Genomic DNA, 140113 nt, shown 5'->3' with positions numbered 1-140113 from the left:
CTCATTAGGAATCTTAACAGTCGGGCTTGCTCTGTAGCTGCTTACACTGTGAATGTGCAGTGGACCCCCAAAGCCTGTTGAGGTTCCCTAAAACAGTGTACTATTAGGTTTGAGCTATTCAATATTCAATTTCCCAATCGCAATGGTGGTGCTGTTTCCTCAACATCTGCCGTGTTACCCCTCAAGTATGGGACTTGCACCTAAGGTCAATATACTATACACCCCTGGGGATAACACACATGATCATCCATAAAAGAGGAAATGCAAGTCACTGGATTGCTTCCCCAATTTTATATCTGAGCTTTTTAGCATTATAGTAAGATAAAAAGTAGCTAACCTTGAATCTTGTTAGAAGTTTTTGCTGACAAAATGTTTATCCCATGGTATATGGAAAAAAAGAATTGTGACACCTACAATTGTTTTATGACATCCTATTCCAAATTCATAAGTATTAATATGGAGTTGGTCACCTATTTGCAGCTGTGGGAAGGCTTTATACAACATTTTCATGTGTGTCTATGCAAATTTTTGCCTATTCATCCAGGAGAGTATTTGTGAGGCAGATACAATTTTCAGTGTTCTCCCACACTCCAAAGACATACTGTCATAAGTGGGGTTACTAGTTATACAGATCAAAAACAAGGATGCATTGGATCGCTGCCTGCAAACTTCCCTGCTGTTAACAGATAATTGAAGGTAATCTGATGAAGAGCAGACATAGAGTGTGTACACAGAGTAATTAACAGGTAGCTGTAAATTTCGGATAACCATTTGAGCCACTGGATAACCATTAACCTTTAGCCATTGGCTAACCATTCAGAAAAAGATTTATAGAGTACACACTCAGTAAGTATACATGGAGAGGATAAATAGAGCAGCGCATTCTGCGACTACACGGAGAGGATATATAGAGCAGCGTCCTCAGTACACAGAGAGGATATACAGAGCAGCGTCCTCAGTACACAGAGAGGATATACAGAGCAGTGTCCTCAGTGAGTACACGGAGAAGATATATAGAGCAGCGCATTCTGTGACTACACGGAGAGGATATATAGAGCAGCGTCCTCAGTACACAGAGAGGATATACAGTGTCCTCAGTGAGTACAAGGAGAGGATATATAGAGCAGCACACTGTGAGTACACAGAGAGCATATACAGAGTAGCGCACTGAGTACACGGAGAGAATAAATAGAGCAGCGCATTGTGAGTACACGGAGAGGATATATAGAGCAGCGCATTGTGAGTACACGGAGAGGATATATAGAGCAGCGCACTCAGTGAGTACAGAGAGGATATACAGAGCAGTGTCCTCAGTGAGTACACGGAAAGAATAGAGCAGCGCACTGCGAGTACACGGAGAGGATATACAGAGTAGCACACTCAGTGGGTACACGGAGAGAATAAATAGAGCAACGCATTGCGAGTACACGGAGAGGATATATAGAGCAGTGCATTCAGTGAATACATTTAGAGGTTATATATAATAACTAGATGGTGGCCCAATTCTAACACATCGGGTATTCTAGAATATGCATGTCCACGTAGTATATTGCACAGTCCACGTAGTATATTGCCCAGCGACGTGGTATATTGCCCAGCCATGTAGTATATTGCCCAGCCACGTAGTATATTGCCCAGTCACGTAGTATATTGCCCAGCGACGTAGTATATTGCCCAGTCACGTAGTATATTGCCCAGCCACGTAGTATATTGCCCAGCCACGTAGTATATTGCCCAGCCACGTAGTATATTGCCCAGCCACGTAGTATATTGCCCAGCCACGTAGTATATTGCCCAGCCACATAGTATATAGCACAGCCCACGTAGTATATTGCCCAGTCACGTAGTATATTGGCCAGCACAGAGCCACGTAGTATAGAGATTTAAAAAAAAAATATATAAACATATACTCACCTATAGCCCGTTGAAGTCCTGCTATACTTACCCTCCGCCGCCTTTCTCGCTCCTCGCCACGCTCCCGGGACCGCTCCATTGCAAGCGGCAGCTTCCGGTTCCGTCCCAGGGCTGGTGTGAGCAGGACCTGTGATGACGTCGCGGTCACATCACCGTGACGTCACGGCAGGTCCTTGTCGCACACCAGCCCTGGGACGGGACCGGAAGCTGCCGCTTGCAATGGAGCGGTCCCGGGAGCGTGGCGAGGAGTGAGAAAGGCGGCGGAGGGTGAGTATAGCATTTTTTTAATTATTATTTTTAACATGATATTTTTACTATTGATGCCGCATAGGCAGCATCAATAGTAAATAGTTGGGGACACACAGGGTTAATAGCAGCGGTAACGGAGTGCGTTACACCGCGGGCCATTACCGCTGCCATTAACCTTGTGTGAGCGGTAAGTGGAGGGGATTACGGAGCGGGCGCCGTGCAGTGAGTGCAGGGGAGGGACTAATCGGACTGTGGCCGTTGCTGATTGGTCGCGGCAGCCATGACAGGCAGCTGCCGAGACCAATCAGCGAACGAATAACCGTGACAGAAGGACAGACAGGCGGAAATACCCCTTAGACAATTATGTATATAGATGATGGGTCATTCATGACCAATCCAAGACAGAGACGGCTCCATGGTGGCTCTGAATGGCTCTCACTGAGCAAAAATGACGGTGTTGCAAGTCAATGAGGGCCAGAACGAGGCTCTGATAGACTTGCATTGAAAAGTGACCTCCTGCTCGCTCATGAGACGCTGGAGCGATCCGTCAGGTCACAAACTTCTGGAGATCGAGGAGAGCAACGGCAATAGAAGGTGAAGACAGCGGCTGGGATAAGACTAGGCTTCTTTTACACTAACCGTGGTTTTGCATCCCCAATAGATTTCTATGGGGCTACAAAAACGGGCCGTAATAATTACACGGCGCTCCGTATGGCTTTTTCATGGCTTGGACACGGCCCCCATTGAAAATTAATGGGGCCGCAAAAACGGAAGCTTGTTTTTGTGGTGCACCGTGACTTACGGTTTTACGGAACGCCAGGTTTTTTTTCCAATACTATTCCCATAGTATTGGAAACCCGAAAAACGCCGCTCCGCAAGTTTTTTGCGGTTCGTTATTGCAGCAGTGAAAATTGCGGCAATACGACCCGCAAAAAAACACGGTAAGTGTAAAAGAAGTGTTAGGGGCAGGGAGCTTAGATTAGTGGCACCACTCCAGCTCTTCAATAAAAAACCCTGCTAGGAGTGGTGCTTTATATGTATGTTCACCTATGGCGAGCACACACACACTGGGGATCCATGTAGGACCTAAACAAGCAGCTTCTTTTCGGTGAGCCGGACTGCCGGCCATTACAGTGACTATCTCCGCGCTACAGCAGGGACACGGCTCCCAGTGATAGAGGCCGCGCTGATTTCCCGCACATACAATATTCGTTTTCATGGAGTCTCCAGGGAAATGGCGGCCACCAGTGTCCGTCCTGTACAGTGCGCTCGGTGACTCGTGCTGGTGACGTGGACATTGCCGCTCAGAATTGTGCGTGTCAAGCCTCATTTCTAGTCGCAGTGAACGTCAGTCCCCTCAGGTGACCCTGCCGGGCCTGTGATTGGAGGATATGAGCGCCCTCCTCCTGTCCGTGAGGCTTAGACACTTCTCTATTCACAGACACAAGTTACGCCGGGGCCGCTGTCAGGAAGGCTGGAGCGGCGGTCAGGAGTGCAACTACCGGCGGAGCAGCCCCGGCAGCTTTCCCATTCATTCCCTGCTCCGCACTCGCCGCCGCCGGTGCCCGGCTCTGGGCTCGCACATATGGTGATTGGCTTGGAGCCATTGCAGTTCCTGGCAGCTGGGTGAAGACTTGATGGACAGTGCTCGGTGCTCGCTTGTTGTGTGCTCTCTGGACGGTCACAGACCCCCGATTCATTCTATAGGTCACAATGTGGGCCAGAGCCCTGTGTGTGGGCCTGCTGGCATTCACTGTGGGGCTGATCCATCACCTCCAGCCGGACATCCCCGAGGCTGCCCTGGAATACTTCTCGTCCCTGCACAGCCTTTCCTCCAGGGAGACCACCTCCAGCCCCTCATTTGAGGAAGCCCTGTCAGCTGCATGGGACCACGTGATCACAGCCCCTAGCAGGCAGTGGGGGAAGGTAGCAGTGGGGTGAGCATTAATGTTCTGTCTCTGTATACCAGGCTGAGGTCACCTGAGCACTGACACTGCTGGTCCCACCACTCCTCGTCTACACCTAGCAGCCATGACGTCACGTACCTCCATGGGATCGCGCAGCCAATCACTGAGGCTGGTGATCAGAGGTCACATGAGTAAGTGATGCCATCGATGCAGGCAAGTAAAGATCAATGGGGGCCACCAAAGTGTTGGGGACCTGTGAGGGCTTAGGCAGGTGAGACATGGTTGGAAAGAGTCATACTGCCCAAACTGCGGGCAGCGCGGATCAGAGATTGGCGGCACGATGGCAGCCTGGTGTATTGCGCTCTGACATTTCAGAGAAAACGGAGATCAATCTGGGGGGAGACCCGACTAATCCAGCGCCGCCCCCATGACTTTCCCCAGCACCATTAATAAGTACACACCTAGCAGAGACCTGTCAATCATGTAGGGGGGACCATATTGGTTCCATCCGATTATGTCCCCAACTGGATCTTCTAAACACCATTACATTTTTAAGAAAAATATACCTGGATGTACTCGTGCCTCCGAGCTCTGATTCATGCTGCCTGTGGTTTGGGCGAGTCTGGGATCCATCAAGCTATGTATTATGTAGGTACACACAAGATGAGGTTGGATGAAGGGCAGAAATCGGGGAGCCAGTGTATGGCGTAATGTTTTAGTGGCACGTAGCTTTTTGGATTGTATATACGGTAAATTATTACCTAGGGGAAGCTGAGCGGATTGATATATATCATGAGTGACTGACAGCCATTTCTGTATGTACACTTATACGACGAAAGCTGTCAGCCACTGATGGGACCGACCACTGGACCGAAATTCCCAGAAATAGCAGAGGATTGGATGATGAAGTCACAGATTACAATGGATCTTTGCCCACAAAACTATACATCAATCCACTCAGCTTCCCCCGCTCTATAACATGATACTGGCAGATTGGACTGCATTTTCTCTGTGTGCACACCTTTAAATTACGCTTTGTCTTGTAAAATGCCGGCGCTCCAACCAACGTTTTCCCAGGCAATGCTGATTCTGTATAAACGCTAACCAGTGAGCATCTTCCCTGGTACCTGAAGATACTACTTCTGTTTTGAACCCTGGAGAAGTTTAAAACTGCGGATTCTGCCAGGAGATGCGGATTTTGTGCACATAGCCTTACCGGTTGACATTGACTTTAAGGGGTTATTGAACAAGAATATCCAAGGGTTTGGTAAATTACTTCCGTTATGAATGCAACAGGAAGTATGAAATGGATGACTTTTGAGAAAGAAAGGGGAACTAAGATTAACATCACCAACTGTATATTCTTCTCAACAGGATTCTGTCTGGCAGACCATAAGCCACCACCCCGTCCCCATCCTCCGGCCTGCTTCATGTCTGCATGGTTCCAGCCACAATGTAAAAACCGAGTCTTAGGCCCCTTTCACACATCAGTTTTTTGCCGTCGGTCACAATCCGTTGGCTCGACAGATCCATCGCATATTGTGAAAAACTGACATGTGAAAGGGGCCTTAAAGAGTAGCTGTCACGTCCCCAAACTCTATTGACCTGCAGATATGGGGTTAACCTGCAGGTTAATGGAGGTCCAAAGTTGCCCGGCTCCCACTGACTGCCTGGCTATGGGGAGGAAATTAACATTATTCCTCCCTGCAGCCTCCTGCTTTCAGTCACAGCTCAGTACATGGTGAATGGCTGTAACCACACCCCGGCACTAACTGACAGCTGGCTGTGTACTGATCCACTGCCTAGCCATTGTGGCTAATGTACGTGTGTTTAGCATTTGAGGTCATGTTCATATGTTGAGTATTTTGGTGAGGTTTTTTTTTTTTTTACATCAGTATTTGTAAGCCAAAACCAGGAGTGGAACAATCAGAGGAAAACTCCTGGTTTTAGCTAACAAATACTGGAGTGAAAAAATTCAACATGTGCACGTGGCCTGAAAAGTGCACCAGTGGTTAATGTGAAAATTGTATTCATATTCTTTAAAACCCATTAATCTGTAAATAATTAAACTTGCATACCAATAACAAAAATATATTTAAATATATGAATAAGGTGCATGGATGTGGACTTCATTTTCCAAAGGAAAGGGTTAATAGTTGAGATGTCCATGCAGGAAAAGGACCTAAGTAAGGAACTTACCTGAGTCTTCATAAACCCTGAAGAAGGAACCAGAGTTCCGAAACGTATAGGAAAGTGGAGTACTGAGGCCGCTGTTACAAAGAGATGTGACTTCACTTGCTGGTGGTCTCTTGTCGGTAGCCCATGCTTGTCAGTCACCCTACTGGCCACCGCGCGGCTACTTGTAGGAGACCTCTCTGGATTTCCTTACTACAGAGTACAAAGACTAGGTTTGGCCTTCAAGATATTGCCCGATCTGTGGCAACCATTAGATTCAACCTTAGTAAGTGGAACAGCAATGCAAGTGAATATTTGTATCCATTTTTTATGTCGGGCAACCACTATTAGTTTTTAGTATTCTTGTGTGGGATCTTTTTGTTCTTGTTGTTTTTGCCCGTTATACCAAAGGGCATCTTAATATCTTTTGTGCCCTCTTCAGTTGATCATCATATTTGGACCCTGGCTCACTGATCATTTTTATTAATTAGGTCCAATTTACAGGCTTTCATGTGTCGGCTTTCTCTCCGAGCAGCAGGTATTATGGGATAGCACCAGTGTATTTTTTTTTTTTAAGGATTTTTAGAAAGTATCAACACAGTTATTTTTAAGCAAGTGACAGGGCCTCTTTAAAATAATCGCTGGAGGCAGATTCTCAGTGAGATCTGTGTCCAGCCCATAGATCTTAACAGCTCATTTACATAGAAGAAAAACGTGGATTTCTCTAGAATAAAACCTCAGTTGGCAGATATGAAGGTATTATTTTATTCAGCCTTCTATGACCTGTATGCCCTTATAGACGACTTGGAAGGGTTCATCCTACTGGCAGATTATTTTTTAAAAATGATCCATATTTGATCCTATAGTTTCATACACAAGTGTAATGTTCCATTTTTCAGGTTTTAGGAAAGTTTGAGTTTCTAGGATCTTTGGTCCAGTTTACTGACTAGTTTTTAACAATTTGTATTTCCATAAAATTTGGTTATACTTTCCCTTAATCAGCTAGTTATGAGAGCTATGGTGCTTGTGTCTGGTTTTATGGTAGTACATATGTAAATATGCTGCTACTGTTTTGTTTTTCTTTATAGAGTCAATGCGTGTGTTGACGTGGTAGTCTCCGGGGTCAGCCTGCTGCAAGCGCTAGGGCTGACCCCCCAGTCTGGAGGCGATCACTTGGTCCTTTCCTCACAGGAGGAGCTGGCGGCTACATTTCTGCACTACATGCAGCGAGGAGCAGCGGCTGAACGTTTCTACAGTGATGCAGACAGCTTTCAGCACATTTCCCGCACCGCCACACAAAGTCCAGGCGCCAAGGTGAGCCCGTACATCACCGTGTGTGTCTTCTTTTCTTCTGATATTGGGATGGTAATTAATGAAGACTCAGGCTATGCTCACATGTAAATTATGGTGTCGATAAATAGAGTACCACCCTGCTATGTTAGATCAGTTGTCTGAAAGCACCTAATAAAACCCTAGTGATGGGTTTTGACTGAAAATGGGAGTTGAAGGGATTCCTTGCTCCTTTAGGGTATGTGCACACGCTGCGGATTCCATTGCGGAATTTTCCGCAGCGGATTTGATTAAATCCGGAGTGCAAAAAGTACTGCGGATTTATCGCGGTTTTTTTGTGCGGTTTCCACTGCGGTTTTAGGCACCGTTGGTTTTTTAATATGGAGCAGGTGCCAAACCGCTGCGGATTCCGCACAAAGAATTGACATGCTGCGGAAAATAAACCGCAGCGTTTCCGCGAGTTTTTTTCCGCAGCATGTGCACAGCGGTTTTTGTTTTCCATAGGTTAACATTGTACTGTACACCGCATGGAAAACTGCTGCAGATCCGCAGCGTCAAAACCGCTGCGAATCCGCAGCAAAAACCGCAACGTGTGCACATAGCCTTAGGCCGGCCTCACACTCAGCGTATAAAAATACGGTCCGTAATTTACGGCCGTAATACGCAGAAAAGTCCCCAAAATAGTGATCTGTATCTCATCCGTAGGCAGTGTGTGTCAGCGTATTTTGCGCATGGCATCCTCCGTATGTAATCCGTATGGCATCCGTACTGCGATATTTTCTCGCAGGCTTGCAAAACCGACATACGGACATACAATGTATCCAGGTTCTCAAAAAAAAAAAAATCTATCTATCTATCTTAAAAGCTATCTCCTTCACAAACCCAACACCATATGAGACATGGTTTACATACAGTAAACCATTTCATATCCTTTTTTTTTTTTTTGCATATTCCGCACTACTAATGTTAGTAGTGTGTATGTGCAAAATTTGGGCGCTGTAGCTATAACATTAAAGGGTAAATCGCGGAAAAAATTGGCGTGGGCTCCTGCGCAATTTTCTCCGCCAGAGTAGTAAAGCCAGTGACTGAGGGCAGATATTAATTAGCTAGAGAGAGTCCATGGTTATTGGGCCCCCCCCTGGCTAAAAACATCTGCCCCCAGCCACCCCAGAAAAGGCACATCTGGAAGATGCGCCTATTCTGGCACTTGGCCACTCTCTTACCATTCCCGTGTAGCGGTGGGATATGGGGTAATGAAGGGTTAATGTCACCTTGCTATTGTAAAGTGACATTAAGCCAGATTAATAATGGAGAGGCGTCAATTTTGACACCTATCCATTATTAATCCAATAGTATGAAATGGTTAATAAAATCATACCTCCCGGACTCAATAGAGATATGGCGCCAAATTTATAAAAGTCATTATTTCAGCATTCCTAGGAATGCTAAACATAAGAGCCACCTTCACATTGCAGCCTTAGTGCTGCTGAAGGTGGCTCTTTTACTTAAAACGCCCTGGGGGGTGACAGGTTCTCTTTAAGGTGTACAAGGTCTTTGTGTCCGTTCAGAAAATGTATAATAATCCATGTTATAATAGTTTATATTTCATTATATAATATGACATTCTGTCTTACTGTTGAATAATCATTACATCATTGCTCTGTTTTTCTTTTTAGCACTTTGTTGGTGGAAATGCGGCACTTATTGCTCAGAGATTGGCCAGTCATCCAGATACAGAGGTAACATAACGTATCCCTGTGCACACACATTATACTGCCACAATCGGTGTTCATACCAGAAATGGAGCGCTATTCATGTGAAAATCAGAAGGCCCCACTATTGGACAATTGTGTCTGTCGTGTGATAATATAGCACCATGTCATTTTTGCTTTCTACTCCTATTTTCCCCCCTATACATGGCTGTGGAGCTTCTAATTGAGGAGAGCACACACTGTAGGACAGGAGGGAAGGTCTGCATAATGACTGACAATTCTTGTTTCTCTGTTTATTATTATTATTATTATTATTATTATTATTATTAATCATCTTTTTTACTTATATATTAAATTCCCTATCAGTAAGTCTTTGGAATGTGGGAGGAAACCCACGCAAACATGGGGAGAACATACAGACTTCTTGCAGATGTTTTTGGTGGGATTTTAACTCCTGACCCCAGCGCTGCAAAGCAGCAGTGCTAACTCCTTAGGACTATTGTAATGTAAGTTAAATTACTTACCGTATATACTCGAGTATAAGCCGAGATTTTCAGCCCAAATTTTTGGGCTGAAAGTGCCCCCCTCGGCTTATACTCGAGTCACGGTAGCGGTGGGGTCGGCGGGTGAGGGGGTGAGGGCGCTGAGGTATACTTACCTAGTCCCAGCGATCCTGGCGCTCCCCCTGCCGTCCCACGGGCTTCGGCGCTGCAGTTTCTTCCTCTCTTCAGCGGTCACGTGGGACCGCTCATTACAGAAATGAATAAGCGGCTCCACCTCCCATAGGGGCGGAGCCGCTTATTCATTTCTCTAATCAGCGGTGCCGGTGACCGCTGATAGAGAAAGAAGCTGCGGCACCGAAGACAGGAGGGGACAGCGCGAGGATCGCCAGGACTAGGTGAGTATGTTATATTCACCTGTCCTCGTTCCAGCCGCCGGGCGCCGATCCATCTTCCCGGCCGGCGCCTCCATCTTCCCGGCGTCTCTGCTCTCTGACAGAGGGCGCGATGACGCATACAGTGTGCGCGGCGCCCTCTGCCTGATCAGTCAGAGCAGAGACGCCGGGAAGATGGAGGCGCCGGAACGAGACGCCGGGAGCTGCAATCAAGGGAGGTGAGTGTGTTTTTTTTTCTTTATTGCGGCGGCACAAATTTATGTGGAACATCTATGGGGCACAGTGAACGGTGCAGAGCACCGTATATGGCACAGCACAGCTATGGGGCACAGTGAACGGTGCAGAGCACCGTATATGGCACAGCACAGCTATGGGGCACAGTGAACGGTGCAGAGCACCGTATATGGCACAGCACAGCTATGGGGCACAGTGAACGGTGCAGAGCACCGTATATGGCACAGCACAGCTATGGGGCACAGTGAACGGTGCAGAGCACCGTATATGGCACAGCACAGCTATGGGGCACAGTGAACGGTGCAGAGCACCGTATATGGCACAGCACAGCTATAGGGCACAGTGAACGGTGCAGAGCACCGTATATGGCACAGCACAGCTATGTATGGGGCACAGTGAACGGTGCAGAGCACCGTATATGGCACAGCACAGCTATGGGGCACAGTGAACGGTGCAGAGCACCGTATATGGCACAGCTATGGGGCACAGTGAACGGTGCAGAGCACCGTATATGGCACAGCACAGCTATGGGGCACAGTGAACGGTGCAGAGCACCGTATATGGCACAGCTATGGGGCACAGTGAACGGTGCAGAGCACCGTATATGGCACAGCACAGCTATGGGGCACAGTGAACGGTGCAGAGCACCGTATATGGCACAGCTATCTGGCACAGTGAACGGTGCAGAGCACCGTATATGGCACAGCACAGCTATGGGGCACAGTGAACGGTGCAGAGCACCGTATATGGCACAGCTATGGGGCACAGTGAACGGTGCAGAGCACCGTATATGGCACATCTATGGGGCACAATGAACGGTGCAGAGCACCGTATATGGCACAGCTAGGGGGCACAATGAACGGTGCAGAGCACTATATGGTTCACACCTATGGGGAAATATGAACGGTGCAGAGCACTATATGGCACAGCTATGGGGAAATAATGATCTATTTTTATTTTTGAAATTCACCGGTAAATGCTGCATTTCCACCCTAGGCTTATACTCGAGTCAATAAGTTTTCCCAGTTTTTTGTGGCAAAATTAGGGGGGTCGGCTTATACTCGGGTCGGCTTATACTCGAGTATATACGGTAAGTATATTTTCAATTATTTCATCAACAGATTCTACTTTGTGGCCCAATAGGCCCTAAACTTCATGAGCTGCTAGATGAACGGATCTTAGTACCTCCAACCTCATTACAAGAACATGATGAGTATCATCTGATCCTGGAATATAAAGCTGGTAAATAATTTGTGTATGTTTTGATTGTTCACGTAGGATAAGGGCACCTTTCATTAAAAAGTTGTTTTGCCTTTCAGGAGAACAGTGGGGCTCAGGTCGTGCTCCTGCCGCCAGTCGATTCATTTTTTCACATGATTTGTCCAATGGTGCCATGACCTCATTGGAGGTTTTACTTTCAAACCTAGAGGATTTCCAGCCAAAATTGTTGGTTCTTTCTGGATTGCACATGATGGAGGGTTTAAGTCAGGAAGAAAGGACCAGTCGTTTACAGGAGGTAAGAAAATTTCTTCAGTATGCTAATGTTTACCCCCACCTTCCAAATTTCTTCTGATTCCATCCTATCCCTAAAGCGCCACTTCAGCGTTATTTTTTCAGATCTGGAGTGGCACTTTAAATATAAGCCCCCTGTTATAAACTCACCCTCTGGCGTCTTCGCTGTTTTTCGTCACCCTACCGGTCCAACAGCACCATCTTTTTAGTGTAGCTTCTGATTGGCTGGAACTCAGAAGGTATTTTACAAGCTCTCAATGCATGTGTGAGAGCCAGAACGAGGCTCTCATAGACTTGTATTGAACAGTGACCTCCGCTCAGCTCTATGAAGCATTGGAGCAGCCGGGAGGTCACTTTTCACCAGAGACCGACAGAGCGACGATGGAAAACAATGACGGTGGCAGCCGGTTAGTATTTGACCGGGGGCATGGGAATTACTGTACATTTAAAGCACCACTGCAGCGGTTCAATAAAAAAAAAAAAAAATGCTGTCAGTGGTGATTAAATGAAGAGGGGATAATGAGCTGGAAGCTATTGGGTTAAATTGAAATTTCTGGACAATTCAAACTTCAGATCCCAAAAGGGAGTAGACATTTGGCTAGAAGCCTCAGGCTATTGCCAAAATCACTGCAAATGTACAGTGCTTCTGCTCACATTTTACAAATATGTTTTTGTATTTTTTTTAAACACAAACATTTATTAATAACTGTATCAGTGGTATTTACTGCCATATACTTATAGGCGTGTACTCGACTTTAAACGTTGTCCCCTATCCACAAGATAACGAGATAGGGTATAACTTTCCATTTCCTGGGGTGCTGACTGCAGTGACCCTCACTCATTCCAAGAACTGGGGCTAAAGGGAGCAGAGGTCGATCATGAGTACTGCCTCTTCATTCATTCTGATAGGAGTGCCTAGGATCAACCCAGCGCTGCGCTTGTCAATGTCCAGCGCTGCCATTAAGAATGCATGGAGCGGTAGTGCGCAGTTTCAACATCAACATTCAGCCGGGGCTCTTCAGAGACCTGGTTCTCGGGATCTTTGGTGGCCACGGCGGTTGAACACCCAGTGATCGTAAAGTGCCACACTATTCTGTCGATGGGGAATAACTTTTAAACGGGAACACTCCTACAATTTTGAATTCTGGGTTGACAAACTCCCTTTACACTTTCTATAGTGATAGAGGGGACTTGGCCCGTATAATGATCATATCAATACTGTACATTTTAAATGCAAATGGGGGGCTTTGGTGTACCCATGCTATGGCTAAGTACACAGTTGGGCCCCCTTCAGTTAGCATTTTGGGGGCTTTCCACCATTTTTTCATTAACAGAGAGTCCCAGAGAGAAAGCACAGCCTGAATTGAGCCCGCATGTCGGCAGGGGGTGGTTGTTCCATGGAGGCATTTTTTTTTTATGATGCTTTAGATAAGTGAACCCAGATCGTGCATCCACAGGTCAGACATCGCTGGGCTTTTTTATTACCATTTTTCCCATTCTTATCAGTTAATCAGCACTTCGTATACACTATTAGAAGATGTAGTATCTTTATGGGTAAAAAATAGAGCCCATTTGTAATGAAATAAATTAGTTCTAACATCATCTTAATCAAACGTTTTGAACCATTTAAGAAACAGACATTGGGTCCTTTTTGCCCAGTTAGAAGATTGATTAATATTACTTTACCCCCAACTGTATTTCTCTTTGTTACAACCTTTAGGCTGCCAGCGCTTTGTCCGATGTTCCTTCAGATATTCTTATTCATTTGGAGTTAGCCAGTATGACTGATGGCGACATGATGAGAGGAATCATTTACCAGGTAACCACTGAGCTTGGAAAAGCTGAAATATATCTATGTATATATCTTTTTAGTTATACAAAAAATGTCAGAAAATACTTTCATCTGGTGGGTATGGTTTAAGTCGGTCATGGAGAATCTTTTAGTGACTGAGTGCCAAAACTGCAATCCAAAACCCATTTATTTATCACAAAGTGCCAACACGGCAATTTAACCTGTATATTGAGATTTTAGATAAGAAAAAATCCTTTAAGCCAGGGATGTCAAACTCAAATATACAAATGGCCAAAGTTAAAATCTTTGACAACGCTGCAGGTCATTCTTGATATTCGTAAAAAAAATGTCTACAATTGAGGAAGGTTTTTCCTTTTCAAATAAACTATTAACCTTTGAAAGGGGGAAAAATATATACCCGCTATAAGATATAATATTTAAAAGTGTATATACAGGTGTTTCTTACTAAATTAGAATATCATCAAATAGTTAATTTAAGTTCTTCAATACAAAAAGTGAAACTCCTATATTATATAGTCCTTATAAACAGTGATCTATTTCAAGTGTTTATTTGTTCTGTTAATGTTGATGATTACGGCTTACAGCCAGTGAAAACCCCAAAATCATTATCTCAGTAAATTAGAATAATTAACAAAAACACATGCAAAGGCTTCCTAAGCATTTGAAAAGGTTCCTTAGTCTTTCAGTAGGCTCCACAATCATGGGGAAGACTGCTGACTTGACAAATGGCTAGAAAGCAGGCCTTGACACACTCAACAAGGCGGGTAAGCCACAAAAGGACATTGCTAATGAAGCTGGCTGTTCACAGAGTGCTGTATCCCAGCATATTAATGGAAAGTTGAGTGGAAGGAAAAAGTGTTGTAGAAAAAGGTGCACAAGCAACCGGGATAACCGTAGCCTTGAAAAGTTTGTTAGGAAAAGGCCAATCAAAAATTTGGGGGAGATTCACAAGGAGTGGACTGCTGCTGGAGTCATTGCTTCACACAGACGTATCCAGGACATGGGCTAAAAGTGTTGCATTCCTTGTGTCAAGCCACTCATGACCAATAGACAATGCCAGTAGGGTCTCACCTGGGCCAAGGAGGAAAAGAACTGGACTGTTACTCAGTGGTCCAAGGTGTTGGTTTCAGATGAAAGTAAATTTATTCGGACTCCCATGACAGCACTACGAGAGAGGGGATCCGCCCTTCAGGAACAGGAAACCTACAGATACAAAAGGGCGGTACCTCTCCCCATGCATCAGTTGGTTTCCTGTTCCTGGAGGGGCAGGATCCTACAGATGAATCTCGTAGAATGGATCCCAGGCCGGCCGGTCGAATCAGGTAGCGGGGGGGTCTCCTACCTCGACCGGTGCGGAAGCTCCTGGAAGACATCACGGTGGTCCTGGCTGGACTGCACGTCAGTGATGTAGACAGCAGGGAGCAGAGTCCAGAGGATTCCTGATCTCCGTTAGCGCCGGCGCTGGTAAGTATATCGCTCCTTCGGTCCATGTGGTGGTGCAGCACGGTGGTGATGTAGCGGTGCCAGGAGGGGAACGCTATCCGGAACGCTGCTGCGTGCTCTTCGGCGTCCTGCATCGCTCTCAGCGTTAGCTGGAGCGTTTCCGGTGCAGTGACGTCGAGGGGGCGGAGTCAGCAGGCGTTTCCGGTCTCTGGGTGACTGCGCATGCGCAGTTCATCCAAGATGGCGGCGCCCATCGATCCTGAACGCCGGTCTCCTCACACACTGCGCTGACCCCCCAGATGTAGTCTCATCAGCCGGAACCAATAGGAGTGGCGCCAGGCAGCCTGCTGACCGGATCTGAGGGGGATTTAAGCAGGAGCTGGGAATAGAGCTCTGCCTTTGGTCACATCCACATCATGGAGAGTGATGGTGAGCGGCAGCTTCAGTTGCCGGAGGACGTGCGACAAAAGCCCACGGAGAAGGAGCATGCCAGAAGTGACCAGTCCAGCCGTAAAAGCTCGTCCAAGCAGGGATCCAGAGCATCGACTGGCAAAGAACCCCCTCGTGTTCCGGTACCTTTTTTGGCGTACACTGGTAAGAGATCTACGTGAATGCTCACTCAGTGACGCGGGCCCCTTATACTTTGTCATTTTAGGGAAAGAAAAGTGCAAAGTCGAAACATAAGGAGTGTGCCCTGTGTGAAGTCCCGTTACCAGATTCTTATATTAAAAAATTATGCGCCTCCTGTATACAACAGACGGTGAGGTCTACAGGAGTGGAGGGGTTGAGTGACATCAGGCTAGATAGATGGTATCACCCTTATTGTCCTCCCCTAGGTAGCGGAAGAATCTGCTTCTACGGCTAATCTGCGTGAGATGATCCGTACAGAAGTAAGGGAATCCCTGCGGTCTATGTCCCAGGCGGGGAGTTCAAAACAGAGAACCTCGGTGATCTCTGATTCATCAGAGGAAGATAAGGATGAAGGTTCCTATGGCTCAAATCTCTCTTCCTCATCATCAGAAGAGGAATCTGGCCGATTCTGTCTGCCTCTGGACCGGGTAGATAAATTAGTTAAGTCGGTCAGAGGTACGATGGGCCTAGAAGAACCTAAGACTCCGCTTTCCCATCAGCAACTAATGTTCAGTGGTTTGGAACACAAGAAGCGTAGGTCCTTCCCGGTGAATGATAAAATTCAAGACCTGATTCTCCGGGAATGGAAGAAACCGGAGAAGAAAGGCTCATTACCACCAGCCTTAAAACGCAGATATCCCTTTGAGGATACGACTGTGGATACCTGGGACAAGGCCCCTAAATTAGATGCTGCGGTAGCAAAGGCATCAAAAAAGGCCGCATTACCTTTCGAAGATATGGGATCCCTTAAAGACCCCCTTGACAGGAAGGCGGATACCTTCCTTAAAGGTACCTGGGAGATGGCAGCCGGATCGTTGAGGCCAGTGGTGGCTGCGACTTGTACAGCCAGATCCCTAATGGTCTGGCTGGAACAGTTGGAATCCCAGCTTAAGGAAGGCGCTTCCAGAAGTTCCATTCTAAGTGCGCTTCCGGTGATTCAAGATGCTGCGGCTTTCCTGTCGGACGCGTCGGTCGATTCGGTCAGGATGGCGGCCAGAGCAGCAGGACTCTCCAACGCGGCTCGTAGAGCCCTGTGGTTGAAATGTTGGTCGGGTGACATTCAATCAAGGTCCAAATTATGCGCTATCCCATGCAAAGGGGAATACCTCTTCGGACCAACCTTGGATGACCTGCTTGAAAAGGCTGGAGATGACAAGAAAAAATTCCCGAGTTTGTCATCATCTTCTTATCGGCGTCCATTCAACAGGAGGAGATTTGGTCGCGGAAGGAAGCGCGCATCCTCACCCGCTAGAGAGAATTTTAGATGGGAGGATAGACGCAGGAGAGGTACGGGTTACATGTTCCGCCGTTCCTCAAAAGAACGTAAGAAACCGGACCAATGACTAGCGATCCCTGTGGGAGGGAGATTGTCAGCCTTCTCTTCCGCATGGTCTAACATCTCAAATAGTGACTGGGTCCGAGGTATTATTTCAGAAGGTCTGAAATTAGAATTTATTCACTGGCCTCGGGATAAATTTGTTAACCCCCTTACGTTCCTCCACTATTGAACAGACGGCTTTGGAGGCAGAAGTTGTGAGTTTATGCCTCAAAAACGTGCTGATTGAAGTTCCAGAGTCAGAAAGAGGGAGTGGATTCTACTCTCCCCTTTTTCTGATCCAGAAACCAGACAGATCATTTAGGACTATTATTAACCTTAAATCCCTGAATGAATACCTGGTTAAAGCCACATTTAAAATGGAGTCAATCAGCTCTGCAATTAAAATGTTGTTCAAACACTGCTTCATGGTAGTTGTGGACTTAAAAGATGCGTATTATCATGTTCCTATCCATGAAAACTTTCAGAGGTTTCTACGTGTGGCGGTGTCTATGGGGGGTATTGTTCGACATTTTCAATTTAGAGCCCTTCCCTTCGGCCTCTCAACGTCTCCCCGAGTATGCACTAAAGTAGTTGCGGAGGTCATGGCGCATTTACGTGAATCTGATATCCTCATAATCCCTTATCTGGATGATTTCCTGATAGTTGGGAACTCAGCAGACCATTGCCTTGCTCAGGTAAAAACAGCTATATCTAAGCTAGAGAATCTGGGCTGGATCGTGAATTATGAAAAATCCCGATTACAACCCCTAAAAAACCAGAGATTCCTAGGTCTGCTGTTAGATTCCGAGTCCCAACAATGCTGTCTTCCAACTGATAAACTGCGCCATATCCAACAACAGGTATTAAAAGCAATTAAAGAACCAACCATGACTCTTAGACAGGCTATGTCCTTGTTAGGTTCCCTAACTTCCTGTATTCCCGCCGTCCGTTGGGCCCAGTTCCACTCCAGACCTTTACAGTTTGACGTACTGAATTATGACAGAGTCTTACAGGGTTCCTTGCAGGGTCAGATGACATTGAGTCCAGAGGTTCTGACATCTCTTAGATGGTGGCTAAGGGAAGACAATCTGTCAGCAGGAGTTCCCTGGGTGACTCAAGTGACTCGGGTAGTTACGACGGACGCCAGCCCCACAGGGTGGGGGGCACACATGGGTGACGTGGTAGTCCAGGGTCTATGGGACCCCCAAACATCAGCCTCTTCTAATCAAAAGGAGTTGATGGCGATTGAATTATCAATTAAGGAACTCCTCGTGTATCTACAGGGTCACCATGTCAAAATCCTCTCCGACAATCAGGTGGCAGTGGCCTACGTGAATCACCAAGGTGGAACACGCTCCGAGTCCCTGATGGAAATAGCGGACCGCCTGCTCCAGATAGCGGAAAATCATTTTCTATCTTTAGCAGCAGTACATATAAAAGGGAAGGAAAATATAAAGGCGGACTTTCTAAGTCGAAACACCTTAAGACAAGGAGAGTGGTCTCTGAACACAAAAATCTTCAACCAGATTGTCCGCAGGTGGGGTCATCCAGAGGTGGACCTATTTGCCAACAAGGACAACAGAAAAACGAAAAAATTCTGTTCCTTGAATCCCAGGGAATATCCGCTGGTAGTGGATGCCTTCCTGATCAGATGGGATTTCCGGTTGGCTTATGCGTTTCCCCCGCTAAACCTGTTGCCTCTGGTGGTCAGAAAGATAAGGGAGGATCAAGCGAGAATCATACTGATCGCTCCGTTCTGGCCCCGAAGGGCTTGGTTCTCCTGGCTCAGGACCATGTCGGTGGAAGACCCCTGGGTACTGCCAGACATCCCGGACCTACTTCATCAAGGTCCGATCAACCATCCACAAGTGAAGGGTCTACATTTGACGGCATGGTCTTTGAAAGGTCACTGTTAAAAAACAGAGGATTTTCTCCAAATCTCATTGATACCCTTATGAAGAGTAGAAAACTCATAACAACTAAGATCTACTCTAGAACTTGGAGGAAGTTTCTGGCCTCTTCAAATTTTAATATCGAAGAGGGTTTACCAATTAACCAGATTCTAGAATTCCTGCAGAGAGGGCTAGAGCTAAATCTATCCACGAGTACGCTAAAAGTACAAGTCTCAGCCCTAGGGGCCTTATTTTCTTGCAACATTGCTGGTAATTATTGGGTATCAAGGTTCATCAAAGCAGCTAGTAGATCCAGACCTATACACAGGAATAGGTCAATGCCTTGGGATCTTAACCTAGTCCTCTCAGCCTTGACTAAAGAACCGTTTGAGCCTTTACATTCAGCCTCACTTAAATTACTATCCCTCAAAACAGCATTTTTGGTGGCAATTACATCTGCTCGTAGGGTAGGAGACATACAGGCTCTTTCTAGGCTGTCCCCCTATACAGAGTTTCTACAGGACAGAGTAGTCCTCAGACCAGATCCAGCTTACTTACCAAAGGTGGCCTCAGAATTTCATAGCTCTCAGGAGATAGTTCTACCATCATTTCTCCCTAATCCTTCTAATTCCAAAGAGGAGTTACTCCATACGTTAGATGTTAGGAGATGTCTCTTAGAATATATATCAGTCACTGATGCTTGGAAGAGAGAGGAGGCGTTGTTTCTATCTTTCCAAGGTCCCAGGAAAGGTCTTAGGGTGTCGAAGTACACGCTAGCGAAGTGGATTAGGGAGGCTATCTCTCTGGCTTATACTGCAGGTGGAGGTCCAGCTCCGCAGAATCTGAGGGCACATTCCACTCGGGCCATGGCTGCATCCTGGGCGGAAAGATCTGGAGTTTCCATCGACCAGATATGTAAGGCAGCTACGTGGTCATCCCCTTCCACCTTTTTCAAGCACTATAGGTTGGACTTGGGGTTCTCTTCTGATCTCGCCTTCGGGTTAAGGGTGCTACAGGCTATAGTCCCTCCCTAAGGTAGTTTACATCTCTGTAATTCTCTCGTAGTGCTGTCATGGGAGTCCGAATAAAGCATTAAGCTACTTACTGGTAGCGGCATTTTTCGGAGGCCCATGACAGCACCCTTAGTTCCCTCCCTATTCACGTGGGGGTTGCACTTCCCATAATGTATATAATGAGATAGATAGATCTCACGTGTGGTATATAGTTCATTATGATTGATTATTTTTGGACATAAACTGTATATAATGTATGTTTGTGTGCTACTAACCGCGGTAGTCCTCTCAGGCTCTAATATACAACTGATGCATGGGGAGAGGTACCGCCCTTTTGTATCTGTAGGTTTCCTGTTCCTGAAGGGCGGATCCCCTCTCTCGTAGTGCTGTCATGGGCCTCCGAAAAATGCCGCTACCAGTAAGTAGCTTAATGCTTCTGCATTTCATTTGGAAATCAAGGTCCCAGAGTCTGGAGGAAGAGTGTAGAGACACACAATCCAAGTTGCTTTAGGTCTAGTGTGAAGTTTCCACAATTGGTGATGGTTTGAGGCACCATGTCATCTGCTGGTGTAGGTCCACTGTTTTATCCAGACCAAAGTCAGCGCAGCCATCTACCAGGAAATTTTAGAGCACTCCATGCTTCCCTCTGCCGACAAGCTTTTTGGAGATGGACATTTCATTCTACAGCAGGACTTGGCACCTGTCCACACTGTCAAAAGTACCAATACCTGGTTTAAAAACAACCGTATCACTGTGCTTGAATGGCCAGCAAACTCACCTGACCTTAGCCCCATAGAGAATCTATGGGGTATTATCTGGAGGAAGATGAGACACCAGACCCAAAATTGCAGACAAGCTGAAGGCTACTATCAAAGCAACCTGGGCTTCCATAACACCTCAGCAGTGCCACAGGCTGATCGCCTCCATGCCACGCTGCATTCATGCAAAAGAAGCCCTGACCAAATATTGAGTGCATTTACTGAACATACATTTCAGTAGGCCAACATTTCAGATTTTAAAATCCTTTTTCAAGCTGGTGTTATAAAGTATTCTATTTTACTGAGATAATGACACTTGGGTTTTCATTGGCTATACGCCATAATCATCAACGTTAAAGGGAACCTGTCACCCCGAAATTCGCGGGTGAGGTAAGCCCACCGGCATCAGGGGCTTATCTACAGCATTCTGTAATGCTGTAGATAAGCCCCAGATGTTACCTGAAAGAGGAGAAAAAGACGTTATATTATACTCACCCAGGGGCGGTCCCGCTGCTGGTCAGGTCGGATGGGCGTCTCTGGTCCGCTGCGGCGCCTCCCATCTTCATTACAAGACGTCCTCTTCTGATCTTCAGCCACAGCTCCGGCGCAGGCGTACTTTGCTCTCCCCTGTTGAGGGCAGACAAAGTACTGCAGTGCGCAGGCGCCGGGCCTCTGACCTTTCCGGCGCCTGCGCACTGCAGTACTATCCTCTGCCCTCGACAGGGCAGAGCAAAGTACGCCTGCGCCGCAGCCGTGGCTGAAGATCAGAAGAGGACGTCTTGAAATGAAGATGGGAGGCGCCGCAGCGGACCAGGGATGCCCATCCGACCTGACCAGCAGCGGGACCGCCCCTGGGTGAGTATAATCTAACGTCTTTTTCTTCTCTTTCAGGTAACATCGGGGGCTTATCTACAGCATTTCAGAATGCTGTAGATAAGCCCCTGATGCCGGTGGGCTTACCTCACCCGCGATTTTTGGGGGTGACAGGTTCCCTTTAACAGAAATGATGACTTGAAAAAGATCACTCCGTTTGTAATGACTCTATATAATGAGTTTCACTTTTTGTATTGAAGAACTGAAATAAATTAACTTTTTGATGATATTCTAATTTAGTGAGAAGCATTTGTCTATATTGTAATATCATTCATTTATTTTTTTCCCAGAAAATGTTAACCATGGTTGAGTGAATTGCACAAAAAAAAAGTTTATATCTATATCGCTATCTCTCACAGGCAAAGAAACAAACCATAGGTGTTTACAAATTAAGTTGTGTAATAAGGAGAAATAACACAGGGGAAAAAGTATTGCACACCTGAAGAGAGGTGCCAAAAACCATAGAAAGTCTGAAATCTATCAGAAATTAAAGAGTAATTTTGCCACTTGTTGAAAAATATCAGCTGGTTCAACGTGTGTCCTATAGAAAGTTCTCGTTGCCAAGGTGCCACACAGTAAACCTCTCATGATGGGTAGAACCAGTGAGCTGTCTCAAGACCGTTGCAACCTTATTGTTGCAAAGCATACTGATGGCATTGGTTACAGAAGAATTTCTAAACTACTGAAGATTACAGTGCAGTGAGCACTGTTGGGTAGGGATGCGCAAACCCGACTTGTAAAGTTCTGTGTTAAGGGTCCTTTACCGAACCCCAAACACTGACCTTCTTTCTTTTTTTTTTTTTTTTTTTTTAACTTTTTTTCTTAAAAAAAAAAAAAAACAGAAGTTCAGTTTCGGATGCCATATAGTTTCTGAATGGCTGAACTGCAGCCAATCAAGTATTGGCATGACTGGCTGGTGCATCACGTGACCCGGATTGTATAAATGCGGGCTAACTGGTGTCGCCGCCATTCATCTCTGCTTAGTGTAGGGACAGGACGCAGCTGGAGTGAGGGACAGTATTAGATTTTGTGTGTGTGCATTTTTACAAAAAGCATCTGTGTGTACTCTGCACGTGTCTGGGAGCAGTGTGCTTAGAAAGCATTTGAGAAAAATAAGAGCATTGAATTGGTGCTGTGGCGGAGTAGCTACTGCAGGGAGAGGATGTGGTCATTCTGTGTCTGTGCCCAAATGAAGAAAGCGCAGAGTTGGCACCTGAGATAATGGTCAGCTCGCTTCCACCTCTCACCCCTTGCAAATCTGCCAAGCAGTCTTTTGCGTTTTGATGAGCCCACTGGCTGGTGTTCCATAGCCAATCCACCTGGCCCTGCCACAGAAGTGGAAGAGACTGAGTTTACTGATGCCACACCACTTGCTAGGTTGAAGTATGTGCGCAGTTTGGAGGAAGAGGAGGTGGTTGTGTTGCCCCAGCAAAATAGGGAGCAGGGTGCAAAAGCACAGGGGGTGGCCCCTAGCCAGTACATCAGCTGCTGCCCATTGCGCCGATGAAATGAGCACATCGAAGCAGCTCAAAGGAGCTCCTTGGCGTATGATTTCTTCAGACAATGTGACTGGTGGTTTGCACGCTGTGCTGTCAGTACCTGAAGTGAGGCATTAATGTTCTGATCCTGACCCCCACCTACATGATAAGGCATCTGAATTCCAAGCACGAAGTGCAGTAGAGTACAGATCTTAAAAAGCATGACGGATCTGAGCCACCTCCTGTTTCCTCTTCTGCTGCAGTCTCTGCCTCTTCCTCCCGCTCACAATTAACAGAGCCACCTGCAATCCTGCAAAGAGAGGATGTGACATCACCACCACTTCCAGTGTCATTGAGCATCTCCACCCCATCCCAAGAAAGTGTTCCGCTCTGTATCCCTCAAACTCACGAGAGAAAGCAGAAATACCTTCCTACCCGCCCACAAACCATGGTCCTGAATGACAGCATTTCCAAATTCCTGGCCTTTGAAATGCTGCTATTCCAGCTGGTGAAGACAGGCAGTTTAAAAAAAAAAATGGGCGATGGCTGTACTGGGGTACATTGTTTCCAGCTGCCACTATTTATACAGGTGGGCCATCTCTGCCCTGCACAGACATGTTTTGGACAAAATCAGGTGTGGACAGCACAATGCCATCAGTTGCAAGAGCCACATAACCATCGATACATGAACCAGTAGGCATGGCCAGGGATGTAACTGCCCACTGAGTAGATGTAGTTGCAGCTTGGCTAGAGGCGGAATGCCTTCTAGAGCATGTCCTACCACCACTGAGGACGACTGAACGTTTCTCTGTCCAGGTTGCTTTCTCCACCGCCTCCTCATCCGGTCACAGTAAGACCTACACCACCAACTTTAGCACAGCCAGGGAGAAATAATAGGCTGTTCTGAAACTTCTCTGTTTGGGGGGCAAATCCCACACCACGCAGGAGCAGTGGACGGGGATCAAACAGCAGACAGATGAGTAGTTGGAGATGTGCGATAATGGGCAAAATCTCATAGCAGCTCTGGGCCTAGCGGGTTTGACGCACATCCCTTGCCTGGCGCTTGTGCTAAGTTTGGTGGTGCAGATATTCCTGAAAAATTACCCACATATGTCAGAGCTGCTGCTGAAAGTGCGAACAGTGTATGCACTCTTTTGGCATTCTCGTCGTGCAGCAGCATCACTTCTGCCTTCCCGCTCACCACCTCATGTGATGTGCCAACAAGGTGGAACTCTACCCTACATATGCTGAAGAGACTGTGCGAGCAGCAGGGAATAGTGGAGTTTCTGGTGCAGCACGCCATGCTGATTCACTCTGCGGAACACCACTTCACCACCAATGTGTGGACCTTCATGTTGACGTGTGTGCAGTGTTGCGCTGCTTTGAATACTCCACCAACATGGCTAGCGCTGATGACTCCATCAGGAGCGCTACTATACCACTTCTATGCCTGCTAGAAAAAACACTTCAGAAGATGATGGATGAAGAGGAGCCGGAGGAACAGATACCATTCACACCGTTGTCGGGCTTGTCGTCCACACATGGCTCGGAGGGTTGCTTCTGTACCAACAGCTGCCAGGTACTTAACTGTCCAGCCATGGGACTGTTTTGGAGGATGAGGAGGAAGAAATGTGTTCACAGCAGGGTGGCACTCAAATCGGCTCATGGGTATCACTGGAGTATGGCTAGGGGGATGCAGGGGACCAAGACTATACTCCTCCCACCAAGGACAGCTTGTCTTTGCCTCTGGTCAGCGTGTCATACATGAGCCAATATATGCTGAATCGCCCGGATTGTTACCACTGTTGATTACTGGGTGGATACCCTGCTGGATCCCCGCTTCAAAGACCATGTACCATCGTTACTTCCATCACTGGAGCGGGATCAGAAAATGCGTGAATACATGCACATCTGGAAGAGGCACTAGGATAAAGTCCCCATCTGATACGGTCCCTATTAGCAGGAGACGGAATTACAATAACATGGTGGAAGAGTACATGTCCACACGTCTACACATACTCACTCATGGGTCTACCCCATTTGACTTCTGGGGCTCCAAATTGGACACATGGCCTCAGCTTGCCCTTCATGCTCTGGAGGTGCTGGCCTGCACTGCCGCAAAGGTATTGTCGGAATGTGCTTAGCACAGCAGGGGTGTGTGATTATAGACAGGCGCACCCACCTGTCCACAGCCAATGTGGGGAAGCTAACATTCATTAAAATGAACCAGGTGTAGATCCCACAGGACTTCTTGTCCATACCTTTTTGACTGCCTAGGCAACTATGCCAGCTGCACGCAGTCATTGTTCCACTCTATTTGCCATTTGTTTAATTTTGGGGCCTCCCCAAATAAAGTGTTAGCTATCACAGCTACTTGGACTTCCACCTTCTGGTTCAAGATTTTTGTATTTTATTTCTGTTCTTCTTAGCGTAAGGACAAGACGCAGCTGGAGTGAGGGAAAGTATTAGGTTTTTTGAGTGGGCAGTTTTCCAAAAAGCCTCTTTATGTGTACTTTTCACCCATGTCTATGATAGTACTGTGCGTTAAAACAATTTTTTATACTCCTATGCACCTGTGTCTGTGACACTAACAGGGTTGTGGAGTTAGCAAGCCAAACCTCCAACTCAATTTCCCTGACTCCACAGCACTGCCACAATACTGATCATGTACATAAAGTGCAGCACCGATTCATCTCAACTAAAACCTAGATCCTTTAGATTAGGAATAGAACAGACATTTATAGAACATTTTATCACTTTTCCAAATTCTTATGATAAAAATGTGCAGCACATACTGCATTGAACTACTGTACCTAATTTATTATGCATTTTAGGAGTCGGTCCATTTTATACAGAGACCAACTCCACAGCCCTGGATACTACTGTTTGTAAAAACAAATTTTTCTACACTTCTGAACCTGTCTGTGATGGTACTGTGTGTGTGTATAGAGATTTTTTTTTTTTTTCTAATCTGCACTGGAGTCTTTGGGAGTTTTTTTTGCCTAAAAACCAATTCAAAAAAAGAGGAGAGCATCGAATGGGGGACTTGGACGTGGCCGTGCTGGTGTAGCGTGCCCGTAATACAGCCTGGTGCAGTGTGACTGTAGTAAATCTCTTCCACAGTCCATACACTCATTGACAGATAGATCGTTGTTTAAAGGATTTAGGCTATGTGCACACGTTCAGGATTTCTCGCAGAAAATTCCTGAGAAAAACCGGCCATTTTCTGCAAGAAATCCGCAAAAAACTGCATGCGTTTTTGCCGCGTTTTTTTCCGGACACTTCCCAATGCATTTTGTAGTGGGAAATCCGCAAAAAAAACTGCAAAATTAATGAACATGCTGCGGTTTTTACCGCAATGCGTTTTTTTCACGGGAAAAAAACGCATCATGTGCACAAAACATACAGAATTCATTGTAAATGATGGGATGCTTATTGTATGCGTTTTTTTTTGCGGTTTTATAACGTTTTTATCGGGAAAAAACGCGAAAAAAACGCAACGTGTGCACACAGCCTTAAAGTATTCATTCCAATTACAAAGCCAAGAAATAGCCATGGATGGTTATTTTGTCTTGCTACATCACCAGCTGAGGAGTGGTTAATTTCCATAACTGCTGCCTTCCTTGGATAAGGTAGCCATTTCTCAGGATCCCTCTTGAATCGAACCCCGATTTTCCGTTACCCATAGTCTCCAAGGAACAGAGCCAGTACGGCGCGGGGAGAGGGGTTGATGGGAGAGCGTCTAGCTGTGCAGGCAGGTCCCGAAGCAGCAGGCATATGGAAAATGTCCCTTGCATGGGGAAGGTGAGGTGACAAGCCTCCAGAGGACACCACGGTCACCCACTGCACCCAAGGCAACGCACAGGGTCACTCAAAGGGGCAAGAGTATGGGGGGCCTATGCGGCGCCTGTCAGGCTTAGACCTGCCTCTGCTTCTGCAGTTCTTTTATTTTTTTTTAATTCTGTTCTTTTAAGTCCTTTCCCTATCCACATTTGTTTGCCGGGCAATTGTGCTGCTCTTGCCCCATTTTACTTACTTTTGCATCCCCATAGCTCTTACTATGACCATTTTATAGCACTGAAGTTTGGGTCGCCATTGACTTCTATTGGGTTCGAGATCAAGTTCGAATGCCGAACCAAACGTTGAAATACAGTTCGGCTGAACCCAGCCATCCAAAGGTCCGCTCATCCGTACTGTAGGCGCCATAATCCAGAAGTGTAAAGAACATCATTTCAGTATAAGCAGTTCATGAACAGGTGCTCCCAAATGGATTTCAGACAGAGGAGCGAAAAAAATGATCAGAAGTGTTGTCCAAGTGCCAAGGACCACCTGTAAACTACAGAAAAGCCTGGAATTAGCAGATACAATTGTTTCAAAGAAAACAAAGTATTGCATTCAATTTCTGTGGCCTGTATGCACACTCACCATGCAAGACTCCATTGATGAACAAAAAGTATGTTCAAGCTTGTTTTAAAGTTTGCTCAACAACATTTGGACAAGCCTGTGAAACTCTGGTAGAAGATAGTCTGGTCAGATGAGATCGAAATTGAACTCTTTGGATGCCATAATATACACCATGTATGGAGCCGAAAAGGGACTGCTTATCACCCCCAAAACACCATACCAACAGTGAAGTTTGGCGGTGGGAACATCATGTTGTGTGGCTTAAAGGCATACGGCACTGGCAAACTTAATTTAATTGAAGGGAGGATGAGTGAGAAAATGTACAGAGACATTTTTGATAAAAAATCTGCTGCCATCTTGCAGGATGATGATGAAAACCAAGTTGGACATTTTAGCAACATAATGATCCCAAACACACAGCCAAGGAAACTCTCTTAATTGGTTTCAAGAGAGTGAAAATAAAGTTGCGAGAATGCTCCAGTGATTGGCTGGGCCAAAATTCAGTAGAAAATTTATGGAAGGCACTAAAGCTCAGAGTTCATAGAAGGAACCCATTAGACCTTCAGAATTTTCTGAGTGTTTGTGTGGAAAAATGGGCCAAAATCACACCTCGGCAATGCACGTTACTAGTTTCTCCATACAGGAGGCGTCTTGAAGCTGTCATCGCCAACAAAGGCTTTTGTACAGAGTATTAAATAATTTGAGTAAGCGTGTTCAATACTTTTTCCCTGTCATTTCTCATTATTACATATAAATCAAACCATAGATGTCCATAAATTAAGTTCTTTTCCTGTGAGTATTGGATTGGTTGTTACTAACATCTGGTTAAAATACTAGAGTTCAATGCTCAATGTTCAATACATCTTTCACCACCTGTATATGCTAGTCATAATCACGTCCGCTTTGCTTTACGATATGATGTTAGTACATAGTAAAGCGCCATTGAATAAATGGCGCTATAACAATAAATAAATAATAATAATAATAGTTATTTAAAAGGGTTAGTCAGGTTTGGCACTAAAGTCTTCAGTCAATCTATTCGACTTCTGACTTGTGACTCCTCATCGTGGATGCTGTCAGGATTCTTTGGTGCCATTGGAGAGACTGGGAGGTTATGTGACATGCGCTATGCATATTTCCAGCCATACTCTGATTAGATGTGCGCAGTTTCGCACAATTCAATTGCATTGAGCGAGGCCAGACACGTCTAATCAGAATGTAGGTGGGGGTACGCATAACACAAACATGCAACCACATGACTGCCCGCTCCAGACATTGGAGAATCCTAACAGGGTGCATTGTGAGGATTCACAAATATGCAGACACATGAATTGACTGCAGACATTCGTACCAAACCTGGACAACCCCTCTTAACACTCAGAGATATGTTACGAGAAAGGTTCCCATCCTTTCATAATGTGTTCCATATTTGTGTTCTCTTGGTCAGCAGGTCTTCCCACTGATTAGTTCTCTTGGACTCAATGAACAAGAACTACTGTTTCTGACCCAGTCAGCGAATGGTCCTCATTCCACCTTGTCTGCCTGGCCCGCAGTTCCAGATGTCGGAGTAGTGAGTGATATCTTGCTTTGGATTCTCCAGGGTTCTGGTAGTGAAGCCTCTGGTCTTACCAGAGTTCACTTTCATACACTGGCCTATCATATTATCGCCACCATTGATGGCTTTTGGGAAAACCAGGTTGCTGCTGTAGCTGCAGGTGCTCGGGTTGCTGGAACTCAGGCATGTGCAAGTGAAACCATTGATCCTGCACGAGTAATGCTTAAAAGTCCTTTGGAGTTTTCTACATCACAAATGGAGACAGGTTATACAGCAAGGATCAGTGCTAAGGAGCCAGTAGCGGTGTGGAGAAACGGTGGAGTGACCTTTCATTTTACACCTGTCCTAATCTGCAAGGAACCAATTAGGACAGTTGGGTTGGGAGATGCCATATCAGCAGAGGGACTGTTGTTTTCCGAGTCCAAAACTCAGTAAGGAAACAGGTCTGCCTTACAGGAACACAAGCGACATCTGCTGCTGTAAACATCAAGACAACTATTTGAACACCTTGTTGCTGCCCTATACAGTTTGGTACAGTTTAATGTCCATCATTTATAGGGGTCAATAAATGCAATTCCTTTACCTGCTAGTGAAGGTTCTAGCAAATGTTAAAATATTGATAAGTGTGTAATTTATGATATTTAAATTTTGCATTCCAAACATTAAAGAGAAATTTATCCCCAAATGGCCATAAATAAGAAAATCAGAATATAGCTACAGCCAAAGTTTTCTAATTCTGTTTTATGAACTTGGAGGCATTCTTCTGTTTTTATGGTGACATCCATATTTGAAAATGCAGTATCAGATCTTGCATGGAAAGGTATTGTAAGGGCATGTGCACACGGTGCCTTCTTCAGGCCTATTCTGCCTGGAATCTGCCTAAAAAATTGCCCCATAAGATTAACATAAGACGGAAAATGTACAAAGTAGTATGTTCCTTAATAGCTTCAGGGTTTCCAAACTCTGAAGATGCTAAAAGTGACATAACTCCGCTTCTTTAGGAAGCCACACGCTCTTTATACTTAACAGTATGGAGTGGGAGCCTCCTTAAGAACGAAGGCAAAGCTGCCTCAGAAGAACTGTCAGCTTATTCGTGAGGCGGCTGTGCTAGAGTCTAAATGATGCCATGTGCTCAGACCCTAAAGGGAAAAAATGAAATATTGTCTCTGTATTTCTCATGAAAATCTGGCTGTGTTCACTGGTACAACAGGGGACCCAAGTGTTAGTTGCAATGTTTTCCCTAAAATGTGGCCGATTACACTACTTATCCAACTGGTGTATTTTGGAATTGCTGTTCATGCAGTAATTGAACATTTTCTATGGAAAGTACTTTCAAACAGCTTGCCTTGTAGTTGAGATTGCCAGACCTAAAGCTCTATTGTGCAGACATATGCACACATCATGTCTTGAAGTCCTTTTCCCACTGACTTTCATTGACTTAAAGGGGTTGTCCACTACTAGGACAACCCCTTCTTTAAACTAAATATTGAGCCCCGATAAAATAATAAAGCCTATACTCGCCTCCTGTGCCGGCTCCGTTCCGGCGGTGTTGGCACTTGTGGTCCCGGGGCTGTGATACGGTGGAATGACACATTGATGCCCAGAGCCCAGTCAGCGCTGGCGTCACTGTCAACGCTTTAGGACAAAATGATCATGAAGAGGAAGTCCGGGACTAGCTGCAGTTGATCCCTGGCTTCCTCTTCGTGTCCAGTTTGTACGAAAGTGGAGACCGTGACACCAGCGCTGATTTGGCGCTGGCGTCACCACAGTCCTGGGACCGCAAGTGCCAACACCACTGGAACAGAGTCGGCACAAGAAGGGAGTATAGGCTTTATTATTGGGGCCTAACATTTAGTTTAAGGTGGGGTTGTCCTTAGTAGTGGATAACCTCCTTTAAAACAGTACCTTTTTTTTTTTTTTTTTTTTTTTATCTGATGCAGTGTCTTACCTGATCATCAGATTTGAGATTATTCGTAATTAAAAATGAGATTTCTACAGGTAACAAGTTTTAACTGTCGTTAACAATTTTCCATACTTATGACCTGATAGAGAAGCTGCATGAAAACTATATTTGGTTATAATGGAGTAAAAATTGACTTCTTCCATTGTTTTAGAATCACAGCATATGCTGGCACTTGTGGTTCCACACTTTTAGATGACTAGCCTTAGCACACAGTGGAGCGGTTCTTTATCTCTGGGATATTGTAATGGTGAAATGTTGTTTAAATCTCTGGGTATTATTCACTCCACTTTATCTCCTGGTGTTATGTGCATCCATCTCTGAATCTTTGGTGAATTTTTATCGGGACCAAAAATATTTATGCCTTCTCTGTATTGTTGACCCTTTTATCTTCACTTCTGTATGTGGCTTTCTCCAACTTCAAGCTAAATGCCTTTTTTGTACCTTCTTATTTCTTTGTATTTTTTGCAGGGATAACTTCCATGTAACCCAGTCTGACTTTGCTGTTACAGTTTTATAACAAAACCCTAAGGGACTTTATTTATTATAGTTTTTGAAAAGCTGGTTATAAATCAAGTAGAACGTGATTGAATCTGTGCACACGCGAGGCGACCTTGACAGTAATATCAGGAACTGATCCTATTACTGTATTGAGTGTATCCAAAAAGGGAAAATTTAAAGGAGTTGGCCACTACCTACTTTTTTTTTTTTTTAATTGATGCTGCAAACCAACTCCCTACTCAAATAAATAGGGTGTGGATCTGTAGCACGTGGCTGCAGCCACTATAGTTTTGAGTGAGTTGCTGTGTTCCAGCACCATCTGAGAACTTCCAGCCAGCACTGGTTAACAGCTGATCAGCAAGGATGCCAGGTGTTACACCCTCACCGATCAGGTATTGATTGCCTATCCTAAGGGCGCAGTCAGACTGCTGTATAAATCACAGCAAAGTCGGAAAACAGTGCATGGACTGGCCGGCAGCTTGCTTGACCTGAGTGTGATGGCTTCATGTATTTCTGTGCAGCTTTCAGGCTCTGATTGGGAGAGACGCGGCCAGTCCGTGCACCGCTTTTCAATCTTGCTCCAATTTGTACAGCCACCAATAGAAAAAAAGAAAGTGGTGGTCAGCATCTTTTTAAGTCCTTACCTAGCATAATAGTGTGGGCATCTGGACTGTCTGTGGACTAAAGCCCCTGCACTGAAATCATGTCCAAGTGGAAGCACTTCTAACTTTTCTCACGTCTGGTTACAATATGTTACAATGCCGCCTTTTTCCTTTGTCTCACACCTGATTTTGTATCTTGTGATAGTACTTTGTAACTTTTTTCCTGTTTTTTTTAAAAAAAATAAAATACTGTAATAAAAATGTTTTATTACTTCCTTGATAAAGTAACTGCATTCATTTGGGTGGTATCCATTTTGCATTTTTTTTCTTCTATTATCCATTTTTAAAACTGAAACAGGGACTGTCTAAATAAAAAGATGGAAAACTGAAGTACAAAGTGTCTTCATCCATGTTTAAAGGGAATCTGTCAGCAGGACACCACCCTCAACGTTTTAGATGTGCATTTAGCTTTTTGGTTTGAGTTTGTTTTTTTTAAAGAGGAGTCGAGTAATGTTGTATTTGTCGAGCATGGTGTGTTCATTGTTGGCCAGAATAAAAGATGAGCCTTTTTACATTTTTGGATAAAGTAAGGTGCCTTATTCTGTATAAAAATATAGCAGTTAGTTGCAGTGAATTTTTTTTTTCATAATGTAATCCATTTACTGCCCAGCTAAGCCAACCAAAAAATACTCGGATGTGCATAGAGATTCCAATAAATAAACAACAATGATGCATGTGTGCCAACAGAGGCATCCTGCCATGGCACTCTGCCTATAGGGTTTACAAAATAATATTCATACTAGTTTCAGACCTTCAAACCAGAAGTTCCCGGCTCTTGCTGAACTATCCCCAATTACATTTGTCAATGTGGAGGACTCTGGAACCTTCATGTCTTCATCCAAGTATGTGGCATTCATCCAGACAAAGTTGTGGAAAGTGGCACAGGCTTGGATAATAGCATTTGCATTAGGCTTGTCAAGCAGAATTATGCTGAACTATACCTTCCGTTTGGCACAAAGAAGCGCAGATGCACATTCTGCTTCTTTTTTTTTTTTTTTGCCTGTATTTATATGCAACTCGGTTTGTCCAGGCCTCTACGCATGATTAGACAAACCAAAGGTCTCATCAACCACTTTAGCAAATGGGGTAGATGGGCCAAAGAGTCCGAATGGAATCAGCAAATGGGGGATGACCAGCTGACCATTAAAAAGCTGCTGACCCGTTCTGGAAGCTGTGAAGATTTGTGAATTTGAGTAGCTTCCATGAAATCCGATATCGAAAATTATAAAGCGGTAGGCTAACGGCACGAGCGGAAAAAACCCAAAAACCTTTATAATTGTAACACAATTCCAATAACTATTTGCCCTTTCTCTTTTTACTGCTACTAATTTCAGGGTATACCTCCCCCTCCTCCCCTTCTCCCCTACCTCACACCGAAACCTTACTAACCTGATTAACATTAGCTGTACTCCTTCATCTCCCTCTTTAAATTGTACACTCTGGAATCCACGGTCTGTTTGCAATAAGCTTCCTTTCCCGCACAACTACTTTATAAACGACTCTCTTAATCTGAGACCAAAAGAAGATGGAGTAAAAAAAGTCCCAAACAACATAGTTAAAAAGAACCCGTACAAAATTTATTAAACAAGCGCATATAACCTCAATATACATATATACCTGTTGTATGCAGTGTATATCAAACAGGAAGGTATAACAAAGGAAACCTATCAGTACATCGAGTTATGTGTGGTCAACACAATTCATCCCTGAAATGCACACAATCAGTGCATATGTCAAAATCAAAGGGTCCCAGGGTCATATGGTAATTTGGCCATACAGCCGTAGATATATCATAAAATGCCCATAATGGTAACCCAAAGATATTTCTAACAATGCGTGCTTACCCATGAGTAGGTCAGGGGAATAGACCACACTGCACCCAACGGCCCCGGACGCGCGTTTTGCGGTTAGCTTTTTCAACAGGGGTTAATATTGTATCCGTTCAGTGTGCTTGTACATAAGCAAAAGCGGAAGTGTAACCGGAAGATGGCGCATGCGCATCAGCGATCCCTGCACGCCCCCTCTGCGGCCGTCACAACAGAGCGCACATGTGGGCGGAATTCCGCCTTGTGACTTCATGTAACATGCGTGCTGTGTACATCAGATAGCCACCAGAGGAGGGCGGGCGCCAGGAACGGCAAACACGCATGCGCTCACCGGCAACCATTTTAAGGAAGACCAAGAGCGCAGCCATATTTGGAGGGACAAAATTGTGACAGTGCTAATGTGATGAGCGTGCCCGGATACTATAATCCCACATAATCTGCAATCAATAGTAGGAGAATAGATATCAAAAAGGTACAGTGAGTGATTAAATCTATAATAAAAAATAAAATAAAAAGGCCCCCCGAAATAATGGCTAACCTATCCTGTAAGATGTTAAGAGAACCACCAATCATAAAAAGATAGGCGAGCTTCAGGCGCTCAAAACGCGCATGCGCTCACCATCCCCATACTGGGGGAAGCTAAAATCACAACTGTGTTTAAAAAGGCATCTTTAAAGCCAACAGTGTTGCCATACTCGGTATACACAGTCATCAATAAAAGGAATGACCAAACATTAGAAAGAATTGGATAAATATGATAATAAACCCACAGCAATAATAACCAAAATAATTCATACAATATTAGGGAATACAAATAACAATAAACAGTGTATAACAATCGGTCAATGACATCATTGACCAATTAAAGTGATAGCAGTGCATCGTGACTAAAGTTCAGCGACAAAGTAATCTTATTTCCATAATTCATGTGGAGAGAAAGGACATCTATCGTCCTTCATATGGCCTCTGAGCTCTTGATCAATAGTTTGAGTAATGACTAAAACTAAAAACGCACAAGAAAGAGACAAATAAATAAACATACAAGATAAAAATTGAGTGAAAAGTAGGGGATATCAACAGAGAGAGAAAATATACCCATATACCAAAACTACGTTAAGTTTGCCACACAGACAGGAACTCATCACCATATTCCAACAGGGCAAATCATAGGAAGGGAGCAAAACTCAACTTTTCGTTTAATCCCTTCGGGGCCATGGTATCAAGGGTGACAATCCATTTGCATTCACATTGTGCCAAAATCTTGACCATGTTGCCACCCCTGATACCTCCATGTACCCTATCTATACCCCTCACCTTTAGGCCACTGGGGTCAGATCTGTGACATGTCGGAAAGTGTCTCGGCAAAGTCTTGAGACTGGATATATCTATTACTTCCTTAGCGGCCATAATATCTTGCACATGTTCGCGTGTCCTAACCTTCAGTTCTCTGGACGTGAGACCAATATACATAGTAACATAGTTAGTAAGGCCGAAAAAAGACATTTGTCCATCCAGTTCAGCCTATATTCCATCATAATAAATACCCAGATCTACGTCCTTCTACAGAACCTAATAATTGTATGATACAATATTGTTCTGCTCCAGGAAGACATCCAGGCCTCTCTTGAACCCCTCGACTGAGTTCGCCATCACCACCTCCTCAGGCAAGCAATTCCAGATTCTCACTGCCCTAACAGTAAAGAATCCTCTTCTATGTTGGTGGAAAAACCTTCTCTCCTCCAGACGCAAAGAATGCCCCCTTGTGCCCGTCACCTTCCTTGGTATAAACAGATCCTCAGCGAGATATTTGTATTGTCCCCTTATATACTTATACATGGTTATTAGATCGCCCCTCAGTCGTCTTTTTTCTAGACTAAATAATCCTAATTTCACTAATCTATCTGGGTATTGTAGTTCTCCCATCCCCTTTATTAATTTTGTTGCCCTCCTTTGTACTCTCTCTAGTTCCATTATATCCTTCCTGAGCACCGGTGCCCAAAACTGGACACAGTACTCCATGTGCGGTCTAACTAGGGATTTGTACAGAGGCAGTATAATGCTCTCATCATGTGTATCCAGACCTCTTTTAATGCACCCCTTGATCCTCTTGGCAGCTGCTGCCTGGCACTGGCTGCTCCAGGTAAGTTTATCATTAACTAGGATCCCCAAGTCCTTCTCCCTGTCAGATTTACCCAGTGGTTTCCCGTTCAGTGTGTAATGGTGATATTGATTCCTTCTTCCCATGTGTATAACCTTACATTTATCATTGTTAAACCTCATCTGCCACCTTTCAGCCCAAGTTTCCAACTTATCCAGATCCATATGTAGCAGAATACTATCTTCTCTTGTATTAACTGCTTTACATAGTTTTGTATCATCTGCAAATATCGATATTTTACTGTGTAAACCTTCTACCAGATCATTAATGAATATGTTGAAGAGAACAGGTCCCAATACTGACCCCTGCGGTACCCCACTGGTCACAGCGACCCAGTTAGAGACTATACCATTTATAACCACCCTCTGCTTTCTATCACTAAGCCAGTTACTAACCCATTTACACACATTTTCCCCCAGACCAAGCATTCTCATTTTGTGTACCAACCTCTTGTGCGGCACGGTATCAAACGCTTTGGAAAAATCGAGATATACCACGTCCAATGACTCACCGTGGTCCAGTCTATAGCTTACCTCTTCATAAAAACTGATTAGATTGGTTTGACAGGAGCGATTTCTCATAAACCCATGCTGATATGGAGTTAAACAGTTATTCTCATTGAGATAATCCAGAATAACATCCCTCAGAAACCCTTCAAATATTTTACCAACAATAGAGGTTAGACTTACTGGCCTATAATTTCCAGGTTCACTTTTAGAGCCCTTTTTGAATATTGGCACCACATTTGCTATGCGCCAGTCCTGCGGAACAGACCCTGTCGCTATAGAGTCACTAAAAATAAGAAATAATGGTTTATCTATTACATTACTTAGTTCTCTTAGTACTCGTGGGTGTATGCCATCCGGACCCGGAGATTTATCTATTTTAATCTTATTTAGCCGGTTTCGCACCTCTTCTTGGGTTAGATTGGTGACCCTTAATATAGGGTTTTCATTGTTTCTTGGGATTTCACCTAGCATTTCATTTTCCACCGTGAATACCGTGGAGAAGAAGGTGTTTAATATGTTAGCTTTTTCCTCGTCATCTACAACCATTCTTTCCTCACTATTTTTTAAGGGGCCTACATTTTCAGTTTTTATTCTTTTACTATTGATATAGTTGAAGAACAGTTTGGGATTAGTTTTACTCTCCTTAGCAATGTGCTTCTCTGTTTCCTTTTTGGCAGCTTTAATTAGTTTTTTTAGATAAAGTATTTTTCTCCCTATAGTTTTTTAGAGCTTCAATGGTGCCATCCTGCTTTAGTAGTGCAAATGCTTTCTTTTTACTGTTAATTGCCTGTCTTACTTCTTTGTTTAGCCACATTGGGTTTTTCCTATTTCTAGTCCTTTTATTCCCACAAGGTATAAACCGCTTACACTGCCTATGTAGGATGTTCTTAAACATTTCCCATTTATTATCTGTATTCTCATTTCTGAGGATATTGTCCCAGTCTACCAGATTAAGGGCATCTCTAAGCTGTTCAAACTTTGCCTTCCTAAAGTTCAATGTTTTTGTGACTCCCTGACAAGTCCCCCTAGTGAAAGACAGGTGAAACTGCACAATATTGTGGTCGCTATTTCCTAAATGCCCAACCACCTGCAGATTTGTTATTCTGTCAGGTCTATTAGATAGTATTAGGTCTAAAAGTGCTGCTCCTCTGAGGGAGGAGGGAGCAGGGACAAGTGGCATAATATACCACAAACGTGGTATTACAAGAAATAAATTCTCGAATCTTGAATTCCCTGCTTCCATCAGATGTTTTAACCCCTTCCCGACCTGTGACACAGCGTATGCGTCATAAAAGTCGGTGCCAATCCGACCTGTGACGCATATGCTGTGTCACAGAATAATCGCGTCCCTGCAGATCCGGTGAAAGGGTTAACTCCCATTTCACCCGATCTGCAGGCACAGGGGGAGTGGTAGTACAGCCCAGGGGGGGTGGCTTCACCCCCCCGTGGCTACGATCGCTCTGATTGGCTGTTGAAAGTGAAACTGCCAATCAGAGCGATTTGTAATATTTCACCTATTATAACGTGAAATATTACAATCCAGCCATGGCCGATGCTGCAATATCATCGGCCATGGCTGGAAACACTGATGTGCCCCCACCCCACCCCACCGATCGCCTTCCCAGCCCTCCGATCTGTCCTTTACACTGCTCCGCTCCCCCCCGTGCTCTTGTCCGCTCACCCCCATGCTCCAACCACCCCCCCTGCACTCCGATCCACCCCCCCCCTGCAGTCCGATCCACCCCCCCTGCAGTCCGATCCACCCCCGGATGCTCCAATGCACCCCCCCCCCCCACCCCCATCATACTTACCGAGCCTCCCGTGGTCCGTCCGTCTTCTTTCCTGGGCGCCGCTATCTTCCAAAATGGCGGGCGCATGCGCAGTACGCCCGCCGAATCTGCCGGCCGGCAGATTCGTTTCAAGTGCATTTTGATCACTGCGATAAAACCTATCGCAGTGATCAAAATAAAAAAAATACTGAAAGACACCCCCCCCCCCTTTGTCACCCCTATAGGTACGGACAATAATAAAATAAAGATTTTTTTTTTCCTTCCACTAAGGTTGGGGTAAGAACTAGGGTTAGGGTTTCGGTATGTGCACACGTATTCTGGTCCTCTGCGGATTTTTCCGCTGTGGATTTGATAAATCTGCAGTGCTAAACCGCTGCGGATTTATGGCAGATTTACCGCGGTTTTTCTGCGCATTTCACTGCAGTTTTACAACTGCGATTTTCTATTGGAGCAGTTGTAAAACCGCTGCGGAATCCGCAGAAAGAAGTGACATGCTGCGGAATGTAAACCGCTGCGTTTCCGTGCAGTTTTTCTGCAGCATGTGCACAGTGATTTTTGTTTCCCATAGGTTTACATTGAACTGTAAACTCATGGGAAACTGCTGCGCATCCGCAGCGTTTTCCGCAGCGTGTGCACATACCTTTAGAATTAGGCTATGTGCACACGGTGCGGATTTGGCTGCGGATCCGCAGCGGATTGGCCGCTGCAGATTCGCAGCAGAGTTCCATCAGGTTTACAATACCATGTAAACCTATGGAAAACCAAATCCGCTGTGCCCATGGTGCGGAAAATACCACGCGGAAACGCTGCATTGTATTTTCCGCAGCATGTCAATTCTTTGTGCGGATTCCGCGGCGTTTTACACCTGTTCCTCAATAGGAATCCGCAGGTGAAATCCGCACAAAAAACACTGGAAATCCACGGTAAATCCGCAGGTAAAACGCAGTGCCTTTTACCCACGGATTTTTCAAAAATGATGCTGAAAAATCTCTCACGAATCCGCAACGTGGGCACATAGCCTTAGGGTTAGGGTTGGAATTAGGGTTGTGGTTAGGGTTAGGGGTGTGTTGGGGTTAGGGTTGTGGTTAGGGGTGTGTTGCGGTTAGCGTTGTGATTAGGGTTATGGCTACAGTTGGGATTAGGGTTAGGGGTGTGTTGGGGTTAGTATTGGAGGTAGAATTGAGGGGTTTCCACTGTTTAGGCACATCAGGGGTCTCCAAACGCAACATGGCGCCACCATTGATTCCAGCCAATCTTGTATTCAAAAAGTCAAATGGTGCTCCCTCACTTCCGAGCCCCGACGTGTGCCCAAACAGTGGTTTACCCCCACATATGGGGTACCAGCATACTCAGGACAAACTGCGCAACAATTACTGGGGTCCAATTTCTCCTGTTACCCTTGTGAAAATAAAAAAATGCTTGCTAAAACATCATTTTTGAGGAAAGAAAAATGATTTTTTATTTTCACGGCTCTGCGTTGTAAACATCTGTGAAGCACTTGGGGGTTCAAAGTGCTCACCACATATCTAGATAAGTTCCTTGGGGGGTCTAGTTTCTAAAATGGGGTCACTTGTGGGGGGTTTCTACTGTTTAGGCACACCAGGGGCTCTGCAAACGCAACGTGACACCCGCAGACCATTCCATCAAAGTCTGCATTTCAAAAGTCACTACTTCCCTTCTGAGCCCCGACGTGTGCCCAAACAGTGGTTTACCCCCACACATGGGGTATCAGCGTACTCAGGAGAAACTGGACAACAACTTTTGGGGTCAAATTTCTCCTGTTACCCTTGGGAAAATAAAAAATTGCAGGCTAAAAGATCATTTTTGAGAAAATATATATATATATATATTTTTTTTTTTCATGGCTCTGCGTTATAAACTTCTGTGAAGCACTTGGGGGTTCAAAGTCCTCACCACACATCTAGATTAGTTCCTTTGGGGGTCTAGTTTCCAAAATAGGGTCATTTGTGGGGGATCTCCAATGTTTAGGCACACAAGGGCTCTCCAAACGTGACATGGTGTCCGCTAATGATTGGAGCTAATTTTCCATTTAAAAAGCCAAATGGCGTGCCTTCCCTTCCGAGCCCTGCCGTGCGCCCAAACAGTGGTTTACCCCCACATATGGGGTATCAGCGTACTGAGGACAAACTGGACAACAAAATTTGAGGTCCAATTTCTCCTAATACCCTTGGCAAAATAGGAAATTCCAGGCTAAAAAATCATTTTTGAGGAAAGAAAAGTTATTTTTTATTTTCATGGCTCTGGGGGTTTAAAGTGCTCACTAGGCTTCTAGATAAGTTCCTTGGGGGGTCTATTTTCCAAAATGGGGTCACTTGTGGGGGAGCTCCAATGTTTAGGCACACAGGGGCTCTCCAAACGCGACATGGTGTCTGCTAACGATGGAGATAATTTTTCATTCAAAAATTCAAATGGCGCTCCTTCCCTTCCGAGCCTTACCATGTGCCCAAACAGTGGTTTACCCCCACATGTGAGTTATCGGTGTACTCAGGAGAAATTGCCCAACAAATTTTAGGATCCATTTTATCCTACTGCCCATGTGAAAATGAAAAAAATGAGGCTAAAAGAATTTTTTTGTGAAAAAAAAAAAAGTACTTTTTCATTTTTACGGATCAATTTGTGAAGCACCTGGGGGTTCAAAGTGCTCACTATGCATCTAGATAACTTCCTTGGGGCGTCTAGTTTCCAAAATGGGGTCACTTGTGGGGGAGCTCCAATTTTTAGGCACACGGGGGCTCTCCAAACGTGACATGGTGTCCGCTAAAGAGTGGAGCCAATTTTTCATTCAAAAAGTCAAATGGCGCTCCTTCCCTTCCAAGCCCTGCCGTGCGCCCAAACAGTGGTTTACCCCTACATATGAGGTATCAGCGTACTCAGGACAAATTGGACAACAACTTTCGTGGTTCAGTTTCTCCTTTTACCATTGTGAAATCAAAAAAATTGTTGCTAAAAGATAATTTTTGTGACTAAAAAGTTAAATGTTAATTTTTTCCTTCCATGTTGCTTCTGCTGCTGTGAAGCACCTGAAGGGTTAATAAACTTCTTGAATGTGGTTTTGTGCACCTTGAGGGGTGCAGTTTTTAGAATGGTGTCACTTTTGGGTATATTCAGCCATATAGACCCCGTAAACTGACTTCAAATGTGAGGTGGTCCCTAAAAAAAATGGTTTTGTAAATTTCGTTGTAAAAATGAGAAATCGCGGGTCAAATTTTAACCCTTATAACTTCCTACCAAAAAATAATTTTGTTTCCAAAATTGTGCTGATGTAAAGTATACATGTGGGAAACGTTATTTATTAACTATTTTGTGTCACATAACTCTCTGGTTTAACAGAATAAAAATTCAAATTGTGAAAATTGCGAAATGTTCTAAATTTTCGCCAAATTTCCGTTTTTATCACAAATAAACGCAGAATTTATTGACCTAAATTTACCACTAACATGAAGCCCAATATGTCACGAAAAAACAATCTCAGAACCGCTAGGATCCGTTGAAGCGTTCCTGAGTTATTACCTCATAAAGGGACACTGGTCAGAATTGCAAAAAACGGCAAGGTCTTTAAGGTCAAAATAGGCTGGGTCATGAAGGGGTTAAAGGTCCCACATCTCAGAATGTTAGGACACGCGACACATGTCCCACAAGGATAACAACCTTTTCGTGAGTTGTTTACACCAAAAAATTCTTCGTTTTGGCCACATAGTGGCTTCTTACCAGATTGTCTCTCAGATTCCTTCCCCTGCGTTGTCATCAGGGGACGTTCTGGGAGTTGTGATGCCAAGACAATATCGGTCAATAGTACGGACCAGTGTCTATTCAGACTTTCATGGATCCGACTACAGTGACAATTGGAGGTAGAAATAAATCCGACTCCAGAATCTCTGGACAGTTCAGGTTTCCTAGATTGCAACAGTAAGTCCTCCCTACACGTAAACCTGGCCCGTCCATATCCCGCCCTAATACACCGGCGGCTGTAACCTCGGTCCTCAAAACGTTTTGTGAGAATAGAGGACTGTCTCAAAGCAGGCTTCAGTGGAGCACACCCGCCTGTTCCTCGAATTGTGCAACTGGGATGGCCTTAATGACTGAATAATTGTGTGCCGACGAGGCATGTATTAAGGAATTAACAGATGTTTCTTTTCTATATAGATCACTCTCAATTGAGCCATCCTCCCTTACATATACAGTCATGGCTAAACGTATTGACACCCCTGCAATTCTGTCAGATAATACTACTTCCTGAAAATGATTGCAAACACATTCTTTGGTATTATTATCTTCATTTAATTTGTCTTAAATGAAAAAACACAAAATAGAATGAAGCAAAACATTGATCATTTCACACAAAACTCCAAAAATGGGCCAGACAAAAGTATTGGCACCCTCAGCCTAATACTTGGTTGCACAACCTTTAGCCAAAATAACTGCGACCAACCACTTCCGGTAACCATCAATGAGCTTCTTACAATGCTCTGCTGGAATTTTAGACCATTCTTTGGCAAACTGCTCCAGGTCCCTGATATTTGAAGGGTGCCTTCTCCAAACTGCCATTTTTAGATCTCTCCACAGGTGTTCTATGGGATTCAGGTCTGGACTCATTGCTGGCCACCTTAGAAGTCTCCAGTGCTTTCTCTCAAACCATTTTCTAGTGCATTTGAAGTGTGTTTTGGGTCATTGTCCTGCTGGAAGACCCATGAACTCTGAGGGAGACCCAACTTTCTCACACTGGGCCCTACATTATGCTGCAAAATTTGTTGGTAGTCTTCAGACTTCATAATACCATGCACACGGTCAAGCAGTCCAGTGCCAGAGGCAGCAAAGCAACCCCAAAACATCAAGGAACCTCCGCCATGTTTGACTGTAGGGACCGTGTTCTTTTCTTTGAATGCCTCTTTTTTTTCTCCTGTAAACTCTATGTTGATGCCTTTGCCCAAAAAGCTCTACTTTTGTCTCATCTGACCAGAGAACATTCTTCCAAAACGTTTTAGGCTTTTTCGGGTAAGTTTTGGCAAACTCCAGCCTGGCTTTTTTTATGTCACGGGGTAAGAAGTGGGGTCTTCCCGGGTCTCCTACCATACAGTCCCTTTTCATTCAGACGCTGACGGATAGTACGGGTTGACACTGTTGTACCCTCGGACTGCAGGGCAGCTTGAACTTGTTTAGATGTTAGTCGAGGTTCTTTATCCAACATCCGCACAATCTTGCGTTGAAATCTCTTGTCAATTTTTCTTTTCCATCCACATCCAGGGAGGTTAGCCACAGTGCCATGGGCTTTAAACTTCTTGATGACACTGCGCACGGTAGACACAGGAACATTCAGGTCTTTGGAGTTGACCTTGTAGCCTTGAGATTGCTCATGCTTCCTCACAATTTGGTTTCTCAAGTCCTCAGACAGTTCTTTGGTCTTCTTTCTTTTCTCCATGCTCAATGTGGTACACACAAGGATACAGGACAGAGGTTGAGTCAAATTTAATCCATGTCAACTGGCTGCAAGTGTGATTTAGTTATTGCCAACACCTGTTAGGTGCCACAGGTAAGTTACAGGTGCTGTTAATTACAAATTAGAGAAGCATCACATGATTTTTCGAACAGTGTCAATACTTTTGTCCACCCCCTTTTTATGTTTGGTGTGGAATTATATCCAATTTGGCTTTAGGACAATTCTTTTTGTGTTTTTTTTCATTTAAGACAAATTAAATGAAGATAATAATACCAAACAATTTGTGTTTGCAATCATTTTCAGGAAGAAAATGAGTATTATCTGACAGAATTGCAGGGGTGTCAATACTTTTGCCCATGACTGTAGAGTGATGTCCAAAAAATCAATTCTATTTGCATGCCAAGTGTATGTAAACTTCAAATTAAAAGTGTTATCTGGCTAGGCTGGCCTCGTCACCGTTCCAAATCATAAGAACATCAATGTAACAAAACCAGCCCAACACCGGGTCCGCGGCATGTGATCACCCTGAAAAATGTGCCTTTCCCAATAACCCAAAAATAAATTTGCATACGACGGGGCACAGGCTGCGCCCATTGCAGTACCTTGTGCCTGCAAATAAAATCTGTCCTTAAACACAAAAAAAATTGTGAGTCAAAATAAACTAACAAATCTAAAATGAAAAATGGCCATCCCAGTTGGTAGTCTCAAGAAAGAAGCGGGCCGCCCTTAATCTGTCCTCATGTCTAATCGACGTGTAGAGTGACTCGATGTCGATCGTTACCAAAGTCATGCCCACTTCGAGAGACATTTCCACGTATTTTCGCATAACCCTTCTATGCCAGAGACAATAGGGCAACCCGGCGGGTTAACAGCATCCTTGCGTATCTTGGGCAGGACATAATACGTGGCAACCATGGGGAATTTTGCTCCTCCAAAGCCAGCTTCTCCACCATGACAGAAGATCAGCTCTCCACCCTCCTGTCAAGATCACACCTCACCACCTGCACGCTTGACCCGCTCCCGTCCCACCTCATCCCTAACCTTTCCACGGTCTTCATCCCAACCCTAACGCACCTCTTCAACCTCTCACTCACAACAGGTGTCTTCCCCTCATCCTTCAAGCATGCCAAGATCACACCCATCCTCAAAATGCCCTCCCTCGACCCATCCTCTGTGTCTAGCTATCGCCCGATATCTCTTCTCCCTTATGCCTCCAAATTGCTGGAGCAACATGTCCATCTTGAACTGTCCTCCCACCTCTCTTCCTGCTCCCTGTTGTGAGTTCTGTGATCAAGCTCCCTCCTGTGGTCACGAATGGTACTGCGGCTTCTGAGTTTCCTTCCTCAGGTGATGAGGTTAAGTCGTTAGGTGCTGCTCTATTTAACTCCACCTAGTGCTTTGATCCTGGCCTCCAGTCAATGTTCTAGTATTGGTCTTGCTTCCTCCTGGATCGTTCCTGTGGCCTGTCTGCTCAGCATAAGCTAAGTTCTGCTTGTGTTACTTTTTGTTGCTTTATTTTCTGTCCAGCTTGCGTTTTTGGTTTTGCTTGCTTGCTGGAAGCTCTGAGACGCAGAGGGAGCACCTCCGTACCGTTAGTCGGTGCGGAGGGTCTTTTTGCCCCTCTGCGTGGTTGTTTGTAGGTTTTTGTGTTGACCGCAAAGCTATCTTTCCTATCCTCGGTTTATTCAGTAAGTCGGGCCTCACTTTGCTAAATCTATTTCATCTCTGTGTTTGTGTTTTCATCTTACTCACAGTCATATGTGGGGGGCTGCCTTTTCCTTTGGGGAATTTCTCTGAGGCAAGGTAGGCTTATTTTTCTATCTTCAGGTCTAGCTAGTGTCTCAGGCTGTGCCGAGTTGCATAGGGAGCGTTAGGCGCAATCCACGGCTACCTCTAGTGTTGTTTGATAGGTTTAGGGATTGCGGTCAGCAGAGTTCCCACGTCTCAGAACTCGTCCTATGTTTTGTGGTTTTTGTCAGGTCACTTGTTGTGCTCTAAACTTCAAGGTCCATTGTGGTTCTGAATTACCTATTCATAACAGCTCCCTCTTTGATCGGTTACAATCTGGCTTCCGTTCCCATCACTCAACTGAAACTGCCCTAACTAAAGTCACCAATGACCTACTAACTGCCAGGAGCAAGCGACACTACTCTGTCCTCCTTCTCCTGGACCTGTCTTCTGCTTTCGACACTGTGGACCACTCCCTTCTGCTACAAATCCTCTCATCTCTTGGCATCACAGACTTGGCCCTTTCCTGGATCTCGTCTTATCTGACAGACCGAACATTCAGTGTCTCCCTCTCCCACACCACCTCCTCACCTCGCCCCTTGTCAGTCGGTGTTCTAGGACTCCTACTCTTCTCCATCTACACTTTCGGCCTGGAACAGCTCATAGAATCCCACGGTATGCAGTACCATCTCTACACTGATGACACGCAGATCTACCTATCCGGACCTGACCTCCCCTCCCTACCAAAATCCCACACTGTCTGTCTGTTATCTCGGCCTTCTTTTCTGCTCGCTTTTTACAACTGAACATGGACAAAACAGAATTCATCATCTTTCCCCCATCTCACTCTACCCCTCCAACAGACCTATCCATCAATGTCAATGGCTGCTCACTTTCCCCAGTCCCACATGCCTCGGGGTGATCCTCGATTCTGCCCTCTCTTTCAAGCCACATATCCAAGCTCTTGCCTCCTCCTGCTGTCTCAAACTCAAAAATATTTCCCGGATCCGTGCTTTCCTTGACCGCGACACCACAAAAATGCTAGTGCATGCCCTTATCATCTCCCGCCTCTACTACTGCAACTTCCTACTCTCTGGACTCCCATCTAGCACTCTGGCACCACTCCAATCCATCCTACACTCTGCTGCCCGACTAATCTACCTGTCTCCCCGCTATTCCCCAGCCTCTCCCCTATGTCAAGCCCTTCACTGGCTTCCTATCGCCTAGAGACTCCAGTTCAAAACACTCACAATGACATACAAAGCCATCCACAATCTGTCTCCTCCATACATCTGTGACATGGTCTCCTGATACCTACCTACACGCAACCTCCGATCCTCTCAAGACCTTCTCTACTCCCCTCTCATCTCTTCCCACAACCGCATCCAAGACTTCTCCCTTGCTTCCCCCATACTCTGGAACTCTCTACCCCAACACATCAGACTCTCGCCTACCATAGAATCCTTCAAAAAGAACCTGAAGACTCACCTCTTCCGACAAGCCTACAGCCTGCAGTGATCCTGAACTTACTGAACCGCCGCACAACCTGCCCTACCCTCTCCTAGTGTTTCATCACCCATCCCCTGCAGACTGTGAGACCTCGCGGGCAGGGTCCTCCCTCCTTATGTACCCGTGTGCCTTATTTGCTCATGTTTATTGTATTTGTCTATATTTGCCCTGTATTCACATGTAAATCACCATGGAATAAATGGCGCTATAAAAATGTATAATAATAATAATCTCTAATCCTATTTGGGACAAGACCTGACTCACTAGCCGCCATCACAATATGCTCTAATTCACTCAAAAAGATCTGGGTGGGGTTTTGTGACAGGACTCGATACGTGTCTTTGTTCCTAAGCTGTCGGAGTGCCTCTTTTTCGTATTTTTTGATCGGCCAGCTCACCACACTCCCTCCCTTGTCTGCTGGCTTAATTACCACGGTGTCCAGTGACTGTAACTCTCTCAGAGTTTTTCTTTGATTGGGTGTCAAATTATCATTACAGAGTTTCTTTGGTATTTTCATCAAGTCTTCCGTTACTAATTTGCAGAAGATATCCACTTGTGGACATAGAGACAAGGGTGGGAATGTGGAAGATCTCGGCACGACCGAAGATGGAAAATTACCTATATGGTCAGGCTTTTGTTCCTTAAGTAGATCCTCCAGGGCCGACAAAGCTGTGGCCTCTGCATCGTTGAATGAATTACAGCCAAGGTTTTTCTGACCATGCAGTTTCTTAAGTAGCAATTTCCGACAGAATAACTGGGTATCTTTCAGAGCTGTGAAAAAATCAAAGCGATTAATCTGTTGGCCCTCACTGAAACCTTGATTCAAGATTCTGACATGGTCTCGCCTGCTGCTATTTCCTATGGCGGCATAGGGTATGTTTCCATGTGGCGTAACACATTCGGATTTGCATACATCCACAGCGTCCAATCCGCAGCCTCCAGATGTTACAGCATAGTGGAGGGGATTTTATGAAATCCCATCTCCACTATGTGCGCACGGCCGCATCTGGTGGCCTTGCGTTTATGCACATGCAGCGCGTCTTTCTAGACCGCAGCATGTCTACTTATCTTGCGTAGATGGAGCGTCTATGAATACGATGTGGTGATTCCGCATGTGTGTATGAACACATGCGGAATCACCGCACGTACAAAAAGGGGGTGGCGCTTTGGGCGGAGCAGGGTATCTGCTGCGTCCAAAGCGCTACATTTCCTGATTGTGGAAACATAGCCTTACACTTTTTCCATTGCCCGAGACCAAACAGATTTGGTGGTAGAGTCTGCATACTCCTGCCCCCACAATACATTTTCCAGGTCATCCCCCCAGTTCCAACACTCTCATTCTCATGGATGAACACAGAACTTAAAGGGACACTGTCACCTGAATTTGGAGGGAACAATCTTCAGCCATGGAGGCGGGGTTTTTGGGTGTTTGATTCACCCTTTCCTTACCCGCTGGCTGCATGCTGGCTGCAATATTGGATTGAAGTTCATTCTCTGTCCTCCGTAGTACACGCCTGCGCAAGGCAAGATTGCACTGTGCAGGCGTGTACTACGGAGGACAGAGAATGAACTTCAATCCAATATTGCAGCCAGCATGCAGCCAGCGGGTAAGGAAAGGGTGAATCAAAAACCCCAAAACCCCGCCTCCATGGCTGAAGATTGTTCCCTCCAAATTCAGGTGACAGTGTCCCTTTAAACACATGCTAAACAGGAAGAAAAAATGTTTATCAAATGGAAAGAGGGAGGTATATCTAAAGAAGATTATAATGCAGTCTGCAGAACTTGCTGGGCACGAATCAGATTATCTAAAGCTGACCATGAATTAAGGCTTGCAAGAGTCGTCAAAATCAATAAAAAAAGGATAAGGATACATCAAAAGTAAATGAAAAGTCAACGATGCTATAGGATTTTTACAGGATGAAAATAATGAAATGGTATGAAAGGATGTTAAGGCCGAACTTTTAAATTCCTATTTTGCATCTGTTTTATCTCAGAAAGGAAATACAACATCAACTGATTTTCACTGTCCTATTAAAGGAATAGAAAAATCCAGGATATCTATAAACTGAAAGATAGTGAAGGAATACTTAGCTAACATAAATGAATTCAAGTCTGTAGGTCCAGATGAATTACATCTCAGAGTACTGAAGGAGATAGCAGAAGAAATTTTTGAACCACTCTCCATAATCTTCGAAAATTCTTGGAGAACAGGAAAAGTCCCAGAAGACTGGAGAAGAGCAAATGTTCCTATCTTCAAAAGGGGGAAGAAGGTGGACCCAGGGAACTATAGGCCGGTGAGTCTGATTCTATACCAGAAAAGACCTTTGAGCAAATTATTAAACATGTATGTATATACGAGGGGCGATCCAAAAGTAATGATAATCAATACTAAACACAATGAATATAGTCAAAAAATAAATTTATTTTTCTACATAGTCTCCTAACAAGTCTATACATTTAGTCCATCTCTTTTCTAAACTTAGAATTCCCTTCGAAAAAAATTCTTGATCTTGACCCTCAAAAAAATCCCCAACAGCGGTTATCACGTCGCTATTGTCGTCAAATTTCTTGCCCCGGAGGTGTTCCTTGAGCCGAGGAAAGAGAAAGAAGTCACTGGGGGCTAGATGTGGTGAATAGGGGGGGTGTTCCACCAGTTCAAAGCCCGCTTCTTGAATGGTAGCCATGGCAACAGCAGCTTTGTGAGCCAGCGCGTTATCTTGGTGAAACAACACTCCAGCCCGCAGTTTGCCGCGCCTTTTCTCCTTGATAGCCTCCCGCAATCTTCTTATTTGTTCTGCGTAGTAGGAGCCCGTAATAGTGGCTCCCTTCTCCAAATAGTCCACCATAATAATTCCTTCAGCGTCCCAAAAAACGGACGCCATAACCTTCCCTGCTGAGCTTGACACTTTGAATTTCTTCGGTGCCGGTTCGTCGGCTCGTTTCCATGTCATCGATTGTTGTTTAGTTTCGGGATCAAAGTGGTGGATCCAGGTCTCGTCCATGGTCAAAAAACGTGACAAAAATTTTTCCTTGTCCGCTTGGAACTTTTCGAGATTTGCTATTGAAATGTCAACTCGTTTCTTCTTTTGTTCGTCGGTTAACATTTTTGGCACCCAACGCACGGAGACCTTTCTCATATGCAATTCTTTTGCAAGGATTCTTTGAATACTGCCATATGAGATCCCTGTGACCTCAGCTACATGCCTGATAGTCACTCTTCGATCTGCCAATACAACTTCTTCAACTTTTTTCACGTTTTCTTCATTGAGGGACGTGGATGGGCGTCCTTCACGATGTTCATCTTTCGTCGATGTTCTTCCCAGCTTAAATTCCTTGGCCCAGCGTGCAACTGTGGAATATGGAGAAGAAAAGTCCCCCAATGTTTCCACCAAGTCGCTGTGTATGTCTTTGGTAGTCATTTTTTTTCTAGCAGAGGTATTTGATGACAGCTCTGAGCTCGTTTTTTTCCATTTTGATGTTCACTCCTCGGCAGTTCATATTCAAATGAATGTAGCTCCCGGGAATCGTGGTCTATTTAAGTAATTTTTTTTTCCTGGACTAGTGGGTACCTAAGAGAGAAGAAAACATTTTATTTTAATTTCTGTGTGCAATAGAAATAACCGATTATCATTACTTTTGGATCGCCCCTCGTACTACTCCCGCTGTCTACTAACCTCCCTAAATCTGACATCTCCCTCTCCGTGGGTGGCACCATAATAATGCCTAGGCAGCAGGCAGGCTGTCTGTCTGGGTGTTCTTTTTGACACCAAACTTTCCATCACCTCCCATGCACAATCTCTTGCCGCTTACACCTAAAGAGCATCTCTAGAATCCGCCCCTTTCTCACCAAGGAAACAGCAAAAACCCTCAGTGTTGCCCTGATCCACTCCTGCCTTAACTACTGTTATGCTCTATTAATTGGCCTCCCCCTCACTCTACTTTCCCCTCTCCAGTCTATCCTTAATGCAGCAACCAGGGTTATCCATCTGGCTAATCTGTACTCGGATGTGTCTTCGATAGTCATTGCACTGGCTGCCCATTCATTACAGGATGCAATTCAAACTGCTTGTTCTCACCCACAAAGTTCTCTACAGTGCAGCACTCCCCTACATCTCCCTCATTTATGTTTATCAACCTACCCCTTTGTTACGCTCTACAAGCAACTTTGGACTAATCTGTGCACTAATCCGTACCTCCCGACTCCAAGACTTCTCCCTCGCTGCGAAAATCCTCTTGAATGCTCTACTCCAAGAAATTAGGACTATCCACAACTTACACAGTTTTAGGTACTCCTTCAAAACACATCTGTTCAGAGCAACCAATCACGTTCCCTATTCAAAGTCCTTTTACATGTGTGTGTAGCCCATTCACTATCTGAGAATAAATCTCCGTCAAACTCAACCGCACCCAACAGCACCACAAATACTGGTTGGCGACAACCTCATGCAGCCTTAATCTATTCTATTCCATACTCCCTCAAGATGGCTGGACCATCATTGTAAATAAGCACCTGAACTTTGCGTCTCCCTCACCTCATTGCAGATTGTAAGCTCTGACTAGCAGGGTCGTCTTATTTTGCCTTTAATTATTGTATTATTTTAAACATTGTTACTTGACTTGTTAAACTATAAGGTTGTGTTCACACGTTCCGTTTTTTTAGCGGTTTTTCCCGATAAAAACGCTATAAAACCGCAAAAAAAATGCATACAATAAGCATCCCATCATTTAGAATGAATTCCGCATGTTTTGTGCACATGATGCGTTTTTTTCCGCAAAAAAACGCATCAGGCACAAAATCCGGACATGCTCTATCTTTTTGCGTTTTTTTTTTGCGGATTTCCCACTCCAAAATGCATTGGGAAGTGTCCGGAAAAACCGCTGCAAAAATGCGTCAAAAACGCGTCAAAATCGCGGCAAAAACGCACGCGGTTTTCTTGCGGATTTCATGCAGAAAATGTCCGAAAGCTCTACGGCATATGTTGGCGCTATATAAATAAAGATAATAATAATCAACACAAATGTGCTTTTCAACCAAAGCACCCAGGAAGTTTGGAAATTGTGAACTGGAGTAGAATCCCTCTGGTATGTGCAATCACTGATGTGCAGTTGGCTCAGGCATGACCATGTTCTTCATCCGGAGCCAGATTTGCTGACATGTGAAACAGACAATAGACGAGATTGTGCTTCTCACCACCAAAATAATGGAAATTAAATGACGCAAATGAGATCACATTTACCGGAAATCTGCAAGATACATAATATATGAGAACATTACAATTGAAATTACTTTTAAACATAGCCACTGTTAAGACCCACGCATCCACACATGGTTAGAATAACATTTGTACATTCCCTAACGCAAATTGAATTATTCAAAAAAATTCTGTGAATTCGAGTTTAAAAAGAGCCTCTTCTCTCTAGAGTTTACATAATATTTAATTAATAGTGGCTAAGAGCTAAGCATCACTACCTATTTATCCCCCAGAAAACAAAACAAAACAAATGAATGACCAGGAGTTGGTCTTCTTTCACACAGACCATATACAGTTAGGTCCAGAAATATTTGGACAGTGCCTGAATCTTCCTGATTAGGTCTCTGCATGTCCCTATTCTGGATTTAAAATGAAACAACTGAGATGCAATTGAAGTGAAGACTTTCAGGTTTAATTAAAGGGGTAGCACAAAGATATCCTGTGAAAAATGTATGAATTGCAACAATTTTTCTACAAAGCCTCCTCATTTCAGGGGCTCAAAAGTAATTGTACAAATTTAAATTCATAAATACAATGTTCATTTTTAATACTTTTTAGAGAATCCTTTGCTGGTAATGACTGCCTGAAGTCTGGAAGTCATGTTCTTCACCAAAAGCTGGATTTCCTCATTTGTGATACTGTGCCAGGCTTTTACTCCAGTTGACTTGAGTTATTGCTTGATTATGAGTTTTTCTTCAAAAGTTTTTGTCATGTGAAATGCATGCTTGATGGCGTTGTTGAGATATAGTGATAGTTTCATCTGTTCAATGAATGATTTTCTAGAACTGTGCTGGCTTCTTCAGGTGTTTTATGGCAAAATCTAAATTGGCATTTCTATTTTTAAGGCCAATTAATGGTTTGCACCTTGTGGTGAACCATCTGTATTTGCCTTCTCTTTATGGTAGACTTAGATACTGAAACACCTACTTACTGGAGAGTGTTCTTCACTAGAGTGGATATTGGGAAGGAGTGTTGTCTTCTGTGGATGTCCAGGCCTTTTTTAGTTTCCAAGCTCACCAGTGAACTTTTTTTTTTTGTAAAGTGTACCAAACCATTGATTTGGCCACTCATATCATTTCTGCTATCTTTCTGATGGAGTTCTTTTTTTTCAGCCTAGTAATGGCCTGTTATTCTGCCATTGAGAGCTCCTTTGACCACATGTTGTGCGTTCACAGCAACAGCTTCCAAATGCAAATGCTCACCTGGCATCCGCTCCAGACCTTTTACTTGCTTACTTAAGGCTGGAACAATGACTGCATAGGCAATGCAGACTATTAAACACCTTTTTATATAATTGTCCAATTACTTTTTGCCCCTTTAAAAATTCGCATTTACATATTACATAACTGTATTTCCTAAACTTTTACTCCAATTAGGATGTGAATACTATAAAATTAAAGTTGGGAGTCTGCACATTAAGCTCATATCTACTATATAATTGTCTAAGGGTCACTTCCATCTTTCTGTCTGTCCTTCTGTCACGGATATTCATTGGTCGCGGCCTCTGTCTGTCATGGAATCCAAGTCGCTGATTGGTTGTGGCAAAACGCCCACGACCATTCAGCGACAGGTGCAGTCCGGAGGCAACAAGGCCGCTCCTTCCTCCCCGCAGTCAGTGCCCGCTCCATACTCCCTTCCAGTCAGCGCTCACAAAGGGTTAATGGCAGCACTAATGGACCGCGTTATGCCGCGGTGTAACGCACTCCATTAACGCTGCTATTAACCCTGTGTGACCAGTTTTTTTTTCTATTGATGTTGCCTATGCAGCCTCAATAGTAAAAAGATCTAATGTTAAAAATAATTTAAAAAAAATTAAAACATCATCATATACTCATCTTCCGGCGCCTTTCCCGCTCCTCACGACGCTCCGGTGACCGCTCCATGCCAGCGGCAGGTTCCGGTGGCAAGGATGGTATGCGTCATGTGACCACGATGTCATTACAGGTCCTGCACCCATACCATCCCTGGGACCGGAAGCTGCCGCATGCACCGCACACAGGGCCAGGACTTCAACAGGCTTTCGGAGGGTGAGTATATGTTTATTTTTTATTTTAAGTCTGTATACTACGTGGCTCTGTGCTGTATACTCCGTCGCTGTGCAATATACTACGTGGCTGGGCAATATACTACGTCACTGGGCAATATACCACGTGGACATGCATATTCTAGAATACCCAATGCGTTAGAATCGGGCCACCATCTAGTTGATTATATATCTATATCTTGAATATGTTTTGGTAAACAGCTACAATGACAAGATTTGTGGCATTGTCCAAATATATCTAACTGTATATAGTGCCTCCTCAAACTGGCATAGCAGTCTTAGGCTACCATTACACTAGCAGTATTTGGTCAGTATTTTACACCAGTATTTGTAAGCCAAAACCAGGAGTGGAACAATTAGAGGAAAAGTATAATAGAAACATATGCACCACTTCTGCATTTATTACCCACTCCTGGTTTTGGCTTACAAATACTGATGTAAAATACTGACCAAATACTGCTAGTGTGATGGCAGCCTTAAGGGTATTCTTAGCAGCCAACTATTCTGTTCAAGGGGTTCTCCAAGAGTGAATTTCGTGACTGGAGCCATTTTATTAAACGGCAGCCCATCCTAGTCACATGTCAGGACTGGCTGCAGTCTGAAAAAACAGCTCCGAGACCTGTGTCTCAATTGTGAAGGGGAGCGGTGTCCTAAGCATATATGTATACCGGCACTGTTGAAGAAGCACTGTGACACCAGAAGAAATATATTTTCTTGGCTGGCTGAACACAAATGAGTTTTTTTGTCCACTTCAGTCCTTCGTTCTTAGTCAGCCGAGGAGAAGCTATTTTTTCTCCTGTCATGCAGTTCTATACCTCTCAACATTCATAGAATAGAAAAAGGGACAGACCAGGTGACCTGCATTGCGTGCCATGGCTACATTTTGGCTACACCCATTTATCATTTCTACCCTGTCAGGAGATGTTAGAGGGGGCATTATGGCAGAGAGGGACATTCAGCAGAGACCGCCTAGGACAGCGAGGTGTAGATCCAATCTGGGACTGTCCTGCTGTATCCAGGATGGTTGGGACCTTTTGGTTTTATATTTTGTTCATTCATTCAACATTATAGCAACCATAACACTTTCATTTTTAGGTAAGCTTCACCACATTGTGTCTTGCTTTTTTGTGAGACGATCTGTAGTTTTTTTTAACTGCCACTTTGCCAAACATGTTTACAAGGTTGTGTTCCTACATCGCGTGAATGCTGCGTTTTTTCTGCTGCAGAAAACTGTCCAAGCCAAGTGGAAATAATTTCATGAAAACTCACTCCCACTGTGTGTCTAGAGACACTATTGAACTGTATGTTTTTTTTTCTCTATTAAGTTTCTATGGGGAGTCTGAAAAAAATGCAATTGCATATTTATATACAGAATCTAAGCTTGAAATCCCCACCAAAAATGCAATACTCAGAGAAAATTGTTATTACGTTGTGTGATCTGGACCCCTACACAAAACATGCAGACATAAAAGCAGCAGGAAAAAAATGCAGCATTTATACTCCGATTCATGTTTCTTAATTTTTTTTATGGGTTTCAATAATGAAGAATAAAAATCAATCACACCATTTTATTTACTCTATAACCCGATCTTTGTAAATAATCTGTTTATTGTATTGTACAAATTTGTTATGTATACAAGGATACCAAATGTCAGTGCTTCTGATGATTTTTCTTACTGTTTTTTTAAAAAAAGTGCATTAAAAATGTCATGATTGTAATTTTTTTTCGTTTTTAGTAATTTTATAGGAAGAAAAAAAATCTGATATTTATTTTACCTTTAGAATACAGATACCTAGAAATGCACTGGCATATAGATATGTAGTTATGTAGTTCTACAGTGCCTTGCGAAAGTATTCGGTTCCCTGACACTTTTCAACCTTTTCCCACATATCATGCTTCAAACAAAGATACCAAATGTAACTTTTTGGTGAAGAATCAACAAGTCGAACGACATGTATTGGTTATTTTACATTTTTGTGGAAATTCAAAAACTGAAAAGTGGAGAGTGCAATATTATTCGGCCCCTTTACTTTCAGTGCAGCAAACTCACTCCAGAAGTTCATTGTGGATCTCTGAAAGATCCAATGTTGTCCTAAATGCCTAATGATGATAAATATAATCCACCTGTGTGTAATCAAGTCTCCGAATAAATGCACCTGCTGTGATAGCCTCAGGGTTCTGTTTGAAGCACAGAGAGCATCATGAAAACCAAGGAACACGACAGACAGGTCCGTGATACTGTTGTGGAGAAGTTTAAAGTTGGATGTGGATGCAAAATGATTTCCAAAACTTTAAACATCCCAAGGAGCACTGTGCAATGGATCATATTGAAATGGAAGGAGTATCATACCACTGCAATTCTACCAAGACCCGGCCGTCCTTCTAAACTTTCATCTCAAACAAGGAGAGGACTGATCAGAGATGCAACCAAGAGGCCCAAGATCACTCTGGATGAACTTCAGAGATCTACAGCTGAGGTGGGACAGTCTGTCCATAGGACAACAATCAGTCGTACACTGCACAAATCTGACCTTTATGGTTGAGTGGCAAGAAGAAAGCCATTTCTCAAAGATATCCATAAAAAGTGTCATTTAAAGTTTGCAACAAGCCACCTGGGAGACACACCAAACGTGGAAACAATGCTATGCCAAACGATATGTTTGGCATAAAGGCAACTCCACTTATCACCCTGAACACACCATCCCCACTATCAAACATGGTGGTGGCAGCATCATTGTTTGGGCCTGCTTTTCTTCAGCAGGGACAGGGAAGATGGTTAAAATTGATGGGAAGACGGATGGAGCCAAATACAGGACCATTCTTGAAGAAAACCTGTTGGAGTCTGCAAAAGACATGAGACTGGGACGGAGATTTGTCTTCCAGCAAGACAATGATCCCAAACATAAAGCAAAATCTACAATGGAATGGTTCACAAATAAACATATCCAAGTGTTAGAATGGCCAAGTCAAAGTCCAGACCTCAATCCAATCGAGAATCTGTGGAAAGAGCTGAAAACTGCTGTTCACAAACGATCTTCATCAAACCTCACTGAGCTCGAGCTGTTTGCCAAGGAAGAATGGACAAGAATTTCAGTCTCTCGATGTAGAAAACTGATAGAGACATACCCCAAGCGACTTGCAGCTGTAATCGCAGCAAAAAGTGGCGCAACAAAGTATTAAGTTAAAGGGGCCGAATAATATTGCACGCCCCACTTTTCAGTTTTTGAAATTTCCACAAAAATTTAAAATAACTAATAAATTTCGTTCAACTTCACAATTATGTTCCACTTGTTGTTGATTCGTCACCAAAAATTTACATTTGGTATCTTTATGTTTAAAGCATGATATGTGGGAAAAGGTTGAAAAGTTCCAGGGAGCCGAATACTTTCGCAAGGCACTGTATGTACAATGTTGCCAAATAAAGAATTTTTAAAAATTGGTTTTAAGTGTTTGTCTTTGTTTTTGTGTATAATTCTTTAATAAATTACACTGTTTATTATAATGGGTGAGCACCATTTTTTCTATGCAGCTGCCTCTTTTCTCTAACATCATATTCATTCAAGCTACCTGTAGCATCCCATTTATTACTATTTATCCTTATTCTACTGGGCCCTTACTCTTTCCATAATGAAGAATACCAGTCACATTAAAGCAGAAAAAGTTCTGTCTGGGTGTTTGAATCCCATGAAGGACTAGAATTCAGGAAAAGTGAAGAATGAGTTAATAAAATGATTGCAAGTATGTATAGAGGACAGATGGATGCTGTCCTTGGAGTCCTATAAAATACTCAGCAATGAACTCCTCATTGACATACGCAGTGCACGGCAAAAAGAGGAGACATCGGAGGTATAGCATGTGTGACACCGCGATCACTAGCGGGTTAGGGAATACTCCCTTGGCAGCAAGATTTAAGGTACTGTACCAATTTAAACAGTCTATGCAGCTTATTATACAGTCATAAACCGTACTACGAACAGTCCATTACACACTATATCGGAACATGACATTAAGTTGTGGTCACTAAACATGCTGGACCTTACTCCGTCCAGTTACCATGGGTGACCGCATAGTTCATTAACTGACTCGTCAGCACACAAAGTCCCCCAACTCTGGGTTACCTTCCTGGAGCTCCTGCTCCACACGCTGACTCCTTTCAGAACTCTCTCTCCCAGGGAAGCTGCCGAACTGGGATTACCGTCCCAGACAAGGCCTTGCTCACCAAGCCACCTGCCAGTCCAGATCCTCAGACGGTCTGTAGCTTGCCCAATACAGTAGCCGTCACCGGCTCTGCAGGACCATGGCCTCATCCTGTGCTCTTCAGGACTCCGATCCTACTCCCAGGACCATCCAACAGAGGCCATCCAGGTCCACGGCCTCTCCATGTGCTATTCATAGTAACATAGTAACATAGTTAGTAAGGCCGAAAAAAGACATTTGTCCATCCAGTTCAGCCTATATTCCATCATAATAAATACCCAGATCTACGTCCTTCTACAGAACCTAATAATTGTATGATACAATATTGTTCTGCTCCAGGAAGACATCCAGGCCTCTCTTGAACCCCTCGACTGAGTTCGCCATCACAACCTCCTCAGGCAAGCAATTCCAGATTCTCACTGCCCTAACAGTAAAGAATCCTCTTCTATGTTGGTGGAAAAACCTTCTCTCCTCCAGACGCAAAGAATGCCCCCTTGTGCCCGTCACCTTCCTTGGTATAAACAGGAATTCAGTGATCCGGTCCTACTCCCAGGACCAGGGGCGGACACTGACAGCTTGGGGCCCCTGTGCAAGAAATGTGTCTGTGGGCCCCTCTCCAAAGCTACATTATATATATATATATATATATATATATATATATATATATATAAAGCCAAACACACATACATGTATATATATTACATAGTCTCCTTTGTTATGTATATTGCCGTCCCTTATTATACAGTGCCCTCTCTTGTCATGTACAGTACCGTCCCTTACATATTGGATTATATAGAGCCCTGATTTTTTATTACATACTGTCCTGTCTTGTTAGCTGTATAATGCAATTATTGCTGATGGAGCATGGGAATGCTTCTTTTCTAATGGAGGAGCTGATGGACTGGTCGTCTGGTCACTGGCTCCTCCATCAGCAGTCATTTTACATCTAACAAGAGAGGGGACTATGTAATAAAAGAGGGCGCTGTGAATAACAAAAATAACAAGAATACACTATGTAAGAGACAGCACTGTACATAACAGCAGAGGAAGCTATAAAATATGGGACGGCATCATAAAATAATAAGCGAGTACGCTATATACTAAGGGACTGTGCTATATACTTCCTCCACCTTCCCTGTTCCTAAATTCATTATAAATCCCCCTTCTTCCCATCCCAATCCCCCACACCCATCTTGTCCTCTTCCCCCCCGCATCCCATTATTGTCCTCTCCCCCACCCCAATCATTGCCCTTTTCACCAGCTCCATCATTGCCTTCCCCACCACTCCCATCATTGCCCTCTTCACCACCTCCATCATTGCTTTCTCCTCCACCACCCCCATTATTGTCCTTTCCACCACCACCATCATTGCCTTTTCCCCACAACTGGTGAAGTATATGCAGAAAGGACATTCTGTTAAAGGGACTCTGTCACCTGAATTTGGAGGGAACAATTTTCATCCATAGAGGCGGGGTTATCGGGTGTTTGATTCACCCTTTCCTTACCCGCCGGCTGCCTACTGGCTGCAATATTGGATTGAAGTTCATTCTCTGTCCTCCATAGTACACGCCTGCGCAAGGCAAGATGTAGGGGCTTCCAACAGGAGTGGGGAGTAAGCCATTACCAGACACTGATGGTGGATTATCTCACAGGAGGAAGAGGATCAGTAGTTAACGTTCAAAGAGCCTGATCCTTTTCTCCACCTTTGGGGAGATTCGGGGGGTCCGATTCTACATTAATTGCTCTCTTGGACCTGCAAGAATGATCAAATTGTGTTGAGCTCTTTAATGTGCACAGAGGCCTTTAGTGTTAGTCGCATAGCTGGTCCATTGGGTCTCCATTGCCCAAGTTCCCAAATACACCAGGAGCTGCCATTGTTGGGGGTAGATAGACATGAGATAGATGGACAGATAGATATAGATAGACAGATGATAGATAATAAATATAGACAGATGATAGATAATAGCTAGTAGATAGATGATAGATAATAGATAGATAATAGAGAGAAAGATGGATAGATAGATGATAGATATATAGAAGATAGATATGGGATAGATAGATAGATAATAGATAGACAGATACTGTAGATAATAGATATGAGATAGATAGGAGATACAGATAATAGATAGATGGATAGGTAATAGATAGATAGGAGATACATAGATAGGAGATAGATAGGAGATAGATAGGAGATACATAGATAATACATAGATAGATAATAGATAGTAGATAGATAGGAGATAGATAATAGATAGATTATAGATATGGGATGGATAGATACAGATAAAGAGAAAGTAAAATCCCATATATTTTGCATCTTAAAGTACCGTCACATTAAGCGACGCTGCAGCGATATAGACAACGATGTCGATCGCTGCAGCGTCGCTGTTTGGTCGATGGAGAGCTGTCACACAGACAGCTCTCCAGCGACCAACGTTGCCGAAGTCCCCGGGTAACCAGGGTAAACATCGGGTTACTAAGCGCAGGGCCGCGCTTAGTAACCCGATGTTTACCCTGGTTACCATTGTAAATGTAAAAAAAAAAACACTACATACTTACATTCCCGGTGTCTGGTCAGGTCCCTCGCCTTCAGCTTCCCGCACTGAGCGCCGGCCGTAAAGCACAGCGGTGATGTCACCGCTGTGCTGTGCTTTACGGCCGGCCGTCTCTGACAGTCAGTGCAGGGAAGCAGAGCGCCGAGGGACCTGACCAGACACCGGGAATGTAAGTATGTAGTGTTTTTTTTTTTACATTTACAATGGTAACCAGGGTAAACATCGGGTTACTAAGCGGCCCTGCGCTTAGTAATCCGATGTTTACCCTGGTTACTAGTGAAGACATCGCTGAATTGGCGTCACACACGCCGATTCAGCGATGTCAGCGGGTGATCCAGCGACGAAATAAAGTTCTGGACTTTCCCCAGTGACCAACGATCTCCCAGCAGGGGCCTGATCATTGGTCGCTGTCACACATAACGATTTTGTTAACGATATATCGTTGATACGTCACAAAAGCAACGATATCGTTAACGATATTGTTATGTGTGACGGTACCTTTAGGCTGGGTTCCCATTGCGTTAATGGGTTAACGCTAACGGACAACGTTGCACAGCGAAAATGTCGCAATTAACGCCGCGCAACGGGTCCGTTAGCGCACCCATTGACAGCAATGTTATTTCTGCCTGTAGCGCATCGCTAGCGCGTGCCATTTTCGGCACGTGCTAGCGATGTGCCGTTCTCTTGTGAAGAAGGTCCGTTCTCTTGCGTCCGAGGTCCGTCCCTCGCTACCGCAGATCGGGGATCTGCGCTAGCGGGGACGGCGAACGCGGACCAAAAAGAAACATTGCGTTAACGCAATCCGCTAGCGCTATGCGCTTAACGGATTGCCCTAAACGAATGGGAACCTAGCTTTATTCTCTGGTTCCTTTGCTGTCATAGGAGTGCAGCAGGTGGCAGAGGGGATGGTCTGCAGTGGACGACCCCCTGCACACAGCTCTCCTTGAGGACCTGCTGCCAGCCTCCTCCACAGCTGCTGGGTCTCCTAGAAGGAGCCTGGCCGTGCTGCATAGGACTGCTACAAAGCTTTGGCTGTAAAGTTTATCTGACAGCAATTTGTCCGTTCTTTGTTATTGCATGCTCAGTAAAGTGAATCCAGAGGGAGGAGCGCCCTTTTCTCCTTACCTCCCCCCAGCACATTCTCCTGCTACTAATGTGACTTCACTGTCCTCCAATTCAGCACACGCAGAGCAAGAGCTTTGTCGGAGTTGAAGTGAAGTTGCAGATCGAGTCTGAACAGTCAGCAATCACGGGTGTTTAGTGTGCTGCAGAGCAGTGCGAGGGGAAGAGGAGCTCACAGGGGGAAGAAGACTGCACACACACACACACCTGCCTCTCTGGGGATCACCGTCGCTGGCAGCTTCCTCTCTCTGGCACAGCAACGCTGTGTGAGAGACAGGAAACGCGGGAAGGGAGCAGAACGGATCGCTGCATCTCACTCCGTTGCCATTTTCTTTTGCAGGCAGCGGAGTTTACCGCACATGAGGGCAATCTGGTCAGGGGCCCCTTGGAGCCTCGGGGCCAGATTGCCCTCATTATTAGCCGTCCTGCAGGGGCCCCCCTCCACCTCTGGGCCCCTGTGCAGCCGCACCGGCTGCACATGCGGTATGTCCGCCCCTGCCCAGGACCATCCAACACAGAGGCCATCCAGGTCCTGTTATGATCCGGTGACCTTGGAGCAGCATGAAAACTTTCACTGGAGTAAGTGGTAACTATACTGACCGCAAATCCTGATCTTAACACCGCAACTAGAAGTAGCCGTGGGGTGTACCTAACAAACCCTAGACACCTCGTCACAGCCGGAGGACTAAATACCCCTATAGATGGAAATAGGAATATTACCTTGCCTCAGAGCAGAACCCCAAAGGATAGGCAGCCCCCCACAAATATTGGCTGTGAGTAGGAGAGGAAAGACAAACACAGGCAGAAAACAGGATTTAGCAAAAGAGGACACTCTAGCTAAAATAGGAAAAGATAGGACAGAGTTCTGTGCGGTCAGTATTAAAACCCTTCCAAAAATATCCACAGCAGATTATACAAAAAATTCCTCCATCTAACTAAAGATGTGGAACGTATATCTGCAACTCCAGAGACTCCTACACTCAGAGCAGGAATACAATCAAAAAACAAGCACACAGCTTGTGTGCCATAGAAAAAGAGACAGACACTTATCTGTTGTGAATTCTGTGGCTGAGTTCACTTCTGTGGTCACAAGTGGTATTGCAGTCTCTGGGCTTCCTCCCTCAGGTGTTTTGGTGAGCTCGTTGGCTGCCTTGCTATTTAGCTCCACCTGAGTCTGTCTTCCTTGCTCCTTGTCAATGTTCCAGTGTTGGATCTGAGCTACTGCATCTTTCCTTGGGCCTGCTGCTCTGCTAGATAAGTGCTTCTAGTTTGTTTTCTGTTTTTTCTGTCCAGCTTGCTATTAACTTTTGCTGGAAGCTCTGAGAAGCAAAGGGGTGCACCGCCGTGCTGTTAGTTCGGCACGGTGGGTCTTTTTGCCCCTTTGCGTGGTTTTCGTTTTAGGGTTTTTTGTAGACTGCATAGTTCTCTTTGCTATCCTCGCTCTGTCTAGAATATCGGGCCTCACTTTGCTGAATCTATTTCATTCCTACGTTTGTCTTTTCATCTTGCTAACAGTCATTATATGTGGGGGGCTGCCTATTCCTTTGGGGTATTTCTCTGAGGTAAGTCAGGCTTGTATTTCTATCTTCAGGCTAGTCCGCTCCTCAGGCAGTGCCGAGTTGCATAGGTAGTGATAGGCGCAATCCACTGCTGCTTATAGTTGTGTGAGGATAGATCAGGTACTGCAGTCTACAGATATTCCACGTCTCAGAGCTCGTCCTATTGTTTTTGGTTATTGCCAGATCTCTGTATGTGCGCTGATTACTGCACGCTGTGTTGCCTGATTGCCAGCCATAACAGTACAAGGAGCCACACCAATGATTCCCAATAGAGGGAAAAAAGAAATCCTGACATCATTTTTTTTTTCTTAGCTCTGTCTTCAGTCTTTTTTTTCCCCTAGACATTAGAGTGCTTCAGGACACAGCTGTGGACATGGATATTCAGGCTCTGTGCTCCTCAATGGATAATCTCGTTGTAAATGTACAAAAGATTCAAGATACTATTGATCAGAAATCGATGCTAGAACCAAGAATTCCGATTCCTGATTTGTTTTTTGGTGACAGAACTAAGTTCCTGAGCTTCAGAAATAATTGTAAGCTATTTTTGGCCTTGAAACCTCATTCTTCTGGTAATCCTATTCAACAGGTTTTGATTATTATTTCTTTTTTGCGTGGCGACCCACAGGACTGGGCGTTTTCTCTTGCACCAGGAGATTCTGCATTGAGTAATGTTGATGCATTTTTCCAGGCGCTGGGATTGCTTTACGATGAGCCTAATTCAGTGGATCAGGCTGAGAAAAATCTGCTGGCTTTATGCCAGGGTCAGGATGATGTAGAAGTATATTGTCAGAAATTTAGGAAGTGGTCAGTACTCACTCTGTGGAATGAATCTGCACTAGCGGCTTTGTTCAGAAAGGGTCTCTCTGAAGCTCTTAAGGATGTAATGGTGGGATTTCCTATGCCTGCTGGTTTGAATGAGTCTATGTCCTTGGCCATTCAGATCGGTCGTCGCTTGCGCGAGCGTAAATCTGTGCACCATCTGGCGGTATTGTCTGAGAGTAAACCTGAGCCTATGCAGTGCGACAGGACTATGACTAAAGTAGAACGGCAAGAACACAGACGTCTGAACAGACTGTGTTTCTATTGTGGTGATTCTACTCATGCTATTTCTAATTGTCCTAAACGCACTAGGCGGTTCGATAGCTCTGCCGTTATTGGTACTGTACAGTCCAAATTCCTTTTGTCCATTACCTTAATGTGCTCTTTGTCATCGTATTCTGTCATGGCGTTTGTGGATTCAGGCGCTGCCCTGAATCTGATGGATTTGGATTATGCTAAACGTTGTGGATTTTTCTTGGAGCCTTTGCGGTGTCCTATTCCGTTGAGAGGAATTGATGCTACACCTTTGGCCAAGAATAAGCCTCAGTACTGGGCCCAGCTGACCATGTGCATTGCTCCTGCACATCAGGAAGTTATTCGCTTTCTGGTACTGCATAATTTGCATGATGTGGTCGTGTTGGGGTTGCCATGGCTACAAACCCATAATCCAGTATTGGATTGGAACTCTATGTCGGTAACCAGCTGGGGTTGTCAGGGAGTACATGGTGATGTTCCATTTTTGTCTATTTCGTCATCCATTCCTTCTGACATCCCAGAGTTCTTGTCGGACTTTCAGGATGTATTTGAAGAGTCCAAGTCTGATGCCCTACCTCCGCATAGGAATTGTGATTGTGCTATCGATTTGATTCCTGGTAGTAAATTCCCTAAGGGTCGTTTATTTAATTTGTCCGTACCTGAACACACCGCTATGCGCAGTTATGTGAAGGAGTCCCTGGAGAAGGGACATATTCGCCCATCGTCGTCACCATTGGGAGCAGGGTTCTTTTTTGTAGCCAAGAAGGATGGTTCGCTAAGACCGTGTATTGATTACCGCCTTCTTAATAAGATCACTGTTAAGTTTCAGTATCCCTTGCCATTGATTTCTGACTTGTTTGCTCAGATTAAGGGGGCTAGTTGGTTTACTAAGATTGATCTTCGTGGTGCGTATAATCTGGTGAGAATCAGGCAGGGAGATGAATGGAAAACGGCATTTAATACGCCCGAGGGTCATTTTGAGTATCTGGTGATGCCGTTCGGACTTGCCAATGCTCCATCTGTTTTTCAGTCTTTTATGCATGACATTTTCCGTGAGTATCTGGATAAATTCTTGATTGTTTACTTGGATGACATTTTGATCTTCTCAGATGATTGGGAGTCTCATGTGAAGCAAGTCAGAATGGTTTTCCAGGTACTGCGTGCTAATTCCTTGTTCGTGAAGGGATCAAAGTGTCTCTTCGGTGTGCAGAAAGTTTCATTTTTGGGGTTCATCTTTTCCCCTTCTACTATCGAGATGGATCCGGTTAAGGTTCAGGCCATCCAGGATTGGACTCAGCCGACATCTCTAAAAAGTCTGCAGAAATTCCTGGGCTTTGCTAATTTTTATCGTCGCTTCATCTGTAATTTTTCTAGCATTGCCAGACCATTGACCGATTTGACCAAGAAGGGTGCTGATTTGGTTAATTGGTCTTCTGCTGCCGTGGAAGCTTTTCAGGAGTTGAAGCGTCGTTTTTGCTGTGCCCCTGTGTTGTGTCAACCTGATGTTTCTCTTCCGTTCCAGGTCGAGGTTGATGCTTCTGAGATTGGTGCAGGGGCGGTTTTGTCACAGAGAGGTTCTGGTTGCTCAGTGTTCAAACCATGTGCTTTCTTTTCCAGGAAATTTTCTGCTGCTGAGCGTAATTATGATGTGGGCAACCGAGAGTTGCTGGCCATGAAGTGGGCATTCGAGGAGTGGCGTCATTGGCTTGAGGGTGCTAAGCATCGCGTGGTGGTATTGACTGATCATAAGAACCTTACTTATCTTGAGTCTGCCAAGCGCTTGAATCCTAGACAGGCCCGTTGGTCGTTATTTTTTGCTCGTTTTGATTTTGTGATTTCATACCTTCCGGGCTCTAAAAATGTGAAGGCGGATGCTCTGTCTAGGAGTTTTGTGCCCGACTCTCCGGGGTTATCTGAGCCGGCGAGTATCCTCAAGGAAGGAGTCATTGTGTCTGCCATCTCCCCTGATTTGCGGAGAGTGTTGCAGAAATTTCAGGCTAATAAACCTGATCGTTGTCCGGCCGAGAAACTGTTCGTTCCTGATAGGTGGACTAGTAAAGTTATCTCTGAACTTCATTGTTCGGTGCTGGCCGGTCATCCAGGAATCTTTGGTACCAGGGAGTTGGTTGCTAGATCCTTCTGGTGGCCATCTCTGTCACGGGATGTGCGTGCTTTTGTGCAGTCCTGTGGAATTTGTGCTAGGGCTAAGCCCTGCTGTTCACGTGCCAGTGGGTTGCTTTTGCCCTTGCCGGTCCCGAAGAGGCCTTGGACACATATTTCGATGGATTTCATTTCTGACCTTCCCGTTTCTCAAAAAATGTCGGTCATTTGGGTGGTCTGTGATCGCTTTTCTAAAATGGTCCATCTGGTGCCCTTGGTTAAATTGCCTTCCTCCTCTGATTTGGTGCCTTTGTTCTTCCAGCATGTGGTTCGTTTACATGGCATTCCTGAGAATATTGTTTCTGACAGAGGTTCCCAGTTTGTCTCGAGGTTCTGGCGAGCCTTTTGTGGTAGGATGGGCATTGACCTATCTTTCTCCTCGGCCTTCCATCCTCAGACTAATGGCCAGACCGAACGAACCAATCAGACCTTGGAAACATATCTGAGATGTTTTGTTTCCGCTGACCAGGATGATTGGGTGTCATTTTTGCCGTTGGCTGAGTTCGCCCTTAATAATCGGGCCAGCTCGGCTACCTTGGTCTCTCCATTTTTCTGCAATTCTGGGTTCCATCCTCGTTTCTCTTCAGGACAGGTTGAGTCTTCGGACTGTCCTGGTGTGGATTCTGTGGTGGACAGGTTGCAGCAGATCTGGACTCAGGTAGTGGACAATTTGACCTTGTCCCAGGAGAAGGCTCAGCTTTTCGCTAATCGCAGACGCCGTGTGGGACCCCGACTTCGTGTTGGGGATCTGGTTTGGTTATCTTCTCGTCATATTCCTATGAAGGTTTCCTCTCCTAAATTTAAACCTCGTTTTATTGGTCCGTATAGGATTTCTGAGATTCTCAATCCGGTGTCTTTTCGTCTGATCCTCCCAGACTCCTTTTCCATACATAATGTATTCCATAGGTCGTTGTTGAGGAGATACGTGGCACCTATGGTTCCATCTGTGGAGCCTCCTGCCCCTGTTTTGGTGGAGGGGGAATTGGAGTATATTGTGGAGAAGATTTTGGATTCTCGTGTCTCTAGACGGAAACTCCAGTATCTGGTCAAATGGAAGGGTTATGCTCAGGAAGATAATTCCTGGGTTTTTGCCTCTGATGTCCATGCCCCAGATCTTGTTCGTGCCTTTCATGTGGCTCATCCTGGTCGGCCTGGGGGTTCTGGTGAGGGTTCGGTGACCCCTCCTCAAGGGGGGGTACTGTTGTGAATTCTGTGGCTGAGTTCACTTCTGTGGTCACAAGTGGTATTGCAGTCTCTGGGCTTCCTCCCTCAGGTGTTTTGGTGAGCTCGTTGGCTGCCTTGCTATTTAGCTCCACCTGAGTCTGTCTTCCTTGCTCCTTGTCAATGTTCCAGTGTTGGATCTGAGCTACTGCATCTTTCCTTGGGCCTGCTGCTCTGCTAGATAAGTGCTTCTAGTTTGTTTTCTGTTTTTTCTGTCCAGCTTGCTATTAACTTTTGCTGGAAGCTCTGAGAAGCAAAGGGGTGCACCGCCGTGCTGTTAGTTCGGCACGGTGGGTCTTTTTGCCCCTTTGCGTGGTTTTCGTTTTAGGGTTTTTTGTAGACTGCATAGTTCTCTTTGCTATCCTCGCTCTGTCTAGAATATCGGGCCTCACTTTGCTGAATCTATTTCATTCCTACGTTTGTCTTTTCATCTTGCTAACAGTCATTATATGTGGGGGGCTGCCTATTCCTTTGGGGTATTTCTCTGAGGTAAGTCAGGCTTGTATTTCTATCTTCAGGCTAGTCAGCTCCTCAGGCAGTGCCGAGTTGCATAGGTAGTGATAGGCGCAATCCACTGCTGCTTATAGTTGTGTGAGGATAGATCAGGTACTGCAGTCTACAGATATTCCACGTCTCAGAGCTCGTCCTATTGTTTTTGGTTATTGCCAGATCTCTGTATGTGCGCTGATTACTGCACGCTGTGTTGCCTGATTGCCAGCCATAACACTTATCTTTGCTGAATTGGCAGCAAGCAGGAGAAGCCAGACAGAGATCCAACACTTCCCAAGAAACATTGACAACTGGCAAGGACTAATGAGTCCTGCAAACCTAAATACCCCAGTCAGAATTGCAATCAGCAGATACACCTGTCCAGGACTGCAGCCCAGGGACAACTGCATTACCACCTACAACCACCGGAGGGAGCCCAAAAGCAGAATTCACAACAGTACCCCCCCTTGAGGAGGTGTTACCGAACCCTCACCAGAGCCCCCAGGCCGATCAGGATGAGCCAGATGAAAGGCACGAACCAAATCAGCGGCATGGACATCAGAGGCAAAAACCCAAGAATTATCCTCCTGGCCATAACCCTTCCATTTGACAAGGTACTGAAGCTTCCGCCTCGAAAAACGGGAATCCAAAATCTTCTCAACAACATATTCCCACTCCCCATCAACCAACACAGGGGCCGGAGGATCAACAGAGGGAACAACGGGCTCCACATATTTCCGCAATAAAGATCTATGGAAGACATTATGGATCGCAAAAGAGGCCGTAAGCGCCAGTCGAAAAGACAACGGATTAATAATCTCAGAAATCCTATAAGGACCAATAAACCGAGGCTTAAACTTAGGAGAAGAAACCTTCAACCTTCATAGGAACATGACGGGAAGACAACCAGACCAAATCCCCAACCCGAAGCCGGGAACCCACACGCCGACGATGGTTAGCAAAACGTTGAGCCTCCCCCTGAGACAACACCAAATTGTCCACCACATGAGCCCAAATGTGCTGCAACCTGTCAACCACAGAATCCACACCAGGACAGTCAGAAGGCTCAACCTGCCCAGAAGAAAAACGAGGATGAAAACCAAAATTACATAAGAAAGGCGAAACCAAAGTAGCCGAACTAGCCCGATTATTAAGGGCAAACTCGGCCAATGGCAAGAAAGCCACCCAATCATCCTGATCAGCAGACACAAAGCATCTCAAATAAGTCTCCAAAGTCTGATTAGTTCGCTCGGTCTGGCCATTTGTCTGAGGATGAAACGCAGAAGAAAAAGACAAATCAATGCCCAGCCTAGCACAAAAGGCCCGCCAAAACCTAGAAACAAACTGGGAACCTCTGTCGGACACAATATTCTCCGGAATACCATGCAAACAGACCACATGCTGAAAAAACAACGGAACCAAATCCGAAGAGGAAGGCAATTTAGGCAAAGGCACCAAATGAACCACCTTAGAGAACCGGTCACAAACAACCCAGATAACCGACATCCTCTGGGAAACCGGAAGATCGGAAATAAAATCCATCTATTTCCTATGGCGGCTTAGGGTATGTTTCCATGTGGCGTAACACATTCGGATTTGCATACATCCACAGCGTCCAATCCGCAGCCTCCAGATGTTACAGCATAGTGGAGGGGATTTTATGAAATCCCATCTCCACTATGTGCGCACGGCCGCATCTGGCGGCCTTGTGTTTATGCACATGCAGCGCGTCTTTCTAGACCGCAGCATGTCTACTTATCTTGCGTAGATGGAGCGTCTATGAATACGATGTGGTGATTCCGCATGTGTGTATGAACACATGCGGAATTACCGCACGTACAAAAAGGGGGTGGCGCTTTGGGCGGAGCAGGGTATCTGCTGCGTCCATAGTGCTACATTTCCTGATTGTGGAAACATAGCCTTACAATTTTTCCATTGCCCGAGACCAAACAGACTTGGTGGTAGAGTCTGCATACTCCTGTCCCCACAATACATTTTCCAGGTCATCCCCCCAGTTCTAACACTCTCATTCTCATGGATGAACACAGAACTTAAACACATGCTAAACAGGAAGAAAAAATGTTTATCAAATGGAAAGAGGGAGGTATATCTAAAGAAGATTATAATGCAGTCTGCAGAACTTGCTGGGCATGAATCAGATTATCTAAAGCTGTCCATGAATTAAGACTTGCAAGAGACGTCAAAATCAATAAAAAAAAGGATAAGGATACATCAAAAGTAAAAGAAAAGTCAACGATGCTATAGGATTTTTACAGGATGAAAATGATGAAATGGTATGAAAGGATGTTAAGGCCGAACTTTTAAATTCCTATTTTGCATCTGTTTTATCTCAGAAAAGAAATGCAACATCAACTGATCTTCACTGTCCTATTAAAGGAATAGAAAAATCCAGGATATCTATAAACTGAAAGATAGTGAAGGAATACTTAGCTAACATAAATGAATTCAAGTCTGTAGGTCCAGATGAATTACATCTCAGAGTACTGAAGGAGATAGCAGAAGAAATTTTTGAACCACTCTCCATAATCTTCGAAAATTCTTGGAGAACAGGAAAAGTACCAGAAGACTGGAGAAGAGCAAATATTCCTATCTTCAAAAGGGGGAAGAAGGTGGACCCAGGGAACTATAGGCCGGTGAGTCTGATTCTATACCAGAAAAGACCTTTGAGCAAATTATTAAACATGTATGTATATACTACTCCCGCTGTCTACTAACCTCCCTAAATCTGACATCTCCCTCTCCGTGGGTGACACCATAATAATGCCTAGGCAGCAGGCAGGCTGTCTGGGTGTTCTTTTTGACACCAAACTTTCCATCACCTCCCATGCACAATCTCTTGCCGCTTACACCTAAAGAGCATCTCTAGAATCCGCCCCTTTCTCACCAAGTTAACAGCAAAAACCCTCACTGTTGCCCTGATCCACTCCTGCCTTGACTACTGTAATGCTCTATTAATTGGCCTCCCCCTCACTCTACTTTCCCCTCTCCAGTCTATCCTTAATGCAGCAACCAGGGTTATCCATCTGGCTAATCTGTACTCGGATGTGTCTTCGATAGTCATTGCACTGGCTGCCCATTCATTACAGGATCCAATTCAAACTGCTTGTTCTCACCCACAAAGTTCTCCACAGTGCAGCACTCCCCTACATCTCCCTCATTTCTGTTTATCAACCTACCCCCTTGTTACGCTCTACAAGCAACTTTGGACTAACCTGTGCAGTAATCCGTACCTCCCGACTCCAAGACTTCTCCCTCGCTGCGGCAATCCTCTTGAATGCTCTACTCCAAGAAATTAGGACTATCCACAACTTACACAGTTTTAGGTACTCTTTCAAAACACATCTGTTCATAGCGACCGATCACATTCCCTATTCAAAGTCCTTTTACGTGTGTGTGTGTGTGTGTGTGTAGCCCATTAACCAGTGGCGTAACTACCGCGGTCCCAGCGGTCGCCAGCGCGACCGGGCCCGGCAGGTCAGGGGCCCGGGCCCGGCAGGCAGGCTCGGACTGGCAGTGCCTCCCCCCGCTCCAGGGCCCCCCCCCCCCCGCCGCCGCCGCTGCCGCTGCCTTGAATACTCACCCTGCTCCAGCGATGGTCTCGGCGTCTGCACTGCAGCTCGTTCCTGCTTGAGCGGTCACGTGACACCGCTCATTAAGATCATGAATATGCGCATATTCATGATCTTAATGAACGGTGTCACATGACCGCTCAAGCAGGAAGAAGGTGCTGCGCCGGCGCCGCCGCCTGGAGTCGGGACAGAGCGCGAGGGATGTCGGCACGGCCGTGCAGTGGGAAGACAGGTGAGTATGAGGGCCGGAGGGACGGGGGATGAAGGAGGACATAAGCCGGCGCGCCGAGCAGGAGCGGAGAGATAAGCCTGCATACAGGGGGGAATATAAGCCATGCAGGGGGGAATATAAGCCATGCAGGGGGGGATATGAGCCATGCAGGGGGGAATATAAGCCATGCAGGGGGGGATATGAGCCATGCAGGGGGGAATATAAGCCATGCAGGGGGGGATATGAGCCATGCAGGGGGGAATATGAGCCATGCAGGGGGGAATATGAGCCATGCAGGGGGGAATATGAGCCATGCAGGGGGGAATATGAGCCATGCAGGGGGGAATATGAGCCATGCAGGGGGGAATATAAGCCATGCAGGGGGGAATATAAGCCATGCATACGGGGGGGGGGAATATGAGCCATGCATACAGGGGGAATATAAGCCATGCATACAGGGGCGGAATATGAGCCATGCATACAGGGGGGAATATAAGCCATGCATACAGGGGGGGAATATGAGCCATGCATACATGGGGAGATATGAGTCATGCATGCAGGAGGGGTAATATGAGCTATGTATATGGGATAGGAGGGAGATGAGCCATGCATACAGGAGGGGGGTCATTATACAGTATTGAGCATCATGTGTGGCCGTTATACAGTATGGAGCATCATTTGTGGTCATTATACAGTATTGAGCATTATGTGGGATCATTATACAGTATGGAGAACTGTGTGGCCGTTATACACTATGGAGCACTATGTGTGGGTGGTCATTATACAGTATGGAGCACTGTCTGGCCATTATACAGTATGGAGCAATGTGTGGCCATTATACACTATGGAGCATCATGTGTGCCCATTATACACTATGGAGCATCATGTGTGGCCATTATACAGTATGCAGCATCATGTGTGGTGGCCGTTATACAGTATTGAGCATCATGTGTGGCCATTATTCTATGGGGGTTACATTGGGTTGTATGGCAGGGCTGCAGGGGGGGGGCCCCATTTGGAAGTTCGCACGGGGCCCCTAACTTTGTAGTTACGCCACTGCCATTAACTATCTATCTGAGAATAAACCTCCGTCAAACTCCACCGCACCCAACAGCACCACAAATACTGGTTCGCGACAACCTCATGCAGCCTTTATCTATCCCCCACTCCCTCAAGATGGCTGGACCATCATTGTAAATAAGCACCCGTACTTTGCGTCTCCCTCACCTCATTGCAGATTGTAAGCTCTGACTAGCAGGGTCATCTTATTTTGCCTTTAATTATTGTATTATTTTAAACATTGTTACTTGACTTGTTAAACTGTAAAGCTCTACGGCATATGTTGGCGCTATATAAATAAAGATAATAATAATCAACACAAATGTGCTTTTCAACCAAAGCACCCAGGAAGTTTGGAAATTGTGAACTGGAGTAGAATCCCTCTGGTATGTGCAATCACTGATGTGCAGTTGGCTCAGGCATGACCATGTTCTTCAGCCGGAGCCAGATTTGCTGACATGTGAAACAGACAATAGACGAGATTGTGCTTCTCACCACCAAAATAATGGAAATTAAATGACGCAAATGAGATCACATTTACCGGAAATCTGCAAGATACATAATATATGAGAACATTACAATTGAAATTACTTTTAAACGTTAGCCACTGTTAAGACCCACGCATCCACACAGGGTTAGAATAACATTTGTACATTCCCTAACGCAAATCGAATTATTCAAAAAAATTCTGTGAATTTGAGTTTAAAAAGAGCCTCTGCTCTCTAGAGTTTACATAATATTTAATAGTGGCTAAGAGCTAAGCATCACTACCTATTTATGCCCCCAGAAAAAAAAACAAAACAAATGAATGACCAGGAGTTGGTCTTCTTTCACATAGACCATATACAGTTAGGTCCAGAAATATTTGGATAGTGCCTGAATCTTCCTGATTAGGTCTCTGCATGTCCCTATTCTGGATTTAAAATGAAACAACTGAGATGTAATTGAAGTGAAGACTTTCAGGTTTAATTAAAGGGGTAGCACAAAGATATCCTGTGAAAAATGTATGAATTGCAACCATTTTTCTACAAAGCCTCCTCATTTCAGGGGCTCAAAAGTAATTGTACAAATTTAAATTAATAAATACAATGTTCATTTTTAATACTTTTTAGAGAATCTTTTGCTGGTAATGACTGCCTGAAGTCTGGAAGTCATGTTCTTCACCAAAAGCTGGATTTCCTCATTTGTGATACTGTGCCAGGCTTTTACTCCAGTTGACTTGAGTTATTGCTTGATTATGAGTTTTTCTTCAAAAGTTTTTGTCATGCGAAATGCATGCTTGATGGCGTTGTTGAGATATAGTGATAGTTTCATCTGTTCAATGAATGATTTTCTAGAACTGTGCTGGCTTCTTCAGGTGTTTTATGGCAAAATCTAAATTGGCATTTCTATTTTTAAGGCCAATTAATGGTTTGCACCTTGTGGTGAACCATCTGTATTTGCCTTCTCTTTATGGTAGACTTAGATACTGAAACACCTACTTACTGGAGAGTGTTCTTCACTAGAGTGGATATTGGGAAGGAGTGTTGTCTTCTGTGGATGTCCAGGCCTTTTTTAGTTTCCAAGCTCACCAGTGAACTTTTTTTTTTTTGTAAAGTGTACCAAACCATTGATTTGGCCACTCATATCATTTCTGCTATCTTTCTGATGGAGTTCTTTTTTTTCAGCCTAGTAATGGCCTGTTATTCTGCCATTGAGAGCTCCTTTGACCACATGTTGTGGGTTCACAGCAACAGCTTCCAAATGCAAATGCTCACCTGGCATCCGCTCCAGACCTTTTACTTGCTTACTTAAGGCTGGAATAAGGTACGGTTTGCCTTCAATATGGTCCCGCTTTTAACACATTTAGGAGGCCGTAATGGCACAGTGAGTAAAACATAAAAAAAAGTACAGCGGGACTAACGTGGTCTTTCTCCTACATATTAAGGAGGCCGTAATGGCACAGCGAATATAAAAACGTAGAGCAGGACTGCCCCAAGAGATTGCCATGACGTGGCGGGGTGGCTCAAAGAATTGATCAATTGTTTGCTAAATATCTCATTTTGATATACAGTCAGAAATTAATATGTGCATTTGCACTTTTCAAATTGTGTTCTGACCACAAGCAGCGCTGGCTTCTCCCCTTTTGTTGTGGAATAATGACTGCATAGGCAATGCAGACTATTAAACACCTTTTTATATAATTGTCCAATTACTTTTTGCCCCTTTAAAAATTCGCATTTACATATTACATAACTGTATTTCCTAAACCTTTACTCCAATTAGGATGTGAATACTATAAAATTAAAGTTGGGAGTCTGCACATTAAGCCCATATCTACTATATAATTGTCTAAGGGTCACTTCCGTCTTTCTGTCTGTCCTTCTGTCACGGATATTCATTGGTCGCGGCCTCTGTCTGTCATGGAATCCAAGTCGCTGATTGGTCGTGGCAAAACGCCCACGACCATTCAGCGACAGGTGCAGTCCGGAGGCAACATGGACGCTCCTTCCTCCCCGCAGTCAGTGCCCGCTCCGTACTCCCCTCCAGTCAGCGCTCACAAAGGGTTAATGGCAGCACTAATGGACCACGTTATGCCGCGGTGTAACACACTCCATTAACGCTGCTAATAACCATGTGTGACCAGCTTTTTTACTATTGATGTTGCCTATGCAGCCTCAATAGTAAAAAGATCTAATGTTAAAAATTATAAAAAAAAATAAAAAATCATCATATACTTACCTTCCGGCGCCTTTCCCGCTCCTCACGACGCTCTGGTGACCGCTCCATGCAAGCGGCAGGTTCCGGTGGCAAGGATGGTATGCGACAAGGACCTGCCATGACGTCACGGTCATGTGACCGCGACGTCATCACAGGTCCTGCGCCCATACCAACCCTGGGACCGGAAGCTGCCGCATGCACCGCACACAGGGCCAGGACTTCAACAGGATTTCGGAGGGTGAGTATATGTTTATTTTTTATTTTAAGTCTGTATACTACGTGGCTCTGTGCTGTATACTCCGTCGCTGTGCAATATACTACGTGGCTGGGCAATATACTACGTCACTGGGCAATATACCACGTGGACATGCATATTCTAGAATACCCAATGCGTTAGAATCGGGCCACCATCTAGTTGATTATATATCTATATCTTGAATATGTTTTGGTAAACAGCTACAATGACAAGATTTGTGGCATTGTCCAAATATATCTAACTGTATATAGTGCCTCCTCAAACTGGCATAGCAGTCTTAGGCTACCATTACACTAGCAGTATTTGGTCAGTATTTTACACCAGTATTTGTAAGCCAAAACCAGGAGTGGAACAATTAGAGGAAAAGTATAATAGAAACATATGCACCACTTCTGCATTTATTACCCACTCCTGGTTTTGGCTTACAAATACTGATGTAAAATACTGACCAAATACTGCTAGTGTGATGGCAGCCTTAAGGGTATTCTTAGCAGCCAACTATTCTGTTCAAGGGGTTCTCCAAGAGTGAATTTCGTGACTGGAGCCATTTTATTAAACGGCAGCCCATCCTAGTCACATGTCAGGACTGGCTGCAGTCTGAAAAAACAGCTCCGAGACCTGTGTCTCAATTGTGAAGGGGAGCGGTGTCCTAAGCATATATGTATACCGGCACTGTTGAAGAAGCACTGTGACACCAGAAGAAATATATTTTCTTGGCTGGCTGAACACAAATGAGTTTTTTTGTCCACTTCAGTCCTTCGTTCTTAGTCAGCCGAGGAGAAGCTATTTTTTCTCCTGTCATGCAGTTCTATACCTCTCAACATTCATAGAATAGAAAAAGGGACAGACCAGGTGACCTGCATTGCGTGCCATGGCTACATTTTGGCTACACCCATTTATCATTTCTACCCTGTCAGGAGATGTTAGAGGGGGCATTATGGCAGAGAGGGACATTCAGCAGAGACCGCCTAGGACAGCGAGGTGTAGATCCAATCTGGGACTGTCCTGCTGTATCCAGGATGGTTGGGACCTTTTGGTTTTATATTTTGTTCATTCATTCAACATTATAGCAACCATAACACTTTCATTTTTAGGTAAGCTTCACCACATTGTGTCTTGCTTTTTTGTGAGACGATCTGTAGTTTTTTTTAACTGCCACTTTGCCAAACATGTTTACAAGGTTGTGTTCCTACATCGCGTGAATGCTGCGTTTTTTCTGCTGCAGAAAACTGTCCAAGCCAAGTGGAAATAATTTCATGAAAACTCACTCCCACTGTGTGTCTAGAGACACTATTGAACTGTATGTTTTTTTTTCTCTATTAAGTTTCTATGGGGAGTCTGAAAAAAATGCAATTGCATATTTATATACAGAATCTAAGCTTGAAATCCCCACCAAAAATGCAATACTCAGAGAAAATTGTTATTACGTTGTGTGATCTGGACCCCTACACAAAACATGCAGACATAAAAGCAGCAGGAAAAAAATGCAGCATTTATACTCCGATTCATGTTTCTTAATTTTTTTTATGGGTTTCAATAATGAAGAATAAAAATCAATCACACCATTTTATTTACTCTATAACCCGATCTTTGTAAATAATCTGTTTATTGTATTGTACAAATTTGTTATGTATACAAGGATACCAAATGTCAGTGCTTCTGATGATTTTTCTTACTGTTTTTTTAAAAAAAGTGCATTAAAAATGTCATGATTGTAATTTTTTTTTCGTTTTTAGTAATTTTATAGGAAGAAAAAAAATCTGATATTTATTTTACCTTTAGAATACAGATACCTAGAAATGCACTGGCATATAGATATGTAGTTATGTAGTTCTACAGTGCCTTGCGAAAGTATTCGGTTCCCTGACACTTTTCAACCTTTTCCCACATATCATGCTTCAAACAAAGATACCAAATGTAACTTTTTGGTGAAGAATCAACAAGTCGAACGACATGTATTGGTTATTTTACATTTTTGTGGAAATTCAAAAACTGAAAAGTGGAGAGTGCAATATTATTCGGCCCCTTTACTTTCAGTGCAGCAAACTCACTCCAGAAGTTCATTGTGGATCTCTGAAAGATCCAATGTTGTCCTAAATGCCTAATGATGATAAATATAATCCACCTGTGTGTAATCAAGTCTCCGTATAAATGCACCTGCTCTGTGATAATCTCAGGGTTCTGTTTGAAGCACAGAGAGCATCATGAAGACCAAGGAACACATCAGGCAGGTCCGTGATACTGTTGTGGAGAAGTTTAAAGCCGAATTTGGATGCAAAATGATTTCCAAAACTTTAAACATCCCAAGGAGCACTGTACAAGCGATCATATTGAAATGGAAAGAGTATCATACCACTGCAAATCTACCAAGACCCGGCCGTCCCTCTAAACTTTCATCTCAAACAAGGAGAGGACTGATCAGAGATGCAGCCAAGAGGCCAATGATCACTCTGGATGAACTGCAGAGATCTACAGCTGAGGTGGGACAGTCTGTCCATAGGACAACAATCAGTCGTACACTGCACAAATCTGGCCTTTATGGTTGAGTGGCAAGAAGAAAGACATTTCTCAAAGATATCCATGAAAAGTGTCATTTAAAGTTTGCAACAAGCCACCTGGGAGACACACCAAACGTGGAAACAATGATATGCCAAACGATATGTTTGGCGTAAAGGCAACTCCGCTTATCACCCTGAACACACCATCCCCACTGTCAAACATGGTGGTGGCAGCATCATTGTTTGGGCCTGCTTTTCTTCAGCAGGGACAGGGAAGATGGTTAAAATTGATGGGAAGATGGATGGAGCCAAATACAGGACCATTCTTGAAGAAAACCTGTTGGAGTCTGCAAAAGACATGAGACTGGGATGGAGATTTGTCCTCCATCAAGACAATGATCCCAAGCATAAAGCAAAGTCTACATGGAATGGTTCACAAATAAACGTATCGAGGGGTTAGAATGGCCAAGTCAAAGTCCAGACCTCAATCCAATCGAGAATCTGTGGAAAGAGCTGAAAACTGCTGTTCACAAACGATCTTCATCAAACCTCACTGAGCTCGAGCTGTTTGCCAAGGAAGAATGGGCAAGAATTTCAGTCTCTCGATGTACAAAACTGATAGAGACATACCCCAAGCGACTTGCAGCTGTAATTGCAGCAAAAAGTGGCGCAACAAAGTATTAAGTTAAAGGGGCCGAATAATATTGCACGCCCCACTTGTCAGTGTTTGAATTTCCACAAAAATTTAAAATAACCAATAAATTTCGTTCAACTTCACAATTATGTTCCACTTGTTGATTCGTCACCAAAAATTTACATTTGGTATCTTTATGTTTAAAGCATGGTATGTGGGAAAAGGTTGAAAGTTCTAGGGAGCCGAATACTTTCTCAAGGCACTGTATGTACAATGTGGCCAAATAAAGAATTTTTTAAAATTGGTTTTAAGTGTTTGTCTTTGTTTTAGTGTATAAGTCTTTAATAAATTACATTATTTATTATAATGGGTGAGTACCATTTTTTCCATGCAGCTGCCTCTTTTCTCTAACATCATATTCATTCAAGCTACCTGTAGCATCCCGTTTATTACTATTTATCCTTATTCTGCTGGGCCCTTACTCTTTCCATAATGAAGAATACCAGTCACATTAAAGCAGAAAAAGTTCTGTCTGGGTGGTTGAATCCCATGAAGGACTAGAATTCAGGAAAAGTGAAGAATGAGTTAATAAAATGATTGCAAGTATGTATAGAGGACAGATGGATGCTGACCTTGGAGTCCTATAAAATACTCAGCAATGAACTCCTCATTGACATACGCAGTGCACGGCAAAAAGAGGAGACATCGGAGGTATAGCATGTGTGACACCGCGATCACTAGCGGGTTGGGGAATACTCCCTTGGCAAGATTTAAGGTACTGTACCACTTTAAACAGTCTATGCAGTTTATTATACAGTCATAAACCGTACTACGAACAATCCATTACACACTGTATTGGAACATGACATTAAGTGTGGTCACTAAACATGCTGGACCTTACTCCGTCCAGTTACCATGGGTGACCGCATAGTTCATTAACTGACTCATCAGTACACACAGTCCCCCAACTCTGGGTTACCTTCCTGGAGCTCCTGCTCCACACACTGACTCCTGTCAGAACTCTCCCAGGGAAGCTGCCGAACTGGGATCACTGTCCCAGACAAGGCCTTGCTCACCAAGCCACCTGACAGGCCAGATCCTCAGACGGTCTGTAGCTTGCCCAATACAGTATCCGTCACCGGCTCTGCAGGGCCATGGCCTCATCCTGTGCTCTTGAGGACTCCGGTTCTACTCCCAGGACCATCCAACAGAGGCCATCCAGGTCCACGGCCTCTCCGTGTGCTATTCAGGGATCCGGTCCTACTCCCAGGACAATCCAACACAGAGGCCATCCAGGTCCACCGCCTCTCAGTGTGCTATTCAGGACATCCATCCACTCATAGGACCGTCCAACACACAAACCTTCCAGGACCTGACACTCCGACCATGTGACCAGACCATAGTCACATTATATCACAGAAGCCACTTCCACAGGTAGGAGGTGTGTGTGGTTAGACCCGCCCAGCTCTCCGTCTAACCTGTAAGCCTCCCTTTTCAACTACACAAACACATCTTTTATGAAACTGTCATGATCCCAGTGCAGGGTTTCACCTGCACGCCAGGGGTTAATGTGTTGATCTGTGCAGGCTATGACCTGCACACCTGGGGCTTATTATTGACCTCTCTTTGGTTCAGGGTGAGCTTCTTATAGCCCTGGGAAGCTCCAATCTCTGTCAGTTATACTTTTGCTATTGGCTGAGTGTGTTGACCTCTGTTTGCTTGTACCTTGTGCCAGTATTCTAGTTTGCTTGTATGGTTCTGACTCGGTTCTGTTCCCTGGTGTGATTTTGCCTTTTGATTCTGTACTGTGTATCTGCTTCTCTGGTTTTCTGACTCCTGCCACGTCCCTGACTATTCTTTATTTCCTTGCTCCTTGTGTACTGCGTTACTGCTCCCGTTTATTGACCTCGGCTTGTCTTGGATTGCGTCTCCCTCTGCCTCATCCTTTCCCTGGTGTCCGGTGACTCCCTTTCCCTTCTCTTGTACCATTTGTTCCTATAGTATCCTGCATACTCCTGCTACAGGACACTAAGCCCCGCCCCCTGTTGTCATGTGACCACAGGTCCTTTCAGTACACTCACCACCTGGCGTTCTGCTCACTCCAGCTCTGCTGTAACGGTGTTTTCTTGCCCAGCTCTCGGGCGCTGTGGGTACAGCTGTCACAGGCTGTCTGAGACTCTGGGTTCTCACTGTCAGGGCAGCATAAACCGCTGGGGAGTGCCACCTGGCGGTTTCTCCTGATAGTTTGCCCTGATAGAAATTACAAGTTCCAGGACAACAATACTGGCTTACAGCGCAGACTCCCTCTGCGACACATACCGGCCATTTACAATTGTGCCGGACACTGTCTCACCAGCATAGTTATGCCTGCAACTGCCATTCTTTACCATGCCTCAATACGCCTCCGTGCGTATTCTGAGAACATGAAGCCCCCTAGCTGTAACAGGGGTCACTGCATCACACATGAAAGCAGGGGGATAGCACTGACCTCCCGAGACAGCAGAACATCACCACCAAATCAGGGCTGGCCTGCTGGATCTGAAATGGTTGTGACCTATGCACTTCTCTGGCACGCGTGCTTAGGATACAGATTCTCTGACAGTTGAGTCTCAGGAGCTGTGTTTCTTTTGACCGCAGCCCATCCTAACACATGACTAGGATAGTCTGCCTTTTGTATTACTGAAGGTGTCCAATTTTATATTTTAATGCATTCTTGAAAAACACTTTTAACAGCGTTTTTTTTTTTTTTTTTTAGTAAAGTCAGTAAGTGTAGGTGTGCCAGTAATGGGAGGGAGGTTGCAAAAATTATTTTGAAACTGTATCATTATAAATATGAAAGGAAAAATTACAAAAATGCAATTTTAAATACCGATTAAGAAAATGAGCATGACTGGGATGTAGTTACGGCCAGATTTACAGTACAGTCACACCTGACAAATGTGGAGATGATAATTGCACAGGACCTAGAAATAATTGCACCTAAGGGAATAGCGCTCACAAGAGGGTTAACAGGATACAGCAAACAAAAAAGTTACATAACGACCTAGATAGGAAAATGTTCCCTCAGCTAATAGGTTTTATTATTGATCTAAGTATTGCTAAGACATATCCCTTTGGTTCTACGTCTACACTCTTTAACCTGTATCTAAACTGTTGACTTGGACATAGGATTTTGCACATTTTGATTTCTCGACCTTTCTAATTAAGTCAGACATGTAGAGCACTCTGCCATCTCAAGGACAATGGAAGCACCTGCAAGGCCTCATTCAGACATCAATTTTTTTCACATACGAAGGAAACAGACCAATTCATCAGTGATTTATCTTTTTTTTCAGTGATGAGAAAAAAAGTTTCTCCATGGTCTTGTATCAGTTAGTGATAGCATCAGAGTGCCGTCCGATTTATTCACGGATCCATAGACTTTCACTTCACTGCCGAGTTTGATCTGACACTTGAATTTTATCTGACATGTCTCCGCAATTGTGCACGGACCACAAAAAGTCATGGACATGTGAAGAGCCCTATAGACTGCCATAGGTATGAATGCTATCTGTGAATAAAATGGGATAGCACTTGTACATGAAAAATTGATGTACGAATGTGCCCTATGATACATGTCGTAGCTTCGCCATCCTGAAAGAGTAGAAAGTCTATAAATTAATTTCCTGTTAACCACTGAGTAATTTGCCTCTAAATATGCCAAAATAAGTATAGATAATTTTACCTTAAAAGGGTTATCTTGTCTAAACTGAAAAGTCTGCAGTTTTTGAATTTCCCATTGTGGGCGTGCGCTAGCGATGCGTTCGACATATAACATAATGGTGGCGTTAACGGTCTGCATTACACCGCGTTATGCCGCGGTGTAACGTAGTCCGTCTAACGGACGCCACAGAAAAATTGTAATGCTCCTTTTGAGTTTGCCAAAAGACACGTGGGAGACTCCCCAAATGTATGGAGGAAGGTGCTAAGACGAGGCCACAATTGAACTTTTTGGCCACCAAGGTAAACGCTATGTCTGGCACCAAACCTACACACCTCATCACCCATAGAACACCATCCCCACAGTGAAACATGGCGGTGGCAGCATCATGCTGTGAGGATGTTTTTCGCCAGTAGGGACAAAGAAAATGTTCCGAGTCGAGGGGAAAATGGATAGTGCGAAATTGAGGGATATTCTTGAGCAAAACCTGTTTCAGTCCGTCAGTGATTTGAAACTGGGACGGAGGTTCATCTTCCAACAAGACAATGAGCCAAAGCATACTGCTAAAGCATCACTCAAGTGGTGTAAGAAGAAACATGTAAATGTTTTGGTGTGGTCTAGTCAAAGCCCAGACCTTATTCCAATTGAGAATCTGTGGTCAGACTTGAAGATTGCTGTTCACCAGAGGAAACCATTAACTTGAAGGGGCTGGAGAAGTTTTGCCTTGAATGGGCAAAAATCTCAGTGGCAAGATGTGGAAAGCTCATAGAGACTTATCCAAAGTGACTTGCAGCTGTAATTGCCGCAAAAGGAGGCTCAAAAATTACTGACTTTAGGAGGTGAATAGTTATGCACACTGAAGTTTCCAGTAATTTTGTACTATTTGATGTTTACTTCACAATAAAAAGAAAACCAAATATTCACAGTTCTAGGCATGTTCTTTACATGAACTGATGCAAACCATAAAAAAAAAACAGTGGATTTCCCGTTGGTGAGGTAGCCAAACACTAAAAATGCCAGTGGGGGAATACTTTTGCAAGCCTCTGTAGCTGTTTACCAAAACATATTCAAGATACAGTTATGTAATCAACATGAGCCTAAAATGCAGACTCTCAGCTTTAATTTGAGGATATTCACATCCTAATTGGAGTGAGGATTTAAGAATTACAACTCATTAATTTGTAGCTGCTTCCTTTTAAAGGGACCAAAAGTAATTTGACAATTATCTCAAAAGCTCTTTAAAGGGACACAGTCACCTGAATTTGGAGGGAACAATCTTCAGCCATGGAGGCGGGGTTTTTGATTTGGGTAATCTTGCCTTGCGCAGGCGTGTACTATGGAGGACAGAGAATGAACTTCAATCCAATATTGCAGCCAGCATGCAGCCAGCGGGTAAGGAAAGGGTGAATCAAACACCCAAAAACCCCGCCTCCATGGCTGAAGATTGTTCCCTCCAAATTCAGGTGACAGTGTCCCTTTAATGGGCTGCATGGGCTATTCCCTCGTTAATCCATCATTTAAACAGGTAAAAGGTCTGGAGCTAATTCCCAGTGAGGCATTTGCATTTCGAAGCTGTTGCTGTGAACCCATAACATGTTGCTAAAAGGAGCTCTCACTGGAAAAGAAAAAGACCATCATTAGGCTGGAGACACACTAGCGTATAGCATCCGATGCGATATGCCAATCACAATCGGCTCCAGCTCTGTTGCGAGAGGGAGCAGAGTGTCCTGCCACTGGACTCCGATCCCCTCACATGAGAAAATCGCAGCACTGGTGCAGAGACTACAAAGTAATTTCTCCATCTCCTCCATGGCCAGACTCAGCGTATGTCAGACTGCACTGGGATGATATCCGAGTTCAGTCTGAGGTTTCACATGCACCCATAGACTTGTATGGGTGCGAGTGAGCCGAGTCTCACTGCCAATTGCTGTGAATCGGCATGACAAAATATAATCGCAGATGTGAGCTGCCCCATGGTAACACTGGGCCAAGTGCTATGCCAGTGTTATACGGTAGTGCGACTTCAGCCTTAGGCTGAGAAAAAAAAGAAATCCATCAAAGAGATAGCAGAAATGATGGGAATGGTCAAATCAAGTTTGGTACTGGTGAGCTTGGGAACTCAAAAAGGCCTAGACGTCCACATGAAGACAACAGTGGTGGATGATCAACAGAATCCGTTCCATGGTGAAGAAAAACCCCTTCATAACATCCACCCAAGTGAAGAACAGTCTCCAGGAAGTAGAGGTTTCAATATCTAAGTCTACCATAAAGAGAAGACTTCATGAGAGCAAATACAGAGGGTTCACCACAAGGTGCAAACCATTAATAAGCCTTAAAAATAGAAAGGCTAGATTAGACTTTGCTAAAAAATACATCTAAAGAAGCATTCTCTGGACAGAGGAAACAAAGATTAATCTGTACCAGAATGATGGGAAGAATAAAGTATGGAGTAGGTCTGGAATGGCTCATGATCCAAAGCACATCATATCCTTTGTAAAACCTGATGGAGCCATTGTGATGCACAGTCATGTAAGGCTTCCAATGGCACTAGTGTTACATGACTGAAGACAGAAGCAGTCGGATGGATTCTGAAGTGTACCGGGCTATACTGTCTGCTCAGATTTAACCAAATGCAGTAAGGTTGATTAACAGCGCTTCACAGTACAGATGGACAATGACCTAAAACATACTGTGAAAGCAACTCGAGTTTTATAAGGCAAAGAAGTGGAATATTGTGCAATGGCCGGGGCAACCCCATCGAGCATGCATTTCACATGGTTAAAGAAGCGCACCCATCAAAGTTATTATCCTCGTAATATATTGCAGTCATCATATTATATAGCACTAGGTACTTACAATTGCTCATTTTGTTTTCCATTAGGTCTATGACATCACGGGATTAAAAACTGACTAGCTGAATCCTTCTAAACTCTATGTAGAAACAGAAAGTCTATTTTCCCTGTATAAAACACTGCAAAGTCCTTGGCATGGAAAGGAATGGACCAGCTGAGTCAGGACTTGAAAAAGGGAATGATAAATGTATAAATACAGGGTCAAGAGACTTCCTGTTTCTACAAAGAGCATAGAAAAGAGAAATTTACTGGGTAGAAAGGCAAAATGAGCAATTGTAAGTACACAGTGCTATATAATATGATGACTGCAATTTATTAAGATTAGAGATGAGCGAACATCATCGGCTCCCTCCTTATTCGGAAAGCTATAGCGCTTACTGAAGAAGCTGCATCGGGAACCTGGATCGCTCCCGATGATCAGCTGTTCGGCGCCGCAGCTACATGTGACACTGCTGTATGACAGTCACAACACATGCATGGAGAGTGACAGTCACACAGCAGAGACACATGCAGCTTCATCGGTAAGCGGTATAGCTTGCCAAATAAGGAGGGAGCCGACGATGTTCGCTCATCTCTAATAAAGAGGATAAAAATTTTACTGAGAGTGTTTCTTTAATACAAAAATTAGGGCAAAAAGACCCACAAACAAGCAACAACTGAAGTCAGCTGCAGTAAAGACCTGGCAAAGCATCACAAAGAAGAAAACCCAGCGTTTGGTGACATCCATGGCTTCCAGACGTCAGGCAGTCATTGTCTGCAGAGGATTCTCTACAAAGTATTAAAAATGAACATTCTATTTATGGTAACGTTAATTTGTCCAATTACTTTTGAGCCCCTGAAATGAGGAGACTTTGTAGAAAAATGGTTTCCATTCCTAAGCATTTCACAGAATATTTTTGTTCAACCCCTTTAAAGTAAACCTGAAAGTCTTCACTTAAATTGCATCTCAGTTGCTAAATTTGAAATAAAAAAAAAAATAGTGCCATGAAGAGCAAAAGTCACTGTCCAAATATTTCTGGACCCAACGGTGTGTGTGTATAAGCATCTCACCCAGTGACACACATTTACGGGAGAGCTTTACATTTCAGTTATGTTCCTGGCCTGGAAATACGAGGTTTCTAGGTCCATGTTGTGGTAGCTACATCTGTTAAAATAGCTATAATGTACCATGAATGCAGCAGCGCAGCCCTCGCCAGGTTCTCATTGTGGGGTGACAGATATGATTGGCTGGGCCCAGCCTAGAATAAACCTCACCAATTATGGGGGCACTGTCTTCGGATGCTAATCAATAATGCAGGAGACAGGTATTGGATGCTACCTATATTGCAGCGATTGGGGAGGTACTCCAGCTATCTCATTTCACCACAATATGCCCACCTGTTACACATGCTACACCCTCAACAAGTCCTATTTTTTATTAATTAAGCACTTCTGACTAATTTTGTGATATGCCCTGTGTTCCTACAGAACTTGGAAGGCATTTTTTATGTTGTATAAGGGGTGTAATGGTGTCCAGAAGTATAACTGCGTCAGACCAATCAGACAAGAAAAATGATGTCTTGTAATCAAATTATCTGTCTTTAAATACAATTATAAAACTACGAAAGGTGTGGTGTATGAACCTACATCATCTTTTACTACCTTCTTACGAGTACATGGAGTAAAAATAAATTTTAACATTTATTTGTTTCTTTATATTTCTAATTTTATGTATGTGAAAATTTTTACAAAATTGGAAAAGTTTGAAATTTAAAGGCGACGTCCACTTTCTGCAAAATCTCTAAAACGGTATAAACTGAAATGTACTTCCACAGAACCTCCAACCCCCTCATTTCCTGCAGCAACACCCAGTTTTAGTCCCCCTGCTGCTTGTGGATCCAGCATGTAAAGAGTGGACAGCTCATCTGCGGCGCTTAATATGGCGGCAGGTCACGTGAACTAATCATGTGATTACTTTTCTATCGGTGTCTTTTTCCTAGCGCTGAAAGCTTACAGTGCATGTGCAGATAGAGGCAGCAGAATGTCTTGTATCTGCGCATGGACTGAACGATTTCAGCACTGGCACAGATGAGTTGGGAAAGTGGTCACATGGGTAGATCACCTTGAGTGCTAATGATGCAACATACGCAGCACCCAGTGCTTACAAACTGGATGTATTGGCAGTGTGGTGACTACAGGGCCGGTTTTAGACAAAGTGGGGCCCTGGGCAAAGTTTATAGTGGAGCCCCAAATGCTCACATATTGCACCATCACACAGAAACATTTCGGTTGTATTTATATGCGTTGAGTTAAAGCCATTAAACGAGCGTGATCGACAATATTGAAGTCGTTTGACACTTGTTCCCGAGTTTCTTTACACCACTGAGGAAGAATGATGGTGACAGATAGTCTTCGATACAGTATAATGCAGTTCCCATATAGTATAATGCACACCCCATGGTCCTTGATAGAGTATAATGCAGCCCCGCACACAGTATACTGCAGCCCCCCAGAGAGTATACTGCAGCCCCCCACAGAGTATACTGCAGTCCCACACACACACACAGTATAATGTAGCCCGACACCCACACACAGTATAATGCAGACACACAAACACAGTATAGTGCAGCGGCACCCCCCCCCCACCCACACACACACAGTAGAATTCAGCCCCCCACACACACAATTTAGTGCAATTCATCAACACAACATAGTGTAGCCCCCACACAGTGTAACACAGTATAATGCAGCTCCCATCAGAATATAATGCAGCGCCCCTCAGCGTATGCTGCAGCCCCCCTCAGAGTATAATGCAGCCCCCTCATAGAGTATAATGCGGCCCCACACACACACAGTATAACGGAGTCCCCTCAGAGTATAATGCAGCCCCCTCAGAGTATAATGCAGCTCCACTCACACAGTATAATGCAGCCCCTCACAGTATACTGCAGTACCCCTAACAGTATACTGCAGCTCCCCTCATAGTATACTGCAGCCCCACGCATAGTATAATACAGATACACACAGTGTAGCGCAGCCCCAACATACACAGTATAATGCAGCCCCCCTACACAGTTTAATGCAGCCCTCCACACACAGTACAGTGCAGTTCGCTCACACAGCAACACAGTATAATGCAGCCACCACACAGTATAGTGCAGCCCCCCACACAGTATATTGCAGTTCGCCCACACACAGCAACACAGCATAGTGCAGTCCCCCACAGTGTGACATAGTATAATGCAGCCCCCATACAAAGTATAGTGCAGCCCCCACAGTATAATTCATCCCCCCCAGACTCACATACAGTATAATGCAGCCTATCCACACACAGCATATTGAAGCCCCCACTCACAGTATAATGCAGCCCCCCCCCCCCACATAGTATAATTCAGAGACACACAGACTCACACACTATAATGCAGCACACACACACAGACAGAGTGTAGTGCAGCCCACACACAAACAATTCTCACCTCTCCTCCTTGTTCCTCGCGCTGCTGCAGCCGCTGCTCCGGTCTCATCACATCAGCTCAACTGCAGGCACAGCGTGGCGCACGATGATGTGACATCATTGTGCACCCACTGAGTCACAAGCAGAGCGGGAGTGATGGAAGAGAGAGCATCAGCTGATGCTCTCTCCTCCATCAGTCCTTTCAACTGTATCAGCGTCGATGAGGGGGCGGAGCCGGGTCCCTCTTACGGGCCCGATAGCGGCCGTGTGGTGTGCTGCTATTAGCAGCATGCCACTGGATGGGGGCCCCTGAAGGAGCAGGGGCCCATGGGAACTGCCTGGTCTGCCTGCCCCTAACGCCAACCCTGGGTGCTTATAAAGGGTGTTGTGGTAGAAAGCTAGAGAGCTTAGGGATTTCATCAGAAAGAGGCCAACCTCTTTAATAAATTATTCTTAAACTGGAATCACACGTTCAATTTTTGAGTCAAAAATCAAAGTGGATTAAAAAGAAATAGTAAATATAAATGAATGACTTCTATTCCTTACTGCTGGAACCAGTTCTTTATTTAACTAAAATAAATTGTATTAATGAGTATTATTCCGTGTCAGCCATGAATAACAAGACTTGTAGGTAAAATTAAAGATGTATCAGCGGTAAGACTCCTCTTAACACTATAACAATGGCATAAGAAATGCTCTTTCAAGGTTAAGACAAGAGATCCAAAGGGTAACCTTTCTCCCTGTGGAGAGTGACAGGTCAAGCTTGGCATGTCACTCTCCACAAGGAGAAATGTTACTTCTTGGATCCAGATAAGACACCTCTCACCCAGCTAAACTAGATCTCACACTTTGGGGACAGCACCTGAAACACTGTTTGCAAATTAAGATTCTGGTTTGACTTTTATCTTAAGTTACAGTCATGGCCAAAAGTATTGACACCCCTGCAATTCTGTCAGATAATACTCATTTTCTTCCTGAAAATGATTGCAAACACAAATTATTTGGTATTATTATCTTCATTTGTCTTCAATGAAAAAAGACACAAAAAAATTGTCCTAAAGCCAAATTGGATATAATTCCACACCAAACATAAAAAAGGGGGTGGACAAAAGTATTGGCACTGTTCGAAAAATCATGTGATGCTTCTCTAATTTATGTAATTAACAGCACCTGTAACTTACCTGTGGCACCTAAAAGGTGTTGGCAATAACTAAATCACACTTGCAGCCAGCTGACATGGATTAAAGTTGACTCAACCTCTGTCCTGTGTCCTTGTGTGTACCACATTGAGCATGGAGAAAAGAAAGAAGACCAAAGATCCGTCTGAGGACTTGAGAAACCAAATTGTGAGGAAACATGAGCAATCTCAAGGCTACAAATCCATCTCCAAAGACCTGAATGTTCCTGTGTCTACCATGCGCAGTGTCATCAAGACGTTTAAAGCCCATGGCACTGTGGCTAACCTCCCTGCATGTGGACGGAAAAGAAAAATTGACAAGAGATTTCAATGCAAGATTGTGCGGATGTTGGATAAAGAACCTCGACTAACATCCAAACAAGTTCAAGCTGCCCTGCAGTCCGAGGGTACAACAGTGTCAACCCGTACTATCCATCGGCGTCTGAATGAAAAGGGACTGTATGGTAGGAGACCCAGGAAGACCCCACTTCTTACCCCGAGACTTAAAAAAGCCAGGCTGGAGTTTGCCAAAACTTACCCGAAAAAGCCTAAAATGTTTTGGAAGAATGTTCTCTGGTCAGATGAGACAAAAGGTAGAGCTTTTTGGGCAAAGGCATCAACATAGAGTTTACAGGAGAAAAAAAGAGGCATTCAAAGAAAAGAACACGGTCCCTACAGTCAAATATGGCGGAGGTTCCCTGATGTTTTGGGGTTGCTTTGCTGCCTCTTGCACTGGACTGTTTGACCGTGTGCATGGCATTATGAAGTCTGAAGACTACCAACAAATTTTGCAGCATAATGTAGGGCCCAGTGTGAGAAAGCTGGGTCTCCCTTAGAAGTCATGGGTCTTCCAGCAGGACAATGACCCAAAACACACTTCAAAAAGCACTAGAAAATGGTTTGAGAGAAAGCACTGGAGACTTCTAAGGTGGCCAGCAATGAGTCCAGACCTGAATCCCATAGAACACCTGTGGAGAGATCTAAAAATGGCAGTTTGGAGAAGGCACCCTTCAAATATCAGGGACCTGGAGCAGTTTGCCAAAGAAGAATGGTATAAAATTCCAGCAGAGATTTGTAAGAAACTCATTGATGGCTACCAGAAGCGGTTGGTCGCAGTTATTTTGGCTAAAGGTTGTGCAACAAAGTATTAAGCTGAAGGTTCCAATACTTTCGTCTGGCCCATTTTTGGAGTTTTGTGTGAAATGATCAATGTTTTGCTTTTTGCTTCATTCTCTTTTGTGTTTTTTCATTTAAGACAAATTAAATGAAGATAATAATACCAAATAATTTGAGTTTGCAATCATTTTCAGAAAGAAAATGAGTATTATCTGACAGAATTGCAGGGGTGTCAATACTTTTGGCCATGACTGTACAGTATATGGCAAGGCTCATTAAAGTGTTGATATTGACTTTTTGGGTATGTTTCTCCGGTCAGTAAATGCTGTGGGTTGGACGCTACATACAGCCGCAGCGTCTGACACGCACAGCCAGCTGTTACAGCATAGTGGAGGGGATTTCATGAAATTCCATCTCCACTATGCCTGCAGGGACGCCTCCGGCTTCCCGGCGTTAACGGACATGTGGCGCGTCTTTCTAGACTGCAGCATGTCAATTTATCTTGCGGAGACGCTCCGTCTCTGCAAGATCAATATCATTGTCCAATGTCTAGGACACGGTGATTCTGCATGGTTCAATGAATACATGCGGGATCACCGGCATTCAAAAGCCGGCAGCGCTTTGGACGGAGCGAACATGTGCTGCGTCCAAAGCGCTGCCGGTTTCTGCCCGTGGAAACATACTTTAAGGATTGCTACCTTCAATAGATGGCACTAGGCTTTTAGTCCTTTTCCTCTCTGAAGAGACAATTTGCATTTTTAAGGTTAAGACGAAAAATATATACAAAGTGTCGATATTAAGTGTTTTATTTTCTCTATTTTATAGAAAACAAGAATCTATATACATCATCTACAGGTCAGCTTACATACGCTGAAGAACCTCTATCAAAGTACATGAATACAAATATACTTATGTCATGCCAGAAAAGAATTCAATAAAAAAATAAAAATACACAACTTATAATAATAATAGTATGCTAGATAAACAGGTTACATTTATACATTGTAGGCTGAACAACAGTTACAGCATAACAGTGTACTCGTTTAATGATCTAATGTTCGTAGATGTTGTGACACCCTACAATATATAAAATTCAAACATGACCTTTTAACCTAGAAATGATTGTCTCAAAAGAAAGACCTCTAATAATCGAGCACCTATTAAGACTTTAAGGGAACATTTGCTGATCACTGGGATTGACGGTTGAGACCCTCAGAGATCCCAAGAATGGGGCACTGGAATCTAGCATTTGAATGAAGCAATAGTATGCGCCCCACCACTCCTTTCATTGCAGAGATAGAGTATAGAGCTTGGTTTTCTCCATCAGCTCCATAGACAATGACTGGTGAGCATGTGTGATCATCTCTCCAATCACAGGGGAATTCTGGAGTCCCAAAATTGGGATCTGTGGGAGCCCGGTGGTCCGCTATCAGCAGTTTCAACTATCCTGTGAATAAGGGCCAAGTTCTTATAATGGGCCAACCTGTTAGACAGCAGAGGCAAGCACTGTTGAAACTTTCCGTTATTTAGCTCTTCCTATGCGTAAAGCCTTATTCCAGTCCCAGGAAAAGTCTACTACTGCAGGCTCCATTATAAACTTGCATCAGCAAAAACTAGAAGTATATAGCCAACATAATTTCTGAAGAACAAGATAAACTACAATGTATGTGGTTTCACTTCTCCACGGAGAAAACTGAAGCTTTGGACAGTGAAAGGAATCCTTCCTCGTTTCCCTGGCTAATAGCCTTCATCTCAAGGTGATCATACACATTAGATGAAACTGGAATGTCTGACAGGTAAAAATATTATACCAATGCCTGAGAATGGACTAAAAAATAACAAAATGGAGCAATTCTCGCCTTGCTGATCCCCCCTCAGCTCCATTTCCAACGATGCCCAGATTCCCCGCCAGTCTCTACCTCCTGGCCTATCTTGAAACACAGGAATTGCTAAGAAATGCCCACTCAGCCAATCACTAGTTGCATCAGAACCTTCCTCTGTCTGTGATTGGCTGAGTGGCATTTCCTCTATGATGGGACAAGACCAGAAAGTAGAGACTGGTAAACCTGTGCAGTGTCAGGATTGGAAGCGGGTCAAGTAAGGCAAGCATTTTTTGCCAATTCTAAGCTATTAGTAAAAAAAAAAAAATGAACCCACCGGACAATCCCTCAAATGCTGATAAACCAATTGATTTTTAGCAGGAATGGCTGAGCAACTAATCTATATATATGGGTATCCTGACTCTACTTGATATCAAAAGCTGGGAGTTGGGGGGGGGGGAAGGATAGATCTGTTGGATTAGCCCACTTTTCTCAAAGGAGATGTACTGTCTCCCTTTTCCAAGTTTGCCAAGTGTAACAGATAGTGGATTAATTGCACATAATGTCAACATACATTTTCTTCTAACGGGAATGTCTGCCAAAAACATCTTTCTAGCTGGTCACAAGGGGTCTAGCTACTGTCTCTCGGTTATGGCTAAAAAAGTGGGCACCCCATTGTGGCAGCTCATTTGGACAGAGGACTTCAGTGAACATCCCTTTTTACTATCCCACCTTACATCATATATAGTCAAACTTGTATCTGTGCAAAAACATTCTTTCACTGAGAAAAAGAGTTTCTTGAGTATCCATTACAGTTCTTCATTGATGTCATGAGATATAACGGTGTCACCTTCTGTATTCGGAGGTGGAGCCAGAATTTGAAGGGTCCTCTGGTTCCAGTGGCAGAGATGGAGGTTTTGAGACTTGAGAAGTGGAGCCTTATATAAAACAAAGTTATGGATGTTATGAATTCTCATCAAAGTAGTTTCATTAAAAAAAAAAAAAAAGTTGTTGGGTTTAATGTCTCACCTGAAGGCAGAGGAGCCTTACTGTATCCTGCTGCAGAAGACATTGCCCTACCTAGAGCTTGATTAGACCCCAGAGGTGTCTGCTCAGCACTTGGACCTTTCACTGCAGCACGCTGCTTGGCCTTCTGGTCTTTTGTCTGCTTTGTCCACACCAGACTCTCTCCAACTTGCAATGCAGCCCCCAACTTCTGTGCCATATCAACCATCTAAATAAGGAAGCCCACATGGGGAAGGTTTTAGACATGATGCCAATTCAGGAACATGCCTAGTTCCCACCAAAGCAACATATGGTCATATGGTCCGGTAAAATACTTTATGCTAAATTCTGAAATTTATCAGACTAGAGCAATCAAAATATGCTTCACATTAGAAATACCGATATCCTGATAATATCCTAGAAGAGATTTATTTCTTACACCAAACGTAACTCAGTGTTTTGCTATTGTTTGCATCTTATTATTCGCACCTCAGGGTCAAATTCAGATGAAGTCTCTCTGAGGACACCGACTTTTCGCTCCAGCTCCTGGTACTGGGCCAAGGCTCCCTTCTTATCACCCTGGTTATACAGCAGAACAGCAAAGTTCAAATTCACAAGGGGATCAGTCCTGAGAAAGAGAGAACGCGAGAATATGAATAAAATATCGAAAAAACAACAACATTCAGGTAAACAAAGGAATAAGTAATAAATAATGAATAAGAAACGTTCTGCTCGCTCACTGGTCCAGACTGGCTGCCTGTTGGTATGAGCTCTTCGCATTCTCAGTATCTTCCAGGTAAGTAAGTGACACTTAAAAAAAAAAAAAAGAGAGCGTGCGGTAAGAAGGAGTCTAGAGAGGAGGAACAGCCGGGATGTAACATTCTGTATATACCACCTGCCAAAAGCATGTAAAGTGTTGCATTTCCATGGTGTAGGGAGATGGCTGCACTCAGAAAATGGAAGGCGGAGGCATACTGCTGCATGCTAAGATGAACAAGCCCAAGATTGTATAAAACCCTCCAGTCAAATGGGGAAAGGTAAAGGGCGCGCTTCAGACAACTGATGGCCTGTAAGAAAAATGGCGCATATAAGCATAAGGAAAAAAAGGGGCACGAACATGGGGATTTATATAGAAGACACATTACATGTCATTTCTTGTTCTGTCAAAGAACATTTTTAATCACGGTAAATCATAACACAGCATCCTTAAGAAGACCACCACTAGCACATTTCTTATTTAAAGCAATAGTAGTTTTATTAGCTAGACGAAGACATCACTAAGAGACCCATAATGCATGTAACAAACTGCTCTATTATGGCAGGGAGAAAAAAACGGAAAAGTTGATTCAATCGTTTTTTCAAGCGTAAAAAATACCGAAAATTACCCAATTAGCTCTGAAGATTCACCAGATGATGGCACCACTGCTCAGAACAATTTTTTTCTCCCCAGTTTTTTTTACCCAGCTTTGTATAACACCTTTGTTTTGGTGATCTATTGATTAAAATGTAGTTTGTTTGTGCGGACATGTGTTGAAAATGGTTTCCCATCTGCAGGCAGGATGTTATAAGTAGGAGGAGCTGATCAGATGGGACCGCCCACTGGACTCATATTTACAGAAGTCAGGGACTTTCATGAGTAACATACAAATTAGAGTGAATCTTTTCCCACAATCCTAGACATCATTTTGCTCAGTTTCTCCTTCTCTATACCAAGCTGTCCCTAGATGAGACTGCAACTTCAATGTGACAGGTTTCCTTTAATGTTCCAATATGAGCATTAATCTATTATTAATCTTTCATAAGAAAGACTCAAAGTTGAAAAATGTATACAGATCTGTTGATCTACAGAATTGTAAAGATCCAGCCACTCTCTATATGGATATTTGATCACCTCTTATTGCATTTTATTGCAATGTTGTGGTGGCCAAGAAAAATGTAATTCAGGGGTTTTGATTTTTTTTTCTCGTTACCCCGTTTAACGATCTAATCAAATAACGTTATATTTTGATAGATCGGACGATCTCCTATGAACGCCGGCCACGAGCCAGTATACACAGGAAAATAATAATGACAGGCACGGGGGTCTTCTGTAGACCCCCATCTGTCATGATAACCCATCAGTGCCCCCCGATCACAAGACAGGGGCGCCGAAGGGTGGGATTTGTGAAGCGCTTCTGACTGGCGCATGTCCAATCCCACTGTCAAAGATTGACAGCTGGATTTAACTGGTTAACAGCTGTGTGGAGCTCTGATCCACCCGCGGCTGTTAAAGGCACATGACAGCTGATTAAATCAGTCATCATGTACGGGGGAAAGATGCAGGCTCAGTGCTAGAGCCTGCATCAAAGTCCAGATCAAGACATAAGACGCACCTATACATCATATGTCGTGAAGGGTTTAAACATTTACAGTCTGTAACATATGGTACATCACAAATTAATAAAAATAAACAGACAGATATACATTTTTACCGCTACATATTTCTTCTTCCCATAAAAGCACATTCCAATGTTATTCCATAGTGGGGAGCTCTCCGGGACACTAGATGCAGCAACTCTATACTTACTGAGGGCAACATCATAATCCCCATGAGACTGCATCATACAGCCAGCAGCTAGTATTCCCTACAAATGAAGTATAAAAGTCATAAGCGATACAATGGGTTACATCTGCCGAGTCAGTTTTATAAGCTATGGTACGACACTACTAATTTATGGACTACAATACACCAGCAGTGGCGTGCATGTTTATGTCCACTATAGATAAATACTATATACGCAACAGTATAAATACATTACTATACATACCACTGTAGACAGATACATTACTATATATACATACCACTATAAATGTATTATACATACATGCCACTATAGGAAAACACTGTATATACCGCTATAAATATATTATTATAGATACATACCACTACAGATACATTACTATACATTCCACTAAAGATACAGCTCTGGCAAGAATTAAGAGACCACTGCAAAATGTTCAGTTTGTCTGATTTTTCTCTTTATAGGTATATTTTTAAGTAAAATGTAAATTGTTCTTTTATTCTATAAACTTCTGACAACATGTCTCCGAATTTCCAAGCAATAACTTTTGTATTTTTTTCCTGAAATGGAGAAATGGTCAAAATTACAAAAAAAAAAACAAAACAAACAAACAGTGTTTTCAGACCTCAAATAATGCAAAGACAACAAGTTCATAATCATTTAGAAACAACAATACTAATGTTTTAACTCAGGAAGAGTTCAGAAATCAATATTTTGTGGAATAACCATGATTTTAAATCACAGCTTTCATGCGTCTTGGCATGCTTTCCACCAGTCTTTCACACTGCTTCTGGCGCAAAAATGTAAGCAGTTCTTCTTTGTTTGATGGCTTGTGACTATCCATCATCCTCTTGATTACATTCCTAAGTATTTCAATGGGGTTCAGGTCTGGAGATTGGGCTGCCCATGACAGGGTTTTGATGTGGTCATCTCTTAATTTTTGCCAGAGCTGTACATTACTATACAAACCACCATAAATAGAAACATTACACGCCATTAGAGATACATTGCATCATGTACAAGGCGGACCTTCCCTTACCTTATAATTGCTGGGGTCATAGGTGAGAGCATTCCCAAGGTACTCAAAGGCTTTCTGATATAGACCATTCTGTGGTAAAAAGTGAAAAGTAAGTTTCTAGGTAACGAATGTATAACATACATTCCTGAAAGTATACAGAGAAAACGAGAAACAAATATAATAGACCTTTGAAGGCACCTATAAATGGGAACACCATCTTTACGTTGTAGGAACCATCAGAGGTCCTGGGCTGGAAAAGTAGAACTCAGCTTCATTTAATTTCTTCAGCTAGTTAATAATATTTTCCCAAAGGTAAAATAGCAACGTAAGGGTCTAAAGGCCCTAATACACACTGACAAGACGGGCTGTTGATTCTTTCCCAACAGATGATGTCAGGGAAGACCAGGTTTAATTTTAGGCACCCCACCCCTATACTCAGGTGGTCCAAGCCGCTGCCAGACATCCATATTTACCACTCTCAAATGAAACATATGAAGGTTGAGCTAAGCGGAGAGTTCATGTGTGTGAGGATGTCAGGAGAGATGTCTGTAGGTTAAATAAGTGTTTGTGGAAAAGCTACTGCCCGTGTAAGGACACCTCCAGGGTACATTCACACTGACCGATGATGGGAATGAGCGTTCCTAGGAACGCCAGTTTCTCGATAATCCACCACCGTAAAAAGGCTGCCAAACACCCCATAAATGAGGGAAATGCTTGTTCAGAGAGTGAAATGATTTTTTAAGGTTGATTAGTAATTATTGTTCTCAGCAGCACATTGTTCTATGTAAAATGGACAATGTGCTGCCGAGCACACTGACAGTCTATTACTGATCGCTCTGTGTGCATCAGTAGCGGAATCAGACAGTCCATGCAAAGTATTATATGACCGACGATTGGCAAACATGACCAGTCAGCCATTGTTTAAGTCAGCAAGTCTAAATGCACCTTTACAATACCTCTCTCATCTGTGCAGATAATAAGTATATAATTATTAGTGATGAACGACGTGCTTGGATAACATCTTATCCAAACAGGCTCGGGTGTAATCCGAGCATTTGGGAGTGCTCGTATATTATGTTTTAGTCCCTGCGGCTGTTAGGGAATCCCCACGTGTTCAGGCTGTCTAACAAACAGGCAATCCCCACGTGTTCAGGCTGTCTAACAAACAGGCAATCCCCACGTGTTCAGGCTGTCTAACAAACAGGTAATCCCCACGTGTTCAGGCTGTCTAACAAACAGGTAATCCCCACGTGTTCAGGCTGTCTAACAAACAGGTAATCCCCACGTGTTCAGGCTGTCTAACAAACAGGCAATCCCCACGTGTTCAGGCTGTCTAACAAACAGGTAATCCCCACGTGTTCAGGCTGTCTAACAAACAGGCAATCCCCACGTGTTCAGGCTGTCTAACAAACAGGCAATCCCCACATGTTCAGGCTGTCTAACAAACAGGCAATCCCCACGTGTTCAGGCTAACAGCCGCAACTCATGCAGCCGCAGGGACTCGAACATAATAGACGAGCACGCCCAGATGCTCAGATAACACCCAAGCGTGTTTGGATAAAATGTTATCAGAGCACGTTCACTAATCACCAATAATGAATATATCTGCCAGATGAAAAAACTTCTGACAGCAGATACGTGCCGTGGGGTGACGTGATACCGCTGGATAGGTCAGGAAATTGCAACGACTTTCAAATGCTAGTGGTATTAGCATATCATTTGCATATCTTTTTTCATAGTTTTAAAAGCTTATTCCTTAAAGGGACACTGTCACCTGAATTTGGAGGGAACAATCTTCAGCCATGGAGGCGGGGTTTTTGATTCACCCTTTCCTTACCCGCTGGCTGCAATATTGGATTGAAGTTCATTCTCTGTCCTCCATAGTACACGCCTGTGCAAGGCAAGATTGCACCTTGCGCAGGCATGTACTACGGAGGACAGAGAATGAACTTCAATCCAATATTGCAGCCAGCATGCAGCCAGCGGGTAAGGAAAGGGTGAATCAAAAACCCAAAAACCCCGCCTCCATGGCTGAAGATTGTTCCCTCCAAATTCAGGTGACAGTGTCCCTTTAAGGATTCTTCAATTATTTGTTTTCTATTTTTACCTGTACTATATTAAAATGAAAAAGGAGGGGTAATTTTTTGTGATAAGTACTATAAGTCTGTAAAATGTAAAAAAAATGCACACACAGTGGTGCTTGAAAGTGTGTGAACCCTTGAGAATTTTCCATATTTCGGATTTTCACACAAATCTTAAGGCTATATTGACACGTTGCATTTTTTTCTTTGTCAGTAAAGTAGCTGATTACAAACTGTGTTTTATTGTCTTTTGTACATGCTGATAAAGTTTAGTGTCCCCCCCCCCCAAAAAAAAAATACATGATGCAACTTCCTTAGGTTATTGCACCAAAAAGGCAGCAAAACCTGAATTTTCTGCTGCGTTTTTGCACTTATTCATTGAAACGCTGAAAGAAGTGACATGCTGTAGTTTTCAAAAACGAAGGAGTTTTCCAATTCAGTCAGGGAAAAAAAAATTGGTGTGTGCATGAGATTTCTGAGATTGCTGGCAAAACAACGCATGTTTTAGCCAAAGCATTTTTCTCCATAGTATAAGTAGACATCATGTCGGTCCAAGCTGGACTTAGATATTTATGGTCCTATGCTGCTCTTGTCTGGATGTAGATAAAGAAGGAGGTCATACTGAATGGCAATGGCCTTTATTAAAAGCTTGTTGTCATATTGCCAATGTGAGTTGATCTGAGATATTATCTGTGTGAGTTTGGCTGCACACACTTCTCCAAAAAAATGTCTACACAAATCTAAAAAAAAAAAAAAAAAAAAAAAAAAAAAGTAATAAAAAAACATTGAAACAAATAAAATATTTTATTTGCAGTTTAAAACACACAAACAAAAAAAATAAAGTATATGTGAAGGAGACGAATGATAAGAATTGGATTTTAGGTTTTCCATCACCTGTAAATACAGGAGTCCTAGTGTGGTTAACAGCTCCGTACTCTCTGGAGACAACCTGTGAAGTCATAGATTTGACATGTATATTACATTCACAATAAGTTTTCATAAAATTCTTTGTGTGTTTTACAATTAGTACGTTACACTGCAGAAATTTAACAATGCAAAAATATTCTGCAACATTGTACTTTTTTGGGTAGCAAAAAGTATTATTAGATACAAATGATAACTATATTCAAGGGGTTTATCAGGACTACAAAATCGATGGACAATCCTTGAGGCCTATTGTATGAATTAGGGTTTCATGTTAAAAGTATTTTTTTTAAATGTTTACAGCGTTTTTTCCCTTTACATATCACAATCTGTATTAAAAATAAAACAAATAGAAATCTTACCACTAACATAGTAACATAGTTAGTAAGGCCGAAAAAAGACATTTGTCCATCCAGTTCAGCCTATATTCCATCATAATAAATCCCCAGATCTACGTCCTTCTACAGAACCTAATAATTGTATGATACAATATTGTTCTGCTCCAGAAGACATCCAGGCCTCTCTTGAACCCCTCGACTGAGTTCGCCATCACCACCTCCTCAGGCAAGCAATTCCAGATTCTCACTGCCCTAACAGTAAAGAATCCTCTTCTATGTTGGTGGAAAAACCTTCTCTCCTCCAGACGCAAAGAATGCCCCCTTGTGCCCGTCACCTTCCTTGGTATAAACAGATCCTCAGCTAGATATTTGTATTGTCCCCTTATATACTTATACATGGTTATTAGATCGCCCCTCAGTCGTCTTTCCACTGGAGCTTTTTTAGACTAACTTCCTGTTATTTCAGGAAACACCACATATACATTAGCAGCAATGAACAGATTTTGCCCTATTTTTTTGTACTGAAGCATCTAATGATCATGTGCAAAAGTCATTGTGATGGGTGGGGGAGCAGGGTCAGCTGTGATAACACCTATTGTGATTGGTAGATCCTGTGTCAGATATCAGCTGAGTATTAAGGTGTTGGGTGTCATTGCCTCTTCAGGGTAGGTTACAGCAGTTCATACCACTGTTTGCCAGGCAGGTCTGTGCCAGTGCTGTGCAAATGTTTGTCACAGCGTTTGGTGTAATCTAGCTCAGCCAATCCTTTTGGGCTAGTAGCATTGTCTGATAGTCATCTGAGTAGCCCGCCTGTGAAGCTAGCTACACTGCCTGTGTGTCTCAATTTTTACTGCATCTAATCCAGTTAATAGTTTTGGGCCTAGGAGCAGTGTCTGCACGTCAGCAGAGTAGCCCGCCTGTGAAACTAACTACACCACCTGTGTATCTTTATTTTTACTGCATCTAATCCAGTTAATAGTTTTGGGCCTAGTACCACAGTTTGGCCACTCAGTTCTGCTCGGTTTTCATCCATCAGTTGTTGTGCCAACAACTACAGATACAGAGTTGCCAATTAGTTAAGCACTAAAATGAGTGGCAAAAGGCCTGCTGCTGGTGGAAAGGGGAATAGGCGTGTTGGAAAGGGAAAAAAAGGTTGTGTCCGTGGGGTAGGTGGTAAAGCAACAGTAACATCTGCAGAAGAAAGACCATCTTTCAGCCAAAGTAAGATGTCTACTTCTTTTCGTTGACAATCTGATATGATCCCTTTCTTACGACCATCGCTACAAGCATCGCCAAAAATTCCAGATGAGGCACAAAAACAGCAGGTGCTTGAACGGATATCAAGTGCTTGTTCAAGTGGGCTCTCCTCCATGTCAACATCACAAGTACTCCAGTCCCCAGAGTTGTCACCCCAATCGCACTTGCTTCCTCACAGCTCCCAAGTCTCCAGCCGCCTGTCTGAGCATGGGGTAACACACATGGTTGAGTCTGTAGAGCTGTTTACGCATACTATAGCCTGGGATTCAGAGGTCTGCTCCAAAGCTTCAGAGTCTGCTAGTCAGCAGAGTACCCAGCCACCCACCGCCTGTTTACCTAACTACTATTTTGTAACGGCATCTGGCCCAGGAAACCCTTTTGGGCGTAGTAGCAATTTCTGCTACTCAGCAGAGTACCCCACCCATGAAGCAAGCTACACCGCCTTCTTCCTTTCTCAATCTAACCCCCTCGGTTCTGGGGTGTCCACTCTCCCTCCAGTTCTTTCCTTCTCACAGGTGGACTACCGCGTGTTTTCACACTGTGGCGAATCTTTTGGGGCCAGGCATAAGAAGTCGTCGAGGTAATGAATAATATGTGCCACCTTACAAACGTCCATGACGACACATTCGAGGAAGCAACTAAACGCCTCAAATAATGAGCAGGATATGGAGCACCCCATGGGCAAACAGCGATCTATGTAGTATGCTCCTTCACAGAAGCAGCCCAATGGGAAGACACTGTTCGGAGGCACAGGTAGTAACTGGAACGCCCCCTCAATGTCTGTTTTGGCCATTAGGGTGGCCCTTACCAACTTCTTGACCCGCCCGATTGCTTCGTCAAAGGAGGTACAGTACATAGTACTGTACTTGGTTCCGCGTCGAAGTTGTCTTTTACTGACCTGCCCCTTGGATATGACAAATGGTGGATTAGTCTGAATGTATTGGGTTCATTTTTTCGCACAACTCCCAACGGGGGTACAACTACGTCTTCTAAGGAAAGTGTTTTGAATGGACCCGCTGCCATTCTACCTAAAGATATTTCTTTTTTTAAATTTTTTTTGTCAAGATGTCTGGGTGTTGGTAGAGTGAGTTTAGATTTTTACACCAGCCTTTCTTGATTTTAGAATGGCATGACATGCCTATATCTGTGTCTCCTCCTCCTTTTACTCCTCCACCTCTTTTTTTCCGCATGACTATATGTAGTTGTGACTTTTCCATGTGTTTGTTGTGTCTTCTGAGCAGTTTGTCAGCTTTTGGACACCTTTTAAGGTGTTTTCTATGTGTTTGAATGCGTTTGTGTTTGCCTGCCATCGGTTTCAGTGGGGTTCGACGGTGTTCGAAGAACATTCGTCGAACACGTCCCTGTTCGACGAACCCGAACCGAACACTAGGGAGGTGGCTCAACACTATTCGTATCCCTTTCACTGTTCTCCTCGTTTGTGTGGTGTCTTATACTTAGGTAAATAGATTCACACACACTACAATCCTCTCCCCATTCCAGAGGGTCCGGGACAGACAGGGTCACTCATGTCGTCATAGGTAAGGATCTTCCTTTTGGCAGTCAAGTTTTTTTCTGGGGCCTATGTACTCCTTCCTAATGCCAACTTCCCATGGAATTGACATAGTCCAGGTTTCCATGGACTCTCCTTCCTTGACTGCTCATGTCCGATTGTGCCTATTAATGCCCATCTTGTCATGCTTTCTAGCAGGTTCCCAGTACCCTACTCTCAAGTCTTTCTTGTCATTTCAATTTAATGGTCTTTTCTGGGTTTTCTTTTGGAATCCTTAGTCCAGCCGTTCCAAAGAGGGAAACGTCTCGTTCTTCCTATATTCCCGCTCTCCTGAACTTACTGCGAATGGGACCTCTTCTCCGTCTCTGGACCCTCCGGTTTCCAGTTTTTCCACCGATACAGTCCTCCTGTCCCAGAGAGAGCATCCCTCAAGGATACCAACGACGGACTAATAGTCCATGGCGAAGTCGACCATTAAAGTGTCAGCCGCTACATTGTGCCCTGCCTTTGTCTCCACCTAGACAGCAAGGCTTATAGACGCATGGGCTAAGCTGCTCCATAAGGGCACCCTTCTTGGAGTCCGATCGGAGGAAATCGCTGTCCTTGCAGACTAATTTACTCCTGCAGGAAGTACATGGTATCCGTCCCCGCGGATGCCGCTGCTGCTTGGACATCCAGCAATATGATGCCCTTCCGAAGGACCATTTGCTTAAGGCGTGACAGGACTTATCCTCTAGGTAGTCCCTCACAGCTTGCCTTCCGAGGGTTTTCCGTCAGTTTGTCTCCAACTTTAACCATTTATTAAGGAGGTCATTGGAGTTAAAGTTCTCTTCTTCCTCAGACTAAACCTCGCTGTTCTCCTGGGACCGCGTGTGCTTTCCTTTATTTTATGAAAGCCTTTATCCAGGTCCTCCTTTTCTTCAAGATATCGGACACTCCTGCATTTTTCTGAGGGGCGGGTCCATTTTCATTGTATACCTTCCTTTCAGGCTCTCAACCACTTCCAGAGTCTGTGGCAGCAGTTTGTACATTCTGTGGATCACAGGTTCAGTGCTCTGCCCTTATCTTGCCGAGGTTCTCCATGGTTCTGTTCATCATTCTTGATTCCCTTCCCTTCGTCCTGCTCGAACTCATCCTTTGTAGCGTTCTCTCATCATGCTACCGGGTCAGGGCAAGGTGCATCTATCCAACTAAGGCCCCCTTTTCAGTATAAGGGCTCGGTGTAGAGAGGCCCTCCGACCTCCAAATCAACGTATGCCCGCAAAATCCAGTCAGCAATGTTTAGATTTACCAGGCCAGAGCAGTGCTCCTCCTTCCAGGTTTAAGGCGCACTCTACCCAGGCAGTAGGCGCCCCCCGGCGGTGCACATATAGGGCCTCTGCCTTGCACCTCTACTGACCGATATTCGGTCCTCCACATGTTCGCAAAATTTCCATGCCTAGCTTAAGCGTATGCCAGCTTAGGTAGGAAGACCTTGCAGGCGACGGTGGTGAATTCCTCTGACCTAGATTGGAGTTGACTGCTGTTCCCGCCCGAGGGACTGCTTTGGGACGTCCCATGGTTTCCTGTGTCCCCCAATGAGGCGATAGAGAAAACAGGATTTTTGGTTGCTTACCATAAAATCTGTTTCTCGGAGCCTTCATTGGGGGACACAGCACCCTCCCAAGTTGAACAGCTCTGTTTGTTGTGTTATACTGTTAACGTTTGAGTTCTTTGAACACTCTGAGTGTTTGAAACTGTTAATCTGTAGAGCGCTGCGGAATTTGTTGGCACTATATAGATAAAAATTATTATTATTATATTATTATTCTTTGTCTTTTACACGTTGCTTCTCCTACTGCTTTCTCACTAACTGAATATCCTACTTCCTGTCGGTAGAGTGTACACTGCAGAGGAGGAGCTAACTTTTTTTTATTTGCATAGTGTCAGCCTTCTAGTGGCAGCAGCATACACCCCATGGTTTCCTGTGTCCCCAATGAAGGCTCCGAGAAACAGATTTTACGGTAAGCAACCAAAAATCCTGTTTTTAGGGACCACCTCACATTTAAAGTGAGTTTGGGGGGTCAATAAAACAGAAAATACCCAAAAGTGACACCATTCTAAAAACTGCACCCCTCAAAGGTACGCAAACCCACATTCAAGAAGTTTATTGTTGCTTCAAGAGAGCTAAAGCAATGTGGAAGAAAAAAAAATGAACATTTTACTTTTTTCACAAAAATTTATTTTGGAACCAATTTTTTTTTATTTTCACAAGGGTATCAGGAGGAAATGGACCACGAAATTTGTTGTGCAAAAACTCCTGAGTTCATCAATACCCCGTATGTGAGGGAAAGCGACTATTTGGGCGCATGGCAGGGCTCAGAAGGGAGAGAGCACCGTTTGACTTTTTGAAGCAAAATTGGCTGTAATCAATGGTGGCGCCATGTCGAGTTTGAAGACCCCATGATGTACTTAAACAGTGAAACCCCCGAATTCTAACTCCAACTGTAACCCCAACACACCCCTAACCCTAATCCCAACCATAACCCTAACACACTTCTAACCCTAATCCCCACCATAACTAAACCCTAACCACAACTCTAACCCTAGCCCAACCCTAACTTTAGCCCAACCCTAACCGTAGCCCCAACCCTAACCGTAGCCCCAAACCCTAACGGAAAAATGGAATACTTTTTTTATTTTATTATTTATACCTAACTAAGCGAGTGATGAAGGGGGTTTTGATTTACTATTTTTTTTTTAATTTTGATCACTGTGATAGGGTCTATCACAGTGATCAAAATGAACCAATAGGAAAAATTTCCTATCATTGCCGTGCGGCGGCCGGCAGATCTCAGAGGGTGCACTGCACATGCGCTCGTCACTTTCTTCTCGGAAGACACCGCGGGACTTCACGGGGGGGTGCGGGGGGATTATATCAGGGACCCCATTTCTCTCTCCTCTGATGTGCGATCACATCAGAGGGGAAAGAAATTAAATGGGAAATTGGACTTTTTTTTTTTTTCCTTGTTATGGTCACCGTTACCGAGACCCCGGAGAAATTCCGACAATGGGGGCGCTGTACACTTATTTCTCAGCGCCGTTAAAAAGCAGCACTGTGGAATAACTACCCTTAACTGCTGCCATTAAAAGGCGTATCAGCCGTCCTTAAGGGGTTAAAGTGGTTTCAATAGTTAACTAGGATATTTATTATTACATCATTTTTATGATTCTAATAGTTGTTAATTAATATTTATATTTGTTAAAAAAAGGAAAATACAGCAAAAATAACTCACAATGAAGGAAGCATAGTGCTCAGTGGTGCCTTCAGTTAGCTGATCTACGGGGCTGCCGAGTCAGACCCCCACAGATCTGATAATGATGTCCAAACCTTAGGGCGCTGTCAGATGGCTGTATAAATTGGAACGCATTGCACGGACTGGTCAGCTGCTCTCTCAACCAGAGCATGACAGATGCATTGAAATACATGAAGCTGGCACACTCGGGTAGGATAGCTTCCAGACAGTCCATTCACAGTGTTTCTGATCCCGTTCCTATTTATATGGACATCTGACTATGCCCTTAGGAAGAGTAATGAATTTTGTGTAACCAGAACATCTCTTTAATAAATCAAGTATTGTTCAGGAAAAGATTAGCCCTTTTTGCCCAAAAATGCAGAAAGATTTATTTTTTTCCAGTACTCAATTCAGTTAGAAAACAGAGCATTCAAGTTGGACAGCAGAATACTCACTGCAGTGCCTGCAAATAGGTCTGGATAGCGCCCTCCATGTCTCCCTCCATAAGCTGGATCTTTCCCAAGGTCATGGCGCTGAGCTCTTGTCTGTGCAATTGAAGAGCAAGATTCAGCTGCTCTTTACCCTTCATAGAAAATAGAAATGTTATAATGGGTAACAAAACTGCCTAAAAGCACATACAAAACACAAGCATGCTGCCAATGCTACCCACCTACACCCGCAAAGTATCTACTAAGGCTTTGTTCACATTAGCGTTGCGCGCCGCTGCGTCGGCGACGCAACGCACGACGCACAAAAAAAGCGCGCAAACGCACGCAAAAACGCTGCGTTTTGCGACGCGTGCGTCGTTTTTTGACAAAAATCGGACGCACGAAAAATGCAACTTGTTGCATTTTCTTGCGTCCGACGCTAGCGTCGGAAACGTCGCACGTGTCGGAAAACGCAACAAAAAAAACGCACGCGTCCCCCATGTTAAACATAGGGACGCGTCGCCGCTGCGTCGCCGACGCAACAGCGACGCACATTAGCGGAACGCTAATGTGAACGTAGCCTAAGAGCTTTCCCATATAACATTTCTGTGGTCCTGTATTTGGCCTGCAAAAATCTGGAAAACCCCAATACAAACTGTACAGCGAGTCTAGATTTCAATAGCTGCAACTGCTGCAATTAAGAAGTAAAGAACAAGGATTGCACCTCTGCAGATATTTTTATTTGATCAGCTGCAGCTAAAATGAAAAGATAGTCTTACTGTGAAAAGAGTTTCATGTACAGTGGGGAAAAAAAGTATTTAGTCAGCCACCAACTGTGAAAGTTCTCACACTTAAAAAGATGAGAGAGGCCTGTAATTGACATCATAGGTAGACCACAACTATGAGAAAGAAAATGAGAAAACAAATACTGAAAAATCACCTTGTCTGATTTGACAAGATTTATTTGCAAATTATGGTAGAAAATAAGTATTTGGCCATTAACGAAAGTTCATCTCAATACTTTGTAATATATCCTTTGCTGGCAATGACAGAGGTCAAACGTTTTCTGTAAGTCTTCACAAGGTTGGCACACACTGTTGGTGGTATGTTGGCCTATTCCTCCATGCAGATCTCCTCTAGAGCAGTGTTGTTTTGGGCTTGTCGCTGGGTATCACGGACTTTCAACTCCCTCCAAAGGTTTTCTATGGGGTTGAGATCTGGAGACTGGCTAGGCCACTCCAGGACCTTCATATACTTTTTACGAAGCCACTCCTTTGTTGCCCTGGCAGTGTTTTGGGATCATTATCATGCCGAAAGACCCATCCAAGTTTGACCTTTAATGCCCTTGCTGATGGAAGGAGGTTTGCACTCAAAATCTAATGATACATGGCCCCATTCATTCTTTCATGTACACGGATTAGTCGTCCTGGTCCCTTTGCAGAGAAACAGACCCAAAGCATGATGTTGCCACCCCCATGCTTCACAGTAGGTATGGTGTTCTTTGGATGCAACTCAGCATTCTGTCTCCTCCAAACACGATGAGTTTTGTTTCTAAAAAACAGTTCAACTTTGGTTTCATCAGACCATATGACATTCTCCCAATACTCTTCTGGATAATCCAAATGTTTTCCAGCAAACCTGAGAGTGGCCCGGACATGTACTGGCTTGAGCAGGGGGACACGTCTGGCACTGCAGGAACTGAGTCCCTGGCAGAGTAGTGTGTTACTGATGGTAGCCTTTGTTACAGTGGTCCCAGCCCCTGTGCAGGTCATTCACTAGATCCCCCTATGTGGTTCTGGGATTTTTGCTCATCGTTCTTGTGATCATTCTGATCTCACGGGGGGAGATCTTGCGTGGAGCCCCAGATCAAGGGACATCATCAGTGGTCTTGTATGTCTTCCATTTTCTTACTATTGCTCCCACATTTGATTTCATCACACCAAGCTCCTTGCCTATTGCATATTCAGTCTTCCCAGCCTGGTGCAGGGCTACAATTTTGTTTCTGGTGTCCTTCGACAGTTCTTTGGTCTTCACCATAGTGGAGTTTGGAGTGTGACTGTTTGAGGTTGTGTACCGGCGTCTTTTATACTGATAAGTTCAAACAGGTTCCATTACTACAGGCAATGAGTGGAGGACAGAGGAGCCTCTTAAAGAAGTTACAGGTTTGTGAGAGCCAGAAATCTTGCATGTTTTTAGGTGACCAAATACTTATTTTCCACTATAATTTGCCAAATAAATCTTGCCAAACTAGACAAGGTGGTTTTCTGGATTTGTTTTCTCATTTTGACTCTCATAGTTGTGTTCTACCTATGGTGTCAATTACAGGCCTCTCTGATCTTTTTAAGTGGGAGAACTGTGCTAATCTATGTGCACAAGGTTAATACATGTGCTGTTCTATGGTTATAAACTATGAACAATGGACCTGATTCATCAAGACCAGCGATTTTGTTGCCAGTCTTGATGAGGGGGCGTGTTGGTTCACGAAGAGGCACACACCTCTTATTAGTGATGAGCGAATGCGCTCAGATAAGGTGTTATAGGACAAGGCGCTATAGTATAAGGTGTTATCTGAGCATGCTCGTGTTCTAACCGAGTGTCTTCAGCGTGCTCAAATAATATGTTAGAGTACCCATACATGCATCTCTCACGGCTGTTCGACAGTCGCAACACAAGCAGGGATTGCCTAACAAACAGGCAATCCCTGCATGTGTTGCGGCTGTCAAACAGCCTAGAGACATGCAGGTGCGGCGACTAACATATTTTTCGAGCAAGCCAAAGACACTCTGTGTTAGCATATGAGCCTGCTCAGATAACACCGTATCCTATAACACCGTATCCGAGCACATTCACTCAGCACTACTCTTAATGAATCAAGCGAAACACATAGTAGCGTGCACCACTATGTACATCTTGCCACAAGTCTTACTCCAGCCCCAGCTGAAGTAAGATTTGTAGTGAAAACAGCAGAAGCTGATTTTTTTTTTGCGCAAACTTGTGTTGCGTAAAAAATTGCGACTTTTCAAAGCTTTTTTATTTTTTTTTTTTACTAGAAAGCTGGCGAAAAAGCTTTTATGGAGCTCCCCCACTGTGTGTAGTCTGACTCTGCAGTATGTGTTACTCACATATTTGTGGCTAACCTACTCCTGAGCGCTGGTGACATTTATGGCCAGTGCTCACTCTTTAAAAATAAAACAAGCAGACTGATATGAAACCTTTATTTCACATGTCTTACCTTGCTGAGGTCCTTCAGATACAGGTAACAAACTCCCAAGTTGTGGCAGATTTCCTAAAGAATAAAATGCAAGCATGAATAAATAAATAAATAACACAACCTGAACTAAGCATGATTAAGTCTAGGAGTCCAGCTACTAAGGGCAGGAGCTGGTCGTCACCGTAATCTCCAAACCAGATAGTATGCCTCTCCTCTAGAACGTTCCCACAGTAGGAACACTGCCTCCTGTAGTCTTAATGGCCTTTCTCATCTCTAGAATTAGCATTGCCCTTCAAAAGGAGCTGAAGGGTTATTCTCTTCTCAACAGAGCACCACTTCCCTGTCTCCCAGTGTTTTGCTTGTTGGGGGTTTTGCACTCCTGATGATTGCAAAATACCGTAAGTCAAATTTATATGCAGTTTATTACAGCAACATTGCCTTCTCTAACACTGGCGCAAAGTAAAACATTATAATCAACCATAGCAATACAGTATGAAGGAGAAGTGATGGAGCTACAGCTTGGAGAATGTCCCATGGCTGGTAGGCCAGGAAGACCTTAGAGACGTAATAATGAGAGCAGAGACTCACACCGTACCCAGTCTTTATTGTTGAGTCTCGCTGCCTCATTGTAAACCTCAACGGCTGCTCTGTGCTTCCCCAGCAAAAACCTGGAAACAAAAAAAAGAGAAATCTATAAGACCTAGAACTATCGAGAATGGAGAACAAAAGGGATTTTCTGTACAAAAAGATACTACATTTTTTTTTCTCATTTTCAAGATATTTTTTGCTGTTAACGAACAGATGCATTTTGATTTACATATAAAACGTTTACAACCTATACAGATCTAAGACCTCTCACAGATGAGACGTGGATACCATTTTATCAATCCTTTGTTCTGATGCTTCGTTACAGTGCACCAGAAGTATGATAAATCTATGGATCCAGAGAACACGAAGCTTAGGCCCCTTTCACACATCAGTTTTTTGCCATCAGTCGCAATCCGTCGAATTTTGAAAAAAACGGATCCGGAGACTGATGCTGCCGGATCCCCTTTTTTCTCATAGACTTGTATTAGCGACGGATGGCCTCACGATTCATCCGTCTTTTGCCGGATCCGTCGAAAATTGTTTGTCCGAAGGCCGGAGACAACGGACAAAGTAACATTTTTTGCGTACGGCGAAAAAACGGATAGCAAAGGATTTGTCGCCGTCCGTCGTTTGCTGGAATGGAAGCCTATGGCGCCGGATCCGTCAAATGACGGAATCCGGCGATGGATTCCATTTTTTTTTTAACTGAGCATGCTCCGATCCAATTAGCCAGATCCGCTAGTCAAATCCGTTCAAAAACGGATCCGCTGCATCAGTTTTTCACAATCTGCGACGGATCCGTCGATCCAACGGATTGTGACTGACGGCAAAAAAACCTGATGTGTGAAAGGGGCCTTAGATCACAGCAATCTGCGCAGCCATCACTTTGCTGTGAGGACGAGATCTCTAGGCATTTCCAGCCTCTGGATAGCAATGAAAATGTTTCCATTAACTGGAAATAAAAGGGTTTTTTATTAAATGAAGCAAAATACACTATATCATTGTCTGGCATCACATTATAGAATGATTACATTCGATTTGCATTTAGAACATAGAAAACATTAAACGTAATGTGAAAGTGACATACTTTCAGGACTACTATGTGTACATCCCTAGGTGCCCATATAATCAATGTCGGTCAAACATCAAAACCATTCAATGGCGACAGAACTTCAAAGCAATCAGCCATTTATGAAAGAAGTCTGTGAAATCTCCTCGCATTACCATCGGGATATCTGCGCTCTATATGGCTTTTAGGAACGACTTGTATATGGCTTATCAGAAAATCATTTCAAAGACTTTTGGTGCACAAGCACTTCAATGGTAATTGAGTGCATTTATGGGAATGTGTCTCTTGAGAGTCACATTATAACTAACACATGTACAGACAGGGCAGTACTTGTATGTGTATGGTGCACCCTCTCCATCTACTATATAAAGCTGAATGTGTGTGTGTGTGTGTGTGTGTGTGTGTGTGTGTGTGTGTGTGTGTGTGTGTGTGTGTGTGTGTGTGTGTGTGTGTGTGTGTGTGTGTGTGTGTGTATGTGTGTGTGTGTATGTCCGGGATTGGCATCTGCACCGTCGCAGCTACAGCAACAAAATTTTGCACAGTCACACGTCTGGACCCCGAGAGCGTCATAGGCTACGTTGTGAGGTGAAATTTTAACCCCGCGCTTTCCAATTCACTAAACAATTTTGCCCCTATCTACATAATAGGGGAAAAAAGTGAAAGGAAAAGTGCTGGAGGCGTCGCAGGTACAGAAACAAAATTTTGCACAGTCACACGTCTGGACCCTGAGAGCGTCATAGGCTACGTTGTGAGGTGAAATTTTAACCCCGCGCTTTCCAATTCACCAAACAATTTTGCCCCTATCTACATAATGGGGAAAAAAGTGAAAGGAAAAGTGTTGGAGGCGTCGCAGGTACAGAAACAAAATTTTGCACAGTCACACGTCTGGACCCTGAGAGCGTCATAGGCTACGTTGTGAGGTGAAATTTTAGCTCCACGCTTTCCAATTCACCAAACTATTTTTCCCCTATCTACATAATGGGGAAAAGTGAAAGGAAAAGTGTTGGAGGCAAATTGACAGCTGCCAGATGTGAACAAGGGGGATTTAAAGAATGAGAGCGATGGCGCCAAAGAGTATATACCGTACAGTTGCTAAGGTGGGGCCCCGACATGGGATACTCACCACACATGGGGATATGAACACACACACAAAATGCGCCACACACTACCACGAGCTTGAACACATATACCACCCTCAGCACACATTTCACCACACATACACCAACCTCGCCACATAAAAGTCGAAACACAAAAGTCGCCGCTCAAAACTCACCACGCGCAAAACTCGCCACATGCAAAAAATAGGCTCACGCAAAACTCGCCACAAGTGCAAAACTCACCTCATGGAAAACTCGCCACACGCAAAACTTGCACATGCGGAAAAATTGCCACATGCACAAAATTTGCAACACATGCAAAAGTTGCCTCACACAAAACTTGCACATACTCAAAAGGCACCAGACATAAAACTCACCACGTGCAAAACTCGCCATGCGCAAAACTTGCTGCACACAACTTGCTACACTAACCTGTCACATGCAACTCGACACACAAAAAGTTGCTACACGCATGTTGCCACACAAAACTCATCTCACAAAAGTCGCTACATGCATGTCGCCACACACAACTCGACAAACGAAACTCGCCCTAAAACACACACAAGTCTGGTATTAGCCTTCAAAAATAAAATTCTGATTAATAAGCAGACAAACTACAAGAGCAACAAATGTACCATATAGGAAATACGGCAGCTGTCAGTCACATAACCTGTCTATTATGTGTATGTGTGAGCTAATATATACTGCCAGGGGGAGGGCTTCCTGTTGGCTGGGGATTTATCAGGCTGCCAATTTAGCTTACAAATACTGAGGTAAAAATACTGAGCAAATAACGTGTGAACGAGGTCTAATACAGGAGATCACACAGGTATATACTATATACAGGGGAGATGACACACAGGTATATACTATATAAAGGAGGAGATGACATACAGGTATATACTATATACAGGAGGAGATGACACACAGGTATATACTATATACAGGAGCAGATTACCTACAGGTATATACTATATACAGGAGGAGATGACATACAGGTATATGCTATATATAGAAGATGACATACAGGTATATACTATATACAGAAGGAGATGACACACAGATATATACTATATACAGGGGAGATGACACAGGTATGTACAGGAGGAGATGACATACAGGTATATACTATATATAGAAGGAGATGACATACAGGTATATACTATATATAGGAGGAGATGACATACAGGTATATACTATATATAGGGGGAGATGACATACAGGTATATACTATATATAGGAGGAGATGACATACAGGTATATACTATATACAGGGGAGATGACATACAGGTATATACTATATACAGGGGAGATGACACACAGCAGGTATATACTATATACAGGGGAGATGACATACAGGTATATACTATATACAGGAGATGACATACAGGTGTATACTATATATAAGGGAGATGACAAACATGTATATACTGAGGTGAAAATGAGAGGTGTGAGGTGAAAATGAAAAGGTGTGAGTGCAAAATGAGAGGAGTGAGGGAAAATAGTGTAGTGATCGGAAAATGACAGATGTGAGGTCGAAATGACAAGTGTTAGGCGGGAATGAGAGGAGTGAGGGAGAAAATGAGAGGTGTGAGGGAGAAAATGAGAGATGTGAGGGGGAAAATTAAAGATGTGATTGGGAAAATGAGAGGCGTGATGGGAAAATAAGAGAAGTGACGTGCTATAACTAACCACAGATATTTACTATGCCCAGGCAACGCCGGGCTCTTCAGCTAGTCCAAAATAAAGTACTTGGTTACATTGTGTTACATGTACAGATGTACCCTCTCCTGGAACCATTACTGAGCAATATGTCCTCCTAGCCATCTCTCTCTCTGCCTCTTGGCATACCTCTGACATGATACCTCCAGGCCTTATAACACAGCTCAGGCGATGACTTGCTGCCTGAGTATTCTGGTAGTTGGTACCCACACCACGGCTGTGGACTGCTTCATCATTTCTGAATTTGTTGATCACACACCAAGCCTACCTCTGCTACAAGAAACTCCACTAATCCTACTGGACAAATTTTCCTTGGACTTGTGATAAATCAAGCTCTGCTACATCACTGGGTACTCTGCTATACCACGGGTCCATTCTATTTTGGACTTAAGACAAACCAAGCTCTGCTACATCGCTGAGTCAACTCTATCAAACTGGAATCGGATTCCATGACAAACACAGCTCTGCTACATCACTGAGTACTCTGCTATACCGCGGGTCCGTTCTACTTTGGCCTTAAGACAAACCAAGCTCTGCTACATCGCTGAGTCAACTCTATCAAACTGCTGTGAGCTCTGAATCGGATTCCATGACAAACACAGCTTTGCTATATCACGGACTTTACTCCACTACATCGCAGTCCTGCCATAGGACTTCCTATATAACTCATCTCACCTACCACAGTTCCTTACCCAAATGTCCTCAGCTTTCTTGCTATCTACTACTAGGTTGTGCCTGTTGCAGCCTCTTAAGGTACCGTCACACTTAGCGACGCTGCAGCGATACCGACAACGATCCGGATCGCTGCAGCGTCGCTGTTTGGTCGCTGGAGAGCTGTCACACAGACAGCTCTCCAGCGACCAACGATCCCGAGGTCCCCGGTAACCAGGGTAAACATCGGGTAACTAAGCGCAGGGCCGCGCTTAGTAACCCGATGTTTACCCTGGTTACCAGCGTAAAAAAACAAACAGTACATACTTACATTCAGCTGTCTGTCCCTTGTCGTCTGGTTCCTGCACTGACTGCTGGCCGTAAAGTGAAAGTGAAAGCACAGCACAGCGGTGAGTCACACAGCGGTGACTCACCGCTGTGGCTGTGCTCTGCTTTCACTTTACGGCCAGCAGTCAGTGCAGGAACCAGACGGCAAGGGACAGACAGCTGAATGTAAGTATGTACTGTTTGTTTTTTTACGCTGGTAACCAGGGTAAACAGCGGGTTACTAAGCGCGGCCCTGCGCTTAGTTACCCGATGTTTACCCTGGTTACCAGTGAAGACATCGCTGAATCGGTGTCACACACGCCGATTCAGCGATGTCTACGGGGAGTCCAGCGACGAAATAAAGGTCTGGACTTTCTTCCCCGACCAGCGATCTCCCAGCAGGGGCCTGATCGCTGCTGCCTGTCACACTGGACGATATCGCTAGCGAGGACGCTGCAACGTCACGGATCGCTAGCGATATCGTCTAGTGTGACAGTACCTTTAAACTCTGCTTCATCTGATTTACTGATTCTCATTTTCTCATCCTATTCTGGTAAAAGCCAAATGTTATGTGGTGTCATACTGGATCACAAACAAATCAGGCATTTCGGTTGTGAAAATGCTTTATATCTGATTCTACTGGGCAACATTTTTCTTTTTTTATTCTGTGTAAAGATGAAGTTCTAGTTAGTGATGATAAATGGCGCATTTCTACTGCACAACATGAAAGATGACACATCCACTGAAATAATAAGAGTTAATTGTGTGTGCTACGTTTCCAAGGTTGTACTCAACCTCAACGTGTGATCATTTGTCGCACTTGCATTGTACTGATTAAAGGGATTTTCCACAATCTGTCCATTTGCCCCTATCGCAAGTAGCTTGTCAAAATAAAGCACACTGGAAATAGTGGGCTGGTTATGGAGTTAGGTGCTGTTGGGGAATCGTTCACTGTTTTAAAGGAGTGTTAGGATTTATGGGAAATGTAGTGCTGAAAAAAAATGTGGAAGAATCCTCCGAGGTGCGAAATCAACACAGAGAGGCGCAGTTTAGGTGATCATGTTATAGTAAAACAAGCCCGAGAGGTAGCTAGCAAAAAGCGAAAAAGGTACGGGAAGTGGAAGGATTTAGAAACATGACTATAATGCAAAGAAAGCATTTTCTCCAAAAGAAAATAAGTGGTGGAAAACCCCTTTAATTAATTGCCATCAATGCTGCGGTTGCACTACAATCATTCAAGGCCACACTTAATGGGAATCTGTCAACAGGTTTTTGCAACAATGTGTCACTTATCAGGCTGTGTTATGGTGTTTACTTATTATGAAGGTTTTATCACCTGGCATTCATCACTGCAAGGACTACAGCAAGTGTGCATGCTAGTCAGACTCCGCCCCCCTGCTGTGATAAGCAGCTCACTGTCCATAGACAATATACATAAAGAGCCTGCTGTGGGCGGGGTTAGCTTTCTCAGCTCTGCTGCATTCTACATCTAAGACTCTGATTATGTCACAACTGCTGCACCCAGTAAATAAAGTGATACATTACTGGAATCAGGGCCTCTTTTCCTACATAATGCTACTCTCAAATGAGGTAGCAAAAATCTGTTGACAAATTCCCTTTAATAAAGGCATGAAAGCCGATACAATAATCAAAACTGAGCTTGTAAAAAATTGTTAAAGTGAAATTGGAAAAATCTTACAGGGATCGAGCAACTTGTTTCAGGTTATCAGGACTTGTTGGATTCAAGATTGCACACGTTTGGAAAAGTTCAAGAGATTCCTGGATTTTCCCTTCTAATCTTAAGATCAACGCTAGAAGGAAAAAAAATAAAATTATGAAAGTGCTACAATAATAACCTGATTAATGTATCATAGAATCAGAGTTGGAAGGGACGTCCTGGGTCATCTGGTCCAACCCTCTGCTCAAAGCAGGATTCACCAAATCATCTGAGACAGATGTATGCCCAGCCTCTGTTTGAAGACTTCCATTGAAGGAGAACTCACCACCTCTCGTGGCAGCCTGTTCCATCACTGATCACCCTCATTGTCAAAACGTTTTTTCTAATATCTAATCTGTGTCTCCTCCCATTCAGTTTCATCCCATTGCTTCTAGTCCTTCCTTGTGCAAATGAGAATAAAGATGATCCTTCTACAATGTGACAGCCCTTGAGATATTTGTAGACAGCTATCAAGTCTCCTCTCAGTCTTATTTTTTGCATGGTAAACATTCCCATATCCTGTAAGGGTATGTGCACACGTTGCGGATTTGGCCCAGTTTTCCATGCCTTGTACAGTACCATGTAAACCTATGGAAAACCAAATCCGCTGTGCACATGCTGCAGAAAATTCCTCGCGGGAAAGGCTGCGGTTTATTTTCCACAGCATGTCAATTCTTTCTGCGGAAAAATACGCAATGGAATCCGCAACGTGTGTACATAGTCTAAACGTTCCACATAGTACATGGTTTGAAGACCGGTCACCATTGTGGTCGCTCTTCTCTGAACTTGCTCCAGTTTGTTGATGTATCTCTTAAAATGTGGTGCCCAAAGCTGGACACAGTATTCCCGATGAGGTCTGACCAAAGAGGAATAGAGGGCAATAATGACTTCACGTGATCAAGACCGTATGCTTCTGTTAATACATGTGATCTAATATGGAGTAACTGAATATAGAAAGCAGGTGAAAGAATAAACTATTCAGCTACATTAGAGGGAAAAAAAGGCATAAAATCTAAGAAATAAGGCAACTAAATAATAAATCTAGTGGTAAAGGAATTGTGAACAGAACAAAGAACAGCAAGGTGGCTTATATGTTTTCATGTAAATCTTTTGTCTTCTTACCTTGCACGTAGACTGCATATTCACACACACCCTCTGTAGCCTGGAGCTGCTCCTTAATCGCAGCCTGGAAATATACATAATTAATGTCAAGTCCATTGCTATAGAATCATGGCCATCTATGGTCTCCAAGGCCTATGCTAACTTTGTGATACATACATAAATATTAATGTGAAATATATGCTGTAAGAGTCACACCAGCATTATCACACAATTCATTAAAGGGGTTGTCCGGCCTTAAGGTACAAGTCTGCAGTCACTCTCTGTGACAGCAGACTTGTGAATCCTCATATCACACGCACTGTACGCTGTGAAGATTCTCTGGCACCAGGTCCCATGCCGAATAGACGTGTGCGGCCTTGCTCAATGCAGGTGTATTGAAGGAGGCAAGACACAATCTAGTCGGAATGGAGCCGGAAGTATGCACATCGTCACGTGACAGTCTGCTCCCCTCGCCGCCACTGGAGGATCCACACGGCGTGCAGTGCATGCGCTGCATCCTCGCATACAGTGACTGCAGACTTGTGCCCTAAAGCCGAACAACCCCTTTAAGGGATAGAAAACACGTATTATTGCCTTATTGAGATGTCTGTTTTTTCAAGCATGTGTGCTGGATAAGATTTCCATCAGTGTTTGGCCAGTGTGCCATTTATTACCATCAATGATTTTCTCATATGCTAAGAGAAAAAAAAATGCAAAGCCGCTCCTTCCTACAATGTTAAAAATGGAGAGTACGTGGATTGCACATGGCAAGCAGCCATTTGCACAGCTCCATAGATTTGCAAGAATTTGATCTTCGCTTCGGACCAAAAAATGAAAACATATCTTTATGATTTTTTTGTGGACACACGGCTTGCAATAAATAAAAAAAATAAATGGACATGTGAACAGCTATATAGAATATAATGGGTACGTGTTGTAACTGGGTAAAGCACAGATAAAAAGACGTCTGAATGAGGCCCGAGATTCATCATGATCCTTTTCACTGATCCTCCCTCTCCATATTGTGTATGTCAGGTTTCCCGTTTAACTGAATGCGATAATACAATAAATCACATTATTCTGGCCATGAAAAAGATACAAAACTGACGTCATAGAAGCAATGCAAGTGTGAATAAGGAATCAATAACAACTCACTTTACAAGCCTCGTAATCTTTATGGACATAGTGCAGGTGAATGAGCCAGTTTCTTCTTTCCAGGATAGGGAGTTCTGGAACTGAAAATAATTTATAATAATAATAATAATCTTTATTTTTATATAGCGCTAACATATTCCGCAGCGCTTTACAGTTTTGCACACATTATCATCACTGTCCTCATTGAGGCTCACAATCTAAATTCCCTTCCAGTATGTCTTTGGAATGTGGGAGGAAACCGGAGTACTCGGAGGAAACCCACGCAAACACAGGGAGAATATACAAACTCCTTGCAGATGTTGTCCTTGGTGGGATTTGAACCCAGGACTCCAGCGCTGCAATGCTAACCACTGAGCCACCGTGCTGCCCTATTAAAATAAGTTGCCCTATTATAATAAGTCACACCACAACTATTTGCATTTTTAAAAGTAAAAGAGGATTTGGGGTATTTTCCGTAAAATCCCTTTCTTGAAGCCTTCATTGGGGGACACAGTAGACCATGGGTGTGTGCTGCTTCCATTAGGAGCCTAACGCTAGGCAAAAAATTAGCTCCTCCACAGCAGGGTACACCTATCAACGGGCACAAAGCTAATCAGTTGGGGAGAAAGCAGTAGGAGAAGCAACAAGAACAGCTAAGACAAACCCCAACATATACATAACAGGGCGGGAACTGTGTCCCCCCAATAAAGATTTAGAGAGAGGAATTTTACCTTAAGTACCCAAAATCCTCTTTTGTCTAATGCTTCATTGAACATACGAAACCATGGAACATCCTAAAGCAGTCCCCAGGTTGGGAAAAGAGAACTGAAGAATGCCCAAAACAGGTCTAGGTCCAGGCGACGGCTACTAGCAGAAGCTTCCCAACCAAGCTCATCCAAGGCACAGGTGTGTACTCTGTAGGACTTCAAAAGGGTGTGCACAGAGAACTATGCAGCAGCCTTGCAGAGCTGCGGCAAAAAGGCCTGATGATGAACAGCCCGGGAAGCCCCCCACTGCACGTGTGGAGTGAGCCTTGACCCCAGGTGGGTGCAGCCTATCCTGTGCCCAATAAGCTGCCAGGATGGCAGAACGGATAAAGCGGGAGATTGTGGCATTGGAGGCTGGAAGACCTCTGTGGTGACCCTCGAGAATCACAAACGGAGACAGTGAATCTGAAGGATGACATTCTGCAAACATATAGACAGAGCTATGACAAGATCCAACTTGTGGAGGGACTGCTCCTGAGGAGGAGTTGAAAAAGGAAAGAAGGATGGGAAAATGATGTTGTTGTTAAAGTGGAAGGGGGAAACCACCTTAGGAAGAAAACAAGGAACAGGAAGCAGTACCACCTTGTCTTGGTGAAAACAAGAAAGGGCGAATGGCAGGAAGCACCAGCTCATTGACATGCCTGATGGAGTTCATTGCCACTAGAAAAGCAACTTTCCAGGAGAGCCAGGACAATAAGACAAGTCAAAGAGTTTCATGAAGATAGGGAAGACTAGAATGAGCTCCTTGTAAGAAAGTCCTGACTTGCAAACAGGAAGCTACATTCCTCTGAAACAGGACTGAAAGGGCAGAAACTTGGCCCTTAAGAGAGCCGAGTGATAATCCGGACTCGAGACCTGACTGGAGAAAAGCCACAAGGGAGGGGATTGAGTAGAACATTGGAGCCACCTGGTTAGACTCACACGTGAAAAAAGGCTTCCAAGAACAATGGTAAACTTGGGAGGTTGAGGCTTCCTTGCTTTGAACATGGTTTGAGTAACCTGGTCAGAGAAGCCTGCATCTTTCAGGACTGCGGCTTCAAAAGCCATGCCGTTAAATTGAAAGACTGAATTCTTGTGTAAGAGGGTACCCTGGGAAAGGAGGTCTGGACAATTTTAAAGTTTCCACGGGACATCTGCAATAAGATTGACCACTTCTGTTTACCACGCTCTTCTGGGCCAGTCAGGAGACACAAGGGTGACTGGCACTCCTTCCACCTTGATTTTCTTGATGAGCTGGGGGGGGGGGGGGGTGGAAACCAGTGGCAGAGGTGGAGAAAAGCTATGGAGGGTGAATCTGCAACCATGGAAAAACCAGGGCATCAGAGCCAATTCCGAGACATGGACACAAACAGAGGAACCCTGATGCTTATCCTGAATGCCATTAGGTAGACAATGGACATGCCCCACTGTTGACAGATCTGCCTGAACAACGATGGGTTCAGGAACCACTCGCCTGAGGAGAGGCCCTGATGACTTAGGAAGTCGGCGGCCCAGTTGTCCACTTTGGGAATGTGAACAAATGAGATCAAAGACACTCTCTTTTCATCCCAGGCCAGGATTCAAGAGACTTCTGACATGACAGAAATGTTTCGGGTTAAGCCCTGTTGATTGATTTATACCACGGCAATGACATTGTTGGATTGGTTGCGCACAGGTCGGTCCGTTAGAAGGACCTGCCAGTGCCTGAGGACGAGATAGGCAACTCTGAGCTCCAAAATGTTGATGGGGATTAAGGACTCCTGAGGTATCCAACGACCTTGGACCATGAAGTGTTAAAAAGACTGCTCCATAACTGAGCAGGCTGGCATCCGTCGTAACGCTCTGCCAGTGTAGAGGTAGGAAGAATCTCCTGTGGCAAACAAAGGAAGAGGCCAGCGACTGTCTTACTTGCAGGAGGAAGGAGGACAGGATGGTCCAGTGAGGAAATCTTCTTGTCCCAAGGCTACAGAAGTGCCAGCCGAAGGCGGATAGTTTGAAACTGTGAAGGGAACTGCTTCCATGGCAACTACCATCTTGCCAAAAATATTCATGCAGGTCCGAAGTGGATAGGGTGATAGGTGTTTGAGAGAACGAATCCCGTAAAGGATTCCTTTTTCTTCAGGAAGAACTCTAGCATGTGAAGTGTCGAAGAGCATGCCAAGTAAATCTAGGCACTGGGACGAGATTAGAGAGAACTTTGATGAGCCGGCCCAGGCGACAGAGCGTGTCGATAGTCAGATGAAGACTCTTACAGCAGTCACAATAGGATAGGGCTGGGCTATCAGCAGATAGTCAAGGTAGAGGATGACTAGAAATCCTTTAGGGTGAAGAAGAGCAATGAGATTGGCCATGAATGTCGTGAAGATTCTGGGAGCATACGCTAGACCAAAGAGAAGCACCATAAATTGAAAGTGAAAATCTTGAACTGCAAAGCACAAGAACCTTTGCTGAGATGCACAGATTGGAATGAGAAGGTAGGGGTCAAGTATGTCCACTAAACAGAGGAATTATGCAGGCTTCACAAAGGCAATTACCAATGGGATGGAGTGATTCCATCATGAAGTGGCGGAGCCGCACTCATTTGTTTAGGAGTTTGAGGTCCAGTATAGGACAGACAGAACCATCCTTTCTTGGACCACAAAAAGGTTTGAGTAAAAACCTGAGAAGCGTTCCTCGGAGGGAACGGAAATGATGACACCTGACTGAATGAGGGAGGAGATTGCCTGAAAAAAAAGTGTATACCAGAAAGGGATCCCTTGGGGCCTAGGACTCTAAGAAGCGATAGTGGGGAAGAGATGAGAACTTTATTTTTTAACTGGTGGAGACTACCTCTCTGCCCAGACGTCATCAACTACAGAAAGCCATATCTCCTTGAATAGTAGACGGCCGCCCACATTGGGAGGATCCCAAGTTGGGGGCCACCTGTCATGCAGAGGAAAATCTGATTGACCTGGATTAGTAGGTTTTGCTTTGATTGCCAAGCACCCACCAGGAGGGAGCTGGCTTAAAGGAAGATCTCCTCTTATCCTGCTGTAGAAGGGGCGGTCTTGAAGTTTAGAAGTTCCAAAGAAAGAAAATTGTCGAAAGGAGAGAAACTGCAGAGTGCATTTCCTAGCTGGTGGATGTTTTTATCTCTGTTGGGAAAGTGAAGTACTCTTCCCTCCAGTGGCGTTTGAGAGGATTTGGTGAAGTCTCGTTCTGAACAGCCAAAAGACCCTGGAAGGGGAGACTGGTGAGGGATTATTTGGAGTTTACATCTGCATTCCAGGCTTTGAGCCATAGGGCTCTGCAAAAGGCCATGATGTTGCTGAAAGCTAGCACTGAGCAGCCCGTGGCGTGAAGAGGCGCTGTGAAAAGATCATTACCCGCATGGGCAATCTCATTGGCGAGATCCTACAGTTCTTCAAAAGGGGCCCCAGAAAGGATGCTGAGACTTGGAGACCCAGGTAGAGGCGAAGGGAGAGCGATGCCGCCTTGAAGGCAGACTTTGCTAACAATTTGATGTGTGTTTCAAGGGTCCTTGTTAGAGGTGCCATCCAAAAGATGAAGGATCATATTTGAGGACAATAGTGAAACTGGCTTCACCACGGAAGACTCATCCCAGGGTTTGAGCAGCTCAGGAAGGAAGGGATACAAGATATCCATTTGTCTCTTTCTCTGTTAGCATTTTTCTGAGTGCTCCCACGCAAGGGATGAGAAAAAAATGTAATCAAAATTCCTTATAATTGGAGAAAGCCTAGAGCTTAAAAGATACTGTTGGTTCTGTGGGAAGGGGATCCTTGAAGTTGAAGGTCTAATTTATGGCAAGAATCAGACTGTCCATCATGTCCCATAACTTAGATTCTTGTTCAGAATCAAGATCCGCATTCGACTCAGCATGCTCAGATCCCGAAGCTGCATGGGGCCCAGGTGAGGACGAGCAGGAGATGGAGGCCATCCTGGAGGATGTGGAAGGTGAGGGGGACCCAGAAGAGGAGGAATGAGACAGCTTCCTGTATCTCACGTGTGATCTGTCATGACGGAGAGAATATGGGGTGGAATCTGATTCGTCCAGGGGAAAATTCAGAGTACTGGGGTTTGCTGCTGTATTGGCCAGACTCTCAATGACCGAAACCAGGGTCTGGCAAATCTTGGTTGGACTGGTGAAAGACTTTGATAGCGCAGCAGCTCACTTGGGGGGAGGGATGCACTCTTTTCCCAGGCAGTGGGGGGCTCCTGGAAGGAGAGTTGCAGTCAGGACAGATTTCTGACCTGAAGGTATTTTTTTCCTACAGGAGGACACATGCAAAGTGATGAATAATAGGGGGGGATGGGCAGGAGCGAGTCTCAATAGGGACATACTCTTTTATATAACAAAACAGTTACATTTTAATGTTTTCAATTTGCAAGGTGACGCTTTATGTATTAGGCCTGCATTCCTGTATATTTGTTTTTATTTCCTTGGTGAAATTAATCTTTACATTTATGTTGCTTTTGTCCTGTTTTTAAGGGGTTTTCATCTTTGTTCCTTTAGAAGGTCAGATGACACAGTTAGGCAGCTGATTTGTGTAATCGCCAACTAGGTTTCACATATACAGTACCTTTTTATAACTATAGACATCTGTGGTGTTGCTTGTCGCTAAAGAGGATAAAGGTCTGGCTAAGTTTAAATCCAGCCTGTCCGATCCATCTTTATCCTGATAAGAGATGCAGGATCTATATGTGTAATCCCTGCATGGAAATGACAGCTCATGCCTGAACATTATCTCTTCTACATGTCTTCATACCTGACACTTAAAAATTTGATGAAAAGTCCTCTTTATGTTGAACTAGATACAAAATGTAAAAAGTCCTGTAAAGCAGAATGAAAAGTTTGATTTTTTAATTTTTTTATATCAATTTAGTCTCTTTGTTGTGTTGATACGTACAAAAAAATATTTGGCACAAGTGGGCATTATCAGACAGATTTTAGTGGGGTGTGCACTTCTTCTTTAGGACGCTGACTAATCATAAGCAGGCAGCAAGCAATACACTGGGGAAAGAAGAAAAAGCTCCCACAATAGCATTGGCAAACAGTCTTCTCTCCTCACTGCAGAGCGAGTGACTTGATGGAGCACAGCAGACCTGATTGTGATCCAGGCTTCATTTCCAGCAGTCAGTGTGAGGTAAGGAGCAGTACAGCAGAGTTGGCAGCAATACACTTTATTTAGCAATGTTAAAGAAGTTAACCACCATATACGGACTTACATAAATTAGCCGAGCAAAGAGATCCAGAATAAAGTCAAAAAATCAATTGCTTTATTAATAAAATGTTTGAACAACATATACAAAAACAGGAGCGCCCTAACAAAGGAGAGACGCTTGGTTGCAGCATGTAATAATCATTATAGAAAGCACATACTAATACCCCATAAGTTTCATATAGCATACATAAAGGTCTATTATCTAATTTAATAAAGGCTACCTAAGTGTGCACATAAAGATACAAAAAGAGATGCATTACCAGAGCTAAAAAGGTGAAGTGATTGCTTTGCCTTATGCCGACCACAGCGTCCCTCCTCACCCCATCTTCATACGATGACGTCCTCTTCTTGTATTCATGCTGCGGCTCCGGCACAGGCGTACTTTATCTGTCCGGTTGAGGGCAGAGCAAAGTACTGCAGTGCGCAGGTGCCGGGCCTCTCTGACCTTTCCCGGTGCCTGAGCACTGCAGTATTTTGCTCTGCCCTCAACAAGGCAAATAAAGTACGTCTGCGCAAGAGCCACGGCAGGAAGACAAGAAGAGGACGTCATTGTATGAGGATGGGAGGCGCTGGACCCGGACCGCGATGCCCATCGGGTTGGACCGAACCGGGACCGCCCCTGGGTGAGTATAATATAACCTGTTTTTCTTATCTTTCAGGCTACATTGGGGGCTTATCTACAGTATTACAGAATGCTGTAGATAAGCCCCTGATGCCGGTGGCCCCAGCTTATAGGCAAATTTTGGGGTGACAGATTCCCTTTAATAAAATGTTGAAAACAGCGGAAGAATTAGTCAGACCAAATGACATGAAGAGGTTTTTGAAGTGCCCTTCAAGGGTGTTAAAGGCCATTTTCCACTCATCCCATTCTGTGATTCTAATAAGATTTTAGGTCTCGCTAAGGTCCAACTTGGAGAGCCATTTTTCTCCAACAATCTGATTATACAAATCTGGAATGAGCGAAAGATAATCTGATTTAACTCCCAAAAATCCAGACAATAGACAGACCACCATCTTTTTTTCTTTAAAAAAAAGAAAAAAGAAACCTGCAGCAACGGGGGAAGAGGAAGGTCTGATAGAGGTTCCTCGGATGGACTTTCCACTATATACTCCTTTATGGTGTGTCTTTCGGGACTCGAAAGATTGTATAAAATGGATTTGGGTTGTCTTGCCCCAGGAAGCATGTTAACGTGACAGTCATAAGCCAGATGAGGAGGCAATTCCCTGGTACCCCTCTTCAGAAAACCCCTCCTCAAAACTGGACAGAAAAAGAGGGTAGGGTTTTGGTGGAAACGGTAGAGAGGTGGAAATTAAAACAGTTATTGTTACAGAAATCACTCCATTTTGCTATTTCCCTTAACTGCCATTCTACAACAGGGTTATGCATAACTAACAATGAGAGACCAAGTACAATAGGAGTAGGAAGGCCTTCAACCACATAGCAAGAAATGTGTTCTTCATGAAGGACCCCAATGTGAAGGCCCAAATTATGCACCACCTGTGTGAAACACCCCTGACCAAGAGGTGCAAAAGCAATAGAAAATATGGGGATGGGATTTGCCAGAACACTACAAAACAAGACATGAGTCCAGGCAAACCGCACATCCACCATACTGCACCCCCCCAACTATCGAAAAGAATAGTTACCTTTTCAGTTTTCGCACCAACAACCACTTCTGCAGGTAAGACAAACCGAGAGGTATACATGGAGGAAATGTATAAGCTCAGGTTATAATCCTCCACAGAACTTGCAGTCAGAAGTTTTCCATTGGTTTCTTTAATTTAAGTGCGGAGGGACATACCCCAATGAAGTGTCCCTTCTGACAACAAAAAAAAAAACCCATTCTGTGGCAGACCATAGGCGGTCCTTTCCAACTCCATAGGTTCATCAGGACAAAAGAGGGAGCTCCTCCACCTAGGGAGAACAGTTGGGGAGTGGTCATTAAGGGCCTATCTCTAAGGTAAAAGAAAAACAAAAAAAAACTCCCTGACGAAGTGGCAGCGAAACGTGCGTTGGAGTGGTGTGCAGGGGACAGATGAGTGTCAGACAACCTGGTATGTGACCTCCATGTATTGGCATAGATGTTCATCGCTATTATCTATTGTTGCTGGCCACTTGGTTATCTATAGTGATTCATTATAGCTACCCCGTATATTGTACAGGTCACTTTTGGGATTTATTGTTGTTTATTGATTATATGTTAATCAAGTTCTACATATTTACTGTATATGGATTGTTAATAGCTAGTGGGTGCACTTTTTCAGCTTTATATTGTTTCCACTTGGTATTCATTTTGTATTTTAGCACTAATACGGTATATTGTTTGCACCATTATTACTACACATATTAAATTATTTTTCACAGTAGCCGTTTCATATACAGTACAGACCAAAAGTTTAGACACACCTTCTCATTTAAAGATTTTTCTGTATTTTCATGACTATGCAAATTGTACATTCACACTGAAGGCATCAAAACTATGAATTAACACATGTGGAATTATATACTCTATATACTCGAGTACAAGCCGAGATTTTCAGCCCCAAAAAATGGGCTGCAAGTGCCGCTCTCGGCTTATACTCAAGTCATGGAAGCGGGGGGGGGGGGGGTGAGGGTCGGCGGGGGTGGGGGAGCGACGCCTGTCAAATACTCACCTGCTCCCGACGCTCCTGACGCGGTCCCTGCATGTCCCAGCGGCAGCTTCTTCCCCTGTTCAGCGGTCACTGGTACCGCTCATTAAAGTTATGAGTATGGACTCCACTCCCATAGGGGTGGAGCCGCATATTCATTACTGTAATGAGCGGTACCATGTGACCGCTCACTACAGGAAGAAGACCGTGGGACATGCAGGGACCGCGTCAGGAGCGCCGGGAGCAGGTAAGTATGTCATATTCACCTTTCTGCGTTCCACCGCCACCTCGTCTTCCCGTCCTCTTGCTGTGACTGTTCAGGTCAGAGGGTGCGATGACGTATTAGTGTGCGCGCCGCCCTCTGCCTGAACAGTCAGTGTGGAGAGACAGGACGCTCAGGAGCAGCGGGCAGCGGCGAGAGGTGAGTATGTCATTTTTTTTTAGTGCAGCAGCAGCATTACATGTGGCACAATGCATGGCAAGAACTGCATGGAGCATTATATGGAGCATTATATGGGGCCATAACTGCATGGAGCATTATATGGGGCATCTATGGGGCCATAACTGCATGGAGCATTATATGGGGCCATAACTGCATGGAGCATTATATGGGGCATCTATGGGGCCATAACTGCATGGAGCACTATATGGGGCATCTATGGGGCCATAAAGAACTGAATGTAGCATTATATGGGGCATATTTTGTATGGAGCATCTTATGGGGCCATAAAGAACTGCATGGAGCATTATATGGGGCATATTTGTATATGGATCATCTTATGGGGCTATAATGAAGTGTATGGAGCATTATATGGGGCCTATTTTGTATGGAGCATCTTATGGGGCCATAATGAACTGCATGGAGCATTATATGGGGCATATTTGTAAATGGATCATCTTATGGGGCCATAATGAACTGTATGGAGCATCTTATGGGGCCATAATGAACTGTATGGAGCATTATATGGGGCTCTTGATTCAATATGGATATTCAAAAACACAACCTACTGATGTCTCAATTAATTTTACTTTTATTGGTATCTATTTTTATTTTTAATATTTACCCCTAGCTGCTGCATTTTCCACCCTAGGCTTATACTCGAGTCAATTAGTTTTCCCAGTTTTTTGTTGCAAAATTAGGGGGTCGGCTTATACTCGGGTCGGCTTATACTCGAGTATATACGGTACTTAACAAAATAGTGTGAAACAACTGAAAATATGTCTTATATTCTAGGTTCTTCAAAGTAGCCACCTTTTGCTTTGATGACTGCTTTGCACACTCTTGGCATTCTCTTGATGAGCTTCAAGAGGCAGTCACCGGGAATGGTCTTCCAACAATTTTGAAGGAGTTCCAGAGATGCTTAGCACTTGTTGGCCCTTTTGCCTTCACTCTGCGGTCCAGCTCACCCCAAACCATCTCGATTGGGTTCAGGTCTGGTGACTGTGGAGGCCAGGTTATCTGGCGTAGCACCCCATCACTCTCCTTCTTGGTCAAATAGCCCTTACACAGCCTGGAGGTGTGTTTGGGGTCACTGTCCTGTTGAAAAATAAATGATAGTCCAACTAAACACAAACCGGATGAAATAGTATGCCGCTGCAAGATGCTGTGGTAGTCATGCTGGTTCAGTATGCCTTCAGTTTTGAATAAATTCCCAACAGTGTCACCAGCAAAGCACCCCCACACCATCACACCTCCTCCTCCATGCTTCACGGTGGGAACCAGGCATGTAGAGTCCATCCGTTCACCTTTTCTGCGCTGCACAAAGACACGGTGGCTGGAACCAAAGATCTCAAATTTGGACTCATCAGACCAAAGCACAGATTTCCACTGATCTAATGTCCATTCCTTGTATTCTTTAGCCCAAACAAGTCTCTTCTGCTTGTTGCCTGTCCTTAGCAGTGGTTTCCTAGCAGCTATTTTACCATGAAGGCCTGCTGCACACAGTCTCCTCTTAACAGTTGTTGTAGAGATGTGTCTGCTGCTAGAACTCTGTGTGGCATTGACCTGGTCTCTAATCTGAGCTGCTGTTAACCTGCGATTTCTGAGGCTGGTGACTTGGATAAACTTATCCTCAGAAGCAGAGGTGACTCATAGTCTTCCTTTCCTGGGGCGGTCCTCATGTGAGCCAGTTTCTTTGTAGCGCTTGATGGTTTTTGCCACTGCACTTGGGGACACTTTCAAAGTTTGCCCAATTTTTTGGACTGACTGACCTTCATTTCTTAAAGTAATGATGGCCACTCGTTTTTCTTTACTTAGCTGCTTTTTTCTTGCCATAATACAAATTCTAACAGTCTATTCAGTAGGACTATCAGCTGTGTATCCACCAGACTTCTACACAATACAACTGATGATCCCAACACCATTTATAAAGAAAGAAATCCCACTTATTAAACCTGACAGGGCACAACTGTGAAGTGAAAACCATTCCCGGTGACTACCTCTTGAAGCTCATCAAGAGAATGCCAAGAGTGTGCAAAGCAAAAGGTGGCTACTTTGAAGAACCTAGAATATAAGACATCATTTCAGTTGTTTCACACTTTTTTGTTAAGTATATAATTCCACATGTGTTAATTCATAGTTTTGATGCCTTCAGTGTGAATGTACAATTTTCATAGTCATGAAAATACAGAAAAATCTTTAAATGAGAAGGTGTGTCCAAACTTTTGGTCTGTACTGTATATAGGTACATATTACTCACCAGGATATGTGTTATGTGACACTGGTGTGTAATCTCTGGATATAGCCGATTTCCATTATTTCTTCTTGGTATGTCTTAGCCATATAGCATTGGTTCATTATAAGGAAGCATTCATTACCTACTAGGATATACAGTAATTATAATAATCTTTATTTTTCTATATTTTTTCTATAGTGCTAACATATTCCGCAGCGCTTAACAGTTTGCACACATTATCATAGCTTTTCCCGATGGGGCTCACAATCTTGAATCCCTATCAGTATGTTTTTGGAATGTGGGAGGAAATCTGAGAACCTGGAGGAAACCCACGCAAATACGGGGACAACATACAAACTTCTTACAGATGTTGTCCTTGGTGCGATTTGAACCCAGTGCTAACCACTGAGCCACCATGCTGCCCCTAATTGATACTGATACATGCTTCAATATTATGGCAATCTTGCATTACGCCACTGGTATACGTTAATACTACTGACATATTATACAACTTTCTGTATCAGTTATTATAACTTGACCTAGTGCTTAGCATTTGCATCTTTGTATCCATGCTGTGATTGTCATTTGAGATCAATAACCACTGAAGTGGGGGATCCATATACTCGTGTCTAAGACACAAAGAAATAAAACTAGGTTTTTCTATTAAAGGGAACCTGTCACCCCCAAAATCGAAGGTGAGCTAAGTCCACCGGCATCAGGGGCTTATCTACAGCATTCTGTAATGCTGTAGATAAGCCCCCAATGTATCCTGAAAGATGAGAAAAAGAGGTTAGATTATACACACCGAGGGGCGGTCCAGCTGCTGGTCCGGTCCAATAGGTGTCGCGGTCCGGGGCCTCCCATGTTCTTATGATGACGTCCTCTTCTTGTCTTCATGCTACGGCTCTGGCGCAGGCGTACTTTGTCTGCCCTGTTGAGGGCAAAGTACTGCAGTGCACAGGTGCCGGGCCTCTCTGACCTTTCCCTGCGCACTGAAGTATTTTGCTCTGCCCTCAACAGGGCAAAGTACACCTGCGCCGGAGCGTGAAGACAAGAAGAGGACATCATCTTAAGAAGATGGGAGGCCCCGGACCGTGACGCTCATCGGATCGAACCGCCCGCCCAGGTGAGTATAATCTAACCTCTTTTTCTCATCTTTCAGGTTACATCGGGGGCTTATCTACAGTATTCCAGAATGCTGTAGATAAGCCCCTGATGCTGGTGGGCTTAGCTCAACTTCGATTTTGGGGGTGACAGGTTCCCTTTAAGGTTATATGGCATACCAATTTATACACTTTATCATTAGTGTCTATAACTGTTACACATTGAACTTTTGATTATTTATCTCTCTACATTCCACAGAATGAAGATTTTATTGCTCAGATGGAGAGAACCAAGACACAGGCTTATATAATGGAAGGGTGCAGTTCCAATAAGCAGCATAGCAAATAGATTAGGAGGAACTCTAAACCCTTTCCATGCCACAAGAAACCTGTTAACTCATGAATGACCGTGAGGATTTAAAGAGGACCTGTGATCAGTAGTGATGAGCAAGTTTACTCGTTGCTCGGGTGACCTCCGAGTATTTATGACTGATCGGAGATTTAGTTTTCATCGCCTCAGCTGAATGATTTACAGCTACTAGCCAGGCTGAGTACATGTGGGGGTTGCCTGGTTGCTAGGGAATCCTCACATGTAGTCAAGCAGGCTAGTAGCTGTAAATCATTCAGTTGCCGCAATGAAAACTTAATCTCCGAACACCAACAAATACTCGGAGACCACCCGAGCAACGAGTACACTCGCTCATCACTAGTGTTCAGCTAATGACAAAGATCTTCTTATCACAAATGTATCACAAATCCCAGCAGAATGTGGCTCCACATTCATGAAACACGCACACTTTTTTGCAGAGTACTCCTACAGAGATGCCTGTAGAGTACATACACAGGCTTTTTGGCACAGTAGCCCCACAGACATGGGTGCAGAATACACATAGAGGATTTTGGGCACAGTTCTCCCACAGACACGCGTGCAGAGTACACAGAGGCTTTTCGGCACAGATCTTCCACGAACACAAGTGGAGAGTACAAAGAGGCTTTTTGGCACTGTACTCCCACAGACATGGGTGCAGAGTACACAGAGGCTTTTTTGCAGAGTGTGAACACACCAAACTTAACGCTTGCCCTCGCGCCAGCTGTGTCCTGTCCCTACGCTAATCAGAGCAGAATAGCAGTGGCACCAGGGCCGGCGTCAGCACCCGGCGCACCCGGGCCCTGAGCAGGCAGGGGGCAACTCGCAGTCGGGGACACTGGCGTGCTATAGTGCCGGCCCCTGGGAGTGGACCCCCCGCCTGCTCCAGGCCCGGCACTTGCGATACTTACCTCTCCCGGTTCCAGCGCTGCAGCGTCTTCCATCCTCTGACTGTGACGTTTAGGTCAGAGGGCGCAATGACATCACAAGTGCGTGCCCTCTGCCTGAGCAGTCGCAGCACAGAGAGCAGGAAGACGCCGACGGTGAGGAGTCCAGAGCAGAGCAGCGTCAAGCAACGAGAAGTGAGTATTTCATTTTTTTTAATATTTGGAGCAATATAAGGGGACCATCAGAAGGGGCCCATATATGGAGCATTTTATGGGGCTAATTCTATATGGAGCATCTTATGGGGCCAATTTAATATGGAGCATCTTATGAGGCCAATTCAATATGGAGCAGTATATGGGGCCAATTCAATATGGAGCAGTATATGGGGCCAATAATATATGAAGCATCTCATGGGACTAATTATATATGGAGCATTTTATATGGACAATTATATATAGAGCATTATATGGGGCCCATTATACATGGAGCATCTTATGGGGCCAATTATTTTTGGAGCATTATATGGTCCCATTCTGTGTGGCAAAGTAAAAAGATGGATAATAGTAGATATTTACCAGAATTAAACTGTGGCGCCACAGTATGTTGTGTCTTTTTTATTAGATTACTGTTAGGGGCCATTTTTCCCCAACAGCTGCATTCTGCTCCATTCTTCAAATATTAGAGCTGATTGCTATGAGATTACGCATCAGCTTTAGTGTCTGCCGATATACGATTGTGTCCGGATGTCTTAGCACGGACATTCATGCTTTACTCTAAAACGCTACAGCGTTTCAGAGTAAACATAAAATGACTTCTTCCTGCACAGCTCTGCTTGATTGAAATTTCTCTTCTGATGTGTGTTGGGAGACACTTGTAAGTCTAGATAAGCGGGGCAAGGAGAAGCCAGCGGGGATCAGCCACAGTGTTTAGTTATTCTAGTCCCCAACAATGTTTTCCCTCATAAGCCAAAGGTTCCAAAGCGAGACGACAAAATAATCTCCCTGATTCATACTGGCATTGTTTCGGGCAGTATAAATTAAATGTCAGGTTCCCCATGAAGATTGCAATGGTGTATGATAATGGAAGTGATCACATAGATATCCAGCAAATTTAGATTTTTGGCAGCTTTAAATCTTCTGGACTCATCAAATTGGCTAATTCAAGGCAAATACATTCATCATTTCCATTCAACAGAAGGTAACAATACAACAAGAATGATGTGACAGAAATATGAGCAATCTCCCACCTTTTTTAGCACGAGGTTTTCTCAAATTTGTAGAATCAGATGGAACCTGTGAAATAAAGTCAGAGAATGATTTAGCAATGGAGGCGTATATAGATAATTCATATACCGTGATAATGGTCGTCAGTGCTGGACCGAGGGACCTGAGAGAAATGGGAACAGTGGTGATAAATGCAAGTTGATAAGCTCTGTTATGGCAGCAAGATGGCTGACTATTATGGAGGGCCTAAAACAATGTGTAAGCCGAGCACCACCATACTATGAACCTTTTTCCTTTCAGAAAAAAGAAGTGAAATAATTTACCTCCTCTACATCCTTACATCATGTTTATTATCTGGATTTAAATGTGCCGTACACAAGAAAATGACCAAAGCTACCAACATTTATGAAAACCAGGAATTTATTTCTGTATGTATGTAGTGAGATTGCACAAACAGGAAATATGAAGAGCGCTTAAGCATTTCAGGCCCAACTAGCCCTTAATCACAACAACCATGATTATGGTTGTTTCCATCTGCTTATTCACTGCCTACCAAGCAATGTGCGATCAACGGGAGCAGAAATGTCATCTCTCGCTATGTAAAGGTGTTGTACAGGATTAGTTCGGGTTCATACGGAGGTCTTGGGCCGATCACGGACCTCACTGCACGGACTGGCAGCGGGATTCCCAACAGGAGCATGACAGCTTCACATATTTTGATGAGGCGCTCATGCTCAGGTCCATGAATTGTGGTTCGTGATCAGACCGAGATCCATGGAGGTTTCCATGATGCCTTAGCCATCCTTCCAAACAGCGCCACACCTGTCTCCACAGGTCATGTCTGGCATTGCATGTCGGCTCCACTGACGTCAATAGGGCTGAGCTGCAATACCAAACACAACTTATAGAGAAGTATGTTGCAGGTTTTGGAACAAAGCTTACATGGATTTTAAAGGGACACTGTCACCTTGATTTGGAGGGAACAATCTTCAGCCATGGAGGCGGGGTTTTTGGGTGTTTGATTCACCCTTTCCTTACCCGCTGGCTGCATGCTGGCTGCAATATTGGATTGAAGTTCATTCTCTGTCCTCCATAGTACACGCCTGCGCAAGGCAAGATTGCTTTGTGCAGGCATGTACTACGGAGGACAGAGAATGAACTTCAATCCAATATTGCAGCCAGCATGCAGCCAGCGGGTAAGGAAAGGGTGAATCAAAAACCCCCAAACCCCGCCTCCATGGCTGAAGATTGTTCCCTCCAAATCCAGGTGACAGTGTCCCTTTAAATGGTGGACAATCCCTATAATCTGTGTTACTCAAGTAGGAATCTATCCCGGGTTGCCCAACATTCAGACTATAACGCTGTGTGTGCTCACACTGGGACTTTCATAAACAAAAGTGAAGCAAAGAATACACCCTAGAGGACGTGTTTTTCGTTTAAATGAGTTTCTCTCATCATAAAATATGGTTAAAATTGCAAAATGCTAATAACTAAATTTACCTGCCATTAAAAATCTTCTCCATTCTCAAGAAAAGAGGAATTTGTAATTCTAGGGTTTACGGCTCACAGCTTAGTTACCGACCCCCACTGCAGTCTATCAGAGGTGGCCGGATTCCACCTCTGATAGAGTATTTACTAACGCACACACGTCCAGAGAGCTGAGCTAAGATTGGCTAACAAAAAGCGTTTACGAGCTGTGGTACTCTCTAATTGGAGGTGCTACTAACCATGCAGGGTTCTGGTTTTGCAATTTTTAAATGTAAAAGATTAAAACATTTAATGTGTCATCTTTAACTTTAGGCCTTGTAGAGATCATTTCATCATAACAGTAATTTTGCCAAGGGGTGCCCAAACTTTTACATGCTACTGTATCTCTTCAGGGGAAGACATGACCAGGTTTGCTACATTCTCACATCCGTGTGTTACCATCCGAGAGACACGGACCCGTATTTCTCTCCAGAGTCATCCTAGTTGCCTCCCAGCTGCTTCTGCGCTTTTCCTGCATCCATTGTTCTTCGCTACAGTAGGTAAAATGTCTAACCATTGCCTCTATGTTTTCTGTGTTTCTTGCAGTTTCTATAGATCCCCATAAATGGCCGAGTGTGGTCCACAAAAAGGATGACGCGGGATATGCCCGGAGTCACACTGATCCGTAGGATTTTTAATCTGATGTGTGTATGGATCAATTAAACGCTACAGGTCCATGTTCTGTCCAAGAATGAAAAAAAAACAGGCAGCAGTAGGATGTGTCACATGGAGGTGTGAATTTAGCCTTACACTGTCACCATTGGATCGCTGGCTACGAATATGCAAATCTAAAGATTACATTGTGTTGTTTCCAGGGAGACGGTCCCCAGCCTCCTGATGAACCCCATAACATTACACAGGATCACAACAGGTTTTTCTCTGTATGGCGCGGCCTTACAAGCCTGGGCTGCATGACTACTCGTGAGACTGGCCCCGCCCCTATGACTGTTCACACGGATCTGCCTTTTACAACTTTATTATCTCTTTTATGTTGCAAAGAACAATCTAGGGGATGTCTCAATACATGGATGCCTGTCCTGTAGAGCTGGGGCTCTGGTTTCCAGTCTGTATGGCAGGTGCTCGGCCTCATTCAGAGCCACAGCTCCCCACATATTACAGATGGCCTCCTGGGTCTCCAGGATCAGCTCTGGCCATAGTGTGATCACTGCACACAAGACCGCAGCCTTCATACCCCTCCGACCACACAGAAAGCAACACTAAGGGCAGGAGCATCAGCTTAATGGTTCCCACTCGATCACCCGCACCACACAGCAGATCTAATGGCCACAAATAAACCTGCGCTACACAGCCTTGTACTACACCAGCGATCTCCGCTAATGCCAGCGCCATCCGTTACCGCAGTCACTGTGTCCTCCGCCATCACTAGACAGGATAAAGTAGCGGCTTAGTTTCCAAGACAACATAATTACATCATTTCCGGTTATTGCACGTGTCTTTCCGTTCCGCGGAAACAACGATAAACAACTCTGGTTCCGCTTTCTGCCTGAGAGACTATGTCCTGCGCAGTGCGCACAGCGCCGCCGGGGAGTTCTGTCCCTGTGAGGCCAAACGTGCATGATGCTTTATATCGTGGCCGAAAACACGACACTGATAGCCAAAGTATTGCTAAAATCGCCCCCTAAAGATGGAGACCCCAACAATAATAATTAACACTGTGCAATGTTCACATCCACGATTACTTCTATATTTCATATTAAAAAGTATATCAGTGGTTAATGGGTTATTACTAAAATATCTATCTCCTTTCTGGGGTATAGGGCATAAATCTTACACTATGGCCGGTCCGAATAACTAAAGCAATTGTTACCATCCACCTCTCGTGTCTCCCCTTTTCCCCATAGTTTGTAAGCTTACGAGCAGGGCCCTCACTCCTCTTGGTATCTGTTTTGAACTGTATTTCTGTTATGCTGTAATGTCTATTGTCTGTACAAGTCCCCTCTATAATTTGTAAAGCGCTGCGGAATATGTTGGCGCTATATAAATAAAAACTATTATTATTATACTCGCTGATTGCTGGGGGTCCGGCGTATGGGGCAGAGATCTGTCTTCATTATAGCGGAGGTGCGCACGCCCATCTCAGTTCCATTCATTGTCTATGGGACTGACGGAAATAGCGGACTTTGTAATAGCTGTAATAATATGAAGAGCATATGAAATAATATTTGTATATTCACCCTGTAAATGTAGCATTCAATAATCGGAATCTAATAAGGAGCACAAAATAGGGTTGAAATTAGATTTGCGGCATACCAATATGTTCGTAGGTCTTGTTCTTAGTTTATCAATAAGCACCACTTTGTCTGTGAGCTGCTTTCTGCTTTGGAAGTGGGCCTCCTTAGCTTAGGGGGGGGGCCACTTTGTGCACCTTTTTCTACCACACTTTTTCTTTCCACACAACTGCTTGGATACTGCACTCTGTGAACAGCCAGCTTCTTTAGCAATGACCTTTTGTGGCTTACCCTCGTTATGGAGTGTGACAATGACTGCCTTCTGAATATCTGTCAGGTCAGCAGTCTTCCCCATGATTGTGGAGCCTACTGAAACAGACTGAGGAACCTTTTTAAACATTTAGGAAGACTTTGCAGGTGTTTTTTGTTAATTCTTCTAATTTTCTGAGATAATGACTTTTGGGTTTTCATTGGCTGTAAGCCATAATCATCAACATTAACAGAAATAAACACTTGAAATAGATCACTCTGTTTGTAATGAGTCTATATAATATATGAATTTCACTTTTTGTATTGAAGAACTGACATGAATTAACTTTTTGATGATATTCTAATTTTGTGAAAAGCACTTGTATTACATGCATC

General features: G+C 44.1%; 2 protein-coding genes across 4 annotated transcripts; one reads left to right on the top strand and one right to left on the bottom strand.

Moving 5' to 3' along the window:
• Nucleotides 1-3550: 3550 nt before the first annotated feature.
• On the top strand, nt 3551-32389 carry ADPGK (ADP dependent glucokinase). 2 transcript variants are annotated; one of them, XM_069765627.1, is made up of 7 exons: nt 3551-4100; nt 7334-7559; nt 9212-9274; nt 11498-11618; nt 11696-11892; nt 13609-13707; nt 28961-32389. In XM_069765627.1, exons 1-7 carry the CDS (start codon nt 3877-3879, stop codon nt 29498-29500), a joined length of 1470 nt encoding a protein of 489 aa, XP_069621728.1. In that variant the 5' UTR covers nt 3551-3876; the 3' UTR covers nt 29501-32389. The 2 variants fall into 2 exon arrangements, with proteins under 2 accessions (XP_069621728.1, XP_069621727.1); XM_069765626.1 differs by having other exon boundaries at nt 3578-4100; nt 28958-32389.
• A 60464-nt stretch (nt 32390-92853) lies between these two features.
• Nucleotides 92854-138738, bottom strand: BBS4 (Bardet-Biedl syndrome 4). Of its 2 annotated transcripts, XM_069765625.1 has the most exons (17): nt 138637-138738; nt 135776-135821; nt 120919-120998; nt 119785-119848; nt 118645-118756; nt 112087-112159; nt 111513-111566; nt 108308-108435; nt 101443-101497; nt 98489-98557; nt 97360-97512; nt 95784-95955; nt 95629-95698; nt 95378-95516; nt 94913-95117; nt 94698-94821; nt 94526-94664 (listed from the first exon to the last, which is right to left on the bottom strand). In XM_069765625.1, exons 1-16 carry the CDS (start codon nt 138658-138660, stop codon nt 94730-94732), a joined length of 1536 nt encoding a protein of 511 aa, XP_069621726.1. In that variant the 5' UTR covers nt 138661-138738; the 3' UTR covers nt 94526-94664; nt 94698-94729. The 2 variants fall into 2 exon arrangements, with proteins under 2 accessions (XP_069621725.1, XP_069621726.1); XM_069765624.1 differs by having other exon boundaries at nt 92854-94821.
• Between the last annotated feature and the right edge of the window lie 1375 nt (nt 138739-140113).

Source organism: Ranitomeya imitator, chromosome 4 (assembly GCF_032444005.1).
Source record: "Ranitomeya imitator isolate aRanImi1 chromosome 4, aRanImi1.pri, whole genome shotgun sequence".
Taxonomy (NCBI): Eukaryota; Metazoa; Chordata; class Amphibia; order Anura; family Dendrobatidae; genus Ranitomeya; species Ranitomeya imitator.
The sequence above is the reverse complement of the archived record's forward strand: the minus strand, read 5'-3'. Positions and strand labels throughout refer to the sequence as shown.

Bases quoted from the DNA above. Each gene is read 5' to 3' on its own strand.
- ADPGK (XM_069765626.1), top strand. From the start codon at position 3,877: ATGTGGGCCAGAGCCCTGTGTGTGGGCCTGCTGGCATTCACTGTGGGG. The intron at 4,101-7,333 runs GTGAGCATTAAT...TTTTCTTTATAG, and splicing joins TGGGGGAAGGTAGCAGTGGG to AGTCAATGCGTGTGTTGACG. The intron at 11,619-11,695 runs GTAAATAATTTG...TTTGCCTTTCAG, and splicing joins GATCCTGGAATATAAAGCTG to GAGAACAGTGGGGCTCAGGT.
- BBS4 (XM_069765624.1), bottom strand. From the start codon at position 138,660: ATGGCGGAGGACACAGTGACTGCG. The intron at 120,999-135,775 runs GTGGGAGATTGC...AATTATTTTCAG, and splicing joins AAAACCTCGTGCTAAAAAAG to TTCCAGAACTCCCTATCCTG. The intron at 95,699-95,783 runs GTGGTATATACA...TTTTTTTTTAAG, and splicing joins ACTTTACATGCTTTTGGCAG to TGTCACTTACTTACCTGGAA.